This window comes from Leptodactylus fuscus, chromosome 7 (genome assembly GCF_031893055.1).
Source record: "Leptodactylus fuscus isolate aLepFus1 chromosome 7, aLepFus1.hap2, whole genome shotgun sequence".
In the NCBI taxonomy this organism is placed as follows: Eukaryota; Metazoa; Chordata; class Amphibia; order Anura; family Leptodactylidae; genus Leptodactylus; species Leptodactylus fuscus.
In genome coordinates, this window is record NC_134271.1 from 53,518,422 (window position 1) to 53,662,600 (window position 144,179).

The 144,179-nt window shown below is 41.8% G+C and overlaps 3 protein-coding genes across 3 annotated transcripts; all 3 read right to left on the reverse strand.

Moving 5' to 3' along the window:
- Positions 1–4,846: 4,846 nt before the first annotated feature.
- On the reverse strand, positions 4,847–17,466 carry CLEC3A (C-type lectin domain family 3 member A). Its single transcript, XM_075280588.1, has 3 exons — positions 17,276–17,466; positions 12,431–12,514; positions 4,847–5,405 (listed from the first exon to the last, which is right to left on the reverse strand). Exons 1-3 carry the CDS (start codon positions 17,388–17,390, stop codon positions 5,017–5,019), a joined length of 588 nt encoding a protein of 195 aa, XP_075136689.1. The 5' UTR covers positions 17,391–17,466; the 3' UTR covers positions 4,847–5,016.
- Positions 17,467–33,679: 16,213 nt separating this feature from the next.
- On the reverse strand, positions 33,680–81,122 carry VAT1L (vesicle amine transport 1 like). Its single transcript, XM_075281921.1, has 9 exons — positions 80,477–81,122; positions 62,045–62,174; positions 54,068–54,283; positions 49,749–49,891; positions 46,501–46,604; positions 42,200–42,255; positions 41,234–41,428; positions 39,569–39,652; positions 33,680–34,541 (listed from the first exon to the last, which is right to left on the reverse strand). Exons 1-9 carry the CDS (start codon positions 80,692–80,694, stop codon positions 34,443–34,445), a joined length of 1,245 nt encoding a protein of 414 aa, XP_075138022.1. The 5' UTR covers positions 80,695–81,122; the 3' UTR covers positions 33,680–34,442.
- A 16,726-nt stretch (positions 81,123–97,848) lies between these two features.
- Positions 97,849–109,105, reverse strand: NUDT7 (nudix hydrolase 7). Its single transcript, XM_075281923.1, has 4 exons — positions 108,930–109,105; positions 102,771–102,918; positions 100,475–100,633; positions 97,849–98,998 (listed from the first exon to the last, which is right to left on the reverse strand). The coding sequence occupies exons 1-4, from the start codon at positions 109,097–109,099 to the stop codon at positions 98,621–98,623; spliced, it is 855 nt and encodes a 284-aa protein (XP_075138024.1). The 5' UTR covers positions 109,100–109,105; the 3' UTR covers positions 97,849–98,620.
- Between the last annotated feature and the right edge of the window lie 35,074 nt (positions 109,106–144,179).

Consider the following 144,179-nt stretch of genomic DNA (forward strand, 5'->3'; position numbering starts at 1 on the left):
AATTTAAAGATCGATAACCTCTATAACTGGAATCCCTGCAAATTTATTCCACAGCTTCTTTTGTTTTAAACATTTTTACTTTAACATGTAAAGTCTAATAATGACCACTAGGTGGAGGGAGGGAGTCACGTAGGAAATGTTGACAGGAAGTTTGGTTCTTTATGAAAGAGCACATTATAGCAGATATCTGAATGCCCCCAGACCCGAAAGCAAAGTTTAATTCCTATGGCAATGTCATGTTTGTCTTATATAATTTTCTGCAAGGTTACATTATCACCCTGCAGTGTATGTTCACTCTGTGCAGGTCTGTGTTATACAACACCGGCTGTAGGGGTCATGATTGTCTTTTCTTCACTGGAGGAATACTCCAGGTAACTTGCATGGGGTGGTGTCTGAGCAGTGGCCCAGGAAACAACCAATATCATTCATCTTTCTTAGAATTCTAGTTTTGCATTTCAACCCACTTTTGTTACCATGTGGGACGCATGGTACAGACCTCCTGCTTCTGTAAGCCTTCTCTCCATCTTCCCAAGCCTTTCCTCCTCCTCCTCTGGAGAATGGGATTAGATCCTTAAATATAGAGTAATTTTCCACCTTCTGATGTCAGTAGTTCAGACCACAGAAGAGTAACAAACAACTTCTCCCAAACAAGTCAAGGATTCAACTTCATCCTGCCTTTAGTGAGCAGTATTGAGGAGTTTGGAAGGATCAGTGGTCACACATGCACATTGCTGCTCCCTTTGATGTCAATTAGACAGAGGTACACTAGGTTCACACTAGCACTTGAGTCATTACATTCCAGATTATGCTTAAAGGTGCTCTATCACTGGGAAAAGTCATTTTTAACTAATCACATCTTTGCATAGCCTTTAGAAAGGTTATTCCACACCTACCTTTAGTATATAGATTGCCTCAGTGGTTTCTGAATAAGTCCGTTTTTATTCATATGCTAATTAGACTGTTGCATGATACATCGTGCACTCCTCTCCTGTTGTTTCCTATGCACAGGCTGCTGCTGATGACTCAGCTTCCTGTTTGCCTCACACACATAGGAGATAATAGGAGAGAGGAGGCTGCTGGGAACTCCCTGTGCTTGCTGGAAGCTCATTAGCATATTAATAAAAACGGACTTATTCAGAAACCACTGAGGCAATTTACATACTATAGGTAGGTGTGAAGTAGCATTTCTAAAGCCTATGCAAGCATGTGTTTAGATAAAAATGACTTTTTCCAGTGATAGAGCCCCTTTAAAATCGGCAGAGAAAAAATTCTGAAGGAAAATCAATGGACCACATTATAGTTAGAGATGAGCGAACACTGTTCGGATCAGCCGATCCGAACAGCACGCTCCCATAGAAATGAATGGAAGCACCTGTGACGCTGACTTTGCCGGCGGCAGGCCGGCGTCACAGGTGCTTCCATTCATTTCTATGGGAGCGTGCTGTTCGGATCGGCTGATCCGAACAGTGTTCGCTCATCTCTAATTATAGTCAATGGGGTCCACGTGTAACTGCTTTTTAAGCAGAGAGGGTTTCCGTGTTTTGAATCCCCATGCAGACCTGAAGGATAAAAACCTGAACGCTAGTGTGAACCTAGTAATAGGCAATAGGCAAATGCTGCAGCCTGTGGGTAGATAATAGGCTTGTTCCACAAAGGACTTATAAAAAGAACTTGTGAGGTCCATTTCAGATAGACCAATCCAATCCTTATAGACCGGTAGTTTTTTTTTTTTTCAGGTAGCCCTATTGTAGGTTTGTCTGTGTCCACAGTTTTTTTTCTTTTTTTCTTTTTTAAAGAAAAATAAAATAAATCGAAAACAAACAAAAAAATTTACTCCTGTACTCCCAGTGCCAGTGCAGTTCTTTATTGAAGCCAGAACAGTATACATCAGTGGCAGTGTGAATACAGGCATGAAGATGAGGTGTACTTCTGGTGCTACAAGCACTTAAGATTCATTTCACTCTTCTCTAAGTATAAGGCTAAGGCCCCACGTAGCAAATGCAGCAAAAAAAAAAAAAAAAAATGCTGAGGAAAAAACTGCGGTAGACACACATTGTGGTTTTACCTCAACGTTTTTCATTGTGTTTTTGCAGAGTTTTCCTCTACGATTTTCAAAAATGTGGCCTCTCTGGTGCAGATTTTTTTTCTGTAATGTGTGTATGGGATTAGCCAGCAGGTTGGTTTTTATTTTCACTGCGGGCACAGACATGGTTACAATAGAGTTACTTGGACACTAAAACTTCAGTCTATTTGGATCCACGGGTGGGTTAGTTTTCCAAATAGATGTGACAGGTTCCCTTTACAAACATTACATCAAATGCTATGACTTGTATTGCTGTGCAAAACTTGTGGCAATTGTGGCAAAACGGAAATGAACAGAGACTATAAATCACTAGAAGCTGTACAACAGCAGTAGATGAAATAAACAGGAAAGCAAATATTTACAGCATTGCAAAATATATTTTATAAATAAGATCACAACAGTAACACTGTGAGGAGGTTGTAGCTCTCAGAGATGTCTTATACATATACAATACAAGTGACAACACAAAATTAACTGATAAACACAATGTGTGATATAGTAATCCCTACATTTCCATAGAGGACAGTTTGTTCCTGCAATATACATATGGAAATACACCTGCCTTCAGAATCTCTAAGCAAATCCACATTACAACTACAGATATAGAATAAGGATCTTAAAGGGGTTGCACAGAATCAGAAGGACAGGATTGCTTTCTTTTAGAAACTGCATCATGCTTGTGCAGGGTTTGTGTCTGATGTTGCAGCTTGGCTATAATGAAGTAACTGGAGTCAGGCTGCAATACACCACACAGCCTGTGGACAAGTGTGGCACTGTTTTTGTACAGCCATTTTAACCCTTAAGTACTATCATGGTGTCTGTCATATACCACTACCATAGACATATCATTATGATAGAAACCACGATAGTACTTAAGGGTTAAGTAACGCACCATCCCAAGTACATTGTTTTTTGCAAAATAGTCTGAGCAAAACTGATATTGTGTTATGGATATTATAGGGCCGAGGTATAGGGCTGAGCCCCCCCCCCCTCCCCAAAGCCTTGCACTAAAGTATATCCGGTAAATAGCACTGCATTTCATTTTGTTTGACCTCCATTTTGGTTTCCCTGTTGTACCATGTGACTCTGGTTCTCTGTGACACTCTGACTATCCAAACCCTACAGTGTTTGCTGGATGGAATGAAAGTGAGACATCTAGACACAGAACTGTGGTATAAATAGCCATTAAAAATGAAGAAACAGTCTGTTTATGGCTGCATCATATTTATAGGGCACCCATTTTCATGAATCAATGGGGAGGATTTACTAAGACTGGTGCTGCATACGCCAGCCTTAATAAAGGCCCTGAGTTGTACAATGCACAACAGATTAACCAAGCCACAGACTCTTAATAAATCATGTGCATGCCCGTGCGCCAATGTGGATATCTACACCATTCAAGAACTATCTTAGTGTTTCTGTACAACTCATGCCAGAAAACTTGCTTGGGTTATAATAAATATGTCAGGACAACATGTCCTAGTCCTGGCTCTGCTCACATTTGCAGAAAGTGGAAATAGAGGCATGCAATGGATGAATTGGTGCAAAACTGGCATAGATGAGACCATAAAAATATGGACATGGGAGTTGGCCCATAGAGTCGTATTGATATGAAAATGGCTATTTTTCACATTCATGTGAATAAAGTCTTAAAATGGGATTCTCACCTCAAGGAATTGTAGCTGAAGCTAACTGAAGTGTTATACAAAATACATTGCTTTATCTAGCTTGCTCTGTTTGTCAGATACACCTAAATTTCTCTTCCCATTGTTTACAGCTGGTTGCCTAGGTTACAGTCCTGCTCACATGTCCGTATGATGGCTTCTGAGTGTCTATGTTCTCTTCTCTCACTCTCACTGCATATGGCTTTCAATTTTTAATCACTGATAAGGGTTAGATAAGTTGCTTTAGCAGTGTCTCTGTTATCCGTGTATGTAAATCCAGAGATAACTGTGCTGTTTAGAGCAAACAGGAGCTAAAAACCAGAAAGTGGAAGGAGGGGAAGCAGGAGGGCAGATGAGAAAACCTCTTCAGGCTCAGGCCACCGTAGCAGCAACACGTTGCGTTTTTTTTCTGCAGCACATTTCACAGAATGTCCACAGATGTTTTCTCTGCAGACTTCTTTCTTCCATTATACCTATAGGGAAACTTCCAGTGTTTCCATAAATATAATTGATGTGCTTCAATTTTCAAAACCGCAATGGTTTTGGAAATGGCAGCTTGTCCGCTGTGCGTATTTTTCCGCAATGTGTAGATGGGATTCGCCAAACCACGGCATTTACACCATGTGGGGCCCTGGCCTTAGGCTACGGCTAACATTGCGGAGACACAGAGTTTTTTTCTCTGTAGAGTTTACTGTGAGCTTCCGCAACATGGGACCTTAGACTTAATGTAAGGCTTGAATAGCCAGGCTGTAGGAATCAGAGATTTGTTAGAGCTAAAGTTCCAGAACAAGGTTCATAAATCAGCAATAAAACCATTAGTGACAAAATGAACTCCACAGCTATTTACCAGATGTAGTTTACAAACCACACAAATGATATAAAAATTCCCAGGTTGCTTCTTTAAGTGCACAGCCACAAGCATTAACAGATAAATATGGATGTAGCAATGATGAATTTGTCATTGAACTATGTCTAAATGAAGTACAATAGGCCTATCTATAGTCTTGAAAAACAGATCATACCTACGTTGTATGTGATATAGTAAATTGTGCAAAATGACAACATCAGCTCTGCTATATTGAATAAACTGTGTTGTGCTACACCTGTATGTATTTAGTATAACTTCAAAGAGGTCATCACTGGAGGCACCAGACACCTCTTTTCTGATAGGACCTTGTAAATGGCCCTTTTAAGTTTTAAATAGGTTTCTAAGTCATCAATATGGCAAAATCTGTACCACCAATGGGCAACGCTGGTAACAATTGTCCTTTAGGGTATAATGAATTCACAGACATATTTCTTTAAAGTACGACAGACTTCGTCAACCCATTTTCCTTGGGATGCCTGAGTTAGGAGAGCACAGTTTTTGCGCTTGCCTCCATTTGGTGGCCGACTCCAGTTAAAATAATTAATCGCAATTCCATTGACATCCACAAATTTTCCCTCATTCACCATATCATTGATGCCTAACCAAAAGTCCCCAGCCCCCGGTAGACTCTTCTTTCCGTAATCGCGAAGTGCGTTGTTCTCATCTGCGTCTCTTGGAGTGGCTAATGTGCCGCCTTTGGCTATGCAGTCTTCGTTGGCTTCATGAAAATGCTTGGTTTCCTCAAATGCCAGGTAGCATTTTTTATGAATTTTTGTACCCCGCAGGCAGACTGCAAATAAAGGAAGCTTATATAATTTATCATGATACAAATGACGATATTCAGAAAATAAAATTTAATTCCGGTCATAAAACTCGGCGTCGTTTTATGAGCCTTTGAATTGAAGCAGACACAAAAATAATCACAAAACATATTTCAAAGCTGCACAGAAGTCTGCAGAATCTCAAAAGTCTGAAAAGAATATTAGAAATAGCAGATATCTGATTTTAATCAGTGTTTTCCTACACTATATGATCCATTACATGGACATCCATACATATTGTCCCTATGGTAACAAGTTACAATGTTGTACATGCTGTTTTGTTTTCTTTTGGATTATTTTCAGCACAGTATGTTCTTGATGTATAGTTTACTAAGGGGGCGTTCACACTACCGTTAGCAGTGTCTGTTGTTAACATCCGTTACAAAAGGACACAAACAGAACTGTCATAAATCCCTTAAAAATCCCATCAATTTGAATGGGATTTTATATGTTTACACTGAATCGTTTACACCGAATCTGTCACATTTTTTTTCGTGGACATAAAAACTTGGGGTGCAGAACTTTTGTGTCCGCTCAAAATAACGGTCTTATGATGAATGACAAGTGGCCATTATTTTTTAACATTTTGGGAGTCTTCACACGGAGTTTACGCTCCGCTCATTTAGACACGTAAACACGTGTCAAAGTGACCACTGTAAAACACAATCCCATAGACTTCAAGGTGTGCCAGTCTTACGCGCGCTACACATTGAAATCAGTGGGAGGATTTTAAACCCATTGATTTCAATGTGTAGCGCGCATAAGACTGGCACACATTGAAGTCTATGGGATTGTGTTTTACAGCGGACACTTTGACATGTGTTTACGTGTCTGAATGAGAGGAGCGTAAACTCCGTGTGAAGGCTCCCTAATGTATATGACTAACAGACAGTAATGGACAGGCATCTGTTATACTGTTCGTTTTTTCTCTGCGCATGCTCAGAAAGTAAAAAAAAAAAAAAAAAAAAATGAACAGCCTAAAAACAGACAATAACAGAGACTGACAATGTGTTCATTAAATCATTTCAAAACCCCAACACTTTAAGAAGGCGTTCACACTTGCGCTGCTGTCCACCCACCGTGATTACGCGAAATTCCAGGAAAGACAGCTTGGGGACGGCGTGCAGCGGACAGTTTAAAAACCCATTCATTTCAATAGGCTTTTAAAGCAAACTGCTGGTGCCCATATGCAGCCTCTCCGCCGTAAAACCGTTTTTTTTTTTCTTTTTGCACGAACACACATGTATGACTTTGTGTCCGTGCAAAAAAATGGTGGAGCGGCTGCATAGGGACATATTGAAATGAATGGGTTTTTAAACTGGGCAGACAGCGGCGCAAGTGTAAATGCCCCCTAACATCAGTTAGTGTCTGTTAATGTGACTAGAGATGAGCAAGTACTATTTGAAACGGCCGTTTCGAATAGCACGCACCCATAGGAATGAATAGAAGCGGCCGGCACGCCGATTTGGCCGGCTGCTTAACCCCGTGTGCTGGCTGCGTCCATTCATTCCTATGGGTGCGTGCTATTCGAAAAGAGAGTTTTGAATAGTACTCGCTCATCATAATGTCCATTATGATGGGCGTCCTTTTTTTTTTTTTTTTTTTCTTTTTTAGCAGATGCCATCACAACGGATATCCAAAAAGGGAAAAATTAACTGAGGTCCAAAAGTCCGATGTTCAAATTTTTCCTTCAGCCATACTATGCTTTCCTTAACCCCTTCCCACTCATTGCTGTACCGCTATATAATATAGTACATATAGTTAGTTACTACTCAGAGCCACAGAGGCAGTGCCTGTTACATGTGGTTATGTTAGAGTTAAAGGGATTCTACCATTAAACTACCTTTTTTTTCTAATGAATAGCCTTAAGAAAGGCTATTCGTCTCCTACCTTTAGACGTGGTCTCCGCCGCGCCGTTCCATAGAAATACCGGTTTTAACCGGTATGCAAATGAGCTCTCCGCAGCAATGAGGGCGGGCCCCAGCGCTGAAAGGCCGATGAGCGCATCCCCATTGCTGCCCGAGAGCTCTTTCCTGCGCCGCCTCCTTCTTCTGCAGCAACTCCGCCTCTTCTGGCTTCTCTTGCTCTTGTAGTTCTATGGCTGGCGGCCATTTTTGGGTAGCCGCTCTTGCAGTTCAATACAGGAGCCGGTCGGCGACCATATTGGGGTGGCCTCTCTTGCAGTTAAATACAGGAGCCAGCCGGCGGCCATTTTGGGGTGGCCTCTCTATGCTCTTGTATAAAACTACAAGAGCAAGAGAAGCCAGAAGAGGCGGAGTTGCTGCAGAAGAAGGAGGCGGCGCAGGAAAGGGCTCTCAGGCAGCAATGGGGATGCCCTCATTGCTGCGGAGAGCTCATTTGCATACCGATTAAAACCGGTATTTCTACGGAATGGCGCGGCGGAGACCACGTCTAAAGGTAGGAGACGAATAGCCTTTCTTAAGGCTATTCGGACGTGTTCATTAGAAAAAAAGGTAGTTTAATGGTAGAATCCCTTTAAATATCTGACTGCTAAATGCAATATTGGTTAGTGCTGGATACTAGGGTTACATTCCCTCACATTTTTGTGTCAGTAAAGAAGCATAATGTTTTCGTCCCTCTGCATGTAAATGCCGGTCAATGTCTACGAGACCATAACTTGCAGAAAGTCCAGCAACATAATCCCCTCTTTCTTAAAGCAGGTTCTTAAGTGTTATTTTTGGCCTTAATGCTGCATTTCAAAGACTGAATAATTATCGGTTTCATGGAGAGGCTGCACAGAGATTGTATTATTCATGGGAAGGTGATCGCTGACCTATTAAAAGTCATGGTGTTATGCTGACACCAAATGTTGCAGTGGGCATCAATTTTCAGCATAGGCTGCACTCTTGTCAGTGTCTGAGAAAGATTCACTAATGATATAAGGTTGCAATTAAAGTAATTACTATGACATTTAGAAGAGTAGCTAAAAACTGGTACATGATGGGTATTCTATCACTGCCCAGATCCAGACCTTTGGTAAAGCTCCAATATCACAATAACATAGTGTACAGTATCAGGAGATTGCGGCAGATAGCTCATAAATATATAAGATTGAGGTTTGTTACTTTAGATCAGCAAATTGTTATTAACTGTGTGCAGGGCCCTAATACATCATGTGTATCAATACAGTTTGAGGGCAGGTTCACACCTGCGCCCGGTCTCCACTTTGCAGGTTTCCGCCTTCTGCCCAAGAAACTGGACCAGAGACCGAAACCGGCAGTCAGGTTTCAAACCCATTGAATCAGTTTGCAAAGTGACCGCCCGTGAGTGTCTTCTGCCAGCGAAACCGTTTTTTTTAACTGGACCACAAAGCAGGACTTTGTGTCCGGTTAAAAAAAAAAAGTTTTCGCTGCGGAGACCAAAAGACTCTCACTGGCGGACACTAACTGCCGGCTTTCCGTCTCCTGTCCAATTTCTCGGGCAGAAGATGGAAACCCACAAAGCGGAGATTGGACGCAGGTGTGAACCTGCCCTGACCAATATGTGGTGTCAGGGTCTGAGGTTGCCAGGTGGGGTGGCATAGACACAAAAGTCCAGATTTTTAGTCCAAAAAGGGTAGAGTTTTATTTTTACTCCACTAGAAACAGTGCAGCAACCAAAAAGGAAAAAAATCAATACAAAATAAATACCTGCCCGGCTAGACTCTGACTAAACTCATAAATAGGTTACCTCGCCTATGATAGCAGATTCAATAACAAAATTGAATGGTACAAGACACAGCTCCCACAGTGTGACCTTCCAGCTGGCCCTGCAGCCCAGCTCTGTCCAAAGTCTTGCTGCTGGAGCTGACCTTTTAAACCTCACTGATGAGGACAATCCACAGCATCTGACATGCTGCAGAAACATCCACAATGTGTGGACTGGAGGGGGGTGGAATGACAGATCCCACTGCCAATCCTACCTGCCATTCCTAAAAAATCTAGCCCAATACTGAGCATGTAACAAAATGCTCAGCAGACAAAAGCTGTCTGCTGAGAACAAGTCATTCCTGGACTTTCTCTCATCTTGCCCACCTGAGTAGTGTGGGCGAGATGTACACCCCCTCCATTATTTTGCCAGCCATCGGCTTACAGTGGGTACTGTGTGACTTTACGTCAATAACTATATTGAACTATGCAGGCACTATATGGCTCAGGGTGATTCAGATAGGATGGTTAAAGTAACATCAGTGGTAAATGGTCAGTGACTGAATTCGAAGCAATACTGGCTTAGCTGCCCATAACAACACAGCACAGCTTTCATTTTTCAAGAGCCAAATGTGATTTGTGTTTACATAGTGTGACACAAAATGGTGACATTGGAATTAATGAATGGGGTCTGTTATGACTGTACAGAATAAATTAGGTAAAACTACATTTCACACTGAGAGAAGTTTCCATGGGAAAAGCCTGGGCCACCCAAAGACTTTGGAAGAGACAGTGGACAGGTTTCATATCGTGTACAAGTATTGACCTAGAAAGCCGACCAGGCTGACTAATATAGAACTACAGGGCCACAAACCATGATATAGCGTATCATTGTGATACAGATGACAAACTGAAATACTGTGCCTTTTGCATTAACTTGCAGAGCCAACTGATAGAGGATGAATTCACGAGCAGGCTGCAGTTCAGATGAAGCTACTTTCACCTCAATGGAGTGGTCAATTACCACAACACTACAATTTCAGGCTCAGAAAAAACATGTGCCTTTAACATTAGTGTAACTTAAAGGGGCTCTATCACTAGAGGAGGGACTAGAATCGAAAGCAGGAGGAGGGACTTCCATACAAGAACCTAGAGAGGAGGGCGTGAACAGAGTATGACGTGAGGGGTGCACGGAGGGCTCATTTACGTATTCATTTAAAAGGTAATTCATTAAAACGGGGGTATTTTAACAAAGATTAGCAGGACTTGAATAGTCTTTTTAAAGGTTATTCAGGCATATGTTTATCTAAAAGAGCGAAAATCCAGTGATAGAACCCCTTTAAATCTTGTGTGTCTTGCAAACTTTGACCAGAGCCCCCTACTCCCTCCTTACAGTGTATTTTTGATAGCTACAGTTATGGGTAGTGGAGAGGTGTCCCTGACACCTGAAAGGGATACAACTGAAGTACTTATAAGTGTATAAGTTCTGTTATCAAGAATATGATGAGAAGAGTGCAATGCCCTGCATCAAAACAATGCTGGGAGCTGTGTACTTTGGGAAATAATAATAGGATCCCCGCTAATATTGATAGCCTATATTAATGATAGAGCATCAATTTTTAAAAGTGGATAACTCCATTTAAAGTGGAATTCCAGTTCCTTTGTATTGTTGACCTTTTCTTAGGATAGGTCAACAATAATAGAACAGTGGGGGTCCAACACCTGGAACCCTTGATGATCAGCTGTTTGAAGGGACTGTGGTGCATTTGTCGAGTGTCATAACTACTTTATGAAGTTATTATAGCCTTTAACAACATTGCAGGGCTGTTACCCCCCCAGATATGTGATGTAAGTAGTGAAGGGGTCATTGCATGTGCCAGAGTTTCTTGAAACAGTTGATCAGCAGGGGTCTTGGGTGTTGGACCCCTATTGATTTATTATTGAAGACCTATCCTGAAGATAGGTTGTCAATAGCAGATAATAGGGATAGTGGTCTCCACTTCAGTATTTTTACAAAGTTCAGGAAAAGCCTGATTTCTGATCACTGTTTCCTACCACACTTCAGGTAGGCACGTATCTCTGCTGCCTGGAGAGTTCAGTACAGTGACTACCACAGGCAGGAGAGATAGGTGCTGACTTTTGCTGTCGCAGCTGTATAGTGGAGATAGTGGTCAGGGAATCAGGATTTCCCTGAACGCTATCATAGTTTTGTGGGGCTCTAGCCATCTCCAGCTGGCCCAGGCCCCCTATATCTCCAGACCTAGTTGCGTACACACCTACTGTGAGCAATATCATTACACTGCTTGCTTTTATTGCTCACATGAAGAACTCACAGTTCTTCAACTGGGCAGACACAAAGTCTACAGTCCCTTCTTTTTTTTGCCAAGGATACAGTAACTGGACAAACTTGAAGGAATGGGTCATGTCACAGATGGAGGGATATCTGCTAGATCTAGTTTATCGGCATGATGATGCACTTGCACATTTCCATTTAGTCTGCATCTAGACAAACCTGGACTAACACCTAGACATCTGATGTGTCAAGAATGGAAATCACATTGAACATTTGTAGTGTATAGATAAAACTTGGACAGATAGTGTGTCTTTTCATCCTAATAAATTTGTGTTATATGCTCTTGGTTATGAATATTTTGGGTATAATTTTTCACCATTCTTTTTGGATCACCCCATGTGACACTCTCTGCACTTTGGCAATATAGAGACTATATAACAAGATAACAGGAAAGTCACAGGATCTTTGCTGTAAAAAAAAAGTGAGAAGTATGGAATGCAAACCTGTTCATAAATCAACAAAGTTTAGGTAATTTCTATAACTATTCTAAGAAAGGCAAATTAATGGATTATATGGATTTATCCTGTGCACAGAACTAGCTGTGGTCTGTAAGAGTTTAACCTAAACCTGAAAAATATGTCCAATTCATATCCATGCATAACCTGTTTCCAGGGAGCAGACTTGAGTCCAAAGACAAACATTTGTAAAGCGCTTTTCTCACAAAGGGACTGAAAGCACAGGGAACGCTGTGGAGTAGGAAACTTGGCATTTGAGAAGAAACAAAGTACCCTGAGAAAACCCACTGAATCACAGGGTGAACATACAAAATTCATGCAGATGTGACCCCAGTGCTACAAGGTACCAGTGCTAACCCCTAAGCCTCTATGATAATCAGTGATCCATGAAAATTGAGACCTCTCCTATTTTTTGAAAGATTGTTCATATAATTCATCAAAAAACAGACATGTGACTTTGCCTAAAGGACTATACGACAGGAAAGCCAGACATGCAGAGGCTCTCGTAGAAAATTTACATTCCTTGAGAAAATATTTACCTGTTTGTAATGCCTGCATTTCCTTCAAGGAGTTCACCTCACGCCATAATTTGTCAATTTGTGACTTCAGGTCTCCATCTTTTTCTTTAGAGAACAAAATATGAACACTTATAAAAAAAGTAATATTATAAATAAAACATCACCAAAACAGCAAAGAGGCAGACTAATGTATGCCACAGTTCATCATATCCAACTCTATGGAGAAATATTTTATATCAGTTGCTAAGGACAGTTGTTTGACTCCTGTACCAGATTTGGGAAATCTCCTCCATTGTTGTCCAGTCCACCAATATTATACAGCCATCTTATCAGAGACCAGGAATTCTTATTTCACTTTTGTCTGTCCAGACTCATCTGTGGTGTCCATGAGTTGTAATGAGGCCTGTACTTCAGTTCTATTGAGTTCATGGGAGACCTGTAAAGACAACCGATTCTTTCCATGCCAAACCACCTAGACAGTAGATCACTTTCCTCTTACCTGATTACTGATGCCGCTCCCGGGATCTCTTCTGACACATAGGATGTGTGCATCGTCTATTCTAGTCCCAGAACCATCGCTAGGGTGCCGCTGGGACCAGGGAGCAGAATAGAAAATGGAGCCATTCTGTGTGCAAGACTTGGGGGCAGCATTTGTAGCCAGGTAAGTATAATAACAGTATGTGGGGGGAGAGGGGACTATTACCGCTGGGGGGCACTTTCAGGCCATTATTACAGTAATAGTGTCCCAATTAATAACATTATGTGTGTGTGTGAGACTATTAGGATACTATTACAGTTATGGTGAACCCCCTCCCCCCTTCCCCCACAGTTAATAACAGTCTCCCCACAAACAGGTAATATTAACTGTGGGAGGGAGAAAGTAGTTCTCTCCAAATATAATAGTCCCCACCTCCCACAAAGACAAAGGTAATATTACCTGTAGGGCATTATTATTGTAATAGCCCCCCCCAGTTAATAACATTACCTGTCTGTGTGTGGGGAGACTATTACCTGTTGGGGGGGGGGACATTATTTTTGGCACTATTACAGTTATGGTACCCCCACACACAAAATGCTATTAAGTCTGGGAGGAATTGTTACTGTAATAGTCGTCCCACATTCACACACTACTCTGCACTATTACAGTAATCATGCCTGTCAGTGTGAGGTGGAGACTATTACCTGTGGGGGGGGGGGAGCACTATTAGGGTATTATTAGATACACTGTAATATTGTTTGTATTACCGATGCTAAGTCTAATATGCTACTGTAATGCCCAAATGTCGTTTGCTTTTTTGCAGGATGTTGGTGAAACAAGGAGATCTGTATATTTTATGAGAAAGTGCATGTTATTTAAGGTACACTTGAGGCTTTGAGGTGTAGGCCGCAGCTGACTACTTGAAACTGTCTTATCGGTGAGTCATACCCTTCAGTGACCCGTATAGTGAACAACCAGCCTGCCTACTTGAGATACATTAGAAGAGTGAGTGGACATGAGTTTTTACATGAAGACCTTAGACAGCAATCACTTTTATTGAGTAGAACTTTTGTAAACGGTGCATTGATTTGGAAAAGTTAAATATTATCCTTCCTCTTGTTTTCTACAGCAGGTCTGTGTTTTAGTCGCTCAGTAATCATTTTCACATATTTTACTCTAAATATTCTTTTCATGGCTGTTTCCAAAAAGTCCACATCACATTTCCTGTTTGAGCTCGGTAAACACCAAAATGTACTAAATGTACTTGTAGAGACTGTTCATATGAGAATGATAGCTTGTAACTGATGTGTTCAGACAATTTCTGGATACAGACGGCTTTAAAAGCAATGCCAAAAAAATATTCCCATGGTAATTATTCATTAGTCTCTTCTTCAGACTCCCTAGTGAATATTTCTTCTCCACTTTGTGCTATTTAGTGGCCTGAATGTTTGTACTGTTTATTACATTATCAACAGTACAGGAGGCACCAGTATATAGGATCTCCTTAAAGGGGTTGTGCCGGATTAGAAAACATGGTTTATTTCTTCTTCTTAGGAAGTGACATCACACCCGTTGGTCATATGGCCATTCAGCAGTTCAGTCTTATTCATTTTAATTGCAATGAGTGGGGAAAGATTCAGTATAAGATAGTCATTTATTCTCTGAAGACACCGCTCTTTCTATGCTGAGACGTGAAGGAGGATGTCACATCAGTGAATGACAAGTTATCTCTGTACAGTGAGGCTGTCGGGCACCAATAGGGCCACCTCCATCATTTCTCAACATAGAATATGGAAGATAATTTATTTGCTAAGTGACAAGTTATACTGAATCCTTTCACAAAATTGTGTATCAATCCACTCAGTTCCTTCTGCTCTTTGTTATGCTCCCTGCATTTACATGTAACAAGTTCATTTTACAGTGGCGGCAACCTTGGCACACGCTTGAAAATTGTTTTCTTCAGCAGTTTTCTGGGTATGCCAAACATCTTGCCACCTCCAAGTGCATATTAAAAGCCTATAACTCTGTCCTTTACCTCATTCCCCCTTGGTCATAAAATACAGGCAACAATCACATATTTCAGTGTTACAGACCTGGCCATGTACTTCAAAGATAAAACCGACAAATCCAGTAGAAAATAACCTTCTAATCTCCTATCAGCATTGATCCTTTAACGTCTTGCATTTCATCTTTCACCTCTCTCATCCTTTTATTCAGTAACAGAAGTCTCCCAGCCCCTTCCTTCTTGCCCCACTACCTGCATTAACTGCCCTATTAACTGCTAAGGCTAAGTTCACACTACCATTATTACAGAATTGAATGGTAGTAGAGTAACTTACATGGACAGAACCCTCTCTGTTTGTGTCCACTTCCATTGTAAACAATATGCAGGACTTTTTCTTCCATTAGAAAAGTAAAAAAACACGATCATGTTTTTTTTCATTTGGGTAAATGCAGATGGACACCCAATGGAGAGGTATCTGTATGCTGTGATGGATGAGAGCAACGGACATTGAATAACAGTAAGGTGAACTCAACCATGCCAAAATATTTAACCTCTCCTCTTCTGGTATATATCCTCTTTTAAACATGCTGTCATAATCCCACTGCTATAAAAATCCTTTCTTGACCAATCCTGCACTGCCAACTACCGACCTGTCTCTAATCTTTTCATCATCTCAAAATTTCAGGAGCACTTTGTCTACTCTTACCCAATCCTCTATCTATCTACCAGCTTTCTTATTGCTACCTTATCATCTGGTTTTCGCACACTAAACTCTAGAAGAATTGCCCTTAAAAAAATGTTCAAATTTGACAGGCGAATCTAAAGCCAACCATACTCCGCTCATTCTTCTGGATCTCTTTGCATACATCAACTCCTCCTCAATATGCTCCACTGTGTTTATCTCGAGGAGACTTCTCCCTCCTTGTCTTTCTGATCGTTCACTCTGAGTATCATCTGCTGGTTCTACTCTCCCTTATATACCACTTCCTGTGATATCACCCCTGCATTACTACAACACATCTGTGATTGTCTGCCCTAACATCATGTTCTCTCTCTGTCTAAAGGTTAATCTTTTAAAGACGGACCTTCTTTCTATTTCACTGTGTGGTACACTACCATGCCCACTGCCTTGGGATTATGTATGCTCATCCCTTTCCTTAACTTTCTATAATGGTTATTTGAATGCTCATATTGCCTATACCTCAAAAACATCTCCAAAATCCAGACCATGACGATATTTTTATTGCTCCTTCATATTCTCATCTTGATTGCTATAACTTATTACTTATCTGTCGTCCACTTATTAAGCTCTCCCCTCTACAATCCATACTGAATGCAGCCGCCATGGTCATGTTTCTATCTAACCACTCCTAGACTTTTCTCGAGTTGCACTGCTTTGCTGAAATGCATTGCCCTGGAAAGATTAATACTCAACATCCACAGTTTTAAATGTGCCATAAAATATATCTTTTTACGAAGTCCCATCATATCACATGATCAAAGACTTCTGCAATAATCTTCCCCTAGTGTTAACCCCTTCCCTTCTACATTATTCCTCAGAACCTAATTCCTTTATCCAACACTAGCCTCTACACCCCAATGCACTTTATACCTGCACTTTTACAGATACTAGCTAGTGAATGGCAGCTTTATCTGTGCAACCTTACTTTTTAAAGAATGACTGGACCACTGGACCAAGGAAGCACTTTTATGTCTTGTGTCAGTCATATTTCTTATAGCTCCAAAGACTTACTGATAGGGAATCTGGATTGTGATTCCTACTTGGAGAAGTGATTTATGACCATATCTGTAAAGTGCTGGAGATGATATTGCTGCTATACGGGCTGATGACATATTACACCCGGAAGTGAAGAGGTCTGCCTTCTGATGGAGGTGGCAGAACAGGTCTGACCCACTAATGCATTTCAGGCAACATTAGCTCTTCATCATACCGCACAAAGGCTATTGCAGCTAAAGTACCAAAATGTTTCATTCTATTAACAAGCTGACTTTATTTTTGATAGAATGATGTTGTATCAGAATTACAGCCAATTACATGGAAATAGGAGGCATAAAGCATCTGGCCCATTTAACCATATATGAACCAATTTCTGTCTTTCTCTTACTTGTATAGCACAACCATATTCCACAGCTCTTAACAGACATTGGCATTACTCACTGTCCCCGGACAATATACCATGTCTGTCTCTTGAAGTGTGATAGTAACCCCACACAGACTTCCTGCAGGTGTTGTCCTTAGCTGGATCTGATCCCAGGACTCCATCACTGCAAGGCAACAGTGCTGACCACCATTCCCCCATGCTGCCAATGTTCTTAATCAGCTGTTCCATCTAATTTTCCTTTTATTGATATGAAGTCTTACCTTTCTCCTTAGACCTGCGATCCTTTTTGTTCTTTGACCTAGATGACTGTCCGCTGATCTGACCCAACAGTAGTATAGCAACGAAGAGAAAGATAGTGAGACCCAGCCGAGCCATGGCAGTTTCTTAATGTTGTCAATTATTTGTGTTATAAGGTTGTATCATGAGCATAGAGTAAATGTCTATAAAGCCTAACTCCTCCAGAGTGAAGTGAGGCAGCTTTATAAAACGCTTCTCACTAACGGATGTGTTAAATACTTCTCTTGGCCGTGGTATAAGGTACCTCCTTGTTCTTCCTCCTGGGCCCACATTTATTCGTGCTGTCTTCATGTTTTTTTCTTTGCTTTTTCTTGTGTGCTCTACTTTATACTATAAGAGGAATGAATGCACCTTTTCAACCTGTTCCCAAACAGCAAAACACATGAGAGTAGGACACTGTAGCTGTTGAGTAGGGGGATGAGTGGGTGGATATAGCTTGGAAATGTGTAGAATATTTCCACTTTTAGAGTCCTGGGCTTACTGAGAAAGTTATGTGCATTGGGTGCAAGAAGCACTTTAGCATTTTTTACATGTAACGGTAATGTAACATGTAACGGTAATGTTTCAGCATTGTTGTAGTCTAATTCCAGATCATTTGCATTCATTGTGAACCCTGTTATTGTAGGCAGCTGACCCACAGTATATACCTTGCTGTCATGTACAGACAGGAGGTCAGTCTCTTTTGTGCTGTTTGCATCATCATGTATCTAATCAATCCTGGCAAATCTAGAGAACCAGAGGCATAACTTGAAGTTCCTGTGTCACAGTGCAATTGTAAAAGAGCCCTCACTTGTCCTGTGCTATGTATGATATTGGTATCTTAATATACTGTACATAGAACTATGGTTCCCCCCAGCATTCAAGGCTGCATTGCACTCCCTATAGCTATACTTCTGAAGACAACTCAACTCTCTAAAAAGGTCTAACCCCTTTGTTACTCTTGATGTCCCTACAATCCTGCTGAGAATATAAATGTTGCCTTATCTAAGAGTCCAGGAGTGCAGTCATATAGTAAGTATGTTATAACATTCCACTAACTCAACCCGGTCTGTACTTTTGTTATGTGCTGTGTGCAGAATCTTCAGTGTATTCTTCACACTGCATTAGGTGAAAAAGCTAAAATGCCCACTGAACAATGTCAGACCATACTTACCAACTTTTCATTGATAAAAATAATGGGCAGGAATTGCTTAAATAAACTAATTTGCCTGGATCTAGTACTGAAAGTTCAGGACTGTTGGCAACCTTGTCTAATAGAACCAGATGCAGTAGTACAGTATGTTTACACAAAAAAAAAACACAAGATCAAAGTCTATTGTAGTGAAAGTCTAAAACCCTTCTCTGTTATTCACTAGCCATATATGAAAACTAGCCAATCAGAACTAGCCATATATGAGGTAAGGTTGCAAGCATGGCAGAATACTCTTTTTTCTTTTTTTTTCCTTTTGTTGTCAGTCATCCCATTGAAAAACTGTTCAGTCATTTCCCACTGTACCTGGAATGAATTGTAACAGAGAGAAATAGTGAACGATAAACTGCTCAGCAAATGTAGATGAGATGGACTTTAGCTTTTGTGTCTCTTAAAACCATAGAATAATACATAAGACGCCTGCACACATCTACCACTTGACCTCCTGGCCCTATTATCTAGGACGCTGCTGCTTTGCTGAATAACCTTTACAGGCGTCTAGTGTTCCCAGAGCCAAAAAGGACATGGGAGAAGAAGTGTTTGTGCTCGGCAATATACTATAATGACATATATTGCGTATTAAAGTAATCTGTTCTTATTCTTTGGGGTATGAGATAGCTTCTAAGGTTAACTGGAGCCCTAGAGGAGGTTTCATTCATAAAACAGAATACTTATTACAGAAGGCTCGGCACACACAGGATATGAAGGCCAGAGATGGTGTTCATGTGTTGCTTAGTAACTGAAGCATAATTACTTTCTTCCTCATCCGTACGACAATCTAGAGACTAGAAGACACTGGCTGCAGCCTGAAATGTCTTGCAGTGGATAAAATCTTGCTAGCTTGTCTTGTAAAGGGTTAATGCTATGCTATGTTTTATATTGTTTATTCTATATAGTTTAGGAGGGCGATTATCGACTGCAGATCAGGGTTATTTGGGAGCCTTCACACGCGAGTAAACACGCGTGTATTTTTCAAAATACACGTATAAAAATAAGACTCCCATTGACTTCCATGATATTTTTTACACGTGTAAAATGTCATTGAAGTCAATGGGAGTCTTATTTTTACACGTGTTTTTGCAAAAATACATACGCGTTTACTCTGTGTGAAGGCTCCCTAAGAGCGCTAGACACCGAGTCATACATGGGAAGCAGCCCTGCAAGGCAGCAGAGATGTGCTGTGTTACTGCGGAGGTCTGGTATACTGAAGTATAACAAGTTTATAGCCCTCTAAGCATATATGAACCACCGACATTACAGGACAATGTGTTATTGAGATTATTTACTGATTTTTTTTTTACTGCTGGGACATACATTCTTGTGACCTCAAAGGGGTTGGCCACTATAAGAACCAATACTGAGAGACATATATTATTGTTTGTATAATAAAACGTTTTATAATTTTACAGTATACTTTCTGTATCCATTATTCTCAGTTTTCTAGATTTCTTTTTGCATTCATTGACTCTGCTAACTCCCAGTGGATAAAGATCAGTCAATGGTCATGTGATATACAGTCCATGGTCATATGATCATGGGTATACACAATAATCAGACATTTGCCTGATAACCAGCTGTGCACCCATGTTCATGGCATGGTCATGTACAATATCACATGACCATGTACCATATATCACATGAACATGTACCGTATATCACATGACCATAGCCTGATTTTTATCCACTGGGAGAAAGAAAAACATATGACAGCTAGAAGAGAACTAGAAAACTGTAAGGAATTGATACAGAAAATATATTGGAAATCTGTATAACTTTTTATTAAACAATGACATTTGTCTCTTAATATTGACCTAAAAGTGCCCAACCCCTTTATTATATTTGCTGCTTGACACAACTGTTTGCTGTGTTTTTACTGTAAAAGACTTCTGAGTTGGTTCAAACCCTGGGTCATATGATTAGAACCAGCACCTGGTTCACTCCACCTCCTCCCTCCTCTCCTATCTTTTCATAGGTAAGTTACCTGTGCTATGGGGGCTGTTAGACTATAGTAAAGTCAGCCCCAATAGTACAGGTAAGTGGAGATGAAAACGGGAAGAAGAGGGAAGAGGTGGAACTTGTCATGGGCCGCGTGCTGATTCCCCTCACATAACCCAGAGTCAGTACCAACCCGGAACACCTAGTCAAAATAGACTCCCTGGACAGCTCCTTAACTAATTGAATATCAGGGTCTTCCTGTGTTTGTGCAGTTTTTGAACCAAAGCCAGAAATGGATAAGGCAACAAGGAGCATTCCTTTCGATTCCACTTTTGGCTTTGGCTCAGAAAACTGCAGTAGATGTAGAGGCAATAGAGGTTGTTATTATGTTGTATGTTTGGTGCAGAGTTCTTTCTTGAGCTAAAAATGTACAACATTCCTTGCTCTCCACCTTGCTCACTACTGTTTGTGAAAGTGGGCAGATTGTGCCACAGAATGGGTCATGGCAGAAAGTGAGGACAAATTTATGACTCACACCAGGAAACTGACTTGAGTTACATATGACATGTTCGCCAGGTCCTGAATGGTATAAGGTTCAATTCTGCTGCCTCTGAATAATTCAGGTGTGCCTTGTGCCAATCGTGGACTTCATTAAAGGGGTTGGTCACTTTTAGACCAATATTGACAAACAAATGCACAATAAAAAGAAACAATTTTCTCCACTTTCTGTATCAATTCCTCACGGTTTTCTAGATTTCGGCTTGCTGTCATTCATTCTGTTACTTCTAGAGGATAAAACTCTGACCATGGTCATGTGATTTACGGTCCATGGTCATGTAATGAGCACACAGGTGTCGCTCGTTATAGTCACAGCACAATAATCAGACATCTGCCTGGTAATCAGCTGTGCACCTGTGTGCTCATCACATGACCATGGACCGTAAATCACATGACCATGGACCATAAATCACATGACCATGGTCAGACTTTTATCCTCTAGAAGTAACAGAATGAATGATGGCAAGCCGGAATCTAGAAAACTGTGAGGAATTGCTACAGAAAGTATATTGGAAAATTGTGTATCTTTTTATTGTACATTTGCTTGTCAATATTGGTCTGAAAGTGGCCAACCCCTTTAAGAATAGCAAATGTCATTCTTAATAAATTCTCCCCACTGTGTTTGACACTAGCCTTATTGAGGTACTAGAACATGAGCATTTTCTGCTAACTGTTCAGAACATCATGGTCCCTGATTACTAAGTGCTATCCCCATCCATCTGTCTACATCATTTGCAAGTGATATTCCCCCATTCACTATATTACTATATATGTATGTATTTTGTACAGGTAGTCCTCGACTTACGACGTTGATCCAGTCTTACGCGTCGTCGTAAACCGAATTACAACGTAAGTCGGAAACATACTATACGACGCCGCGTAGGAACGGATCAACGTGATTTAGTGTGCAGCAGGGAGAGCTGACAGCTTGCGTTTATGCTGGAGCTTACTTTTTCTCATTGGAATGCATTGGCCAGCATTGATTGGACAGGGTACAGCATTTGGCCAATCATCGCTGGCCAGGAGGTGGAGTCTAATATCGGACCACAATGGAGACTGCTGTGGTCTGATCTTAGACTCCGACGAGCAAGGACGAGCCTGCAGCAGAACCAGCGTTGATTTGCCACAGGCTCGTCCTTGCTAGTCGGGAGTGCTGGCAGCTTTCTGTTTACTTTTTAGCTCATCTCTAGTCGTAACCACGAAACGTCGTAACCCGAGGACTACCTGTCCTGTTACCTGTCTGTAACACTGTTCCTAATGGGAGCATTATGCTGAAATTTGTCCCCTATAAATCTGATGTATTCTGGATAGGTAGTATGCTACTTTTATATACATATGTTTCTCAGAACATGAGCATTAGTGAGATTTAGTTTTTTTGTGCACCTTCATCTGTGTTTGCGCATTGTCTCCTCTTCCATTGAAGGCACAAGTATAGTAGTTGTTACTAGCAGTGGACACCATACCAATATGCTGTGATTGTAGGGACTTTTCATTGGCTTTGGGTCTACCAATTTACTATTGATGGTGGGACTTTTGAAGTTGGCCATACCGACTGCTGTGGACGTCATGTTTATGTTTTGTGCTATACATATGGTAGCATTGTATACATTGCCCTGCTACCCCTGAGGACACCACTTGTTGGTGGACCATATTGTGGGGGGCATGACTCTAGCTTTTAAATTGTACTGTCTTTGTGTTAGTGTAAAATGGATATTAGGTCACTGAAGTTCTGGCTGATGGTTGGACTCCAGACTCTTCAGTACTAATAATGACTTTTAGTGGATATGTCTTATTTGGCTGTGGATATAATCTCCTTTTTTTCATATTGCAAAACTGATTATATTTTATTAATATAGACATATTCATTGTCACATTTGTTTTTAAACTTTTTATTATGGAAAATAAAAGTTAAGACTTATTGTGTCTTTGATGGAAAACTGGAAATTTGTTGTCAATGGGCAAAATGAGGAAAAATGTATTTTATTTTTACCCGCCACCTGAGGGTTGTAGAATATTTTATGTGATTTTATCTACCATCTGTTGCATGATATCTCATACACGTTTATGTGAGTGACACATTTCCATCATCGCTGTTCACTCACTGCCCTCCCTGGATTGATTTTGGCTAGTCAGGCAGGGCACTGTTAGAGTTGTTTACATTACTATCACCATTTGGCTGCAGACTCTTCCTCACAAATTCTCAAGTGTGAAGGGAAATCAGAAAGATGAAAGGAGACAAGGCTGCAGGACCTGATGGGATAAGTGCAAGACTTCTTAAAAATTGTAGAGACCAGCTGTGTGGTGTGATTACAGATATGTTCAGTATAAGCCTGAAGCTGGGAATGGTACCACAACTATGGAAAACATCTTGTGTGGTACCAGTTCCTAAGACACCCCATCCGATGGACCTTAATGGCTACAGACCTGTAGCATTGACATCACACTTGAAGGTCCTAGAGAGATTGGTTTTCACACATCTCCACCCTCTAGTGAACAAAGCTATGGACTCTTTCCAGTTTGCTTATCACCTGGGCATTGGGGTAGATGACGCCATCATCCACCTTCTTGACAGAGCTCTTTCTCACCTGGAGAAACCAGGGAACACTGTGAGAATAATGTTCTTTGATTTCACAAGTGCTTTTAACCCCATACAGCCTGTGCAACTGAGGAACAAACTGGACCTTGTTGGCGTGGACCCTCACCTGTCCAACTGGATCCTAGAGGACCTCACAAGCCGACCTCAGTATATGAGGCTGTGTGTCAGACCTTGTGATCTGTAATACAGGGCCACCACAATGTACAGTTCTTGCCGCTTTCCTCTTTATACTGTTCACTGCTGACTTTAGGTGTTCACTGCTGACTCATCTAGCTGCTACATAGAAAAGTAGTCCGATGACTCTGCAGGCCTCATCACAGTATAAGGAAAATGTTTGTTTTTGTACCGTGTTAGCCAGTGGGTATGAAATATAATAAACAAAAAACTTGCAAGTCTTCAGTAGGTGATACCTTTTTTGATGGCTAACTCATAATGATGACAGAATATGACGTTTCGAAGCTTCTAGGCTTCTTCTTCAGATATATCTAAAAACACTTTCTGAAGGCTGCATATTTATGTACAACTGGACACATAGGGATAGCATTTCAGGAGGGAGGGGGAAGAGGCTTATTACTAATAAGCCTCTTTCCCTCCTTCCTCCTGAAATCCTATCCCTATGTGTTGTGCTTTTTCTGCCTCTCATTAATTTCAATGGATTTTTCAAGGCGGAATCTGCCTGAAGATAGGTCAAGTTGCTTTTTTTCCCCCCTCTAGCTGAACAAAATCAGCTAGAAGAATAAAACTGCTACTGTATCAAAATCAGCCTCCAAAAAAACTCTGTATGAACATACCCCAACTGTGTTTCAATCAAGGGGCACCATCATCTCTGTTACAACATGGAAACAGTGTTATTTTTTCCTCCTCCTTCTTATTCTCATCCCACTTGAGTAGAACTGGAACCTCAGTTATTGCTGCTGTGAGTGTACCAATTTCCTTCTAATGTCTTTTCTACTTGGTGTGTGTTCCCCTTTTAAGTTTCATCACCTGTTTGTTTCCTGGGTCTTTAAAAGGCCATTCCTGTTTGAACCTGGTTGCTGGCTATTCAGTTTTTGTCCTGTTAGGGCTTCAAGGGGAAGCGTGCGTATATTGTGTCTAAATGAGCGACGCGCTTACGCTGTGTAAAGGGGCCCTTAGTTTGTCTTTTGTCTCTGCACCTTGCTCTGTACCTGTTTAGTTTTGACTATTGCTTTTCTCCTGGACCTGCTTCTGCCTTATACTCTATACCTCGCTGCCATCTTGCTGCCGACCGGGTAGATGACTACTCCACTGCCATTCCTGCTTGAATTTCAGTGTCATCTCTGTTGCCGACCGGATAGACAATCATTCTACTTTATTGCTGCTCTGAGCCCTACTGCTGTCACGCTTGCTCTATTGCAATGGAACTCACCTTATCCTCATCATCTACAAAAGCTCTGGACATGTAAATGGACATACCCTCCGATTCTCTGCCTAGTCTTGTGCTCCTACAGTGAGTAGTCTGAGATTCTGGGTCTGCTGATTTTTGTCATGCACCAACTTAAGGTACACTGCTCAGTTGTTGCTAACTCTGGCCGAAGGAAACTGCAAATACCAACTCCTAGGAGCTCTGGTGAAGACGTCTGGACGCTGGTTTTGTATCAACTCAGGTGTGCAGTATCTCTGGTAGCAGCTTTTGCCATAGTAATTGGTAGTCCTGGTTTTGTGACTTCTTCCTGTAAGCTGAGTATAAACTGCATTTGTACATAGCACTGCCCTTGTTTAAATGAAATGTCTTAAGGTCTTAAAGAGTACCTTTCACCACTTGGGGTACATGCAGTTTTATATACTGCTAGAAAGCCGACAGTGCGTTGAATTCAGTGCACTGTCGGCTTTCTAGCGGTATATAAAACCGCATGTACCCCAAGTGGTGAAAGGTACTCTTTAAGTAAGAAGAGAAAAAACACTTATCTTTCTAAATTCTTTGTCTCACTTCGACCTTCAAAACACACATTGTGCATTCTCTCCTAGGCAAAACTATCTACTTGGCTTAGTGGTTAGCATTGTTGTCTATCAGCAATGGAGTCCTGGGTTCAAAACCAGCCAAGCACAACATATGTGTGGCATTTCTATGTTCTCTACATGGATTTCTTTTACGTACTCTGATTTACTACCACATTACAAAGACAAGTTGATAGGGAATTTTAGATTGTGAGCCCTACTTGAGACAATGAGTGATGACATTGTCCATGGAATAAATAAATACTTCTATGGGGGAATCAGTCTGTACTCATACTGCTGCTGCTATCTCCTAAACTCCAGGGGGACTTCCAGATCCTAAAGAGGGTGGTAGTGTCAACAGAGAACTAACCACTGCCATCTGTAACTAGGGTAAAACTTCAGCTGTAGCAAAGCAACCCCTGTCCATCTGTCCTGTAAACATCTGACTGGGTTTCTCAAATTGTCCCTCCCATTCTTGTCTGGAAAACACCGAAATGCTAACATCTTTGACTGATCTCCTAACACTGGAGAGAGTAATACACAGTCCCAATACAGCTTCTACTCATCTGAGAATGTTGTCTACAAGATTTTGTAGTATGTCTTTGGGAATTTTGTCCATTTATCCCAAAGAGTATTTGAGAGGTTGGACACAAGGGCCGGGCTCACTATTTGCATTCTAGTTCATTCTAAAGGTGTTTGAGATCAGAACTCTGAACCTTTCATGTTTCTCCACATCAAACTTACCAAACCATGCCTTTATGGACTGGGGCACAGTCATGTAGGAACAGAAAAGGGTCTTCTGCCAAATGTTTCCACAAAATTGAAAGTATAACATTGACTAACTCATCCAAGCATACTCCGCCACTCTGTTACAACGTACATTGCAGTGATAAATACACCATTTGGTTCATTGAGATATACATTTTTATTAGGATGTTATTTTATGTGTAGTTATGTGCCTTCTATAAGCAAACATTTTATTCAAGTAATGACTGACTGTAAACATTTTGTTTCCTGTAAGCGGACCAAAATACAACCCGGTTTAGGGAAGTACGAGTGTTGGGAGGGTTAAAATGGCATGTGTTATGATGTGCTACCAATCTCTTTAGTGAGAGAACTGCCTAAAGGGACTCTTTAATACACTCATAGAATTATTTAATTATATCAGTCAAAATCATCTGCTTTGCTATGTAAATTATTGTTATCATTACTGTATTACATCCTACAAATCTTGGTTACTTGTGTGTATTTATCCGACCTAACCACAGTGAACATGTCAGCTATGAAGATGTGCAGATACTGTCTAGGCGCCTAACATCTTACATTACAGAGAACATTGGTCCCTAGATTTTGCTGTGGGAAATGTTTAATTCATAATATTTGTTCTCGGAGTGATCAGACTATTACGACAGAGACGGAGCTGAAAATCCTATAAATGTTTTATGTTGTTTAGTTTTCAGAAAATGAACAAAAATTAGCGGAAGTGTTTAGTTACACCTAAGGGGCAGTTAAAGGTAAAGTTAAAGAGGGGGTCAGTCACAGCAGTGCAGGTATGACCTTTGCCTGTTTGTTACTCTCTATGCCCTCCTATAGGTAACTGGTTTCATTCTTTGTCTTGCTAGTGCACCTGCTGTATGAGACTCCTTGGTGACCTGGGTCCCGAGTGGCTAAGTCCGTCCTGACTTGCAGAGAGCTCTGGTGAAAACATTGAGGGTACCTTAGATTCCACACTCCAAAATATTGTTGGACAAGTGTTAGCAGTTTACATAATTCTAATACCTTTTCCTGGGAGTTGTAACCTGCAACTTCTTACCATACATATCTTTGGGTGTGTGGGCACTGCACTGTTACATGTGGAGGCACTTTTCATGTTATTATATGATTGGAGGCACTGGGCTGCCATTATGTTACATGTGGGGGCACTGTGGGTCTCTAAAATCATGACAGCTGTCGGATACCATCTAAACTCTTCAATTTTCATTTTGATATTCTAGGACATCATTGCAACCATTCAGTGGTATAAGTGCATTCCTGAGCATCATAATGATGAATAAGGTAGAAGAGAAATGATGGCTAGACGCTATGGTGAATTGGGCCAGCTGCACTGTACATCTGCTCCTCTAGTGCCATCAATGGTATTCTAAAACTATAAACAGTATTTTAAAGCATGATGTGAAATACTAAAAGCATATTGCTGCTTCCAACTAGAGGCATAACAAGACTACAGTTTGCTGTCCTAGACTTGTACCTATATACCTGGCCTTTCTGGAACTACCCATGATGTATATCCAGCCGGCACCATGCTTCTAACAGCAATCAATCTGAACATGCTCTTTAAGCTCTTTTGAATGTCCGTTAAAGGCTCTTTTCTCAGAACTTGACGTGGTACGATTCCTCTGTTATTCCACCTGGAAATGTATTGACAGCCTTTCGCTTATCAATGACGCATGTTCCTACACTTTCTTTTATAGTCTAATCAGTGCTGTAAGCCTTAGACAATGCAAGGACACTTTCTATGGACCATATACGCCTTTTGACATGCATATCAAGTTTTTTCTTCATATGTAGTCCCTGGAAAGTTAAGTGACAAGCAATATGCTATTACGACTATCACAAGGGCCGTTAACCACCTTTGCAAGAACTCTGAATTATTTGCACTTAGCATGTATTGCTGTGTAAGTAAGCAAACTTGCCATTCAGGATCTTTGGAAACTTAATAAACATAATAATTCTGGTGTCTTGAAGGGTCCCGTGCTCCAGATTGAAATCCGCATCAGCCAGAACCAGGTTATATTAGAATCTGTTGGACTGAAGCATCTCCGCCTTGGATTGAGCATGATTTTTACACCCACTTTTAAGTGGCAAAAGGCAATAAATTGCAATTTTTGTGGAAAAACATGACATGTGAAAAAAGGATTCTTTCTTCTTGCATTGTTCGCTAGAAAACTGATCTAGAAGGCATGATAATTCAACCTCAATGTGCTCAAATAAAATCCACACATACTAAAGACACGAAGCCCATGCATTGCTATGCTGATCTTTTTTTTATTCATATATGTTACTTTTTCATGTAAACAGGTTTGTAGGCACACGGTAACAAAAGCTCTATAGCAACAAACACAATCAAACAAAGTTTCACTCCATTTCACATTGGCTTCGGTTGCAGACTGTGTAATTTTAAGGCAAACTGAGAAATAACAGGTGGCAAGAGGGTAACATTTTGGAAGTTGGTGACTGATAGCTTAAAAAGGACCAATGAGTAATACAGTTTGCCCCAGTGATGTCTGTTAATGCCCTACTATGCATCGTGCAGGGGTAGTTATTGATGTATAAGATAATGCTACAGGGCATGATGGGTTTAATAATTATGTAATAATCACTTAGCTTTATTGGTGTTCTCAAGTCATACAATTATAAAAGTCCTGATGGTATCAGTAGATAAATGGCTGGACACTAGATATCAAACGTTTTATATATAGTATATATGACAAAGGAATACAATACACAATCCTGTGCAATCTATTTACAATTCACAGATCCTCATACACTGTAATACAGAATAATGATGTATGAGTTATTAGTCCAATGAAGATGGTAATGCAAGGAGAGAGCACAGCTTGTAACACGTCAGGGAACTTCTCAATCTCCAGCATGCCATGTAGCAAGTGTGACTTCAAGTACTGTCCCTTCAACTTCGGAATCGGGATTTATAAGTACATTATTCTTCTGAATTGAGGTGAATGAATATCTGTAAACTGTAAATCAAAGGAATGTGTATTACACTCCTACGTGATAGATATGATGTATGATCAACTATGAGCAATCAATCACTTGTATCCTGCCATTTATCTACTGATAATTCTGCATCAAAGCGGAGTGATAGATCCCCTGGCTGGATGGATCCTCAAGGTGGCTGGAATTAGTTGGTTCACTGTTTTTGTTTATTGTGACAAGTACTCTTCCACAGTCTTTCTAAAGTATTTGCCCCCTGCTGGATAAAACTGGAGCGTTCATGCCAATTCATCACCAGGAACTTTAACAATCTGAAAATATTCAATTCTAATAGTGACTGAGTTGATGTGACTTGTATGCTAAAGGTGTATAGATGGGACCTCTGGGTAATTCTGTTGTGTATACACCCAGTAGTCTACAGTATCTAATAGTTTCAAGAAAAATTTTAACTAGAGGATAAAGGCACTACAGACTTCACATATGCACTCCCAAGATAAGGAGGTTATGCTGGTATAAAGGAGGTAAAAAATACACTGAGGTCACATGTTCCCGAAACGGAGTGCTTTGGGCTGTTGCGGAAATACAGCAGATGTTTTAAAACTTGCTGTGTTTTACGGCAAAGTGAATGAGATTTTGTGTAATCTCATCCACACACTGTGGGGAAAAAAAACGCAGACATGTTGCGTTTTCGTTAGTATAAACGATACTTTTTTTTTTTTAGTGGGCTGCAGCAAAAAAGTGCTGCTGTAAAAAGCGCGGTGGCATTACAGTGACTGTAAAACTCTGTGGGCAAACCATGGTATTTACACCACGTGAAGCTTCGGCCTTATACGGGGTGGGGAAGTTAAAAATGGAGCAGAAAAGCATGCATTTTATGTTTTCCCTGCTATGTTTCTGCAACGTATTGCCTTAGACATAATCTTTAGTTTGCAAATAAAGATCAACTAGAGATATAGCAGGGCTAGATACGCATCAGGCTTACCTACTGAGATCGTTTCTAAGTCATAGATAATCTTGCAGGATGCAGGAAACTGTTCATAACACATCATATAATAAAGGAGCTCAGCTGTATACTGCACACTCAGCTCAACGATATGTGCATGTGTTGATATACAACCAAGGTTGCTCTTTTTTTGGTATTTTTTGGTATTTTTATTTTTTTTTTGTCTGCTACTGCTCTTGGAAAACCGTAATAAGTAATGACTCTTCTAATGTTGGATCTAACATCTGTGACCTCCATAACTACTACATACACTGCACTGGTGGTTCCAATGAACATATAATATACCGTCTTTAGGTCTGATAAGATAGAAAGACAACAGAGGAGGTCAAAATGTGCAAATTCCCAGCACTGGCATCTTCCATAAATGATTTTAAGTGTAATTCTCTCTGAAAGTGTTGAATGTGGATAGGTAGAAGTTACCAGGTGATAAATGGCTTGAGAGCTAAAAACTAAAATCCAGGTATACAAGCAGTATGTAACTATAGAAAGCGCTATGGGAGCACTTGTACTCAGGCCCCAATGTCTGAGAGGGCCCAAAGTCCCCCTGCCACATAAGTAGACACTAGTATTTTGAATGCCACGTGGTAGGTAGAAGGCGCTGCTACACATTAGGCTTTGGGAACCAGGAACTTCAAGTTAAGCTTCTGGTTCCAAGGTTTTACCAAGGTAATGGAATATACTGCTTATATATAATATATAAGGTTATCAGTAATGAAACCTTTATAATAAACAAGGTTATTTACGTAAAAGGACCTTCTGGAAAAATTCTGACCAACAATGCACGTTGAGACGAGGAATGAGAGCGTTTTATTCCTTTCATACTTCTTATCAGCACACAGCCAATTCAGAGACAATACTGGTTTCTAGGGGTATGCTACCTAACTACAGACAGATATGCTGTGGCCTGGAGGAACAATCCTAGCAACCAGTTCTTCTAAAATCATTCAGACGTTCAGCTTAATACAGAATGGAGACTGAGCTTCTTGTCAAGGGTTCTTGACAGAATTGCACGATTTTTGTAAAATACATGTACAGTAGGTGCACAACCTCCCGCAGATATATAATACAGGAAAACAAACAAAGGATGCAATGTGGAAGAAATTAAAGGGTTTTTCCAGGCTAAAAATATTGACAAACTATCCTAAGTATAGATCATCAATATCAGATAGGTGGAGGTACAACACCTACTGGTCCTACTCAACACCCCATCTATCATCTGTTCTTAACAGCTAATACACAGAGAATGGAGCAGGAAACGGACAGCTCTGTACACTGTGCAGAGGCTAGACCAGAATATTGCAGATCAGCTCCCATTCACGTTAATGGGAGCTGAAATGCTGTGAATGAGTTAAGCCACTACAAAGACAACAGAGCTGTCTGCTTCCTCCTTTGTTCTCTTTAGATCAGCTGCTGAGAACAGCTGATGGATGGAGGTGCTGGGTATCGTCCCACTGCCGATCTGATATTGATGATTCTTTGGATATCTCGCCAATATTAAAGCCTGGAAAATCCTTTAAAGAATAACACAATTCAGACCCCTATCTTGTTTATGGCAGCCACTTATGCAAAGAAAGTGCATTCATCATCATTTTTGGCATCATGTCAACTATATTCCAGTGCTGCTATACAGCAATTTGGGTAAAATCCACTATTAATAGATGTCTATAAACTTTATACACTAGATGCAGCCATCATGCTGGCTTAAAAAAATGGGAGTATGAACTATGGCCAAGAAAAACAGTCACTTACTATTCAGAATTCACATTTTACCTTTCAAATAGAATATAGAAACTTAGGGAGGCTTGAAGATATTCAAATTAGTAGTGGTCTGACACATGGGACCTTCGCCGATCAGATGTTCTCATACATAGAGAACAGAGACGAGAGCAGATAGCAGATAGTGACGGGAACGGTGACTGAAAAACTCACAACAGTCACTACATGGACAACAGAGCTATCTGCTTCTAGCTCTGTTCTCTGTATAGTAGCTCTGCTGAGAACAGCTGATCAGCGGGGGTCCTCAGTGTCTGACCTCCCCCCCCTGATCTAATACTGACAATTTATGATAAGGGCACATCAACATCATTTGAATGGAAAACCCCTTTGAAGACTGAAAATTCAAGTTTAAATACAATCACCCCAATATCCTACTTTAAGGTTATTATTTTCACAGGAGAAAAGGAAACTTCAATAAGGGGTTGTTCATGGGAGCATTAGCTGTTTTTGTGCCTGCCTGTGACATGGAGGGAACACCATTTATTTTCGTTCTGGAGTTAATAATTATTTTAGATTACGTGAATCCATTGTATTTAGTTAGGTGACCACAATATCATGTGACAGTCAAACCCAGGAACAGCTAAATTTGCAGGATGCCTACCACATCTCATATCTCAGCTTCTTCAATAGTAGGTATTCAGGATTACTGTACTCTCCTATGGATTCTCTGGTTTTACTTGAATAGTCCTTTAAATATGTGTTGCCAACAACTGAGAATTTCTGACAGTTTTCACATTAGCTTTCTTCAATTACCCAACAAAACAACTATTGGAAATACTGACACTTAGTAACAGATAAAGTTACCGCAAAAGGAATGTCTGTGATTTCAATTAGGTTGATATATCTCAGATGTGAATATTCATCAGCCTTCTCTTATAGTTACACATAACACATTAAAATAATACAGAATTTACATCAAATAAGGGAACATTCCAAGAAAAAACATATAGAATGAAGTATGGCCATAGCAGGGACTGAAGGACAATACAAGACTCAGGGTTTAAAACCATACCAAAGACTGAGGTTATGCTCCACTCCCTGAGACCTGCACTAAGCATAACACTGTATCACACATATTATAACACCTTTAAAAACGCAAGAGAATCAACCTTTCAGAAATCCAAATTATCCAATAAATCCAGGGTCACAGAATTTTTTTAATGTTTTACACCACAAGATGACCGAAGACAAGTGTGACTATGCAATGAAACCTAAACCAAAGGTTGTAAAATCATCAGTAAATACTGTATTTATGTCCACGAGTCATCGTCTTGTGTAAAATTGTTAAATATTAGCTTTTTTTCAAAAATGGCTGTCACTCCAAAGTGTTTGTCACTCTACTGGTTGCCATACAAGTGGACACATTTGTGTTCAGGAGTAAGGACCCAGTGGGAACCATGTACAGAAGAAAGAAGACCATAGCAAACTGAGTCCCCTAGTATGGTTCAGGATTTTGCCATGTAGCGTACAAGGAAACAAGAGTCCTGCATTGGTTCTTGCAAAAAAGTTGGACCAACCAGTATTGGTTCCTTCTCCAGTCACGTCCTGCCTGTATGTTACTCATACCCTTATAATGGGAGCTAAAATGGCAACTATATACTGCACAAATACAGTATATAAAGCTGTAGATTGCTAGTGGCAAATATTGTTGAGGTATTTTTGCTCAGGAAAGAATATAAACTACTATAAAAGTGGCTTGAAGTGTCTTAGACATCATATCTAGACATCAACAGTTAAGAATGCCTTGTACTTTAGGCCTTGTCTTTCTGAAAGGAGTGTGATGAAGGTTTGACTACTTACTTGTCTATGTTAAGAAATGACATAAGGCTCTTTTTACGGGAATACCCCACATGGCACTTTCTTGACTCCTGGGCCTTTCCAGGGTTAACCCGCTGTGGTATAAAGATGGTGTGGATGACTGTATGGCACAACACTGAAACATAATAATACTGAAAAAGGGTTGGCACTTAAGTTGAGGTGGCAGTCTGGCCCACTGGCAGCATTTAGTCATTGGACCTGGCATGGGAATCTGAGGCAACCTTTAATTCAACAAGAACTGGATAAACCAGCACTGTATCGCCTGGGTGGTCCTCATTTAATAACTAAGGTCTTAAATCTAGTAGCAAAGAGATGGAGGGTCCATATATAAATTTATCACATTTTTCCTGCATCTTAAAACTGTATCACAGGCCTAGTACACACACTGCTACATTTACTAAAGGCTGCCAAGTAGGCACTTACTGCCACAATATACACAACGGTTTATACAGTAGCTCAGCTCACTGCAGACAAATACAACACACAGTGTACTACAGCAAGTTTGTTCACTGATGCACAGAAGAGAGTGCTTTCTGTCTTCGAGTCTTTCCTCAGTCACAAGCTCTATCACTGGATGAAGGGCATCCTTTCCTTATTTTCAGTGTCTCCCTCGTGGTCCTCCTCTTCCTCTCCAGCCTCACTGGTTTCTGTACTGTCGTTGGCCATCTACAAACACAATCAGAGGTTTGGTGAGCGGAAGCGGTAGAAACCATCGGTAATCACTGTCCATACATGTGTGTGTGTATATAAATTTTAGAGATTTTTTTTATGCCTCTTGAACTATAAGGGCCCCTTCACACGGAGTTTATGCTCCGCTCATTCAAACGCGTATACACGAGCGCTTCAAAACACATCCCATTCACTTCAATGGGAGCGCGCATAAAGCCAGCTTTACACGCGCTCCCATTGAAGTGAATGGGATGTGTTTTGAAGTGCTTGTGTATACGTGTCTGAATGAGCAGAGTGTAAACTCCGTGTGAAGGGGCCCTAAGACAGAGATGCAAACCTGGGAAAGTCCTTTAGGGGGCATTCACACAGAGTAACGCCGGGCATGTATCACAGCTGTACACACCGGTGTTACGGCAGACTGCCGAACACTTCCCATTCACTTCAATGGGAGCGCTCGTAACAGCGGCGTTTACGAGAGCTCCCATTGAAGTGAATGGGAAGTGTTCGGCAGTCTGCTGTAATGTCGGCGTGTACGGCTATGATACACACCCGGCGTTACTCTGTGTGAATGCCCCCTTATAGTGTGATTTTCGAATGGCAGATCATAGAAAAAGAGAGAGTGGTCTTTAGAATGCATATGGCTTTTATAAAAGGGCACCATTAAGTATATTCAGACGCCATGTAATAATATCAGACCACAGAGTCCAACTGCACAATTTTTATGTATGCTATTTAGCAATCACAATAAACATTGTGTTGATTTTATCATACCAAATATATTTGTTACTTAAGGGGCGTTCACACTTGCGCTCCGTGTCATTCCGTCCTAAACCCCGGAATTACACAGAGAATGCTGCCTTACAATGTTTTACAACGGTCATTTAATGAACAATATTACTAAAATATTTTATTGTAATTGACCTTCCTATATTAAAATTGTATTAATTTTCAAAAGATACATTTCATATTTAAATGGTGCCTAAGTTTTCATGGAAAGTTGAAATATTTGTAGGGTGTTGCTGGGTGGCCTGTTCTATGGCTATATAAGCCTTCATACATTGTGTACTATCAGTTTTTCTATCTCCATTATAACTGTAGCACATTTTACATTTCTCAGTGAGAAAGGGGGTGTGTACAATAAGGAGCAGTCTGACCCCTCCTCTAACCATTACTAATACTACTGGTTTCTTTATATGCCATTTTAACAGAAACAGAACAATAGTAAACAAATAGCTGAGAAAACCCAAGTGGCCATGACATAGGAGATCCTGGAATACTGGACTGCAAATACAGGACAATTGCATGCAGGCAAACAGCTAAAACACAGGAAAAAAAAACAGTCAGGAAAGCTGTTTGCTGTCTGTTAATGATATTCCATCTCTAATCACCCAAACAGCCGTAAGTAGATACAAATACATAAAAGACTTTTCTTACATTGTAAGATATGAGATTTGCAGAACGTTCAGTCCTTTCACAGAGCAAGCAGTTTAAAGATGTGCTGTAGGGAGAATAAACCCCTCCCTTCTCCATTAATTGTGCGAAGACAGAACAGATCTCCCCCTTATCTACTGTATCTATGGATAGACCTTGGCTAGCAACAGGGAGTGAACTGCAAATTAGCTAGAAAGAAGACACCTAGTGGCAGGAACATTAGAGAGTTTTTCAAGGCGAAAGCGACCAAATTATTAAAGTGCATTACATTTTTGTCCATAATCACATGCTCTATGAAATGAGACTTGTGTGAAAATTTATCTTCCATCATTTTTGTTTACTTATGTAATGAAAAATAAAGTCCTGAATGTGAAATTTGCGCCTGGTATCGTCCTCTTGCAAACAGTTTAGAAATAAAAACAAAAATGGTTTGGTACAAAAAGGATTCCAAATAGTTACATAGCAGATACCCAAATCTGTCTCTTTAGACAGATAGTCAGTGGGAGTCTGTCAAGAAAACAGACCGTTTATGTCAGTTTGCGGTCAGTTTTTTCAGTTTGTGTCTGTTTTTGTCCAATCAGTTTATTTTCCTTCTTCATTCTGATCATGTGCAGCGGGAAAATGGATTGTAAAATGGACACAAACAGCTGACTATCCATTGTAATCCACCTTCTATAGACCTCAGTTGTGTATCCTTATTTCTTTGTACGGACACAAAGTCCTGCAAATCTGACTTTGGTCTCCATTCAAAAGAACAGATAAACTGCGCAAAGGCTTAAAACGTACACCTGCGGATTGTTTTAAAACCCCATCGAAGTGAATGGGTTTTTAAACAAACCGTTTCCAAACACCTTCTGTATATCAGAACATCAGACTATAACTCTGCTCAAATGTTGTATAAATAAAGCTTTACAGGTTGGTTTTGGACAAGGAAGTTATTCAACTTCTTTTAGGGAACAGGAGAGACTATATCATGTCTGGTGTGACCATTTCAGAGAATGATTGGAGTGTGTGAGAGCCAGAAAGCTGAGTTGCTGGAAGATGGGAAACGTATTTGCCCCACCAGTGGACGCGTGTAATAAGAACTGGTTCCCTGATGGTTTGGTCAAAGGCCAAAGAAATGCACAACAGCCAAGTGGGCTAAAGCTGAAGGATCAAGGGAGAAATGTCTACAGCTGACCAAACCAGTGAAGATTGAATCATAATGAGAATCTGTAGTGAACCCTCCCACTGCAAGGTGTAAGAGGTAGATGTGTTACCAAGTGTTTCAAAGTGACTGGATGGTAAAAAGAACTATAATAATTGGGATAGCTTTATAATGTTGCTGCTGTTCTAGGTTAAGCTAGCGGTTAGGAGCCTTGGAGAAAGACTGCATTGATAACACTGTAGTGCGGGACTGCTTTCCAGCTTAGAAATGCAAGGCTTAGCCACGTGCACATCTGTTTGCCAGCTGTGGTGGATTATAAGGAGGAATTCCTTGAGAAAGGGTGTACTAGCATTACAACAACCCTTAGAGGCACCAAGACAATTGAAAATAAGAGTCTGGTGTAACTCTATGAAATATACCTAGACGTGTTGGGCTGTGGTGGAATGTAGCCTCCTTTATACTCACCACAGCATAGTTGGGGAAGGTAAGAGCCATCAGTGTTTTTGGACACAACCTGACTTTCTGGATAATAAGCAGTGTGATAAAGTATCCTCTAGACTCCAGCCAAGAAACTGTTTACTTGTTTCAAGAGCAAATTTTCCAACAATTGTGAGTGCAACCACTAAGCATCATGGACCGCTTAAAGGAACAGTAACTGCTAAGTATGTTGTGCCTCAGTAAGAAAAATTAATCTGTTCTACACAAGAGTCTGCTACATTCGAGCCCATTACACAGTCAATATCAGTCCCTTATGTTTCTATGGCTTCCTTTTGGTACATTTACTTTCTGATGATTGGCTTCCTTTGAAATTGTCTTGACTATGAACCAGGGTGTCAAGATTGAGACGCATAGCATACATGAGGGAGATCTTTTAAGGTTCTCCTACTCTTTCTAAACTAAAAGGTCCACATGCTGTCTTTATCTGTCCCATTTTCAGATAATTACTCCCTTTGCTGGATCATATAATATCATATATTTGTAGTGTTTAAAGAGCATTGATGTTAAAGAGGATGAAGCAGACCATATGCGGTGTATGAACCACGCCAAGAGAGCCTTCAAGGTCTTGACACTAAATGGACCCCTGGTAATAAGGCTGGTAGCATACTGAATAATAGTACAGTGTCTACGGTTCCAGATGGTGGGCACAGCACAGTGACAGTACATCAACCACGCGCACACATGTCCTGGAATATTTTTAGGAACAGACACCCGGAGGATAATTGGTAAAATCTTGCTTTGTTTGCATACTGTAACAGCATGTGGTAATATCACACTCCACATCAACAGTGTCAGCCTGTATTAACTCAAGGGCTCCAAAAAGAGATTTATTCTGTTAACAGTGCGCAGACAAAAGATGTTTGTGGTCTGTAATATTTGGCTCTTGGCGCACTGGAGGAGGCAGGAGCAAGTATTTAATTCACATCAGATGCTTTACCAGCCACAGGCTAATAGCGCTCAGGAGGTTTTTCATATAGACTAATCCACATTGGAGCAAAGAAGAGAAAGTAATGAAATACTGACTAGTGGTTATGTAGCACATCTTCATAAAAACTGAGAAAAAGACATGCAAATATAAATTATATATTTCTCATCACTTTGGAATAAAGATAATGAGTGAGAAAAACTAACCAAAGTCTGCCCACAGAGATTGAAACACCGAGTTCTATAGACCATGAATGGCAAATACATCTAAAGTTAAAATCCCAAATAAAACTGGGTAACAAAATCTATTGCTCAATGGCTGTTTTCAGTTTTTGCTATAGGCAGCTAGGACAGTTTATTCGGTTAGACAGTTGTGATCAATCTGGCGTATGTGATATACCTAATGGCAATGCATGGGCACAAAGATTCTCTTTGTTGTTCATTGAATCCCTATGTATTGCACCACCTGGACCTTTTCTACTATGACTCAATGTGCAATGTTTGACTGGATAGATTATTTAACATTATATACATTCATAAAGTCAGTACCAACACCAACAGGGCCTACCTTGCCCCAGTATCACATACAGTGTGATTCTAGTGAATCCCATCCACACATTACAGAAAAATATGAGTTGCAGAAATGCTGCTATCTCCAAAATCATTGCCTTTTTGGAAATCGCACCATGTCAATTATACCTACGAAAACGTTGGTGGTTTCCCTATCGGTAAAACTGAATCAAATAGTCCGCACAGGAAAACTTTCTGTAAAAAACATTGCGGGATAAACCACAATGCATTTCTGCCATGTTTTTCCTGCAGTGCTTTTTCGCTGCAGCCCAATACGTGGGACGTTAGCTTTAAGGTCAAAGGCTCAGACAGCTGATGTATGTCCCACCAATGACCTGATTGTTCAGATTCACTGTTAATATCCACAAGTCCTCCAGGAAACCAGTGCATGTTTCATACATATTGAAGCAAGTAACCTGCAAAATGAGGTAAATAAAGATATTGTAATATTTACCAGAGGGGTTGGAGCCTTTTCCACGTCTAAAATCAGCTTTCCAATGTTACCTCTGTCGTGGATTCTCTGCATTGCTTCTTTCACCTGGAATCCCGAAAGAAGAAATGTTTATCCAAAGAACACATTCATGTACCATTGACCTTCTGACATGTGCAAATGGCACTAAGCCTAGATGGTGAAAGGCTAATGTCTATTGGTAATAATGCTATTATGAGAATAACTAGCTGGTACCCGCGACTTCGTCTGCGGTGATTGTAGAAGTGGGTATATACAGGCGTGGTAAGGTTTTTGTACTGTGTATAAGGTATGGGATATGAAATGTAAGTTTGTATCTTGTTTTTGCTGTAATTCAGAGAATACGTGAGACTTTTGTGTTGAAGTTAATTTGTATTTGAGCTGCTATACGGTGTTGTGAGAAACTTTACATAGTGACTTTGGGACAGAAGTATTTGAAGTTAACCCTTTCCCGCCGATGGCATTTTTTGATTTTCATTTTTCGTTTTTGACTCCCCTCCTTCTAAACCCCATAACTTTTTTATTTCTCCGCTCCCAGAGCCATATGAGGTCTTAATTTTTTCCTGGGACAAATTTTTCTTCATGAAACCGCCATTAATTATTCCATATAATGTACTGGGAAGCAGGGAAAAAATTCAGAATGGGGTGGATTTCAAGAAAAAATGCATTTCTGCGACTTTCTTACGGGCTTTGGTTTTACGGCGTTCACTGTGCAACCAAAATGACATGTCCCCTGTATTCTGTGTTTAGTTACGATTCCGGGGATACCAAATTTATATGGTTTTATTTACATTTTGACCCCTTAAAAACAAATCCAAAACTGTGTTAAAATTTTTTTTTTTTTTAAAAAAAGTCGCCATATTCCAACAGCCGTAACTTTTTTATACGTGCGTGTACGGGGATGTATAGGGTGTCTTTTTTTGCGGGACTGGGTGTACTTTGTAGTTCTACCATTTTCGGGAAATGTTATTGCTTTGATCACTTTTTATTCAAATTTTTATCAGAATCAAAGATCATAACTTTGTAATAGTCTCAGTGAGATCTTCAGTGAGCCTGCCATGAGATACATAGGGATTAAGACCCCGGTCAAGTTCTCATCCCTTAATAGGTTTATCACTATGAACAGATATAAATCCCACTATGGGGGTTTCCACCAATTATTCTTCTTAAAAAAATAAGGGATGTTAGGCAGATATCTAAGCATTATGCCCTCCTTGCCACAAATTGAGTATATGTAGTACTATAAGCCAGTAGTAATAGGGTCCCCTCTGTATACAGCACCTCTCCCTTAAGGATTGATGCCTGGTGCTGGCTTAGATGGCGAACAATGACTCACAATGGGTAAAAAAAAATGTTTTTGTGAAACTTTAGTGAGCTCAGCTTCAGCAAAAAGTTGAAGTTTATAGTTGTGGAGGTCTGAACACCTTGTAGTCTGGAATATATTGTATCATGATGGTTTTTTAATTATAACCGAAACTCCATCCAGATGTCAAGTATTCTAGATAAATGTCAGAAAGCAAATGGGTTGAAGCATCCTCATAAATACTCACTATACGGAGCACGGTTCTACTAAGAAACAACAATCTCTTTGATATAGTCATCATAAGCACTCCAACACATTGCAGACACTTGACAATAACATAAGGATACCTCTTCCAACGCCCACAACGAATCCACCAATGGTTTGATCTTCTTCTGAGTATACAAGGCAAGAAGCTTATCTACAACCCCTCTTATGATACTAGCGCGGCCTTGCTTGAACAATAGGTTTAGAAGTGAGAATCCAGACATAACTTTGTTCTCTTCGTATAATTTGATGGGATTGACTTTTTCTACTTGCCACCACTGAAAGAATAAACATATAATGTAATAGATTTGGAGCTGGTATGCATTTGCTCGACACAAAATATATATTCTACATTCTGTAGTTTGTACAGAATGTACAAAATGTACAAAATGTCTCAAAAGAAAAAAATGGCACCATAAAAATGTATGAAATACATGTATGAAATACTTTTATTGCAAGGCTTTTACATTTCAGAAGTAGTATAAAGGAGTCCTAATGCGTGGCTCAGCTACCTATAGTATACAATGTTTCCCCCAATTCCCAATATAAGTATTATCATATAACATGCATTCATTTTACACCTTTAGTATACAACTTTAGTATGTAGTAGGCATTTATGGTAAAGTGCAATGCTTTTTGGGTTTTTGTGTAATCTTCTCATTCTACGTGCTGACTTTGTGTTAGGGGTCTAAAGAAAGGGTGCAAAGTTACAAGATGTAGTCATAGGCAACAGACCCAGAGACCCCGAGCAACCTAAAGTGCCATTGTCTTCAAGGACAGAAATAGGCATAGACCTTGTAAGGTAATGGCACTGTGTTGACCTTGATACATTCTCTCCCTTTAGGCTCAATATTCATTCAAAAGCAGATACATTTAAAGGGGTTGTCCTCTTTCTAATATTGATAGGCCATCAATATTAGATATGTAAGAGTCTAAGCAGTTCCGTCCCTGGCATGTGAACATTACCAGGAACCACGCTGTTCTGTAGCTGCTGATCTACGGGGATAGGCCAACAATATTACAAATGTCGCTTAGATGTTGATACTCACTGATTTGGCAAAACTGAAGAAGCTTTTTGTTTCACCAGTAACCATATTGGATGATCCTACAAAAAATAATTAAAAAGTGATTAAGAAAGATCTGAGAGCAAATGTACATATGAAATAGACATAAGGAACTACTGTATAACAAACACAGTCTAGTGCAGAAGAAATAACATATAAGGTTTCTTTCATACGGCCGTGTTTGTTCCAGGAAACCCTGTCTGTGTACCTACCGCACTTACCACCCTGATAGCTACTCTGGCTGGTAAATGCCACAATGATTGTTCTATCAAATAAATTAGCTGCAAGCTCCTGAAATGGTTAAAAGAAACATGAGGTATGTGGCAAATATACAGCGCTAACTTGGGATGGGAATTAATACACTGTTAATTACCCAGAAACTCCCTGATAATTATATAATATCACTAAGTGGGTGGTGTTTGTAATTGCGTATGTGACTAATAGCAAGGCATTTGAACATTTAACAGGATAAAATGCTGTAAAGGGATAAGAGACTGAAAAGACCCTGCATTAGGGTATTTTGCAGATACCAAATTTAGGCTAAAGCACCACGTAGTGTCCGTCAGCAAAAAAAATCACTGCATGAAAAACCGTGGCCGCAATGCATCACCGTTCTTCCGGCAGCACTTTTCACAGAAAGTCCACTGCAGACTTTCTGCTCCAATTATACCTATAGGGAAACCGCTGGTGTTTCCGTAGGTGTAAGTGACATGCTGTGATTTCCAAAATCGCAACAGTTTTGGAAATTGCAGTGTGTCCGCAGTGCGAATTTACCCACTGTGGCAATAGGATTTACTAGAATCTCATCCACTACACAGTGACCAAAAACGCAGTGGTTTCTTCTGTAGCGTTTATGCCATGTGGGGCCTTGACCTAAAGCAGAAGTACTGGGTAAATTGTGTCTTCAAATGCCCAACCAAAATGCGATGACAATTGCATACCCCCTCTGCGCACACTCTCAGCCAAAGAATGATCCTCACAGCACTGATGCCTTTGAAGAAGGAAAGCACTCTCTGCAGAAGATAACATCCCGAGAGCTTAACGTCTTAAAGGTATGGTCAATAGCACTGCTGCATCTAAGAGGTATGACAGAATGTGATTGCAGGGTGTTGATGGGTTTTCATTGCAACAAGTCCCCCTCATCCCCATCCTTTTACACTAGAGATGAGCGAACAGTGTTCTATCGAACACATGTTCGATCGGATATCAGGGTGTTCGCCATGTTCGAATCGAATCGAACACCACGTGGTAAAGTGCGCCAAAATTCGATTCCCCTCCCACCTTCCCTGGCGCCTTTTTTGCACCAATAACAGCGCAGGGGAGGTGGGACAGGAACTACGACACTGGGGGCATTGAAAAAAATTGGAAAAAGTCATTGGCTGCCGAAATCAGGTGACCTCCATTTTAGACGAATAGTGGATTTCAAATCCGGGTCATATGAGAATGTGAACTTTGTGACTATGAGACAGGGATAGCTGTACAGGCAGGGATAGCTAGGGATAACCTTTATTTAGGGGGGAATGTTATTAAAAATAACTTTTTGGGGCTCTATCGGGTGTGTAATTGTGATTTTTGTGAGATAAACTTTTTCCCATAGGGATGCATTGGCCAGCGCTGATTGGCCGAATTCCGTACTCTGGCCAATCAGTGCTGGCCAATGCATTCTATTAGCTTGATGAAGCAGAGTGTGCACAAGGGTTCAAGCGCACCCTCGGCTCTGATGTAGCAGAGCCGAGGCTGCACAAGGGTTCAAGCGCACCCTCGGCTCTGATGTAGGAGAGCCGAGGGTGCACTTGAACCCTTGTGCACCCTCAGCTCTGCTACATCAGAGCCGAGGGTGCGCTTGAACCCTTGTGCACACTCTGCTTCATCAAGCTAATAGAATGCATTGGCCAGCGCTGATTGGCCAATGTATTCTATTAGCCTGATGAAGTAGAGCTGAATGTGTGTGCTAAGCACACACATTCAGCTCTACTTCATCGGGCTAATAGAATGCATTGGCCAGCGCTGATTGGCCAGAGTACGGAACTCGACCAATCAGCGCTGGCTCTGCTGGAGGAGGCGGAGTCTAAGATCGCTCCACACCAGTCTCCATTCAGGTCCGACCTTAGACTCCGCCTCCTCCGGCAGAGCCAGCGCTGATTGGCCGAATTCCGTACTCTGGCCAATCAGCACTGGCTAATGCATTGTATTGGCTTGATGAAGCAGTGCTGAATATGTGTGCTTAGCACACACATTCAGCTCTACTTCATCGGGCTAATAGAATGCATTGGCCAGCGCTGATTGGCCGAATTCCGTACTCTGGCCAATCAGCACTGGCTAATGCATTGTATTGGCTTGATGAAGCAGTGCTGAATGTGTGTGCTTAGCACACACATTCAGCTCTACTTCATCGGGCTAATAGAATGCATTGGCCAATCAGCGCTGGCCAATGCATTCTATTAGCGTGAACTGAGTTTGCACAGGGGTTCTAGTGCACCCTCGGCTCTGCTACATCAGATTGCTACATCTGATGTAGCAGTGCCGAGTGTGCATCAGATGTGTAGTTGAGCAAAACTGACTCAGCACTGCTAAGTCTGCATTCGCATAGGAATGCATTGGCCAGCCTTCGGCCAATCAGCGCTGGCTCTGCCGGAGGAGGCGGAGTCTAAGGTCGGACCTGAATGGAGACTGGTGTGGAGCGATCTTAGACTCCGCCTCCTCCAGCAGAGCCAGCGCTGATTGGCCGAATTCCGTACTCTGGCCAATCAGCACTGGCTAATGCATTGTATTGGCTTGATGAAGCAGTGCTGAATGTGTGTGCTTAGCACACACATTCAGCTCTACTTCATCGGGCTAATAGAATGCATTGGCCAATCAGCGCTGGCCAATGCATTCTATTAGCGTGAACTGAGTTTGCACAGGGGTTCTAGTGCACCCTCGGCTCTGCTACATCAGATTGCTACATCTGATGTAGCAGTGCCGAGTGTGCATCAGATGTGTAGTTGAGCAAAACTGACTCAGCACTGCTAAGTCTGCATTCGCATAGGAATGCATTGGCCAGCCTTCGGCCAATCAGCGCTGGCTCTGCCGGAGGAGGCGGAGTCTAAGGTCGGACCTGAATGGAGACTGGTGTGGAGCTATCTTAGACTCCGCCTCCTCCAGCAGAGCCAGCGCTGATTGGTCGAGTTCCGTACTCTGGCCAATCAGCACTGGCCAATGCATTTCTATGGGGAAAAGTTAGCTTGCGAAAATCGCAAACTGACAGGGATTTCCATGAAATAAAGTGACTTTTATGCCCCCAGACATGCTTCCGCTGCTGTCCCAGTGTCATTCCAGGGTGTTGGTATCATTTCCTGGGGTGTCATAGTGGACTTGGTGACCCTCCAGACACGAATTTGGGTTTCCCCCTTAACGAGTTTATGTTCCCCATAGACTATAATGGGGTTCGAAACCCATTCGAACACTCGAACAGTGAGCGGCTGTTCGAATCGAATTTCGAACCTCGAACATTTTAGTGTTCGCTCATCTCTATTTTACACCCATTAGATTCTGCCAGAGGCAGCGTTTAATAAGATGATGATCAGTAAGTGTCTCTAGAGATTTGGATAACTTTTCAGGGTGAGCTGCCATATGTGTGTACATGGGAATACTATTTCTGGCCTTTATATGGCGTGTTTTCTATACTTTACATTACTAATCTTCAGTTGTCCCTTGGCTAATGGGTGGAAACTACCTGTTGTGATGTCTCCAATACACTGTACCTGAAGAATACAGGAGATCCTGCTATTTAACACTCAAAAAGCACCATATAGGACATTATTAAGAGATCATCCCAAGTACTGAGATCACTGAAGCAAGTGGCATGAGATAGGAAACTTACTATTATCAGCAGCAGCCCCTGTCTGCTTGTGTCTCTGCTTTTCTCTCACTCAGTTATTCCTCTCTACCCTCTCTATAGATGTTTGTGGACACATGTAATTTGATGTTTCCGTGAACTCCAGTCCATCTTTAAGAAAAGTTGGATTCAGAAGAGACAAATTCAGTATGAATGTCAGATTAAAAAGGAGTGAACAGGTAAGTGGAGAAAGATGTATTTTCCTTTGTTACAGTTTCCTATATTTACTTGTATATTTGTTTTGATTTGTACAAAGCTTGTTGGAAAGTTAGTGAACATTTAATATGGAAGACACTCACGGTGGGAAATACCTAATTGTTCACATACCTAACATCAATCTGTTGTCATAATATTCTGTGGAGCTCTGGGACACTTGTATCATTTATTGTAGCAGAAACATCCAACCTACCATATAAAATATACGTTCCTAGTGGTTTCAGGAGACCAATTCCTTTTCCAGTGTTTTCTCCACATAAGCAATCCAGGACAATGTCTACTCCTTCTGGTGAGATTCTGGAGAGCAAAAATCAGAATCTTACATTCCCACTTAGTTCCCCAAATTCGTAGGTGAAGTCATCACAAATAGATTTAGTGACTGCCAGTTTGGTTGCGTTGGGCTGCACAGAAAGTATCAAGGGTCACAGGAGACCCCTTACAAGCTGTAAGTTATGCGAAGATACCTGGGCAACAGGAGCTAGTTGAGATCATGTGACCCAGGGCAAGTATCAGCTCAGAACCCTCGGGTTGGGCATCAAGAATAGCCAGGCAGATGCAAGTACAATCATATTCCTCAATCACTTTAAGTATTGCATATGTATTAGTGTTGTATTGATAATAGTTGCAGTAAATCACACTATAGATCACTTTGCACAGGCATAACCTAAAGCTTGAGGGGGATCTCATGTGACCTTTGATGTGAAACAAAAATTATTTGATATTTAGTGTGCCTCTTGGACACCATTTGCTAGACTAGGTACATTAACTAGACCCTCGGCACCCTCATTAGGATCAATGGCTACATATGACACACCAAGTACATATCTTTAATTTCTATAGTGCGCAAAATAGTCATATAATGTTCATACCAATCTTTGACTGAGACTTTTGTCATGCCTGTGGGTCAATGGAGAAACTTTGGATGAGAATTTTGGAAAAGCTAAGGACCCTTGGGGAAATGGATAAGAAGTTAGAAGTTTACTTGAATCCTTCAGTGGTCAACAGGACCAGGACTCTCAACTGACCCCTCAGTCACTAGTTAAGTAAGTACCTGCATCCACAAGGAGAAATATTGTTATATATGAATAGTGCAGGTGAATATAAGAAACTTTGCAATAAATCTTACTAAATAAATATGATTCCTTCTCCAGTTATAAAACGCCACAGCCCACTGTATTGGATCAATATGCCATCCCATACAGTACAAGACTCGGAGGAGGACGCTGTTAGCCTGTTTTGGTACCTTTACTTGAGTAAGACTCAGTGGGAGAAAGTGGGAGGAGACAAAGGGCTAGTTCACACGGGGCAAGTTCACAGCGGATTTTGACGCGGAGTCCGCCTCAAAATCCGCTGCCCTCATTGACTTCAATGGGAGCCGCTTGCTTCTTTTTTCCGCTAGCAAGTAGCGGAAAAAAGAAGCGAGCTGCCCTATCTTGCCATGGATTCTGTGGATGAATCAGCCGCAGGGTTCGCGGCATGAGGCTCCGGCCCATTCATTTGGGCCTAATCCATAGCAGAATTCCACGACAGGATGCCAGTGCACTGCACCAGCATCCCGTCGTGGCTGCCGCAACGAAATGTGTACACGTGGAGCCCCGTGTGAACAAGCCCAAAGTGAGGCACCCAGAAGCCAAGTGGGTTCCTCCAAGAGCTTGGGGTCTCAGCACTTGCCCGGGTTTGCTGGGTGTCGAGGCCAGCCCTCGACACCGGAGTGAATATGGAGATAGACTGTATATAAATAAACAGTCTGAGTGAAGATAAGGAGTAGGACAGCAGCCTAATAATTGGAAGCAGGTGTCTTTAATAAGATATATTACAATATTTCTTACATTTATCTGTACTATTCCTTTCTGAAAAGTTTTTATAATTGGATTTACGTTTTAAAACACGTGAATTTTTTTCCCGTCCAGACCCCAAGAAGGCAGCAGAATACAGATGCTGTATGGAAATAGGCTATTTTGTTCTGAAATATAGTGAAGCAGATTTGTGCATACCCTCAGTAAAAGAAATTCTCTAGCATTCAAATATGGCGTTGTGAGGCCAATACCCCATCTCCCCCGCCTGAGTGATTGACAGCCTCTTCTGCACATGGGAGTTTGTTCATGCAATCTAACGCTAGATAAAATCTTTCATTATCTAAGGGCAAACTCCCACATGAGACGCATATATTATTTATAACCTGCTGCTTATACAGGCGCTAATAATGTATCACACACATCAAAACTCATCCTCTATAGGGCTCGCAGTCTAATTTCCCTGTTGCTCACACATAAACATTATGACGAGGAAAACTCAATGCTTTCTGGTCCGATGGCTGCATTATCAGATTAAATCCAGTCAAAGGGCCACAATAAAACTTAAGGGGTTATTAAAATCCAAGGGTTACAATAACAGTTAGAGTCATCTGGGCCACCATTTATTGCATATTGAGAGCATATGCCTTAATTATTTTATTCATATGCCTTAATTATTTCATAAATAGCGCCAACATGTTCCATGGCACTAGGGAGTGTGGGAGAAAACCGGAGTAGCACAAACACGAAGAGAACATACAAACTCTTTCTGGTCCTAAGCTCACTGCAAGGCAACAGTGCTAACCACTGAGCCACCATGATGCCTTTAATAACTTAACCCTTATTAAAACTCCACAATTAAAAAGCCCATTTTCTGCTCCATCTAGTGTAGTTTAAGTGTACAGTATGCGAGTTGCCGAAACAGTTGAGTATCTCACTACTCCCTTAGGCTAGAATGAGATGCAGGCCACCTCGACTTCTACCTGAAGGGCACCATGGGTATCATATAACGCCTTAACCTATCTTTTGCTGCGCATTGCGCCACTTCTCTTCTACTGCTCTCTGGTGTAAAAAATACACTTACACAAATAAGCATGTCTGCGACCAGATGGTTTTGGGTTCCATAGACTGGCATCGCAGGATAAAAGTGGACCCTGGGTTGCAGGTTGTGCATCCCTGCTCTAGAATCTATTTTATATGCATCTATCAGTATGTTCTGAGGAAACCACAGCACATAAAACCCATACAGTGTTGTCACTGATCAAATTATAATTAAGGAGGATTCCAGTACTAACTACTGAACCATCTCCAGATGCCTATGCTTGGAGAATTGTCAATCGCACTGGAAGGAGGCAATCCATAGGATTATGTGCCACCATGGATACACCATGTCTAACTTGTATACAAAGAAGGATTAATATATACACACACACACACACACACACACTGGTATTTTGCCATTTCACCCCATTTAGCATATACTTGAAAGGTCAAAGAAGGACTTGCTTATTAAGACAACCACCATTTATGGTTTAGGAGTGACTTGCTTTATACTTCAAAATGTGGTGGTGGCTTTTGTAGCTACAGTACATCACAACTGAATGATACATTCTGTGACCTGCTTAGGATTCACATGGAAACAACTTACTTTTTGACTTCTTGTACATAATCTGAATTCCTGTCGAAGAGGTGATTAAGAGAATTTTTAATAGCCTCGTGTTTGAAGGCAGAAGCAGTCCCGAATACTGTGACATTGGGAACAGTTGAGCAGAGTTGGGCTACTGCTTGTCCCTGGAAATATCACATAATATAGTGCATTAAAAGACTGTCTAATGAACACACGAAACTAATAGTGCTGACCAAATGCATAGATGTCCCGGATAAGATGACCACACAGATTCCCATGTTCTTGTAGTGACCATTGCTTACATATCACCAGCTCTTGGCCTTTGCTAATGAAGATAGACACCAGTCTCTAGAAATGGAGTGTTGAGAAGAAGTTATAATGTGTTTGCACAAGCCTTATTTTGTACCTTTTCGAGGCGATTTAGTGTTTATGCCTTATCTATGTAGTGTCTAACCTAGACTTCCTGGTTATGTGGCTTGGCTTGTGCCCTTGCAAATATATGTTCAGTGGGTTATCAAAAAGCAGCGGACAGATGGAAGGCAGTATTATTGCAGGATCAGACTAAAATGTTAGAATATTTTTAAATTTAGAAAGATTTCAATTCAGATGCAATGGAGCAATACAGAAAAAGGTTAAATGTTAAAAAGTGGACATTGTGTAGCTTTTAAATACAGCAGCGGATAAGAACAAGCAGAGCTGCACTGTAAAGCAGGGGAGTACATGTGGTGGATTTCAGATAACCTCACTGTCCCTTCAGACAGTGCAGCTTTTTTTATCATAGGCATTGAACAGCACATGTTGTCTTTGGTGTTTCTAAGCCAATCGCAGGATTGGATAATACAAAAGATCTTTCATCCTTGAAGTCCTCTGATCCAATCCCATCTGTGGCTCAAAAACCTGCAACAGACATGGTCAGAAAAACTATACGTATGATTCCAGCCTTAAAGGGGTATTCCCATCTACATCATAATTATTTTTAAATATGTAGATAATTAAAAGTTAAACATTTTTGCAAATATAAGTAATTAAAAATTCTGCAAAGTTTTAAAGATTTTCTCTAACTTTCTTAGTGGTGACAGTCTGTTATCTTGATCGGTTGCCATGGATACGACCACTAATGCAGAAACTTTCTAAGGTCAAATAAGCCATGATGTCCTTATTGTGGCCGGGATATCTCCTGATACATGTAGTGTCCCTGCCTGATAACCCGGCTACAATAAGAAAATCATAGCTGGTTCCTGACAAGACCCAGACCATAGAAAGTTTCTGCATTAGTGGTCGTAACCATGGCAACCGATCAAGACAACAGACTGTCACCACTAAGAAAGTTCGAGAAAATCTTTAAAACTTTGCAGAATTTTTAATTACTTATATTTGCAAAAATGTTTAAATTTTAATTATCTACAAATATAAATAGGATTATGCACATGGGAATACCCCTTTAAGGATTGTCAGCTATACTGTATATGGGATATACTAGCATGTGAATGAAGGCTATATGGTGGCACAAAGAACCACTTCAAGTCTTTTCATATAGCTGTACGCACTGAATATGCCACCACGTTGTGCACTGTAGGGAACACTATTCAAAGTACAATGGAGGGAATTTATCATTCCCAGTTAGCCAGTTTTCTGGCATATAGGGATGACACTATGGCAAGGCCCTTCCTTGCTCCAAATGTGCGCCACAACCCTGATCCTCTCCTCACCCACCACATTGTGTTTGTGGCGTGAGTGGTGGTCGGGGCAGGCCTAACCAACTGATTTATTATAACTCATGCCAATGTTCTGGCGTGTGTTAGAATGGAAATCTATTCTGCCTGGTGTAGATTTCCATTCTGGCGCCAGGATGTCTGACAGATTTCTGAAGAGGCCTTAGCCTCTTAGTTGAGCCATTTATAATACACCAGTATTAATAAACTTGCCCCGTTGAACAATGCTTCTAGGGTAAAGAATATCTGTAGATCTGTAGTAAGTAATTCCATTTGTGAGAAAATCCTCTATGTGCCTCTGTATGACGCTGGAGGTACAGTATGGGCTCGCAGAGTTCTGTACCGATCTATACAACATGTATCAGTAATATGGATGTGGACACTGGGTTCTATTACGGCCAATATATTGTTTTATACTTTTTCCTCCGTTAAACAATCAATCTACAAGGATATCTGTAGGATCAGTAAATGTAAATGAATGCGTAAAAGTACATTTTATCAAATGAGCCCTGTATCAAATGAGAAACGATTTCCACTTCCGCTTGTTTAGACATCATCTAGAGCCTAATAGCCCCGGCATGCTGAATCATTGTGCTCCACATTATTACCCATAAGAAATAACCCCCGTAAATTGCATTATATGTTCCATGGAATGGGAAGAATGAGAATATGTTCTGCAGAATTAAGATCAGACATTTCTCTCAGACTCGCTTCATGGTAATTGCTTTGTACCGCGGATGTATTTTTACACTGCTACTTAATAGTTCTTATTCCTTGTGAATGAAGAACAAGGCGTGAGCTGTAGTCACAGAAGTCATTTCTGATGATTGCTTTGTTAATGTACATTTTATACTAGCGCGGAAATGAAGATTACAGCCGTATTGGTTTTCAATATGAAAGAGAAGCTGTCACCGCTCCTGACATGTCTGGTTAAATAAATCCATGCACTTTTCATATAATAGCCACTCCAGAGAATCTTTTCTCTTAGCTCTTTTTGCTGTCATTCCTCCTGAAATGACAACTGGGTGCTACCATTCCATTGTCAAGGGGGTGTGTTCTTAAACAGTCTGACGCTGGCAGCACTAATGGGACAATGATAGAATATGGAGGGAAACACCCACAACTACAGTTGCCAATTTAGACTGAGGCCCCACGTTGCAGAAACGCAGCTTTTTCTTTGTTACAGATTTTATTGCAGTGTATTGAGCCAAAGCCACCAATGGCTACAAAAGGAAGGGGAAATATATAGGAAGTTCTTATACTTCTACCTTCTACTCAATCCACTCCTGGCTTTGGTACAAAAAATGCAACAAAATCTGGAATAAAAAAAAGCTGCTTTTCCACAATAACAGAAGGAGGAATAACAGAAGAACGGCATAGCCGAGATTTCTAAATAATATACAACTATTTTATGAGATTTTTTAAAACAGATATGTCTGGAAAACTAACAAAGACGTTCCCATCTTAAGCATTTAGGGAAAATTTGACATGCCATAAATATCTAATAGGTGTAGACATTATCTTTGGGACCCTTACCTATCAGGAGGCCATGTGTAATAGCAGCCACCCCTTAACTGAATGAAGACTATAGTACAAGGTCTCCAAACACACCAACAATGTTCGCTTTAAGATGTCCACAATATACTAATACAGTTCACAACCGCAAGTATAGTGGTTTGATGCATTTTTGGTTTTAGGCCCAACCTCACGAAGCGGACCACAGTGAAAAAACACTATGGGAAAAACCACGGCGGAAACTCATTGTGGTTTTTCCCACAGCACTTTTTACACAGAGGTTTAAGCATTTCCACTGTGCATATTTTGCTGCAATGTGTGGATGGGATTCACTAGAGCCAAACTGAAATGATTACGCCACACGGTTCCTCGGTCTTCAGTTTTTTGAGCGCAAACCAGGAGTGTATTGAGCAGAAGGTAGAAGTATAAGCACTTCCTATATTTTTGCCATTAATTTTATAGCCATTCTTGGCTCTGCCTCAAAAAATGCAGAAAAATCTTTGACAAAATAAGCTGCGTTTCAGCTACATGTGGTCTCAGCCTAAAACCTGAATGTGTGAAATCCTGCCAAACATGTGAACATACCCTGCTATACATCCATTTTTCACAGTCATCTTGCACCTAAGGAGCAGCTGTTTTCATGGATCCCCCGTAGATTACAGTGTATAGAGGGGTAAAATAGGACATGACCTATATTTTAACAGTTTGTAACAACAGACCATCAATATAATGGTCGTGTGAATAGCCCCAATTCACTTGAACTGAATCTAATGCTGCCGTGCAACATCGATCATTATTCATGCAGTAATGTGAGTGCAGCTTTAGATCTTTCCTGTCAAGTTTCCTTGGATTTTTGATTGCCGGGGTAGAGTATTATGTTAAGTTATCAAGTAAAAACAATCTATAAAATAATGATCATAATGGATCTATTATCTAGTGTCCATCCTGTCAAAACTGCAACCTTGACACCTATGGAAATTTAGCCTAAAATAAATTTGTCTCCATCTCTTCCAGTTCATAGCTGAGAATTTTTTACAATGAATCAGTTTTGCAGTGATCTTTTGCCTCTATGGGATGCCAGCTTGAAAGTCATTAAAAGTCATTGTCACTTACCACTCCTCCACCTGCTGAGTGAACCAACACGGACATCCCTTCTCTGAGATTAGCCACCTCAAACAGCATCATGTAGGCTGTGACAAAGTTCATTGGAAAAGCTGCTGCTTCTGAGAAACTCATATCATCTGGGATCTTGTAGACAAATTCTGAAGGAGTGCAGGCCACCTCTGCCCAAGCATTGTAATTGACAAAGGCCATCACTCTGTCACCTATCTGCAATGCAAACATAATAACAAAAGTCAAACTGAATAAAGATAGTCTAGGTTTCTACTATAACTCCCAGTCTGCTTGAGCATGCTAGGAGTTGGAGTCTCAGAGCAATGGAAGAGCTACAGATGGAAACAACAGGAAAAGGAATGACAACTCTGATCCATGACCAAATCATATCCATCAGGCCAAATAAAGTGCAAATGTCCCATCTGAAGGTTACTTTACTTGAATCAAAGCATAAGAATACCCAATATGCTAAATACACATACATAGCAGGGCTGTGTTTGTTAGTTGCAATGATTTACGGCATCTTGATGATGCTTTTAGTAATTTAACCAAAAGCTGTCTGAAAACTACTAAGTTATTACATTGCACAAATACTGACAAATTCAGCTCTATACATTGGTCCATTCATGTTTGTTAGATCTATGCGGAAAAGGGGAAGAACAAAGATAACTGGCAGTAAGACGGATGGTTACAATTACAGAAACCATGAACCTGTGCCATCTGTGTTCATGAATCCTTAGGAAGGTACCCGCAGAAAAGTAGCAGGCAATTTATTTTCCTCTGGGCTTATTATTCCTTGTGAAGGGAAAGAACATGTAATAAGATTCTTTTGGGGAGTTCCTCACAATGCAGTATCTAATACAAAGCTAAGGTAAGTATAACTTCACCACAATGTAATGAAAGGCTTCCCAACTTTCTGATATTATTTGCTTTTCATGTTTGCTGTTAGTTAACCCTTAAGGTGGAGCTATTTTGTATCTGATATACTGAGACATACTGATAGGAAAAAAAAAAAAGTACATTGAGATCCCTATATGGGGCTCATAATCTACATAACAAAAGAAGTAATACACTAAGTTTAATGCAGCCATGTGACATCCATTAAAAAAATGGTCATCACATGGCCAAATGTCAATGTTGTGTGAATGTAGCTTAAGCCAATAAAGGTGGTATAACGTTAGACAAGACAGTGTAAAGATACGCCAGATTTATCACTCCGCATCAGTCACTGTGATACATCCGGTGAATTTTCAGACTGCCAGTTTACACCATCAATTGGGCAGAAAGGTTCTGTTTTGGAATAAAGCAGACAATTCTTCAATGCCTTCAACACTCCCCATAATTTAGGTTTTGCTACAATTTTATCTAGTCTAGGCAATGCTTTGTAATCTAAAACAGTAGCATTAAAGTGGTTGGCTACTTTTTGGTCAATTATATAATATACCATAAATGGTTATCATGCCAGGGACCTCTTTATTGCTTACCCCACCTTTTTATTTCCAGGCCCCATGCTGCCCACAAATCGGTCATGTAAACATTGGACGTTACTGTCTCCATGTTCATAGTAATAAAGATGGCAAGTGCTTTACCCATGTTACCACTTGCCTGCCACTTCTTCTACACAGGTGCTGAATACGTTCAGTGTATATACAGATACAGGCAGCATAATCTTCTGTATCTGCGTCTGTGCAGAAGTGGACCAAGCTGGACACAGCCAGTGAAGAGGTTAGTTGGGTAAATCGCGTGACTGATCATCTTCATTCCTATGAAGGCAGAGAGCACTGAATCCAATGTTTACATGTCCTATCTACTTACAGCAGGGGCCTGGATATGAGAAGCTGGGATAAGCAGTGGAGAGGTTTAGATCTCCGTCACACAAAACACAACCAATTTTGGAACATTAACAATTTACCCAGAGAGTTGGCAATCCTTGTAAAGCTAAGCTCCCTCGTTGTAAATCTCTGCAGACTTTCTGTGAAAAACACTGTGAAAAAAATGTGATGTATTTTCACTAAAGTCTTTTCCCACAGCGTTTTTTGGCTGTGTCTCGCTACGTGGGGTCCTAGCTTTAATCATTCTTTTGTCTGGTGAAATTTATAGGTAAAATGTAGGGAAAATGTATTGATCTGCATTCCAGATAGCTATGAAGGATGCAACAAATCCTTAAATGTAATAAGTATTAGGTTGGTATCTTAAAAAGAGTGATAAATTGAAATAAAAGGTATATAATAAAGCTGTAGAAGGTTTCACTATACAATTATTAGAAGGTTTTTCACAAAAATATGATTTTTTTTGGCCCATGGGCGGCAACTGGTATTACAACATAGCTCTTTCATGTGAATGGGATAAGATGCCCTAAAAGAGACAGTCCAGGTACACAGTGGCACTGTTTTGGGAAAAAACACCTCTGTAGGCTGAGGGCCCATGTTGCGGAAGAGCAGCTATTTTGTTGCAGACTTTGCTGCAGTTTTTTGAACTAAGGCCAAGTGGTGCTACAATACGTCTCTCTCCTCAATGCACTCCTGTTTTTGGCTCAATAAAACACTGCTAAATCTGAAAACAGAAAAAAAATAAATCAGCTTTTCCGCAACATTGGGTGTAAATTAGACTCAGACCATTTAATCTTTATTTACATAAAAATGGTAGAACCGCTTCATATTCCAGTCCCATTGATTTCAATAGGACCAGTGTCAGCATAATAGATTGCAACTTCTAACATTTTAGCCTATTTGGGTAAAACATAGGCAAAATACAAACAAGTGTAGCAAACATTAGCATGGGCTTAGTGTTTACAGATGTAATGCATTTTTCTACTTGAATGGTAGAATTATGCCATTTCACAGAGCTTTGCGGATTCAGCACTCATGAGCTCCCAAGTGGTGCAGGAGAATGGATTGGAGAAGGGAACTGTATTCATTCTGCCTCTCCTGAGATGTCGTAAATACATTTTGCAGTCACTAAGCCATTACTAGATCCTTACAGTTTTCCTGCAGGGATGGATATAAATACACAGAGGACTTTGTTTCTGCAGTGCTTTTATGTAACACTGCACAGTTATTTTAGTTAAGCTACCCTGTGGCAAAACCGTTCTACAGTAAAATGCCTTAAAGTGAAGTATCGTAGTCTTTCTAGAGATGTAGTAGAGTTGGGTTTGTTATTCAGCATGTCATTTCATAATGTGTGGTTTACACAGGACTTCAGCCTAAGCTCTTCACATTGTAGGATCTTGAGGCCGAGGGCTCCACATGGCATAAACGTAGCGTTTTAAAGACCCTGCAAAGTGGATGGGATTTGCTAGAATCCCAACCACACATTGCAGAGAAATACGGGCAGTGAAAATGCTGCAAGTAGTATCATGTCAATTATACTTATGGAAACACTGACTGTTTCCCTATAGGTATAATTGGAGCAGAAAGTCCATAGAAGAAATCTCTGTGGACTTTCTGTAAAAAGAGCATGCTTTTTTGCTGTGACCCGCTACTTAGGGGCCTTAGCTTAAAGCTAAAACTCTACAATGCGGAAACGCAGGTTTTTTGAGCCAAAGCCAATAATGGCTACACCTGACTTGTGCTCAACCCACTCCTGGCTTTGGGTCAAAAAAACACAACAAAATCTGCAACAAAAAAGCTGATTTTCCACAATGTGGGGCCTTAGCCTAAAGGAGTATTTCCATTTGGGACATGTGAGGCAATCCCATAACAGTTACTGGGGACCTGCACTGCCTTCCTGCAGTAAAGTCCTTTTCATTTACACAGGACAACCTTACAACACAGTTCTGAGATCTGAAGGTGTCTGCGATAGAAGATGAATGGCCACTGGGCTTTAAGACTGATAACATCTGGATAAGACTAGCCACATACGGACAAACCTCTACCTGCATTTTAAGGACAATGATCATGTGATTAAGCAGGTTAATACTTGTGTTCACGTGCATCATGTGATTATTGGCCATCATGGATGGGTTTTCCCTCACATGTGGCTGCTGCAATGTTAGACTGCACCCATAGGCTAAGGCCCCACATTGCAGAAACAAAGCTTTTTTGTTGCAGATTTTGCTGCCTTTTATTGAGCCAAGAATGGCTACAATGGGAATGAGAAATATATAGGAAGTTCTTATACTTCTATCTTATGCTTAATCAATTACCGACTTTGGCTCTCAAACCCAAAATCTGCAACAAAAAAGCTGCATTTCTGCAATGTGGGGCCTCAGCCATAAAGTGCTCTTTACATAATACATTCCCCATGATTTCAGTGCATGGATTACTTTTCCTTGCAAACATTTGATATAAGGAAGATTACTATTAGACTATGGTGTATGTGTCTGTTTCTGAGTGCCCAGCCTGTGAGTGCAGCCCTGCTAGGACACGGGTGGGCCTACGAGCGGCTCATTTGTTTTGATTGATGCCCCTTTCCATAAGCAGAGGAGGCTTTATTGTACAATGGATTATGGCATTGTGTTAAGCGCTGTTGAAATGATCATTAAGCTCCTTCCTCTTGTTTCCCCTGTAGTGAAAAGGTCAAATATGGCTCTCGGTCACGTTTTTAATTACCGTCCCACAGTGAGGGCCAGCTATTCATTTTACCAAGCACAGTTGCCATGGAGAGGGCAGACCTGTCATATCACAGTAATAAGTAAACTCGGACAACGTGACTTCAATTATAACTGAAAAGACAGGCTTTTTTTCTCTTATCTATGGGTGAGGTTGATAAGCCTCCAACCTCATATACACTATATCAAACTGTGCGGAGCGCCTTGCAAATGAGCTATGCCCTAGAGAAGCGCACTCTGTCCAGGCAAGCTTGCAATGGAGGGCAAGTGCACTGTTTCATCTAAATTTGCTAATCTATTCTCATGTACTGTCTGATTATGGTAGTGATGTCATCAGGGTTGCCCTAATAGTCTGTAGCAAAGGCCCTAGCAGACACAGTGTGAGAGCTGCTCTAAAAGATTGCAGAAATGGTTCTCAATGTTGTATTAATATGAAGCCCATAAAATAGAGGGATGGAAAAGTTATAGAACCCCACAGGAAAACTAAAATGGTTTCTCTCTTCCTATTAGGCCGGGGCCCCACATGGTATAAATGTTGCGGTTTGGCTTCAAAGAAGAAAAAAATGTTGCATTTTACAATCACTGCAGTGTGGATGGGATTTTAGGTGAATCCTATCCACACATTGCAGAAAAATACAGGCAGTGGATATGCTGCCATTTCCAAAAATGTTGAGGTTTTGGAAATCACAGCATGTCAATTACACACTGGTAGAGATGAGCGAACACTATTCGAAACAGCCGTTTCGAATAGCACGCTCCCATAGAAATGAATGGACGTACCCGACACGCGGGGGGTTAAGCGGCCGGCTGCCGACAAAGTCGGCGTGCCGGCTACGTGCATTCATTTCTATGGGAGCGTCCTATTCAAAATGGCTGTTTCCAATAGTGTTCGCTCATCTCTACACACTGGCAGTTTCCCTCTAGGTATAATGGAAGCAGAAAGTCCACAGAGAAAAAAACGCGATGCATTGCCCCCGAATGAATAGGTTCAGATATGACATCAAACTAGTTGGATCCATGCTTTCTGTCAGACAGAGGTCCCATAGTCCTTAAATTGCCAACTGATCTCACGAGAAATCCAGAAAATTCTAATATGTGTGGCCAACTCAGTAAGCTTGTTGCCTAACCTAACATTGTATGCAATGTATGAGGCTTCTAATATAGGGCCTTCAAACTCATTGTACAATAGAAACCAATAGAGTTGACCACAAAGGGGAGGGGGGTGGGGGTGGGAAAGGGACTCAGGTGAGAGCCAGTCACTCATTTGTATGGTGCTCTCCATTATAGTCTTCGAGACTTGCAGAAACATGCCACCAATATCTAATTTTGTAATATCCCTTTAAGAGATAAAGTCAGTGTTGCAATAGCTTCATCTGTTTTTTGTAATCTCCAAGCACTGCAGTGACAGTATGATCCAAGTACAAGGAGTCCTGTGAATTTTATATCACATTTGGGGTTTTGTTCATATTGCAATTCTGAAACTTAATGCATAAAAATGCTAAATGAACCAGCAAAAAAAAAATTAAAAATAAAATTAATCATACACACCCACATATTCTTATCTGTTCTACTATAACTATCCCCTGTGACACAGGCAATTCTTTAATAATAATAATTAATATAAAAACAATGATGTGACACAGAAATTATAATTTACAGATGAGTTTATTAAATTGTTCATTCTAACTGTAATTTGTGCCCTATTCAGAATGATAACATTGTAAAATTACACCATGCATAATTTATGGGAATATTAACAGAGGAAATTAAAATACCATAATTAAACCAGAATAATTAAATAAAAGTTTGACAAAAATTAACTGATAAATCAATTTTTAATATTTTTCCTGTCTTTGGGGAACTCAGAAGTTTACCATTTCTATTTTCCTAATATTTAATATTAATTAAGTTAGTAGTTTCATATATGTGCACACATGGTCTATCCCCACAGGAAGGGCAGAGCTTGTGCTGGCACAATGCAGCCAATCTGACCAAGCGGAGGGTGGAAACAATGGAGGAACGACAAATCTGCAGTAATAACTGAAACTACCTAAGGGTCCATTCACACAGAGGAAAATGGTGCGGAATTTGGTGTGGAATTTTCCATGCTGAAAAAAAAGCCTCCCATTGATTTCAATGGGGAGTGTGCGTATGCCAGCACCCATTGAAGTCAGTGGGATCTGTTTTTTACGCTGCTCACTCTGAACGAGTTTACGTTCAGAATGAGTGAACGTAAACTCCGTGTGACGGCTCCTTACATCTAAACTTTAGGATCACAAATGAATGTCTATTATACTGAAGTATCTGTGCATAGGGGAACATAACATACTGTTGTATTATCTACTTTATATCCAGTAAAGCAGATGATAATCAAATTCACCATTAGTTAAAGGGATTCTACCATTAAAACTTTTTTTTTGTGGATAAGAGGTCGGAATAGCCTTTAGAAAGGCTATTCGTCTCTTACCTTTAGACGTAGTCTCCGCTGCACCGTTCCTGAGAAATACCGGTTTTTACCGGTATGCAAATGAGTTCTCTCGCAGCGATGGGGCCGTCCCCACCGCTGTTAGAGAAATGTCTCCAGCACCACCTCCTTCTTCGTCCGCAGCGTCATCTTCAATGTATTCTTCCGGCGCAGGCTCGTAACTTCTAGCAGAGTTAAACTCTGCAACAGTTGCTTATAGTCTGAATACTCCTTTAACTGAAAAGACTGCCTAACTGAACGCTTACAAACGTTTTTATTGATAATTTCCTCAGGCTGTATTTGCCACAGTATTTTTGCTAATAAGACACAGGCTTGTACAATAGAATAGAGAGGAAGGGTACTGGGGTCATACAAAAAATCTATTACAAAAAAGTTCACCAAACACCCCCCCCCCCAACACAATAACAATGGGAGCTACACCTTAAGGGTTAATGAAACAACAGTTCCCACACCTTAGGAACACACCTTTGCAATGAAGACTCAGTCTGAAGTACTCAAAGGGAACCTGTCACTCACTAAGAGCAGCATACAGTAGAGATAGCCATACCGATTTCGACAGTGTGTCTGGTATATGTGAATGTGCAGTAGTCTGGGTAAACGTGCAAGTTACTTGTTGCAACATGCTGCATACGTATGAGCCAGGAGCCCAGCATATTTATGAGCTATGGGCTCCCCCTGCTGCTGATTGACAGGTTTCTTCTTATGCACAGGTAATGGGAGAAAGCTGTCAATCAGCAGCAATTGGGTGCTGTATGCGCACTGTGACAAAGTACCACTATATCCTGTGAATACTGCTGCTGGCACTTTGAGATCAGTTTGCTAACTCATAGGTTTATGATTTATGTAATACTCAACATGACTTTTCTAAAATACATTTACGGTAGTTCTAGAGCCAGTTCCACAAGCGATTATATGCCTATTTATGAAAAATATCAAGATTTACCTCAAAACCAGTAACATTTCCTCCGAGTGCCTCCACGATACCAGACAGTTCAAACCCAGGAACCAGCGGTGTTTTGGGAGGATTATCTATGTTTCCTTGTCGAACCATCAAATCAATGAAGTTCAGCCCACTGTAAATACAAGAGTAAAAAGAAAATGTAAAAGTAATTAAATTTACATCTAAATGCTATTATACAAAATACTTCATATAACATAGGGCACATGTTCTCAAAGAGCTATCCAAATAAAGTATATGGATGTTATAGAGGGGAGTCAAAATTCATTTTTAGCAAAACATATGCCTGAATAGCCTTTAAAAAGCTTCCCCTGTTCCGCTTAAAATATGTGGAGAGAAACGTCCTGCTTGCGGAAACCCTGCAGACCCCATTATAGTCCATGGGATCCATGAGTTTCCTTAGGTAACTGTTTTAAAGCTGTTAGGGTTTCTGTTTTTCGGGTCCCCAAGTGGACCCAAAGAAAGGAAGCCCGAATGTGAAATTAGTGTGAACTTAGCGCAACCTGGAAAACCCCTTTAAAGAGGACCATTCATACCCTCATGCATGTGCGGTTCTATACTACTAGAAAGCCGAATTCAGCGCACTGTCAGCTTTCCTAGTATGCGCCCCAGTGGTGGAGATATCGGTGCACTTAATTTTGGCACCGATATCTCCACCACCGAGGTACATAACAGGAAAGTCAACAGTATTCAGGGCACTGCCAGCTTTTCCAGAATATGCCCCGGTGGTAGAGATATATGTCCTGATAATTTAGAGATTTATGTGCTGATCTCATTGCTGTGCTGTGAGGAATGTCCCCCCTTCCCCTGACAGTACTCTAACATAGCATTGTACTGTCATAGGTGGCGTTCCTTACCTCCTAGCAATGACGCTGAGCTCTGAGAAATGACCCCACAGTATATATATATGATGAGTACTGTCGGGGGGAGGGGATGTTCCTCACAGCTCAGAGATGATGCTAGACTGTCAGAACAAACTTCTGACAGTGGGGAGAGATCAGTGACACAACACTCTGCACTAATATCTCCATCAATGGTGCACATACCGTGAAAGCCAACAGTGCGCTGAATTCAGCACACTGTCGGCTTTCTAGCAGTATATAAAACGGCATGAAAGGTCCTCATTAAATCTTCACAGAGTAGCTTACATAGTCTTAAAAATATTTATTCAGTTCAGGATCCATATAGAATTGTTCCTGCCTATTAAATAGAGGCTGTGGAACAAGGCTACACACTGAATACCTGAGCTTAAAGGGATTCTATCATTAAAATTGTATTTTTTTCTGCCTACCGTGTTTTTAAAGCCTTATTAAAGGCTGTTCTGCTCCTACCTTTAGATGTCTTCTCTGGGCCGGGTTTACGGCCGATTTCGTCTCTAGCGCTCAAACAGCACTGAGGGCGTCCCCAATGCTGCGAGAGAACTCTCCAGTACTGCCTCTATCTTCGTCTGGAACGGCCTGTCTTCATGTCTTCTTCTGGCGCTGGGTTCAAACTGCGCATGCCCACTGGACACAAGAAAATGGCCACTGTGTAAGCGGCAATTTTCTTGTGGCCGACGGGCATGTGCAGTTGGTTTTGCCCGAGACCTAGAATTTGAACCCAGCTCCAGAAAAAGACGCGAAGAGAGGCTGTTCCAGATGAAGATGAAGGCAGCGCTAGAGATTTCTCTCACAACATTGCAAAGAGAACTCATTTACATACTGACAAAAACCGGGATTTCTACCGAACGGCGGCGCGGAGAAGACATCTAAAGGTATGAGAAGAATAGCCTTTCTTAAGGCTATTCCAACGTCGTAGGCAGAAAAAATACAATTTTAATGATAGAATCCATTTAAGAAAGAGCTTCTCTTAGTTTTTAGCACAAGCAGGTTTTAAAAGACTGGATATAGATGACCAATACAATATCAGAATGGTGGAGGTCTGACATCTGGCACCCCCTACTGATCAGCTCTTTGCAGCACAGTGTACACAGAAAGAAGTAGGCAGCTTCATACACTGTGTAGCAACAGTGCACAGTTTCCAGTGAATGGCACTACACAGTGCTGTCTGCTTCCAGCTCTGTACACCGTACTGTGCTGAGAATAGATATTCACTGGGAGTGTTAGGTGTTGGACTCTCAATGATTTAATATTGATTTCCTGTCCTAAGGAGAGGCCAGCAATATCCAGCCTTGGAGAACCTCTTTAAGAAGTTCAGCAGTAGTATCTTAGTTTAATACAGATTATGAAGTATAATGAAGGAGTGTATGACAGCTCACTATAATAAGAGGGACAACTACAAGTATGTGCTAAAACAAATATTGGCCACTTATGTGGCATGTTACAGTGCAGACCAAGATGCTGTGTGAGTTAGTTTTTTTCATGCCATGGTCCTGTGTTCAGAGATCACTGTACACTTGTTTGTAACATGACATCCCACGCGGTCACAGTATAAAACATCATTAGACATCACAAGTAAGATTCGCCATGGCCAGAGATTCCCTGTGGCTCCTACAACATACCAGTCCATCAGTGGAAAACACTTTTATTTTTTGCAGCAATGGGAAATTGTATGAACCATGGCATTAGGTAGTTCTGCTTTAATGGGAAACCTGGATAAGGCATATGTGCATGCTGAGAGTTAAACTGCTTTATTTAAGTCGCTCGCACCATGGCAACACGACTGTGTACTATTGTCTGTCTTTCCTAATCTTTTTGGAGTTCCATATATTAAAGTCTACGTTACCAGACTCAGAGACTCGTACATAAAATCTAATCTGCCATTTCCAAATGTCAGCAGTCTTTTCCACAGCCGATATGATCTATACAAATAGCTCTTAGGGTATGTTCAGATTATGTTCTGGCCATCCGTTCAGCAGGTCTGTTTAATGGATCTGAAAAAAATGGATAAAATGGATGCCAAACCAAAGGGCATTCGTATATCTGTTGCGGTTCAGCGTCTACCCCACTTTTAGGTTTGATAAACAAAATGGAGAGCAACAGATTTCTATTCTAATCAGAAAACCTTATGTAAACAGAGGCCGTTCCTTTTTGCATCCATTTAGAGGATCTATTACGTCCATCCACTAAGTGAATGGCAAAAACATTATCTGAACCAAAGACTGCACTACATTTTTTTCTGGAAGAGTAAAAATACTTCTCTACACATTTTTTCGAGGAGATTTTTTTTTTTTAACATGGCAGTGTATGAAAATGGACTATAATGGGTTCGCCGCATGTCCGAAGATTCAAAACTGAAAGTGGCGGAGAATAAAGTCCTCCGTGCAGGAGACTCTGACTTAGTCCCCTTGCACACGTCAAGGTAGATTCACATTAGTGTTATAATTTCTGGTGTTCTGGTCCATTGGAGAACCAACAGATTAACGGACTGCTAAAACATCAACCACATATGGAGCCTGATGGACCCCATTGACTGTAAAGTTTTAAACTGAAACTGCCGGATGAAATAAGTTGTGTGTGCAGGACGTTTTGTCTCCCAATTTTGGCTGACTCTGAGATATAGTCTACGAATAGAGATGCCAATGCAAATGTGAATGTAGCCTTCCCTATACTGGTTGGCAGCTACTGTAAACATGTACCCTAAGAGAAAAACTATAGAGTCCAATGGTAGGACAACCGCCAATAAGAAAGTTACCTCCCTATCCTTTGGATATGGATAACTTGTTGTATCTGAAATAATTTAAGAAGATTATTTATTCTAAAAATCCTCAGACTAAAGGACTTTTAAGGTGACCAACTTAGTTATGCTGCCACAGACGCTATTCACGGTGACTGTTAACTTGCAGCATGTAGCAGCTCTGTCCTGGATCACACGTTTCTGAGAATGGGAAAGAGCTGTTATATGCCGGTGTTAAATGATCAGTTATGTCCTCTGTTAACCTGTTCTCTGCCGTTGTGGAAGAATATGTTAAAAGATGTTATCATTAAAGAGAGTAGGAGCGTGAGGTTGCATTGAGAAGCCAAGCACTGCACTTTGACAATCTCCGTTACTCATTGAGCTGAATGTGGTGATGTTTTTGGTCGCCTGACCATAGCTCCATTCAGAACGGTGTACAAAAGTCCTCTGTTCTCCTGATGAGTGAAGGTCTGAATGTTTGGACCCCCACTGATCTGAAGTTGTTTCGTGGGAAAACCCAGAAAACTAAAAGTGCTTCAAATGGCGGGTAAAGTCAAATGGCTTTTTTCAAAAAGTGAAACTGTATTTACATGTATCTATGATGCCTGTACAGGCCTTATTGTGACATCTGATGTGGAAGATCTACTAAAGAAAAAAACACTACCATTGAAATGAATGGAGGCTGTTTTCAGGTGGCATTTGGAGCTGACTTTGAGGCAGAATCTGGCTTAAATTCAGCACCAAATTCCTCCATGTGAACATACCATAAAGAAACACTGGCACTTATAATAATAATAATAATAATAATAATTAATAATTATACATCTTTCTCAAATATATAACTTTTGCCCTTTTTTGCATTTTATACAGTATAAAGCAAGTACCGTATTTTTCAGACTATAAGACGCACTTTTTTTCCCCAAAATTTTTGGGGAAAAGAAGGGTGCGTCTTATAGTCTGAAGGTGGCGCCTGGCATCCGCTGTAATAGAGAGGCGGAAGCCGGCAAGTGATAGACGCCATTACAGGTGCCGGGGCCTGAGACATCGCTGCGCTCCTCTGACCTTCATGAAGCCAGCAGCGGCAGGGGCTCCTCCGTCCCCCCGCTGCTGGCTTCATGAAGGGCAGAGGATCGTAGCGATGTCTCAGGCCCCGGCGTCTATCCCTCCCCGGCATCCGCCTCTCTAGTACAGCGGATGCCGGGTCAGTATCGGTGGCCCCTTCTCCCCCGGGGCCGGTCCCCACCGGCCCCGTACCTGTAAAGTTGCAGGCCGGCTCCTGCGCGGCGATATCGCAGGAGCCGACCTGTTTGGGTGACAGCCGGGAGCCTAATGAGGCTCCCCGGCCTGTCACGGCTATATTAGTATTGCGGCTGGGTCTATGACCAGCCGTAATACTAATAGACAGAATGTCCCATAGACGGCAATACAGTTGTATTGCCGTCTATGGGACTTGCGATCAAGTGACCGCAGGTTCAAGCCCCCGGGGGGGAATAAAATAGTAAAAAAAAAAAAAACGCTTTAAACATATGAAATAAATAAAAGTTCTAAATCACCTCCTGTTTTTTTTCAATACAAGGTGATCTAAGCAATAGATATCCCCCAAAATGGTATAACTAAAAAGTACAGCTGGCCCCGCAAAAAAAAATGCTCTATGCATCCCCGTACAGCTGCAGGGTCACCTGTCAATGTGGCCTTGCAGCTGTTGCAAAACTACAACTCCCATATATTAAATATTTTACCAGTTTTTGCTTCAAAATTTTTTTTCCCTATTTTCCTCCTCTAAAACCTAGGTGCGTCTTATAGTCCGAAAAATACGGTAAATACCAACTGTATTTGCTTTTGCCTACAAATTTATATAGGCACAGACAGTACTGCATCCTAGTCAATGATGTAATGCTACAGGTTCCTTCCTGTCTCCTTATAAGGCTGGCTACGTGAACTCTTATTATATACCTATGAATGATCAGCTTGGGAGAAAGTTGCTGCCAGATATCTATGTGAAGTACTATAGAGTATATAGAGTACTGTAGTGTAATATCTATTATAGTAGACAACACAGCACACTTCCTTCATCCACGGACTACAGTAGATGACTACAACATACTTGCCGAGCCTTCCAGAACATTCTGGAGGCTCTTAGAAAAGCAGGAGACCTTCAGGACTACCGAAAAAGCTATTGAATCTCTCAGCTTAAGAACAAACCAAAGTGGTCCTAACTGTATGTGGAGTGGGGATGCTGCTTCCTGACTTGCAGCCCCAGTATCTAAATCTACATTTGAAAAATGCCAGCATGTGCATGCCCAAAAAAATTTGATGCCAAGTCTACTGTCAAATATGAACTATGAGATACAGCCATTTCACCATTGTGCATAAAAAAATTATCACTCTTACAGTCAGTAGTACAAGTCTTAATTAAGGACACCCACAGAATGCTGCATTTGCCGCTCTGAATGGAGGAGTTCCACATTCTCTTAAAATGTGTTGGTTGGCGGCTTCCAAAAAGGAAGGAACTACAAGATCCAGTTCTGCTTGGAGTGACACATGCAGTATTCTATCTCTGTAATGCTAGGTTCACCCTAGCATTCGGATTTACGTTCTTCGGGTCTGCTTGGGGACCCCAAAAATGGAGACCCAGTCCGCTTAAATACATAGAGAAAAGTACGTAGAGTGAGCACTAGTACTACCTCTCTGCCTCTACCAGTAAGAGATGTTACAGTTACAACTGCGCTGTTTTCTTCTCTCTCTTTGTAGTGAATCACTATTGCAATGAGATGAAAACCAGTCCGCATGATGTTAGATCACACAACAATTCAGTGGTGGAGTTTTTTTTTTTTTTTTTTTCATTTTTCTTTTTCTCTTCCCTTTCAGATAAAATATTTAGTACTCTAATAATGCTGACTCATACTATGTCATTTCCATGCAGACCTCTTTGCAGTCGACTGGTATCCTTAGGGTATGTTCAGATGGCAGAATTTGTTATTGTTATTTGCTACTAGCCTCTGCCCACGACTTCGTCTGCATGTTGTTGGCGTCGATGATCCGCCTATATTCAATAAATTGCTGCAGTTGATGGTTTGCCTGCTCCGGCTTTTTGGCAGCTCTGAAGCTGTCCTGCTGCTGAACTTGCTCCTCACGCCATGCCTGTGATTGTTCCCGCATCTCAGCAGCTTGCTGGGATGCCATATAATGAGTGTGTTGTTGGCGCTGATGATCTGCCTGCACCGGCATTTCTGCAGCTGTTAAGCTGGCCTGCCGCTGAACTTGATCCTCGCACCATGCCTGTGATTGTTCCAACACCTCAGCAGCTCGCTGGGCCGCCATATAATGAGCGTGTTGTTGGCGCCGATGATCCCCGTCAGCTCCGCTTGAGAAGAACTCTGTGACTTCTGGCTACCTTCATAGCTCTAGTTGTTTTAGAATTTTGTGACAAATTAGATTTTCTTTTTCCCGCCATGTTTAAAAGTAGCAATTTGGATTAAAGGTGTTTTCCCATCCATTGTGTCAGCATCTTGCCTGGAGCTGATCAGATAATATGCAAGTGCATGTACAGAATGGACTGAGGGTTAGCTGTGTGTTTACACAGAGAGATAACAGCTGTTTTTGCGTGATTGAGGAACAAACATCCAAACACTCAAACTTACACATTTATAATATTAGTAGGATAGGATTGTTTTCAGTGGGTCGATCAGTGACTCAAAGTCACAGTGAATCTCTGCTTCAGCTTTCAGACACAAATATTCTCTGTGTAGTGGTGGAAATGAGTCGAGTAAATGGGAGCTGATCTGCAGTAGCCTGCTCTGGCCACTACACAGGGAACAGAGCTGTCTGCTTCCTGTTCTCTGTGTATCAGCAGCGGAGAACAGATGATTGACGGGTGTGAAGCTTCAGGAGCTATTTAGCACCACAAGGCAATGTGGATCCTATATCTTCACGGAGTAAGAAGTAGTATGACAGTACATTCATACATACTGTATAAATATGGGTTTTACTATGGTAAACTAACCCATGTACAACAACATCAAAAATGTTTAAGCCTGGGTTTACACTGCACTTCTTTAATTAATAACTGCTTACTTCTTCAATTGCAGTAATGAGTATTTTTACTATGCCTCAAGGGATAATGTCTCTCATTAGGGAGAGATTGGTACAGGGACTTATTAGACCATGAATGTTTACCCGTGGTATTTTGGTCAGGATTTTGAGGCGGAATCTGCCTCGAAATCCTGGCCAAAAAAACGTCTCCCATTGAAATCGATGGGAGCCGGTCAGTTCTTTTTTCCAGTAGCGGTTTGTTCCAGTTCCTGGAAAAAAGAAGCGACATGCTTATTCTTTCAGGCAGATTTGCCTCACGAAATCCACCTGAAGACACCTCCCTCCTGACTAGGCCCATTCATTTGGGCCTAATCCGGAGCGGAGTGTCGCGACTGGATGCCAGTGCACTGCATCGGCATCAGTCGCAGGTACCCGTATTTTGGACCGGAATCTGAGGCGGCCTCTGCGTCAAATTCCGGGCCAAAATACCCCATGTGAACCTGCCCTAAGAATTCTGGGTAAGAAATACAAATAAGATCTCTTTGGTGAAAAAGAAGAATTTGCTCCTAGAGCCACTTGTTGGAAGGTACTTCCCTATAGTTTGATACCTGGTTTTCACAGAAATCTAATAGCATAATGTGGGAATAATAGCCACGCCAGTATAAACCCTCCATACGGAAGAGGTTCGCATATGCAGGCACCTGCATCAAGGTTTTTGCCTCTCATCAGTGCAGAGTAGGGTACTAGTTTGCTGTCGGAGAGGTCTAGATGTAGGTCAAAAAGGATACTATTTCTAATTTCCTATGACATTAAACCAAAGGTTTTCAATTTGATGACCATTGACTTACATCTTAAATGATTAGTGAAATGTGATACTCCTTACCAGAAATAACAAGACATGGAGATTTAATTTAAAAAAGGACCATGTGAACCCAACCTAAAGGAAGACCCAAGCGTGAATGAATCTTCACACCAATTTGTAGCGACTGCCTGAAAGTACAAAGCTCCTGATATTACTAATGACCTGATTCTGCATCAGTGCTTCAACTCAAGCATGTTCCCAGCAAGTAATAGAGGCAGCAATGAATCAGCTGGGATCCAGCAATGCCTGTCCAGACTATTTAGAGTAGTTGAACATGACTCATCCCAGAACATCATTTACCCTATGTATAATCGGTGGCATTTCACTTCCATCATGGATCATGAGTCACACAAATTTTAACAGCCTGGTGAAGTCAGAATCTGCAGCATCAAAGTAAAAATACAGCATAAAACCTACAAAGTAGACCTGAATGTACGTCATAAAATGTACTAAGATATGCACTTTTGTGTTGAAGCTAGACTCCGCACTAGTCCTCAGTTACTTACTACAGGTCATGTCTAAAGGATTTCCCATGTGTAGAAATAACTGTTACTTTAACAGCAAGGAAATCACCTTGTTATCTAAGGTGATTTCTTGTCTGTTATATGTCCGCTGGCCATAGGCTTCAATGTTAAAAAAAACCCGGACACTTACTGTCCGTTTTTTCAAACGGACAGAAAAGTCCTGCATGTAGGATTTTTTTTGTATCCGCTTGAAAAAACGTACACGGTTGTAAACGGACACTAAAGGACACAAACTAACACTAAAAGACACAAGATAAAATCCCGTTGAAATGAATGGAAATTGCAAACAGACCAGCTAGTGTCTGTTGCTAAGATGTTGTATGGACAATAGCCACAGACACTGCTGAGTGGACACCAATGGTAGTGTGAACGGCCCCTTACTACAACCACCCAGGGACATGCTTTCCAGTTTGTTTGCTTTCAAAGTTGTAACTGCAGCAAAAATTATGCTTTTTTTTATTAATAAAAACACCTTAAGTTTTATAGTAATTATTAAAAACTGTGTTAAAGCTGCAGTGAAAAAGATTGCATACACTGTAAGGGCCCGTGCACATGGCGTTATCACGAGCGCATTTTAGCATAATACACGTGTATAGAATACACATGTAAAAAGAACACTCCCATTGACGTCAATGAATGTCAAAATACGCGCCCAAAAAAGTGACGCGTATTTTGACGCATTTTTTACACGAGTAAAAAATTTCATTGAAGTCAATGGGAGTGTTAGTTTCACACGTGTATTCTATACACGTGTATTATGCTAAAATGCGCTTGCATTAACTCCGTGTGCACGGGCCCTAACAAAGATGTAATTTCAATAGGCATATTAGCTGGTATATTTGGTAAGTATGAGTGATCACACATTCAGCTCCAAATTCCTCCATGTGAACATACCCTGTTTCCCCGAAAATAAGTCATCCCCCGAAAGTAAGACATAGCAGAGGTTTTGTTGAAGTGCCTAATATAAGGCACCCGCCAACAGTAAGACATCCCCCAATGATAATCTTTCTGTGTAAAGATTATATGAAGAAAAATATTGCAGCCAGTTGAACACTGTGCACAATGTTCCATGTGCACAGATATGCCGGCTGCTGACGCCACTGCAATACGTAGATAAGCTGGGAAATGCCTGCTGTGAATACACTAAGCATCGTATGCTGCGGGGAGTCCACTCTGCCAGCTCATCCCACAGCAGCCGGAACAATGGATACAACATACGGTATCGCAGCAGCTGGCTTTCCTGTACACACGTAGCACCGCACACAGCATTCAGCCGGCTGCAATGTTTTTCTTCATACAGTCTTTGGCAGCAAGCGCAGTGATGGCAGCAGTACACAAAAATAAAATAAGACATCCCCTGAAAATAAGAAATCTACTGCAATGGATTATGGGAGAATTTCAGCTGTGTTTCTATTTCAAACAGTACCCTGTATAAACATTACTCTACCTAGGATGCAAATACGTAGAAAATATCTTCTATAGACACTGAACAAGCAGGTGATGCTAAGAATTGTGAGCTCAGAAGCCTTAGGGAGCCTTCACACGGAGTAAACACTCCGCTCATTCTGAACGTAAACTCGTTCAGAGTGAGCGGCGTTAAAACAGATCCCATTGATTTCTATGGGTGCCGACATACACACGTTCCCCATTGAAATCAATGGGAGGCTTTTTTACCTATTTGAAAGCAATAGGTAAAAAAAGCCTCCCATTAATTTCAATGGGTAGCGCGCGTATGCCGGCACCCATTCAAGTCAATGGGATCTGTTTTTTACGCCGCTCACTCTGAACGAGTTTACGTTCAGAATGAGCGGAGCGTTTACTCCGTGTGAAGGTTCCCTTAGGCTGGGTTCACAAAGGGTTTCTTGGGCTGGATTTTGATTTGGAATCCGAGTCAGAATCCAGCTCAGAAATCCGCCTCCCATTGACTTCAATGGTACCCGTTCACTTCTTTTTTCCACTTGTGGTTTTGTGAGCTCGCAGAAAAAAAAAGACGCAACCTGCCCTTTCCTGCCACAGAGTCCGCGGCGCGAACACTCCCTCCTGACTAGGCCCATTCATTTGGGTCGCGGCTAGCCCATTTTTGGCCTGAATTCTGAGGCAGCCTCCACAATCCTCAATCCGGTCCAAAAAACCCAGTGTGAACTCAGCCTTAAAGGTTCAATACAGAGTTCTTGAGGTGACTTGAGATCAATGAAAGCCTTTCCAGTTATTTAACATTTTTTATAGACTAACTTTTACTGTAAATAATGTTCATAGGTAACCCAATGCCAATTTTCTATATTGTAGAGGAAAAAAATCTTTAAAATATTTTGAGTTTTCATCATTGGAAATGTTGCTAAACAGATTTACGACAATTATGTTTATCTAAAAACATGTCACAAAAAATGCAAGTGAACCAGTGATATCCACATTCCTGGCATCCGGCCCAGAATAATACAACAAAGGGGTAACAAGACGTTTACCAACATTAAACTTGACAGAATTTCCAGCATCACCATAGCAACAGTAGCCCGGATTAAAATGACTAAGCAGAAAGTGAATGGCCACACAAACCTCAATAAATAAGTAGCATTACACTTGTGTCACCTGCCCTGTCACACTATTTTATTTATTAATCTGATGATGAAGAATTTCATCATTTTTCATTGAGTTTTTGAGAATATGTGGTACACCTCAATCTGATAGCCATTTACATTTCAGGTACATAAGTATAAACTATTTAACCCCTTCTACCAATTTCCCTGGCTTTAGCGGTGACCTCTTCACAAATGGTATCTGACTGCTGCGGCGTGGCCTTTGTAAATAGGTGAACACCCAAGACCTGTATACAAGAAAACAGAGCTGCTGATGCTGGAAACGAAGGCCTGCAGAGAGGCGAGTACTGAATTTCTATGTTTATGGGCCCCTTAGCAGCAGTATTAAAGAGGGCCTTTCATGTCTTCTTGTGTCTGCGGTTTTATATACTGCTAGAAAGCCGCCAGTGCGCTGAATTCAGTGTATTGTCAGCTTTCCCAGAATGTGCCCCAATGGAGATATCGGTGTCGTTAATTTCAGCACCGATCTTTCCCCACTGTCAGAAGCGCATTCTTGACAGTCTAGCATCATCGCAGGGCTGTGATTAATGCAATGATGCTGAGCCCTGAGAAACGACCACCCCAGTATAAGTCTATGGATGAGTACTGTCGTAGGAGGGGACGTTCCTCCCTGCCCAGTGATGACACAAGACTGTCAGGAACAGTGGGGAGAGATCAGTACCGAAACTAATGCCACCAATATCTTCATAATCAGGACACATACCGGGAAAGCCGACAGTCCAGCTTTCTAGCAGTATATAAAACCGCATATACAAGAGGACATGAAAGGTCCTATTTAAATAAAAAAAATTATGACTCAGAAAACCCCTTTAATTTACTCTTTTCTTAAAAAAAAAATAAAATAATAATAATTAAATAAAAATGCTGAAAGAGGACCTTTCACATCCTTATAGATATACCTCTAGAAAGCCATTGAAATCTATGCGTCAGCACTGCAGTACCTATACTCGCTGCTACAGTTTGTACGACAAGTGAGCAGATCGGTAAACAAAAAAAACCACACAATCTTTGTAACAGTGAATGGCAGAGTCCCGGGTACCAGACCTCCACAGATCTAATATTGATGGCCCATCCTAAAAACAGGCTATCAATGTTAGAGACTAGAGATGAGCGAACGGCGTTCGATTGAATTGATATTCGATCGAACATCAGGCCGTTCGAGGTATTCGATTACAATCGAATACCACGAGGCAAACACACTAAAAATTCGTATCCCATCCCACCTTCCCTGGCGCTTTTTTTGCACCAATAACTGTGCAGGGGAGGTGGGACAGGAACAACGACAACGGAGGCATCGAAAAAAAATCGGAAAAAGTAATTGTCTGGCTAAATCAGGTGACCTCCAATTTATACGAATAGTGGATTTAATATCCGGTTCATATGAGACTGTGAACTATGTGACTGTGAGACAGGGACAGATGTACAGGCAGGGTTAGCTAGGGATTAACTTTATTTAGGTGAGAATGTCACTCACACAGCTCTTTGGGGCTCTATCTTGTTGGGATCCCTGTCAGCTTGTGCTATGCGGGAGCTGACTTTTTCTCATAGGAATGCATTGACCAGCGTCAATTGGCCGAATGCCATACAATGTACAGAATTCGGCCAATCAACGCTGGTTCTGCCGGAGGAGGCGGAATCTTAGATCGGTCCACAGCAGTCTCCATTGTGGTCCGATCTCAGATGTAGCAGAGCTACATTTGAGATGCAGCAGGGTTCATCACAAAGTCAGCTCTGCTGCATCTCAGATGGAGCAGGGTTCAGCGCACAGTCAGCTCTGCTGCATCTCAGATGGAGCAGGGTTCAGCGCACAGTCAGCACTGCTACATCTGAGATGCAACAGGGTTCAGCACACAGTCAGCTCTGCTGCATCTCAGGTGTAGCAAAGCTCAGCGCTGGCCAGCTCTGCTACATCTGAAATCGGACCACAATGGAGACTGCTGTGGACCGATCTTATACTCCGCCTCCTCACAGACGAGTCTCCGGCAGAACCAGCGTTGACTGGCTGAATGCTGTACTCAACGCTGGTCAATGCATTCCTATGGGAAAAAGTCAGCTCCCACTCAATTCTTATTATTGCATTATTAGTGGCATAATACAGGGACTTGGGCTTGTTAGATGCCTCCAGGCATGCTTCCCCTGCTGTCTCAGTTGTATTCCAGAGGTGTTGTCCTCATTTGCTGAGGTGTCATAGTGGACTTGGTGACTCTCCTGAGTCGAAAAGTGGCTTCCCCTGAAACAAAGCATTTTTCCCCATAGACTATAATGGGGTTCGATATTCGTTCGAATAGTCGAATATTGAGGGGCTATTCGAAACGAATATTGAATATGTCACAGGTTCGCTCATCTTTATTAGAGACCAGATAACCCCTTTAACTAGTTTTGCACAGTTTGCAAAATGTTATTAGTGAATTTACAATGGATCTGCTTTCTATATGTTCTAGGAAGGCTACCAATGTGCATCCTTACACTAGACATCTCCATTAGACTGATATGTCAGTTCACCTTTTTTCATCAATTTCTATTGAATTATATACTTCACATAGAAAGGTATATATAAACAGTGTCAGCAAAATACATAAAAGAGATTACTGTCAGTACAAAACATTGCTGGGAAAAAATAATTCCTAAGGGCTGGCAGAATCCACAATATATAGAAATTTCCACCATAGTGACGATTACAGATGGGACAAGACAAAGAGGGACATGAGGTGTAGGAGGAAGTGGAGGGAGGTGTAACAATAAAGGAAAAGAAGAAAAAGAAAATTAAGAGAAAATCGTGGCCCTTGTTGCTCCAAAAAATGCATAAGAAGACCTTTTTTTTTTTTTTTACGCTAGAAAGGGAGCCCCAGAAAAAGGAGAGTAAGGTAATATCTGGAGACACCAGAATGCCAGCAGAACGAACCATGTCATTTCCTAGCTAAAAAAGTCAGTTTCACAAATTGTTCAGCTTGATCAAATTCTGCACCTGTAAGGCCGGGTTCAGAGGGTTGTTTTTGGGGGGCTGGATTTAGACGCGAAATCCGCGTCAGAATCCAGCTCAAAAAACTGCCTCCTATTGAAATCAATGGGAGTTGGTCATTTCCTCAATGCCCTTTCTTCAGGCGGATTCCACGGCTGATTCATTCATTTGGGCCTAATCCAGAGCGGAATACCTAATCCAGCACTGTATGCACTGCACCGGCATCCAGTCACGGCTAGCTGTTTTTTGGAACGCATTATGAGGCGGCCACCGCTATCAGCATAAAAAGGTGTCAGTATACAATCAGTATGTGCATCAGGGCTCGTTCACATCTGCGTTCTCCTCTCCGTACTGCAGGTTTCCGTTTCCTGCATAAAACAAAGCAGGAGACGGAAACCTGCAGGAGTCTTTCTCACCCATTCATTTGAGTGGGTGAGAAAGCTGTCCGGCCGTGAGCGGCGGTGAGTGTTTTATGCTCTCCGCCGCGAAATCGGGTTTTATAATCCGGACACAGAGTCGGACATGCAGTACTCTGTGTCCGGATTAAAAAATCTGGTTTCGCGGCGGAGAGCATAAAACGCTCACCGCCGCTCACGGCCGGACCCGGTCTGTGCTTTCCATCTTCTGGCATGCAGAAGACGGAAACCACAGAACAGAGACCCTGAATGCAGGTGTGAACCTAGCGTCAGTCTGTTTTGAAGTGTCAAACTGAATTCAAACGGACGAATGGCATACTGATGTGTGAACACAGCATTAGGTGGTATTTTCCTGCCTTCCATTCACTACAATAGGAGTTATCAGGAAGAATCCACCTGGGGATTGCGCATAGTGCTTATTTTTTCAATGAGCTGAAATCAATGGAGTCTGGTTTCAGGTGGAATTTAGAGCTGATTTTCAGGCGCAATCCGCTTCATATTCTGCACCAAATTTTGCCTTGTGAGCATACCCTTAATTTACAGCCCACTAGGTGCCTACCTTCTAACTAATTTGCTGCTCACTCCCTGTTTCTAAGGAATTCCCATTCTTAGTTACTGCAGACTAATACGCAATGAGTAAAGGAAGAGGGACTGGTTTCTTTATACAGTATATGTAGAGGGGAGGGGCTTTTTTCCTCACAGCCTCCACACTTCTGCAAAACTCCTTTCTCTGCACAGTGGACTGAGAGCATTATGAAATATCTCACAGTATACAATGTAAGATGTCTACTGTGTACTTGTAACTACAACATACTTCTGATGGTTTGTTTAATTGCTGATATATTGATATTAGTCACAGACACCAAGCAGCTTTCCTTAACATTCTCATATATTTCTTTGTGTCAGTGATCTGTTTAGCTGCATCATGTACTAGATTTGGACATTACTGGCAGAATTATATATAAATAAACCAGTATTAGTAGTAATGGATAGGCGAGGGGGACAGACTGCTCCTTTTTGCACACCCTCTCTGTCTCAGGATTAAATGCAAAATGTGCTGCAGCCATAATAGAGCTCTTAGCAGCAGAAAAACTTAGAGAAAACCATGCATGAATTCTTATACGGCCAGAGAAGAAATTGCCTGGCAAGACCCTGTACAAATTTCAACTTTTCATGAAAATTCAGGAACATTTTAAAGGGTTTGTCCAAAAAAATGGATCTTTTAGCTTAGGATAGGCCATAAGAACCTGATCGGTCGAGGGGAACCCAGCCAGGTACTTGTACTGCAGTTCAGCTCCCATTTGAGCTGAAGTGACAGCACCTGGCTACTACACCGGGCATGGACTCAACTGCTTCCAGCCCTGTGTTGTGTTTGGTCTGGTCTTCAGAAGTGACTCTGAGCAGCTGATCGGTGCTAACTGAAGTGTTCATCCCAATACACTGCTTTATCTATCTTGCTACATTTGCTAGATGCTACTGTTAGGTCTCCTCAGTGTCAGTAAGTGGCAGGTTTCGTGAACCTGAGCACCATTGACATATGGATTTGGCTGTCAGTGGGACTGGGGTAAACCTGGATGGGGTTTGCACATTGATCAAACATTTATGGGATATTCTGTGGATATGCCATGTCTATCACGGCACAGTCCCTTTAATTCTTGGGGTCTTTAATCTTATGTATCTCAGCACATTATCTAAGACTTTATCACGTAGTGACATTATAGTCAGTTTTGCCTGAGGACTCACGTTTGCTACATGTGTATACAGATGACTTGACAGACTATATAGGTGGGGCTTATTACCAGGAGACAGAACATCTTTTGCATCTTTCTGGATTCTGTCTCCATAGTAACATAACTTCATGAAAATTAAAATATCAAAGTATCAGTTAGGCTCATGCAGTCAGCGCCATCTCATCACTTTGTAAATGTCTTTTCGATTAAAGTTGCAAGGCGTATCAATATTCAGCAGAGTATGAAGGCCTCACAATGGTGGAAAACGTTTACTCGCTCAACGGATTCCAGCAATAGAATGAGATGTAAGATAAGTGAAATCAATAGATGATTAAAAAGGGTTAAAATATGTTGAAGGATGTAAGAAAATGCCTAAAATTATAATGTCAATAATCAAAATAATATTTATTAATAATAATAATTTTACTTTTTGTTCTCTCACAATAACATGATCAAATTAATTTAACTAATTATTAATGGGACAAAGTAGATGCTGGATTATCAAATATTCTGGATTATATGGACGGAATGGAATTATACATAAATCTTGGTCAATGCACAATGAATAGTGTACAACAAAGCGCTGATGTAATAGCAACAGGTTATGTCCGGCGTGGTAATCCCAGCGCCTGCCACCACCCAGCCCCTCACCCGGTACATTGGTAGTGAGTACAGGCAAAACCCTCGAGCAGGGGCTACAGACGATGTGCAACACCTTATACCGTAACCCCTCATCTGTTACCCCATCCACAGCTGTGGTTAACCCTTAGATGGTTGAATGCTATACCCGTCCCTATTCAATCAATTCTACTATATACAGATCCGAGTAACCCCTCCATGTCACTGACCAGATGACCCCAGCAGATTTACTAATATTGGTGCCATTGCCACACTGTCATGTTATCACTGCAGTTACCTGGTTGTCAAGTTAACCCTTCCCTTTCTGAAATAATGAATACATTAAACCTTGTACTATCATTGTGCCTCCAACTTCACTTGTCCATTCGTAAGAGTTAACCCATCTACAGTAAATTGTCTTCTAGTATAATCCAATTTCTGACAGATTTGCTTCTTATTTGGCGGTTCTACCAGCAGGTTAATCATTCGGTTACCAGGCTGGCTGTCCAGTTAACCCTTCCATTGTCTCGCCTTTTATGGGTCAACTCTTCCATTGTCGGATTTTTTAATTAGATTCTTGGTTGCTAAGCTGCCTTTATGCTTAACCCTTCCATTACAAGCTATCCAAGCACCTATTCCATTATCGAGGTGCCCATTAACTTTTCTACTTCTAATTAATCTTTAACATGTTTACATAACATAATTAACTCTTCCCATACCATCCCATGCCATTTAGTTAACACATCCATCAATTGGCTGCTACCACTTGTATCTCGGTTAACCCTTCCACCTACAACTTACTTCCCAGTTAACACCCCCGTCACCGGTCTGCCTACCAGTCAACAGGTTGCATCTCAGTTAACCCTTCCATCATGCACTGCTTTGGAGTCTCCCATCACTCGGTGGCCTTTGCTTTAACCCTTTTATCACAATATTGTTGTCCACTTAACGGGTTGATTTCCAGTTAACCCTTAAACACATGCTTTGCAGAAGGGACAGCTAAATGTGTTAACCCTTCCCTCCCCAGAATGCATGGTGAATGGCTGTGTATATAAAGGGTACCGGACCAGGCTTTCACCCGGATCTTCACTTCTCCATCTTGGGGCTCAGGCATTACTTTCCGGGCCACCCGCAGCTTGTTGAGCCCTCCGAAGCCAGAGAGGAGCACGGCTCTCATGTCTCTGCCATCCGCGGCCCCTCCTGGAGTCTCAGCCGCGTCTTTCCCTCCTTCCTTTTCTATCATCTGTTCGGTCTCCTCGGCTTTCTCCGGCCGCTCCTTGGCCATGGCTCCTAGCGTTGCTGAATGGGATGCTCAGGCTGTGCTGCTGATGCGGCTCCAGGCGCTGGTCCTTCTCTTTACCGTAATGCGCGCTCTAGCAGCGCGATGCTCCTCTCCGCCTCAGTGCTTCCCGGGCACTGCTGCGCGCACACTCTAGACACAGCACCAGAGCCTAGATGTGTTTATGTACGTGTGTACTGGAGGAGACGTGTGTCCGTCTGTCCTGTGCTGCCGCCTATCAGGAAATATAGCTGTATACTGAGAATCCTGAATACTGAGCGAAAATCTTGACATTACAGGGTCTATAGAAGTGAATACTTGCAAAAAATCATGTCACATTCATTCATGCAAGTCCTCCTTAAAATGAATGAAATGCAAGCCGGCTGGCTGCATAAGCTAGCTGGATATTGAGCGGCTGTGTGTGCTGGGAGTGCTTTCCCCCTTCCCCTCTACTGGCTTACCATTCATTGGTTGGCTCGGGGAGGGGGCAGGGCCTCCCCAGGCATATTCAGTGCAGCTGGGCGGGGAATTCCTCTTGGATCCCTGAAGTAACAACTTTCTCTCTCCCTGCTTAACCCTCGCTCTGCCGCTTCCAACACCAATCTATGGAGCATTCACAGAAGCAGCACCACCAGTGGCTCTTATAGCAGCTGCTACATAACGTAAGGCAGAAAGGGATAGCATGGCTGGAGTCCACGGCCAGACCACCAGCCCGGCTCTCCCCAAACCCCCTCCTACTTGCAGCAGGGTTAAAGCCTCTGCACGTGGAGCAACCTGCACCTGTAAAGGGAAGGTGGTTAGGCGGAAAAAGCGCCGGTAATCCGACACTGCAGCCAAACGGGTACAGGCCCAAAAGGCCAAGTGGACCAAGGATCTGGTAGACCCGGGGGTCAGCACATGGCTGCCAACAGATAGTAAGACGCAAATAGCTTCACCTTCCTCTAACCAGCTCCCAAGTAGCCCACCCGCCATGCAGTTATATTTATCCCCACACTCCCCTGCCCAGTATGCTAGGAACGCAAGTGAGGCGTTAGCTTGGGCCCAATAGCTGCTGCCCTCCATGCGAACCCAGTGCCGCTTTGTACAGGCCATGGCGGTGGGGAGTTATTGGTGGGCGAAAATGCTCCTATAATTCCCCATGTGCCTAGACTCTCCAGAAAGTTCCCTAGGTCCCGGGACTCCCAGCACTTGGATGACCGCCCTTACAGGGTTTCTGAGGAACACGGGTTTCTTAGGTCCAGCACCTCCCCGTATAACAGTAGGAGCCCCCGACGTAGCCGGCTTAGATCCCTCAGTGGATCATCTGCTGGGAGTCCCCCAAGCCAGCATAGTGCTAGGTCCCAGAGGCAAAGCAGAAGGCGTCATCGCGTCTATAGCAGGGAGAGGTCAGCATTACACTCCTCTGGATCATCCTTGAGGGAGTCACACAGATCTAGAAGGTCACATGGCCATGTGGGTTCAAAGAGTCGGAGAAGAGAGCCCAGGGCCACACGGGATTCGTCGAGAGTCCCAAAGACTACGGTAACAGGACCAGCCCTGCTGCAGCCACCCTCGGGCAGTGCACAGCCAACCGTCATACTGACCGGTGAGTTGACTTGTTCACAAGCATGGTCTACTCAGGCTGGCTGTAATGTTTTGGATATGTTTAAGGCAATGTTGTCAAAACTGCAGGGGAGGGCACCGTTTACAGCAAGTGAGGCTATGCCACAGCAGGATAAGGACATGGTGATAGAGATGATGAGGGTAATGCTAGGGAAACTGGAGACAGCCTCCCCTCCTAAGTCCGCAATGGGTGTGGCTGCGTAGCTACCAGAAAGTTGGTTATGGAGTGATACATTTTTCTGTGGAGTGGCACCGCTGGGCGCACACGTGCCAGCAGAGGTGAAGGAAAAGATTATCAGAGGGGAATTCATGGACATGGTCGCTGATATCTAAGGAAAAACCTACAGTGGACAAAGAGCGGGTATATAGGAGAGCCAAGGATAAAAAGCCCAAGGTGGCTAGAACTTTTAACAATTGGATGTAGGCCTTTGCAACGTTATGGTCGCTGATATCTCAGGACCAACTTACAGTGGACAAAGAGCAGGTATATGGGAAAGCTGAGGATAAAAAGCCCAAGGTGGCTAGAACTCTTAACAATTGGCCTTTGCCACATTGTCATGTATACTTTGCCAGGCAAAGCTGGAGAAGGCACCTGAGCTGTTTGTGTATTTGAATACCATTCTCTCAGCATATGATGGGTACGGTGGTTCAGCATGGTGCAGGTATGATGAGGAATTTTGGTGGCACTTGGCGCTGCGCCCAGAAGTGGGATGGGCCTCAAAAGCTACTGATATATAGATTCAGATAATGATGAACCCAAAGCTGGCAAGGACTCCCTTTCAGCCGGCAGCCGCTGCAGGAGCATGGTCACCCGCAGTGGCGACTCACATGACAGGTGCATGTTGGATGTAGAATGAAGGTTACATGAATGCACCATCTGTGTGTGTGTGGGGGGGGCAATGCAGCCTTGCAATGTGCAAGAAGGTTTACATCCCCAAAGCGAGTACATTGTAAGCCAGAGGGCACTGGTGACCGTAGAAAGGATGCGCCCCTTTCTTGACAGGTACCCCAGGAGACAAGAGAAAGACATGCTTATTAGTGGTTTTACTTTGATATTTTGCAGTTTTCAGTACCTTCCTAGAGTGGATACTGCGGCAGGAGTCGGGTCCCTCTTCCGTAATACATTACCTGGATGATTTTCTATTTGTTGGTCCTAAGAACTCTCCACAATGTCTGTATTTACTCAACATGTTCCGCTTCCTTGCAGATAAGTTTGGAGTCCCCTTGGCCAGTAAGAAAACTGAGGGCCCGGTATCGTGCTTCTCTTTCCTGGGAATCCTTATTGACACTGACGGAATGGTACTCAAGCTCCCGCAGGACAAGCTCCACAGGTTGAAACAGAAAATATTCCATCCCATACTCCAAAGACATACTGATAGGGAAAAATGTGCATTGTGAGCCCCATGTAGTGTTCACAATCTACATAAATTAAAAAAAAAAAACGGGACCTAGAAGTGTGTCTCATATCAGAGAAACTTCCATTGGTCTGATTGCAGTCGCTACTGGGGCAACTGACCTTTGCATGCAGGATATTTCCTATGGGCAGGGTTTTTTCCACGCATTTGGTCATGGCCACCACTAGAAAGAGAATGCCTCACCATTAGGTCCGAATAACCAAGGTCCTGCAGGATGATTTTAAAGTCTGGAAATCCTTTCTAACTGACTGTGCAGGAATATGCTTCTCATAGAAGGAGTTGTCCAACTCTGACCTCCATCTTTTCACTGATGCGGCCAGCTCAACAGGATATGGTGCAGTGTACGGTGAGTGTTGGTCAGCGGCCCCATAGCCACATGGTTGGCTAACAGCTGGTGCAACAAAGAACATGACGCTGCTGCAGCTGTTTCCCATAGTGGTATTGCTGGAGCTATGGGCGCCAGCCATGACTAACAAGCGGATTTTGTTTTGTTGTGACAATGAAAGTGTTGTCCTGGCTATTAACCATTTGTCTTCCAGCTCCTTACCTGTCCTAGCTCTGTTGAGGCACCTGGTATTACGCTGCCTGTGTTTAAAACAAGACATGTTCCTGACATTGACAATGCTAACTCTCTTTCTCGTTTCCATTGAGAACGCTTCAGGGAATACCATCCGAAGGCAGAGTTGGTGGGCTCCCAGTGCCAGCCCTTCCTATGGAACATGGTGCCTCAGAACTAACATGACTGCTGAAGGAGTCACTAGCAGCTTCTACGTGGGCAGGCCACGAGAAATCGTGAAAAGAGTGGTTATCCTTTGACTCCCCAGACAGAGCAATGAATACAGAAGGTTGCGGGCTTTTAACTTATGAGTATGTAGCTAGGTTAACAGCAGCAGGTGTGTCCGCCACAACCGCAGTAAGGTGCGTATCTGGAGTGGCATTTGGGTTAAAATTGTTAGGCTTCCCAGATGTGACTAACGAGTTCCCACTTCAGCTGATACTAAAAGAGCTAAAAAAGGCATGGAGAAAGAAGGGTCACGGCACTCAGTATTGTTCCTCCTATTGCGGCGCCTTGTAGGTGCCAACGTGACAATCTGCACAACACCATACGAAGCAGTCCTTATGTCCTGAGCCTTTGTTTTTAGCCTTTTTTTTTTGAGCACTGAGGATCGGGGAGCTGGTAGTGAGATCACAGTGTGTAGCAACAGGTTTAGCAGCAGAGGACATAGTAATCCTACATGAATCGCTTAGGCTTAGGGTCCACTGATCCAAGACAGACATTTAAGAACAAGGGCCTGTGGTGTGTTGGCGCTCTGGTCCTTCCATTTTGCAACCATGACTACAGGTATATTACCACTCTTATAGCTATTTACACTCTGGGTCTCTACCCTTTGTCTCATTAACATCCCAGTGCTGTGGTTAGTAGCATTTGTTGTAACTTTTATATCAACTTTGATGCACTTGTGGTGCACTATTGATAATTAACCCAGCCACTTTAGGGAAGTGTATTCTATATGCTATTATATTATGATTGCTTGTAGTGTGGCGTGTATGGTGCCAATTTTGATTATATATCAACTCCAGTGATCTTTGCAGCAATGTATTTACTATTGTCTCTATATTTATTCTGCATTATTGTTGCTTTTTCACTGATGTATGGATTAAGATAATTGGCTATTTATGGGCCCGAGTAGCTTTTGTTTTGTGTCCTTTGGCATTTTTCATCTGCCCAATACCCTGTACCCTGTACAATAAAAGATTGATGTATTTTTACCATACTATTGTGATTGATATTCCTTGGGGTGTTTCTATGTTAACTGTTTAATGGTACCTTTGTGGTGAATTCCCTGGTTTGTTGCAATTTTCCATGTATGACCTAGTTATGACTAACTATGTTCCATTAGGATCCTCCATCACAGAGTCATCAAAATCACAGAATATTTTGGTTTGGTAAAATGATGGATGGATCTGTTTGTGTCCATCATATGACCAATCTGTTTCCGTCAGGATTTCCAGGTTTCTGTTCCTATAGTAACACAGAGGTCTGAAAATAGACTACGAGTAAGGGTAGGTTCACACTACTGGTTTTAAGTGGCTCTCATCTGTCTTAGGGTGAGAGCAGCGGACATTAAGTGACTGATGCAGATGGAGCCCCCTCTTGCAGGTCTATTTTCTTGGTCTCTCAGGTCTATTTTCACAGTTTCAATTTGCTGTCAATGTGAACGGGCCCATGAAAAAACTGACTGCACACAGATCTGTGAGAATTGCCTCCATCATGTATATATAATAGTCTCAGCATCACCATATTTATTTCATTTATCAGGTATTATAACAGAAAGATTATTTTGTTTCACATATTGAGTACAATATGATATTTTTTAACTTTCTAACATGTCTCTAAACTTTTTTCTTTTGTCCTACAACAGATGGACAGTCTGGATAAGGAAGAGCCCTGCCTGTTCTGCAATGGACCTTTGCTATGGTTGAATAACCAGCACCATGGAGAGAGCCCCCTCTCCTCTTTGTGTACCCCTGCTCTATGTTACATGCTTTTGCTTGAACTCCTTTTGTTCATTTGTTATCCTTCTCCTTGAAGAAAGTCTGTGGCTGCTTCTCACTACAAAGAAGCAATTAGATGCAGAAAGCCTAACATTATTCTTGTGCTTCTGATGCTGTGCACACACACAGCATGTAACAAGTTGCTAATGGCAAATTGTTACTGCCTATTATAGAATAAACACTGGGCTCTGTAAGTAACCTCTGCTAAAGAGAGATGGCTCAGATACCTCTCGGATACAGGAGGTGGGAGGAGGTGTAGCCGACATCTATCTTTAATTAAAGTCCACAAGGACCGGAGGGAAGACATTGTAAGCAGAATTATTGTTGTTCATAGAGACGGATAGGCTGCCTATATATATTAAGGATTTTAGCCAGAACATCTGCTTCTATCTTATGCTCTTGCACATATATTGCATTGATTGATGTTGAAAGATTAGATCTCAATAACTGTTTATTTCATTTAATTCTGCAGTGCTGGCCAGTGACATACCTAATACTCATAAGCCCTACAGCTAAACATGGAACAGGGCCCCAATCTGCCCTCATCACCAGCAAATGAGTTTAGAGATCTCTAATTGTCCTCATCTCTGAGGTCCCTTTAGCGGTGTAGCAGTTTCACAATATTGATGGCGTAAACTTAGGATAGGGCATCAATAGTAGATTGGTGGGGTCTGATTTTTGGCAGCCCCTGTGGATTAGTGGAGCCCACAGTGCATTCTCTTCATAGTTACATAGGTCCTGCACATTATCTACTCAGAAGTAGCTATGCAGACTTTTACAACTTTGTCACATCCTAGGAATAGAACATCTAGACCGTGAAGCTGGAAAACCTCTTTAAAGAGGACCTTTCATGGTCTGGGGCACAGGCAGTTCTATATACTGCTGGAAAGCCGACAGTGCGCTGAATTCAGTGCCCCGGGTAAAGAGCTATCGGTCCCTCTACTGTAGCGCTTTACAGTCAGAAGGGCGTTCCTGACAGTCAGTCAGGTACGTCCTTCTCCACAGCAGCGCCTATCGCGCTGTACAGTGTGAGCGGGGAGGAACAACCTCTCCCTCTACTCACAGTGCTCTTCCATAGACGAGTATTATCAGGAGGGGAGGGGGCGTTCCTCCCCACTCACACTGTACAGTGCAATAGGCGCTGCTGTGGAGAAGGACGTACCTGATTGACTGTCAGGAACGCCCTTCTGACTGTAAAGCACTACGGTACCGGGACTGATAGCTCTTTACCCAGGGCACTGATCGGGAAAGCCGTCGGCTTTCCACCAGTATATAGAACTGCCTGTGCCCCAAACCATGAAAAGTCCTCTTTAACTTCAAAATATAATAACATTTAGTCAAGTATTTGCGTCACCATGATTTCTCTGGTAAAGCAGCATTTCAAGACGGCCTTCTGATAGCAGGGATCATGGTTGTAAGGATGAATGAAAATGAAGTTTCCCATAGGAATGAATAGTATTCCAGGCACTTCATGGTACAGCAGCTTTTCTTGAATAACTCGTGTAAATGGAGTAATGCTGACGTTCTGTGAGAACAGTATGAACTAATCCAGTTAAAGTATTTCTAAGCCGTCTGAAAAATTTTACAAATAGAACAAAGTCAAAATAAATCTTTTAAGAAGCCCTTTAAGTGTATCAGGTTTGCCTGATGGGATTCTTATGCAGAACTGTAAACATCTTATTATCGGCCCGGCTGTTGTCACCACTAGGGGGTGCAATCTCTATGCAGCAGATCCATCTTCTAGCATTAACAATGGACGACTAAGGGAGCGTTCACACTACCGTCGGTGTCCGACATGTAGTGTCCGCTCCTAGTGTCCGCTCAAAATCTGTCACGGACACTAGGAGCGGACACTAGATGTGTCCGTGACACCTGTCATTCAAATGAATGGGCATCGGGTGCGTTCTTTTGCACTCCGTGCCCGTCCTTCCCTGTCCGCAAGAGAAGATGTCCGACTTCTCAAGCGGACAGAAAAGCCCTGCATGCAGGGTTCCTCTGTCCGCTTGAGAAGTCGGACATCTTCTCTTGCGGACAGGGAAGGACGGGCACGGAGTGCAAAAGAACGCACCCGATGCCCATTCATTTGAATGACAGGTGTCACGGACACATCTAGTGTCCGCTCCTAGTGTCCGTGACAGATTTTGAGCGGACACTAGGAGCGGACACTACATGTCGGACACCGACGGTAGTGTGAACGCCCCCTAAGATTTTACTATCTTGTGACAGTAGATGTAGTAGCATAGAGCTTTCCTAGTCTTAATGCAAATTCATTCAGTTGGTGTGAACCACAGTGATCAAATTCCCACCTAATGGACATTGATAGTATACTCTATTAATATGCCACCATTGTGTGTACTTAACCAACCTTTGTAAACTTTGTGACTTAGCACATTTCATATATTCTTTATAGAAATGGAGCTCAAGTGCCTTATGCCTGGAAAGATGCATGTTCACTATATGCAAGTATTGGAAACAATATAACACACACATACACACACAAATATATGCACTCACTGCCAAAAATCTAAACATGCCAAGAAGAAGTTGTTGGAATCCAATGAAACTTTATATGTATGAATGTAAAGATGATGTATTATGTAAGTTATTGCAATATTAGAGCAGTTTATTGAGAAAAATGATAGAAGTGGTAGGAAGCTCTATTACCCTGTCGGGCCACTGCTAGCCAGGACACAAGATAAGGTACATTTAGGCATGGAGGGATACAGGATCCTTGTGGTATCCTGTGGCACATTTGTCTACAGATGTTGCAGCTGGGCCTGTAGCTACTTCACACTCATATCTTGACAAAACTGACATCCTAACTGGTACCATAAACACGTGATTGGTAGTAAATCTGGTGACTGAAGAGATCAAGAAAGTGTTTCAATCTGGTGGAGACATTCTTAGGAAACACTTTCTGTGTGTGGGTGAAGATTATACTGCTAATAAAAAGGCCAGTTGGAAGCCCATTGGATATCCTGCACATATCACTGAGTTGTTATTGTCCCTTGTATCACTATTAAGGGACACTGACTATTGTATGTGATGGCTCACAATATCATCTCTCCAGAGGTTTTGGTTGTGTCACTCCACAGCAAAGTCAGGATTGAAAATTCACCCTGAGGCCTCAATACTCGAACCCAACCAGTGTCAGATCACTAAAGATTATATGGTTTTAGTCTGCAGCAATCCAGTTTTCTCATTCATTACAACACTGCCAACAAAGGCTACAGTGTCTGTCTGTCAATGACAAGTCATGTAATGGGTACTGTGACAATAAATTTTCTTTTAAGTGCCTGGAAATAGTACGGGCAGTGATAGGAGTGTGTCATGAAATTGCCACCTGTGTATGGGTGGTGAACAAGTAAACTGTGGGAACTGCTCACCTTTGTCAGCACATCAAACAATCCCCTCTACTGGTGGTCTAACTGGGCTCTCCTCTTCGGCATTTGGTGTGCCCTCACGTAACCAATGCTCCCAACACCTAAAAGCTAGATCAGAATAGCCTAGGTGGCGAAAACTTCGTCAGAGCTACCATCCTACTTCTTTCTGTCCACTCATGCGCCCCCTATAAAAGTCTGCCAACTGCAATGTCATAGAGGCTTGTCAAGCAGTCAATGATCTCCCAACAAGAGGTTCAGTAAAGAACAGTAATATCTAAGCCTTTTTTTTAGTATTATGCCATGTCTGATCAGACCCAGTGTCCAGACAGCACATGTACTCCTATACATATCTACCTGAGTTTAGCAGCAATCTGACATTTCCATCAGGGTGCATTTGTTTTTTCAATGAGTGTATTTTTCTCATTAAGAGGTACAAAAAGCTTTTGCCACAGAAATTCTGAGTGCACATGCTTGGATGGGCACCTGCTGTAAAGAACTGGAATCCATAAATCCTTGGTTAAAATTCCATTTTGCAGGGGATTATGATAAGGGTTGCAATACCTCTACTTTGTAGTTTAATAACAGATTTTTTTTTGACAGTGACATGCATGGTGAGAGCAGGTTTCTATACAGTTTATAGTCATCTACTATTATTGTAATTTGTAGTTATAGTTTTATGTTTTTCTTCTCCATTCAACCCCCTTGAATGTAAGCAGTCCTAAACCACTGATAGCAGAGGAGACCTACTCCAGGAGAACACAGCAAGGTAAGTAGTAGGCAAGGTAAGTAGGAGTTTTTTTTTTTGTTTTCTCTTTGTAGTCCTTTTTCCACCCACATATACTGATAGGTTAATTTGCTTCCTACAGTACATAATCGGCCCATGAGCCAGAGATAGGGAAATTAGAATGCGATAGACTGATGTAAATGGTAAAAATCTCTGTGTCGCACTGAGGAATACATTATTGCTAAAAAAGAAACAAGAAATACATAAAATAATAGGTCACTTTAGAGAGTGAAGCAAAGAATGTAAATATCAAACCTCAGCCCCACTGCTAGCAAATATGGAAGTCATGTAGTCCTGTAGACATTCCTGTTCCCAGCTGCACACAGTACAGTATGTTATTATCAGAAGGGCAAAAAGGAGTAGTACACTTTAATACAGAATATAAAGAAAACAATGAAAAACATTAAATGCAGTTTCCCACCATCAAAAGTAACTTAATGGGAGTCTATCAGGCCCAAATGCCCCTCAATGTCATGCAGAGGCCTTTCATAGAAACAGAGTTACAGTATACGTTAACCAATTGTAATATGAAATCCCACCTGCTAATGTACCGGAGGCAGGGCTGATTTCTCAGACTTATAGACAGCTGGAAAATGTTATGCACACTGAAAGGGCAATACTAAGCAGCAATTAGGCATGAAAAGCCACTCAGCTTTCCCAGGAGTCTCCCACATTTCTTGCCCCCTCATCCAGTCACTTTCACCTGTTGGTATTCACTGCATTGAGGGCCCCCCCCCCCCACATCTGTGGTAAGTTTTATTCAATTTACTTTTTTCATCCGGTGTGATCAACCAACCTGGGATCACTCCTAATAATGCTTCTTTATTCACAAAAAGAGGTTTCTCTTACTGGATTTTAATACCAAGCATATAATCTTGAGATTTTGTAAGAGAAAAATCTGCTATTAAGCATAATGGAATCAGTGGCTCAGTGGAATAGCTCTTATCTACAACCAAGCAGGGTTAAAAAACTAAGGAATAGCAGAGTATAACTTCAGCAGTTATTTGAGTGTCTTGTCTTATCCCTCTCCTATTTATTTATGAAATGTCTATAACTGGATATTGCTTTAGCAATACGGCTTTACCTGCTATGTGAAATTATTAAACCACGTATTTTATCTGATCTTGGGATGGATGACTGACTCACTGCTATCTGGAGGTGAGGGGAGTTGCGATCTCGGGGTTTGGTCTTGTTCTTACAGCTGTTATCTCCTGCTCTTAGGTCCTGGGCAATCAGACCAGCTAATTGCATTTTGCTGATTAGGGCTCCTGAGATTTATGCAAGCCCATTGTCCTTCACGACAACATGTAAGTTTTTTTCTCTCTAACCCTGATGGAATATACATTTACTGTGCATATAATTTGATCAGCATTATCATGTATCTCCAGTAATCATAATAGATAATCTTTCATGGTAAAGAAATTGTCTATATCTACCGAGTATTTTATAGTGTCCTGTCCATCAAACAATCAAAGCCCTCCCACCAGATTGTTGAAGAATATAGGAATTGAGAAAGAGAGAGAGCATGCAAACTAGTGAGAGAGGGAGATGGCAAAAGCCCTTTAAGCTTTAGTAATTTTCTTAAATTAGATTATATAGTTACATAGATTAGAAATTATTAAAACTTTATAGTAGGAAAGTAAATTACAATAAACCCATTTTGATATTACACTTTATTAAATGACTGTCACAAAACATAGTAAGTAACAGACATGTTTGGTATTGCCACGACCATTACGAGCCACATAGCAAAATTAACACAATATTTAAGTAACCAATGAATGATATAAATAAAAATGACACAATTGTTAATTTTATCTAACCAGTAACAATCTGGCGTCCGGTTGTTACATATGTGGGTCTGTTTATATTTAGCTTTGCCCTTTTATAAAGGCCACACCCAATGAAAAAAACAAAACACTTTTTTTTGCTGCAAAATGCTCATCCATGTTGACATTTCTGAATTTTAGATCCAGATAGCAAATCAGAACTGTCCCTTGTAAACCTGCAGACTGATTTACATATCTATTAAGAGATTTTCTCTGCATTGTTTCATTGGTTTGTGGCCACAAAGGTATATTTCTGCTCCTATTAAAGGCACTGTTATTGGTCTGGGGTAGGGGCACTCTATACCTTTAAATATCACTGGCTCCATATAAAGGATTGAAAAATGGTTATATTGATTTGTGAAAATTCTTACTTTTTTATGATTACTGTTTCCATGTCATCAATGTCCTTTCACGCTCTGTGGGTGGGCTGTGCATTGTGCCACTCACCACTCTGATTGATGACCTGAAAGCTGACACCAGAGTGTCGCCCTGCGCCCCTATACAGTACATGTGTAGCAGAAGTGAAACCAGGAATTATCTGTCCCTCACATATACTAGGCACCAAACATTGCAGCGACACGAACTGTACATGCGTGACATCTCATTCAAGTACTGCCAATAGACACGGCAGGTGATTTTATCAACACAATAACCAAGACATTGCACTGATAAGTGTATACTGTTTCAAAGAGACATATTCACAAAATGCATTAAATGACTAAGAGTATTTCCGAGGTATGGGTTTGCTTTTGTGTTATTGAGAAAGCCTCTTCAATAAATTGTGTTAATAAAATATAGAAAAGGCCTATACCTAGGTCTATGATAATGGCAAGAGGACATTCTTTATAGATGGGGATTCTTTACTGTAAGAGCAATGAGACTATGGAACTTACTGCCATAGGATGTCATGATGATATATTCATTGTACATATTCAATATATATATATATATATATATATATATATATATATATATATATATATATATCAGTACATAAATAAAATATACGGTCCTTATAAAGTCTTAAGTTACTTAAAAACAGCCTCAGATGAACATCACAAGACACATTACACTATTTCATTATTTATTTGACCTCTTCCTACCATCCACCGTAATAGTACAGCAAGTATTTAAATATAGCCAAATCACGGCCGCAAAATAGCGCTGGGTATACGATCCACGCTCCCATTGAAATCAATGGGAGCGTATACGGCACGCAAAAGCTCCCGCGGTGTAGACGTGCCTGATTACGAGCCAAAATACATCGTGTGAACCCTCCCTTACAGAACACATTACAGTGATCTTCTCACTGCTATCACATCACCAATCATACTTGAGCAGCGCTCCCAGGGCTGAACACCCACCAACAGTGCACCAACTACTTCATTTGCATAAAACGTCAAAGTTGTTTTGCTCGTAATCTACAAAAGTGACATACATAACAAAAGTATGTTGTTTATCACTGCAATGTGCTCTGTAATGCAGTGGTTGCAGCTGAATATATTGGGGGAATTTGGGAAAATTGGGGAAAAGAGGTAGATTCCATTTTTTAAAAAAAATTATGAAATAGTGTAATTTGTCTTATAAACAAAACTAGGCCAAAATACAGTGTATTTCAGTAGAGTACAGTAAAGTGAGACAGTGTGGGAAACATTAAAGGGATTCTACCATTAAACTACCTTTTTTTCTAATGAACACGTCGGAATAGCCTTAAGAAAGGCTATTTGTCTCCTACCTTTAGACGTGATCTCCGCCGCGCCGTTCCGTAGAAATACCGGTTTTAACCGGTATGCAAATTAGCTCTCCGCAGCAATGAGGGCGGGCCCCAGTGCTGGAACAACGATGAGCTGCGTCTTCTGCAGCAACTCCGCCTCTTCTGGCTTCTCTTGCTCTTGTAGTTCTATACAGGAGCATAGAGAGGCCACTCCAAAATGGGCGCCGGCTGGCTCCTGTATTGAACTGCAAGAGCGGCTACCCCAAAATGGCCGCCGACCAGCTCCTGTATTGAACTGCAAGAGCGACTACCCCAAAATGGCCGCCGGCCACCTCCTGTATTGAACTGCAAGAGCGGCTACCCAAAAATGGCTGCCGGCCGGTGGCCATCTTTGGGTAGCCGCTCTTGCAGTTCAATACAGGAGCCGGCCGGTGGCCATTTTGGGGTGGCCTCTCTATGCTCCTGTATAGAACTACAAGAGCAAGAGAAGCCAGAAGAGGTGGAGTTGCTGCAGAAGAAGGAGGCGGTGCAGGAAAGAGCTCTCGGGCAGCAATGGGGATGCGCTCATCGGCCTTTCAGCGCTGGGGCCCGCCCTCATTGCTGCGGAGAGCTCATTTGCATACCGGTTAAAACCGGTATTTCTACGGAACGGCGCGGCGGAGACCACGTCTAAAGGTAGGAGACGAATAGCCTTTCTTAAGGCTATTCCGACGTGGTAATTAGAAAAAAAAGTAGTTTAATGGTAGAATCCCTTTAAGTACACCATTACTAGTTCCATAGGAATTATGAGCATGTTAGGTGCTGGTAAATGCTAAGTGTGACCATCTCTATAAAAGCAGATTTGGCAGTTTGCTGGTTTGGAGAGTTCACACTTTTGTTAACACACTGCCAAGGAAGAAAGATATCAGCAATGATCTTAGGTAAGGATCAATCTAGGAAGTGCTATAAGAAGCCATTTCCAAACAATCTGAAGTCATTCTACAATGAGATTGAACCAGGATAAAGCCTCTGTTTAAAAAAACCATGACAGTAGTCCTTAAGTTTTGAAAGTTTGAACAAATCCCAAGACATCAGTAACAATGTCTTCTAATGTCACCCAACACTCTGTGCGATGACATGAGAGTTGACTCTAGAGTGTCACTGTACTCTACTACACAATACACGTGCAGACAAGAGTGAAATGGAAATGTTTGGTCATAATATACAGCACCTGATTTGGTGAAAACATAACACTATGAGAACTAGTGCCTTGATCCAGCTCCTAAGCATGGTGGACGAGGGATGGTCATTTGGCCTCGTTTTGCAGCCACAGGACCTAGGCACCCTGCAGTCATTGAGTTGACTACGTAGTGAGTTGACTTTCACACATGGCTTATATAAAGGGAATTTATTGAGATCGCCATTCGTTATGCTGGGCTTAATCTATACCCTGTTGGTGTTAGATGTTCTAAATTGAAATTAAAGGTGCATGATTCTTAATATTTTTACCACATCTTGGTTGGTCTGTGCATCATAAGCCGATATGTATGCTAGCTTCTATTGCATATAGTGTAAAATCTGTGGGACAGAGAACTATTGAAGCGCTAAGGATGATGTCACAATAGTCCAGTCTCGTCTCCATGGTTTGTAGGGATTAGGAAATAAGGCCCATTTACACAATAATATAATCGATAAGAGTGTTAACCAGCAAGTCAATGCAATAGTTGCTTAATGTAAATGGAGAAGCCACGTAATAAAACACTGGATGATCCTGCAAATATTAGTATATGAGAAACTATTCATTGAATTGTTTATTCAATAACCAACATGTGACTTTATTATATTGCAACTCAGTGATGAATTCTAATGATTTAGACCACAGCCTTTTGCGCAGATATTCTGGAATCTCTATTCTATCATTGCACTATAGTTGCTTTGAGGTTTTTCATAGGGTTGTTGGGGTTATTGAGATCAAGTCTGAAAATAAGTCATTATAAAGTATCTATAAAATAGCTGCTCTTTCTTTAGACATGTATTGTATGTCAGTGCGGAGTATTGATGTACAAATGTCATCAGATTTGTTTCCTAAGTTTGATACACGGCAAACCTTTTTAAGCTTTACCAATGCTGAATTGCTGGTAAATATTAGTAATGTTAGGTTATTTTTAAAAGGTTCAATTTTGAGTATGAGTGAGCAATTCCATTTGGTATACTGCCACCTAGTTGCATACTCATATAATTGCATATCAAAGTACGTGTTTATATTAAATGTGCATGTAAATTGTAGTGAGGGTAATCTTATTATTTTTGCCTGTATATGTAAGTTATCTACTCCTTTCTAGTGTTCAGCTGTGTCATATGATCAGACTCTCCAGATGACACAGCATTTTAGGCATACCTCCCAACTTTTGAAGAACCGAAAGAGGGACAAAATGTGCGGCGCGCGTAGTGCGCCGCGGCAAATTTAGCCCCGCCCACTTTTGTGTTGACCCCACCCACTCGTTAATTTTTCATGTGCCCGCACACAGTATAATCCTCCTACAGTCACCCGTAAATTATATGTCCCCCCTCTATCTCTCCCCCAGTTTCATATACACCCTTCATCTGCCCCCAGTTTCATTTCCCTCTTCCATCTCTGCCCCCAGATTCATGTCCCACATCTCTGCCCCCAGATTCATGTCCCTCCATCTCTGCCCCCAGATTCATGTCCCTCCATCTCTTCCCCCAGATTCATGTCCTCTCCATCTCTGCCCCCAGATTCATGTCTCCCATCTCTTTCCCCCCAGATTCATGTCCCCCATCTCTGCCCTCAGATTCATGTCCTCTCCATCTCTGCCCCCAGATTCATGTCCACTCCATCTCTGCCCCCAGATTCATGTCCCCACATCTCTGCCCCCAGATTCATGTCCCCCCATCTCTGCCCCCAGTTTCATGTCCACTCCATCTCTGCCCCCAGATTCATGTCCCCACATCTCTGCCCCCAGATTCATGTCCCCACATCTCTGCCCCCAGTTTCATGTCCACTCCATCTCTGCCCCCAGATTCATGTCCCCCATCTCTGCCCCCAGATTCATGTCCTCTCCATCTCTGCCCCCAGTGTCATGCCGTCCTCTCCTTCATCTGCCCCCAGATTCACGTTCCACCTCCACATTAAACTTACCTTCTCCTCCGCTCCCTCGCCGCTCTCTGCCCGCCTCTCTCCCTGACACATGCGGCTGAAGCTGCTTGCGTGCTCGCTTCGCCGCTGAGTCTCTCTCTCGCTGACACATGCGGCTGAAGCGAGGAGCTGACCTGTGTCAGCTCCTCGCTTCACTGCTGCCGCCGGCTCCTGGCTTGTACATCGCGTCTACAAGCCAGGAGCCGGCGGCAGCGGCGAAGCGAGGAGCTGACACAGGTCAGCTCCTCGCTTCAGCCGCATGTGTCAGCGAGAGAGAGAGACGCAGCGGCGAAGCGAGCACGCGAGCAGTTTCAGCCGCGTGTGTCAGGGAGAGAGGGGGCGAAGCGAGGAGCTGACCTCTGGACGCAGATCTGAGTTGAAATCGGGACATACCTCCCTCCAACCGGGACCGCGGGACATGTCACCCAAATCGTGACTGTCCCGCGGAAATCGGGACGGTTGGGAGGTATGTTTTAGGTGAGGACAGGAACTCAGATTTTCTATTCTTTCTTATAGGACTCACATCATAGGAAAGAACAGATAAACTGACTTCCTGTCCATACATAAGATACTGAATCATTTGAACAGTCCTATTGCCGATCATGTGACATAGATGAGGATCAGAGCAAAGTGGATAACTCAGAAATAACACCACTACAATTTACATTACATACATTTATAAAAGGCCAGAAAATAGAAACAAAGTGACCAAAATATGTTAATTTGCACATTGCGGTTATTTTTTTACATGATTTTTTTAGGAGTAAATATCAATATTTTTGGATAGTGGGGACTTATACATATATGGGGATACCTAACATGTTTGTTTATTTGTTGTTTACATTATATATTTTTAAATATAAAGATTTATTTTAAATTTGTATTATTTGTTTATTTTTGTGTGTTTTTGAGTTTTGTCACTTTTTACCTAACCCACAAGGGGACTTGAAGCTGGGATCTCAGATCCCCTGTGCAGTGTCCTCTAATCCATAATATTGTAGAACATCGCACAGTAGTTCCTATGGGAACTGTGCATAGGAAGTCAGGAGGCCGTGGGCCGGCCTCCTGGCTGCCATGACAACCCCTCGGAACCCACAATCTTATCGCAGGGGTCCGAGAGACAACGGGAGGGAAGGGGGAATCTTTCTCCTGGACCCCCTGGATGCCGTGATTGCTATCGATTACAACATTGAGGGGGTTAATCCACCAGAGTTCAGACTGTGTAATAGAGCCGAGAGCAGGATGTAATGCCGTAGGTGCAGATTCTGTGCCCGCGGCATTACAGTGCCATAGTAGTACTGAGCTGAACGTGAACTATATACACGCCGCGACGTACTATTACGGCGTGGCCCATGAAGGGGTTAATGGGGTCTGACATTCCATTATAACTGGTAGAATTTGAAAGAAACCTTTAGTTTGTGGAACCCTACGATACCTAGTGTCACTCCAAATTATCTGCCTCGTGATATCTACTGTACTTTGATACTTCAGAAGATCAGAAATGGTCTCACATCTACAGTTTACTTTTATTGTAAAATCTTTGCAGCAAACTTTCATACCCTCTTATGTAGCTTTCCAGATCAAACCCTGGATCGAAGGATGGCCCCTTCCCTAAAAGGATGACTGAGAGCATTAAGGCAAAGTGAGCAGTTAGTCCCCATATATTAAAACTTTTCTTGGTGTCTGCATCCGTGTAGAAGTATTTGTGGATAAGGTGTAAACCAAAGTTTGGGAAATTTATTTCTTGAGCTGTATGGTGTTCTGATCTGATGAAAAACTCCAAGGGAACAAGAAATATGTCCGCCACTTCACTAGAGTTCAGCGTTGGCTGAAATGTGTCTTCAACAATGCCTACGACTGGGGTGACCATGTAGACTGGATGGACAAAAATCTGAAAGACAACGAAACAATACAAAGTGTTGTGAAACACAAAGAACAAAACAATGTACATCACTTTAAACATACTTGGACCATTACACAGCACTGGTTTCTTAAAGGGACTCACTCTGTCACCGGAACAGTCACTATCGAACAATTGCACAGTCAGATAGCCAGGGTTTACTTTAATGAATTTATTTATTTATTTATTTTTATTGCTTCCCGATAACGGCCTCCGTTGCCAAGATATTAACTTTTTTTCCCAGTTTTTTAATGAGCTGTTTGGTGCACCAAGAGCATCACAGTTGCTCTCACCACACCAAAGAGCTACACTTTCTAGCAGGGTGCAGCTTAACATTCCTGGGCCCCAATGCAGAATCTGTAATGGGGCGCCCATTTGCCATCTGCTATCTATAGCGTCTTTTTATACTGTAGAGAGGCTTTTGGGCTCCTTAGGGCTAGTTCACACGTGGGCAAAGGGGCGGATTTTGACAGCGGATTTCGCTTCAAAATCTGCCCCTTTACAATGGTGGTCTATGTAGACCGCCGGGCTTTTTTTTTTCCGCTAGCGGCGGGCTGCCGCTAATGGAGAAAAGAAGCGACCTGCCCTATCTTCAGGCGGAAGCCGCGCGGGCTCAGCCGCGCGGCTTCCGCCCCCGGCAGCTCCCTCCTATGTCGGCTCATTCATTTGAGCCGACAGCAGAGGGGAAAGCCGCGACTGCGATGGTCGCGGCAGGCGGGTTTTGACAAGAAGTCTCTCTCGGTGTCAAAACCTGCGCGGGCAGTTCACGTGTGAACTGACCCTTAGGCTCCAGGACCCAGTAGTGATTGCTGCTTCTGCATCCCCTATAGCTACGCCCCTGCCTTCCAAAGCCCACTCCCTCTCCCTACATTAGGAGTTTTATTGTGCCTTTCAGGAGGTGACTTGGGTCTATGATTTCAGAGCAATAAGCTTGTCTGTGCAGACTAAGTCCAGAGAGAAATTTGGACTTGTTTCTGAAAACAGAACAAATGACCGTGATAGTCTTGAGTAGACGGTCCATGTGAGATTTGGGCATTCCCTTTGACAACAAGCACGCAGCTGCATTTTTGCATGTCTAGAAACTATAAGGCCCTGTTCACATGTCAGAATGAAACTCTGTGATCTGTGAGTGTTGATGTGCTTTTTGGGCTGTAACTTCTACTGGTGTGAATTGTTACAACTGATAAGGCTATGGATTATAATGATTCCCGTGCTTTCTTTCCCAAACCCCTCCACTTGTATAGGCTGCAGATTTCCAATCATATTTCAGCTTTCATTGCCTTCTTATCTGTAAGAAGTGGTTATTGTTGTCCTTACAGAAGCGCACTGGTGTTTTTCTCATTGGCATGGGATTCAGAGATAGGACACCCAGCGATTAAACAGTGATGGCTTAGGGGAATTATTATACCATCATGTCACAATTATCAGATATGAAGCCTTTTAATAAAGCCTCTGATTTCTACTTACCTGGGCAATAGAAGGCATTAGTCTGCCAATAATTTGCACTTGCTCAGGGCATAAACCAATCTCTTCTTTGGTCTCTCTGAGAGCCGTCTGTATATCATCTTCATCTGAAGGATCCTGTCTTCCACCAGGAAAGCACACATCTCCTGGCATTGTTTTCAGCTATAGATAAATGACACACAGTAAATGTCTCAGCAGGTATGTACAGTATGTGAGTAACAGTTTATTATAAAGCCCCACATATCCTGGAGCGCTGTACACTGAATAGCCACGTCCGCCCTTGTCTTCAATGGAACTCACAATTTCCCCATTATGGGAATATTAAAGGATTATTTTATCTTAATCCCAATCCCATTCTCCACGTCCCATATGTTATAGCCATTTTGATAGAATTCCAATAAGTTTGTTGAGGAAGTTGAACTAGAATAAGATCTCTTGACATAGCATACAGTGTTATAGAACGTCTTCAACACATGGATCCCAGCAATGTCTGCAGGACTACATATTACTAGACTGAGTCATTTTTTTTAAAAGTTGGGGCATTGGGGATAAACAATGAATGTCACTGTCTCCTTTAAGTATCCACATACATAAATGTTATGAAACGGTAGGACCACATCTATGTTACTTCAGATCATTCAGAGCGTGATATTGTGGCACTGGAGTCATCATGAAGATTGTTGTGGAGTATCATGAAAGCGTATATGGTGGGATGAAAGGTAATATAATGCTACCTGCTGGTACTAAATGGTATGATGAGATATTATCAATAAGAGGCAGAGAGGGGCAGCATCTCTGGGTCACAACAGTCTTGGGACCTCTACTACCTATTCGAGGCGAGTGACAAGGCTATCTAAATGCTCTTCCTTTTAAGCATATAAGCAGAGTATGGCACTATTTGACAATTTTATGATACTGGTTTTATAAGGGCAGTGGATGTTTGCATTATTTCAGTGCCCTATGGTGGTATTATTTGTACACTCGCCTGGTACTGTTATTTGTACACTGTACAGTAGCAGTTGAAGGTCTGTCACTGTGACTGGGCCACCATTTTAGTCTCTCATTATATTATAGCTGTTCAATGATAACCTTACTTGTACCCATGGTTTTGTGATATTCCCATTTAATTTCTTAATGGGAAGGAACTTCAAAAAAGTATTGCTTAAAGACTTTAGGCCCCATGTGCAAATGTTGTGAAATGAAAAGGGCCATGGCTATTGTGCGGCTAAACAGACCCCTTTATTTCTGGCAGATGAACAAAAAGACAATAGGACTCCAATTTAAAGGGGTCGTACAACAAACAAGATGTATACCCTCTCCACAGCAAAGTGGAGGAGTGTGATCGATGGGAGTCCCACTGATTATAAGTATGGGAGTTCCTCATCTAATTGGAGCACTGTTTGTGAATGCCCACTGCCGCTCCATTCAACTCTGTGGGATTTCTGTGCTTGACTATCTTCAGCAGTCCCATGAAGTTGAATGAGGCAGCAATGTGTGACCACTGTCATTTAAATGATGTTACTTGGGAACCCATTTTTGAAATCAAAGGGGGTTCCAGCATTCAGACACTTTATCCCCTTTGATGTGCATACAGGTATGTTTTATGTGTAGTACAAACCCATTTAAGGCTAATGCCCCACAGGACTTCCTATACCAATAAAGTGCTGTGGAAAAAAACGCGGGGGCAACGCATCATTCTTCCCGCAGTGCTTTAAACAGAAAGTTTGCAGAGTTTTCCTCCACGGAGTTTCTGTTACAATTATACCTATGGGGAAACCACCGCCGTTTCCATAGGTATAATTGACATGCTGTGATTTCCAAAACCGCGGTGCTTCCATCCCGTGGAGTCCCGGCCTAAAGGTGTTATCCAGGATTAAAAACATGTTTGCATTTTTCTGATAAGAAATGGATATCACATCCATTGGTCTCCAGCTGTGTCTAATTATGGACAACCCCCTTCAATCATTGGAATTAGATTAATCATTATCTGATTTATATTTTTTCTTATGCTGTTTATGAAGACTGTTTGAATTAGTAGATGCTAGATTAAAGGGTTTTCACTTGTATTGATGCAGGTTCACTTGTACTCAGCTATATTACATTTAAGGCTGCAGATACAGAACGCAGAGGAAGCCATGTTGACTTTTTTCCCTCTATAGTAACATCTCCAAGCCGTGATGTCTAAATGATACATAACAGCCGATAATTGCTCTATTTTAGCACGGAGCATGTTATAACTGTGCATATAATGAAATACAAAGTCTGTGAAATGCACAGCATAGATCCACTGTTGACTTACTTGCATTGATCTGACAGTCAGAAGGAGATGCGGCTTGCCTTGTCTAATTAACAATGGGAGCAGGATCGAAGCTTTCGGAAGAGGAATGTGGGTGTAGCGGCTGCCAACATCATATTTCCCAAGGAGGCTCTTGATCTTCTCCCTAATACTTGTCATAAAACAGATAAAAATCAACTTGGAAATTTACTGTGCAGACAAGGCAATTATAAACTGGGACTATACAGGGATTATTGGTCATGTCATTCTTTCCTTCTCATTTTAATGAAATATTGTAGAGGGAATACGGATCAGAACACTGGTATGATATGACATCATAGGCCTGCAATAGATTTATTTGTTATTATTTACTGGTATATATACTGCCCTAATTATGTAGCCATATAAGGGTGTTGTAAGAGATCAGCACCACCTTTATTCACTGGCTGTGTCTAGTATTGCAGCTCAGGCCTATTCAAGCGAATAAGGCTGGTTGCAGACAACTGTGGCTGAACAGCCGGCTGTGAATTAAAGGCATGGGGGGCGCACTGAGGACACACAGATGTCACTCGTGTGCTCCCTATGCACCCCGTCATCAAATGAATAGGGGCTACTGAAGCAGGGCTGCAATATAGAACAGGAATAGGACCTGTTCTATATTTCGTGGCCTGGACTGTCAGCCTGCACATGTGACCAAGTGCAGCACCCCGGAGTGAGTTGCTAAACGTTTTGTGTTTGTCGTTGGTACCTGCAGGTTGCCCTGTTTGTCTTGTCTTTTATATGTCTATGGTAAATTTAATATGTGTGCCATTTCTCTGTATAAATGCACTTTTCTACAACTTGATAAATGCTGTACTGCCTCATGAGCAATCACAGGCCACTGGGTGGGGTTGAAGAAAGGGTTTATATTCTCTTGTAGCTGTTGCAAAGTTAGTACAGGTCCAGGTCTAGTATCCAGTTGCAGAGTTCAGTGTTCAGAGTCCAGTATAGCATCTGGTATACACCCTGCTCTTTGGAACAGTAGGAGAACTCAGTCAAGTTCCTTCAAGCATCGTCCTAGTAACTGAGAGTGAAGCCATCTTATAACAGGTACATCCGGAGACAGACCCAGAGTTAGTAAAATAACTTGGGGTGTCCGTGCCATTAGGAGCTACAGAGGTAGCTGGCAGGAGTATTGAATACGGGCCTACCTTCTAGGTACCCGGGTTTCCCTATCAGGACTCTTTGGCTCGCTACAGCCCCTATCTCCTGATTTAGGGAGCGGAGGAGGAGAGGAGAAAAGTATGTCTAGTTCTGAGTCTAAATTACCCTTGACGAGTCTTTTAATTCTAAGACACTGTATATTGAACTGTATGCTGTAACCCATTTTGCAATGCTGCTGGTGAATCTGTTGAGTTTTTTGGTTTACCCTGCAACCCTGGACTCCTGAGTCGTTGCCTGCATCACCATCAGGGCAGCTCCTGTACAACACCACACCGGCTCAGTACTGAGAGGTCCCCTCTCCAATAAGGAGCGCCCCAGGGGAAAACAAGGACCCTACCGCATCCAACAGGTAGAACTGCAGGACCCCCTTGTCTGTGCACAGCCCTGGGGAGGGATCGGAGTGTGTGAGCAGCGTCCCAGGCCTAGCAGGTGGCACAGCTCATGTCGTCTTTACACACACTCTCTGATCTCCTCCACTGGGTTGCTGCACAAGTAAATCACAGTCAGTTGTATGGGCCCTTAGAAATGAAAGGGTCAGTGTGCTATCTGTGAAATACAAGAGGCCTAAAGATGTGCTTCAATACCATTCAATTACATTAGTTTCATGCACACCACGTCTTTAAATTTCTTCTGATGTGACCCTATAAGGAATATGAACACTTACTGCCAAACTGCAATGTTTAGGATTAGTGATTTTAATAGTAGAACTCTGAGGACTGGTTTTTCCAGCAGGACAATGCACCATGCCACACAGCTAGGTCAATCAATGTGTGGATGAAGGAGCACCACATAAAGACCGTCATGGCCACCCCAATCACCAGACCTGAACCCCATTGAAAACCTCCACAATGTAATCAAGAGGAAGATGGATAGTCACAAGCCATCAAACAAAGAACTACCGTATATACTCGAGTATAAACCGACCTGAATATAAGCCGACCCCCCTAATTTTACCACAAAAAACTGGGAAAACTTATTGACTCGAGTATAAGCCTAGGGGGGAAATGCAGCAGCTACTGGAAAATTTCAAAAATTAAAATGGCCGAGTTCTTGGGTGCAGTAGATGCTGGGGAAGGGGAGGGGGTGTTTTGGTTGTCTATCTGCCCCTTCCCTGAGCTTGAGGACTGGGATTTCCCCCCCCCCCCTTGGAATTCAGTCTGGCTGAATATAGGGTATCTGCAGTGCTCCTATTAACCCCTTTCCGAGGGAAGAGGAGCACTGCAGATACCCTATATTCAGTAGACCGGGCACTTTCAGACACAGGGATACCTAATGTGTATGTGCTTCACAGTCATTTTCTACTTTGAGGGCAGGTTCACACCAGCGCCCAATCTCCGTTATGCAGGTTTCCATTTCCTGCCCGAGAAACATTCATGGGTTTGAAAAGTGTCCGCCGGTGAGCGTCTTCTGTTCTCCGCAGTGAAACCATTTTTTTTTTTGTCGGACATGCAGGACTTTGTGTCCGGTAAAAAAAAACAAAAAAAAAAAAGTTTCGCCATGGGCAGCAGAAGATGCTCACCGACAGACACTGAATGTCGGTTTCTGTCTTCTGCCAACAGAAAATGGAAATCTGCATAACTGAGATCAGGTGCTGCGAACCTGCCTTTATAAGTATTCTAGGGAAAGAAGTGATTTAGAACTTTTATTTATTTAATTTTTTATTATATTTTTTTAAACTTTTTTTTTTTTTACTATTTTTTTAGCCCCCCCCTGGGTGACTTGAACCTGCAGTCATTTGATTGCAAGTCCCATAGACAGCAATACAAGTGTATTGCCGTATATGGGAGATTCTCTACATTACTATTACGGCTGGTCATAGACCAGCCGTAATAGTAATATAGCGATGACAGGCCTGGGAGCCTTCATTAGGCTCCCGGCTGTCCTCGGAACAGGTCGGCTCCTGCGAGCTCGCTGCGCAGGAGCCGGCCTGCAACTTTAAAGGTATGGGGCAGGCCGAAGGGGGGGAAGGCCATCTCCGGAGGGGGAGGACATCTCTGGACGGCACCTCCGCTGTAACGCTTACAGCGGAGATGCCGAAGCTTATTCCACCAAATATTGATTTCTGAACTCAGGAAGAGATAAATCATTAGTATTGTTGTTCCTAAATGAATATGAACTTATTTTCTTTGCATTATTTAAGGTCTAACAGCGCTGCTTTTTTTTTTTTTATTATTATTATTTTGACGATTTCTCATTTGCTGCAAATAAATACATTTTTTGCTTTGAATTTCGGAGACATGTTGTCAGTAGTTTATATAATAAAAGAACAATGCACATTTTACTCAAAAATATACCAATGAAGAGAAAGATCAGCGAAACTGAAAATTTTGCAGTGGTCTCTTAATTTTTTCCAGAGCTGTATTATATTGAGTGATTACAAACAGTGTGAACTTTTGCAAGTGTTTCTTTCTGTTAATGTTGATGATAATAGCTTACAGCCAAGGAAAACCCAAAAGTTCCATCCACTTTGCACTGACTGTAAAACACCGTGATTCTTTCCACGGCGTTTCCGCTGAGGGTAAATCACAGCCCTTACACCATGCGAGGCCTCGGCCAAAAAGTCAAATTCTTTTATACTTTGAGTTGGATATATTCAATGGGAACATTACGTTCAAATGGACTCAATAAATATTGCAGTTTTTCTGTGTAATAGCTTTCCCATTGCCAATATATATTAGTGTATGAATATTTTTGATACATGTACATGTGCCCTATTGCTCATATCCAGCGTCGCTGCCCTCGCACAATTATGGACTGTATAGGTTTATTCAGATGATTCCCTGTCAGGCTATGTTCACACCTGCTTTGGAGTCTGCATTTGGAGACTTTATCGCAGTGTGTGTCCAAACTCATCGAATGAAAAAGTCTTGCAAGTCCAACTTTTTCATTTGGTGGACACCTGATGGATCCCGTTACATGAGGTTAATGGAGTCTGTCAGGCTTTGTATATGACGCAAAAAAAGGTACAAAAAGGTTCAGCTCACCCACAGGTTGATTTCAGACATCAGCTTTTCAATGGTTAAATTCTTCGGGGTGCACGGCAACACACTCTATTCCTTGAGTGTAATATCTCCACGGCATCACTGCACTGAGGAAGGAACGATGGTTCCGCAACGCGTCTGCGTTTTTTAGGGGGTTTACATTTCTTTTCTTTATTTTGCGATCGACATCAAATTTTTTGTCATTTTATGATGTTTTCTGATTAAAAGTTATATTTTATCATCGGAGAGTTGCCGGAGAAATTTGTTTTTGCTTTGTATATGACGGCTGTTGTAGTGGTCCTCCTTTCTGTTGTTCTGGTCCTTTGACAGACCAGAGCAATGGAGAGGCCGAAGCTGGTGTGAACCTAGTGTAAAGAGGATTTGCAACAATGTGGTGAATATAATCCATGATAGTGTATATTGTGATATATTTACTATGTAGATTTTATAAAGCAAGTTTTGCATTTATCTACTATGCCATGGAAGTTTGGATGCTTTACACACATGAGGAGTGAGACCTCACACACGGACTATAGACCAGGGGCCTAACTACCAGGGTAGCAGGGGTAGCAGCTGCCACAGGGCCCGGGACATTAGGAGGCCGGCGACAGCCGCTACCACTGCGTTTTTTTTTTTCTTAATAGGAGTTACTCCAGCCGGTAACGGGCCCTATTTACTTACCAATCTTGGCAGGTGCCAGGATGGGTAAGTGACGCCACGGGCTCCACAAACACTATTATTATACTTGGAGGTCTTTTCAGACCCCCGAGTATAATGATCGGAGGTCCGGGAGAGGTAAGAGAAAATAAAAACAGTGTTACTTACCTCTCTGCGCTCCATGCAGGCATCGAGACCACCGAGGACTGCAGCGGAGCTGGGCATACGTAAGTGACAGTGTTTTTTATGTTTGTATCCCCCCTTGGTCTCTGATTATTATACTCTGGGGTCTGAAAAGACCCCAGAGTATGATAATTGTTCATGGATGTTCATTATGGGGCATAATACTGTGTGCAGGGGTCACAATGGGGCATACTAGTATGTGCAGGGGCCACTATGGGGCATAATACTGTATGCAGGGGCCACTAAGGGACATAATACTGTGTGCAGGGGCCACTATGGGGCATAATACTGTGTGCAGGGGCCCCGCCATTCCTAGTTACGCCACTGCTATAGACATACACTTGTCAGATACACTTGAGCACTTTATGTTGCCAGTACGCATGTACATGGTGCAGGTCTGGAAGTAAGTAATGTTCTGGCAAGTTTGTAATACAGCTGTACATTATACCTATGCAGAATAATACCCTGTAAGCAGCTGTTCCCTCTCACCCCGGTATGTTAATACCTGTAGATATTATCATGTGTAGCTATTTCAGCAGCAGCATTTACATAACACTTGATCAGAGGTCACACACAGAGCACAGCCACAGGGAACCTTCTGTTTTTGTTACATGGCTATCACTTTTACTGTAAGGGATAAACAAACAAATTCTAAAGTTTTACGACTACAAGAGCTGTCATTCACAGGGTGGCGTACTTTACTGATCTAGCTGCCACAAAGGGGTTAAAAGGCACTATTGTAAGCTCTTGCGAGCAGGACTCTCACTCCTATTGTTCTTTGTCACAGTGTAATGTCTCATATTGTCTGTTCATGTGTCCTCTGATTTGTAAAGTGCTATGGAATATGTTGCCGCTATATAAAGTTTATTGATTTTTTATTATTATTGATTTGCTTAGGAGCCCTTGACACACTCCCGTATCCCAGCAAGCCTTTCTTCTGCACAGAGTCCAGTATTACAGATGAGCAGTATTGAGCTTGTTATTGACCACAACTTACCAGGGTATATTTACAAAATGTGCAAGAATAATGGTGCAATATACAGCCGGCAACCCCTGTGAATGAAAAGCTCTGCTCCATTACTGCAGATCTACTTCCTGTGTGCAGGAGCTCCAGTGTCACAATGTCCCTCTTCCCTGCAGTTATAAGACCAGTCCTTACCTGCTGTCATCCGCACTTCGCTCCCCGTCATTGTCACAGCTGCTGCTGGCACACATGTCTGATGGCTCTACCATCTTCCCATAGCTACCTATGTCACTCACACTTCCGTGACATGTCTCCGAGACACTGAGGATCTCATTGAGCTGGGGGCAGGAGGGGGAGGAGACCATAGCTCAGGCTATAGCTGCTGCAAGTTACTTTACATGTGCACAAGCTGGTCAGCTGACTGTTTGCCATGTCTATGTAATCTGGGTTATTATCACGTGACTCTTGAAGGGGTTGCCGGGCACTGATAATGATCCATGCTTTGTAAGCTTCAACAGGAAACTTGGCATATGGACAGTGCTTGTTGTCATGGGACAGCCTCTTTACACTCACTATTTTTGGACCATCATTAAATGTCTGCAGAAACTTCATGTGTTTTTAAGCATTTTTCAAACAGCAGCATTGTACAGTACCTGCAAAATGAATGGGATGCTTTTTTTTTTTTTTTTTCTTTCCTGCATTTCACTATGTGGGGCCTTAGTCTAACAAAAATTTTGTTGGTGTTTTGGTGTTTTTCCCTTCTGTTTTTAAAGTCCTTTAGAGATACCTATAATCAAAATGACGCAAAAAACAAAAATGCTGTGCATGTCTGCTATAGACCTAACGCTAGGTTCACACTTGTGTTCAGGGACTTCATCCCAGATTCCACTTAAAATTGGTGGAGACAAAGATCCTTCAGGCTAAAGCCCCACAGGACGTCCTGCAGAAAAAAAGCATTGAGGGAAAAACCGCAGCGGCAATGCATCATAGTTCTTCCCGCTGCACTTTAGACTGAAAGTTCACTGAGTTTTGCCGGTGTTTCCGTAGGTATAATTGACATGCTGTGATTTTTAAAACCGCAGCGTATCCGCTTGGCAGTTTTCACCGCTCAGAGGCCATGGGATTCGCTGCAGCATTTTACAATACTTTTTGTGTTGTTTTGACAGCTTTTAGATTAACAACACTGTACTAAGGCCTGATTCACATCTGCATTCGGTATTCCGTTCGGGGAGTCGGCATAGGGACCCCCCCCAAACAGAATATCGAACGCATTGACAAGAGGTGAGCAATGAAAGCACACGGACCCCATAGACTATAATGGGGTCCGTGTGTTTTCCACGCAGGATGGGGGGGGGGTGCAAGGGGGGGAGACGTGGGGGGGGGGCGAGGCTGCACCGTAGGTGGATCGCGCATGAGGATGCTGCAGGACGAAGTCGTGGGAAATGCTGGTAACTTAAAAGAAATGAAAATAATTAAAAATTTCAATCCTTTTCCATCACTTACAGTGCCTTGCGAAAAAATTCGGCCCCCTTGAACTTTTCAACCTTTTGCCACATTTCAGGCTTCAAACATAAAGATATAATATTAAAAATTTTTCAGGGAGAATCAACAACAAGTGGGACACAATTGTAAAGTGGAACAAAATTTTTGTGATATTTTAAACTGTTTTTAACAAATAAAAAACTGAAAAGTGGGACGTGCAATATTATTCGGCCCCTTTACTTTCAGTGCAGCAAACTCACTCCAGAAGTTCAGTGAGGATCTCTGAATGATCCAATGTTGTCCTAAATGACTGATAATGATAAATAGAATCCACCTGTGTGTAACCAAGTCTCCGTATAAATGCACCTGCTCTGTGATCATCTCAGGGTTCTTTTTAAAGCGCAGAGAGCATCATGAAGACCAAGGAACACACCAGGCAGGTCCGAGATACTGTTATGGAGAAGTTTAAAGCCAGATTTGGATACAAAAAGATTTCTCAAGCTTTAAACATCCCAAGGAGCACTGTACAAGCAATCATATTGAAATGGAAGGAGTATCAGACCACTGCAAATCTACCAAGACCCGGCCGTCCCTCTAAACTTTCATCTCAAACAAGGAGAAGATTGATCAGAGATGCAGCCAAGAGGCTCATGATCACTCTGGATGAACTACAGAGATCTACAGCTGAGGTGGGACATAGGACAACAATCAGTCGTACATTGCAGAAATCTGGCCTTTATGGAAGAGTGTCAAGAAGAAAGCCATTTCTCAAAGATATCCATAAAAAATCTTGTTTAAAGTTTGCCACAAGCCACCTGGGAGACACCAAACATGTGGAAGAAGGTGCGCTGGTCAGATGAAACCAAAATCCAACTTTTTGGCCACAATGCAAAACGATATGTTTGGCGTAAAAGCAACACAGCTCATCACCATGAAAACACCATCCCCACTGTCAAACATGGTGGTGGCAGCATCATGGTTTGGGCCTGCTTTTCTTCAGCAGGGACAGGGAAGATGGTTAAATTTGATGGGAAGATGGATGGAGCCAAATACAGAACCATTCTGGAAGAAAACCTGTTGGAGTCTGCAAAAGACCTGAGACTGGGATGGAGATTTATCTTCCAACAAGACAATGATCCAAAACATAAAGCAAAATCTACAATGGAATGGTTCACAAATAAACGTATCCAGGTGTTAGAATGGCCAAGTCACAGTCCAGACCTGAATCCAATCGAGAATCTGTGGAAAGAGCTGAAAACTGCTGTTAAAAAACGCTCTCCATCCAACCTCACTGAGCTCCAGCTGTTTTGCAAGGAAGAATGGGCAAGAATTTCAGTCTCTCGATGTGCAAAACTGAGACATATCCCAAGCGACTTGCAGCTGTAATCGCAGCAAAAGGTGGCGCTACAAAGTATTAATGCAAGGGGGCCGAATAATTTTGGATGCTCAATTTTTCAGTTTTTTCCTTTGTTAAAAAAGTTTAAAATATCCAATAAATTTTGTTCCACTTCACAGTTGTGTCCCACTTGTTGCTGATTCTTTCCCCCCAAAATTAAAATTTTATACCTTTATGTTTGAAGCCTGAAATGTGACAAAAGGTTGAAAAGTTCAAGGGAGCCGAATACTTTTGCAAGGCACTGTACCTGCCGGCCATTCACATAGCACAATTGTCCAGGTCTGTAAAAGAAGTGACCTGGGGCTAGATATTAGTGATATCTGGCAACAACAGTTTTGACCAAATACAATGGTTTACTCTGGATTAGGACTCTAGAAAATATGCCATGATAAGTTTTGAAACACATCTTAAATGCCAATAACTAAATTTTTTTGTATGTAGTGAGAGACCTGGGCACAGACAGAGGCTTCTGGAATTGAATAGGAAACTTTTCAGTACTTTCCTATAATGTTGTCCATGATGCCTGTGAATGAGAGAGTAGAGGAGCAGATTCTCCTTTACTCTCTGTGCGCAGGGTATGACATGGTGTCTTTCCCCAGAATAGTGGAAGCCAGCTCCCATCTGAGAGTTGAGGGATGTTTATAGAGTCAGAATTTCTTGCTCCTCAGACCATTAATTGCACAACCAAATGATCCAGCCCACTAAAAACAGCCGGATTTACCATCACTAGACATCACAGCAGTTTGTCTCTACCCATCAGTTCTATGAGGGTATTAGAGATAGACCGTAGAGAGAAAAACTGCTAAAAGTGCAGAATATGTCATATAATGGCCAGGATGGAGTTACTTCTCATGTAAATATTCATTGATGGAAAATTTGTTGAAAGTTTAGGTGCTAAGTATCTACAATTTGACCACTATGGTCAAGTCATGTGACATCACTAAAGATGACAAAAAGGGCACACACATTTAGGAATGCACTAACTTGTAAAGACAGATGTCTATGCTTAAAGAAGCACTCCAGTAAGATGTTTTGTTTCCCTCCCATTTGAAAACGAGCCTTTTCATAGTATAATTTTTTTTGAGTAACATCATTGTGAAGTTATATGCTCCATGCTGGGGCACTGACCTCCTCTTTGTTTTTCTGATGCAAACAGGGGCAAATTTATCATGGAAAAATGGCATACAAGCAATAGTAAAAGTCCCAATTTTTATGCAAGTCAATATTTTTGTGCAAGTTGCTAGTTTTTAATTTTTGCACCTTACATGCTATGTTCCAGAAAGTGGAGCAAGGTGGTGATAGGGCCATAGGGCCCATCAGATTTATTAGCAGTTACGTTAGGTGCTGGCATAGGTTTCTGTTTAGACACGTGGACCTCAGAAGATGAGCCTAATTTATGATGAGGCGTGAGAGTGATTATTAAGACCAGCATGAAAAACGCCAGTCATGATAAATCAACCCCAGTGTTTCCTGTATGAACAGAAACTCACACTCACAATACAAGTGTATTAGAGCCTTGATCTCCATAGAGGGAGATTATGAGTTAAATTAATGTCCTCAATGCAAAATAAGTAATGGGGCGGCCTTCATTTAACTATGTGCTATATATAACACTGGTGTTTTGTAGAGAGGTATTTGGGCTCCTTAAGGATTCAGGGCCCGGGTTAACTATTGCCACTCCTGCACCACCTATAGCTATGCCCTGAGCTGAGGGTAGTTTGATGCTTCGGATAAGAGCACATAACCAGGACTGTGAAGTTGGAGTCAGAGTTGTGGAGTTGGAGACAGGGCCAGTTTTGGGTGTAGTTGGATAAAACTTTGAAAAAACTCCACTTTCAAAATAAAATTATTAATTATTTTTCTTTTTATGACACAGTTATTGATGTTGTATAATTCATTAGATACAGATCTTGTGCATATTCACTTTCATCGATTTTTTTTGGAACTTTGCAGGTTTTGTTTCATCATGACTGTCAGCAATTTATGAAAGAGTCAGTCAGAACTGAGCTGTGTTACAATAAGGATAAGTTCACATGGAGTATACGGCCTCAAAATCCTGACCAAAAAGATGGCTCCCATTGAAATGAATGGGAACCGCTCAGGTCTTTTTTCTGGGAGCTGGTCTGTTCTGGCTCCCAGAAAAAGAAGCGAGATGCTCATTCTTCAGGCCGTTTCGTCTCGCGATTCCGCCTGAAGACACTCCCTCCTCCAGACTAGGCCCATTCATTGGGCCTAATCCGGAGCGGAGTGCGTGGCTGGATGCTGGTGCAGTGCACCGGCTTTCAGTCGCGGCTACCCGGTTTTTAGTCCGGAACCTGAGGCGGCTTTACCCTTAAGGAGTCCTTGCTTTGGCCTACCAACTCCACATCTCTGCACTGCTATACATAACTTCACTATAAAGTTGCCAATAAATTAATCAAAAACATTACAATATATGCAGCAAGGCCCAATTTTTGCTTTTACCAGAGCACCTCTAAAAATAAGGTATTCTGCGTTATGTACTCTTTAAAATTATTTATCTGTATATAGGAGAGTGCAAGAGGCTGTGTTTACCTATACAAAAAGTACATTCTTTTGGCAGGCACATCGGGCCCTATAGATAATTTTGGCATACACATCAAGGACATTTCTAATTCATATAGCAAATGTAGTGACAAAATAAGAAGTATGACTTTAAAATAGTTAAATTGTTAATAAAAATTAAAATCTATAAATGTTTTCTTGGTTTGTGTTACTAAATTGTATCAATATTAAGGCAATGCTTCCATCTGCTGGTAGAAATAGTGAGGTGCAGTATATTTTATTCTGAGAAATATAATATTATATAATGGAAAATAATATAGAAAGAACGATACCACAGTAAAAAAAAAAGATGAATGAACTACAAGTACAATGACATATTTTCCGAATACCTTCCTTTCAAGATTTGGACTTGTTAGAGTTCAGACCGGAGCGTCCGCTGCGATGCTGCTGGCCCGTTCTGCTTCACGTGTCGTGTCTGATGCTTCCGGTCCCTGGAGGGTGAGGACCAGAACCTCCGCAATAGTCTGCGGGGGTTTCCAGTCTCCTCCTTGGACAGGAACCGGTGCTTCCAGGGTCAGGGGGTCAGCGGTGGGCTGGAGGCTATTTAGGCCTCATTCTGGCTCCAGCCCGCCACTGGTTCTTCAGTTCTCCTGATATCGGCTCCCCTGCGCTTCTACTCCTGACTGTCTCTGCCTTTCCCCTGCCTTCCAGTTGTGTTCAAGTTTTTGGCCTCCATGTATGACCCTGCTTGCCTCCTAGACCACCTCTTCTTGACCTGTGATTCTTCTACCTCGTGACCTCCAGTGAATGACCCTGGCTTGCCTGAAGACTACCTCTCTTTGACCTGTGACTTGGATAGCTCATAACCTCTTGTGTACTGACCTGGCTTGTTTGACTACGTCCTAATTATCCCTGAATACTGCATGACCTCCTGTGTACCGACCAAGCCCGTACAACTGTCCTGAGGTGCTTCCGCCATCTCCTGGTGACCATCCGTCACTGCACTCAACTCTACTGACCAGCTTCACCTGTTTCTTCACCCACCTAGGTGTTTAGTTTTCGTTTTTTCTGGTTCTACTGCAACTTGTGGTGTGCTGTGTGTGTGATGCTCTCTAGGCAGCTGCGGTTCTGGGTTTCAGAATTTACCAGTCCAACTCCACCATCAGGAGCTCTGGCGAAGACCTCTGGGGCCTGATTCCGCTCTGGTTTGTAGGGCGTTGGACGCTCAGTTCTGTTTTGCATTGGTGTGCATTGGACTCTGGTTGCCCAGGACTAACTGTCCATTGTATATTGCCCTAGGTTCCTAACAGTACTCTGGTGGAAACAGCTATAAAGTACAAAATGAGAAGCCTTTACATTGACATTGTCATAATATATGGCCCATGGTAATTTTCGGTTGGGTTATTATAAATCTATGTACCATTATCCACAGTTGTTTTGTGAATTTAGAGCCCTCTTGAACAAGTGGCAGCCTTTGCCTATCTCTCTTTTGGGGAGACTTGCTGTGGTCAAGATGACGCTCTTTCCAAAGCTTTTATATTATTTTGAGACGCTCCCAGTTATGGTCCCTCGGGCCGACCTACATAACTTACAGAAGGCTATTTTTCGGTTTATATGGCAGGCCAAACGGTATTGTATTCCTTACTCTGTTATACCGGCGGGGAGGGGTGCGGGGACTTTGGTGTCCCGCATCTTTTGCATTATTACTATGCAACACATTTGCGCTGCATCCCTTTTTGGGCTGCTATGCTGGCGTACACTAAGTGGGTTGAGATCGAGAAACTTTGGCTGGCGCCCATGCATCCCAAAGTATTTCTGTGGGTTGGCTCACCCCCTGCACCCCCTTCACCCTACTTGCTTGGCCCTATCCACTTCACTAGGTCAATTTGGTCCACCTGCGGCGCTCAGTTTTCCCTGATGTCCCCACGATCCTCGATGACATCAATACTGTACAACCCTCTCCTTCCAAATAGTCTGACTTTGCCATGGTCAAGGTATGGTCTGCGGCGGGCCTTTATCGGATTGCTGATATTGTTGATTCTGTGTTGTTGGAGCTCAGTCTCTTTTCTTTCCTTATGGCCAACTTGATCCTTCCGACTACTGAGTGGCTTGATTACTCTCAGGTGGTTCATTTTTTCCGCTCCTTCCACGGGTCCTCTAAGGTGTCCCTCCCTAGGGCATTCGAGAAGATCTGCTGCGCGGGCACATCCATCAGAGGTCTTATCCTTAATCTACCAGCTCCTCTCAGGCGACCGGTTTCCCTGCCGGTCATCGTTATATGTCTAGATGGGAGGAGGCGATGAGTAAATCCATATTTTGTGTGGTCTAGGGCACAAAAGTCTTCTCAGTGTATCACCTTCAGGGAGTCCCAGTATAAGACACAGTCCCCCTAGACACATAAATGACAGGGCATCCAGGCTCTTTTTGTACCTTTGTACTGCGGCAAAGACCCTCATTGCTAAACACTGGAAGAGTGTCAATCCTCCTTCTGGTCTTGAGCTTTTGGCTCGAATGAAGGACTTGCGAAGCCACAAATTTCTGACTGCTAGTCTCAATTACACCTTGGATGCTTTCCATTTTTGTCTTTGGGACTTGTATAGTATCTTACGGGGTCTCTGAACCTTGGTTTCCCTCCCCCTCCCCCCCCTCCCCTTCACTGTTTGTTCTTCTCCTATTGTCTCTCCCTTGTTTCTTGTTGTTGTCTTTTCCCCCTGTCCTACTCTGTCTTGTTGTCTGGCTTATGCTGGTTTAATTGAGTTTGGCAACCTGCTATCTCACATTTATTATTGCTTATTGCTTTGCCCTATGTAAGAATCTTTTGTTCTTTCTCTACTTGTAAAAAATTGTTCAATAAAAATTACAGTTATAAACCTATGTACCATTTCTCACATATCTGAATTTCTTTATGTCCATCACATGATCAGGGAAGATTGATATCCTCTGGAAGTAAACAATGTACAGTGGGGCAAAAAAGTATTTAGTCAGTCACCAATAGTGCAAGTTCCACCACTTAAAAAGATGAGAGGCGTCTGTAATTTACATCATAGGTAGACCTCAACTATGAGAGACAAAATGAGAAAACAAATCCAGAAAATCACATTGTCTGATTTTGTAAGAATTTTTTTGCAAATTATGGTGGAAAATAAGTATTTGGTCAGTAACAAAATTTCATCTAAATACTTTGTTATATATCCTTTGTTGGCAATGAAAGAGGTCAAACGTTTTCTGTAAGTCTTCACAAGGTTGGCACACACTGTTGTTGGTATGTTGGCCCATTCCTCCATGCAGATCTCCTCTAGAGCAGTGATGTTTTGGGGCTGTCGCTTGGCAACACGGACTTTCAACTCCCTCCAAAGGTTTTCTATAGGGTTGAGATCTGGAGACTGGCTAGGCCACTCCAGGACCTTGAAATGCTTCTTACAAAGTCGCTCCTTCATTGCCCTGGCGGTGTGCTTTGGATCATTGTCATGTTGAAAGACCCAGCCATGTTTCATCTTCAATGCCCTTGCTGATGGAAGGAGGTTTGCACTCAAAATCTCACGATACATGGCCCCATTCATTCTTTCATGTACCCGGATCAGTCGTCCTGGCCCCTTTGCAGAGAAACAGCCCCAAAGCATGATGTTTCCACCCCCATGCTTTACAGTAGGTATGGTGTTTGATGGATGCAACTCAGTATTCTTTTTCCTCCAAACACGAAAAGTTGTGTTTCTACCAAACAGTTCCAGTTTGGTTTCATCAGACCATAGGACATTCTCCCAATACTCTTCTGGATCATCCAAATGCTCTCTAGCAAACTTCAGACGGGCACAGACATGTACTGGCTTAAATAGTGGGACACGTCTGGCACTGCAGGATCTGAGTCCCTGGCGGCGTAGTGTGTTACTGATGGTAGGCTTTGTTACATTGGTCCCAGCTCTCTGCAGTTCATTCACTAGGTCCTCCCGCGTTGTTCTGGGATTTTTGCTCACCATTCTTGTGATCATTTTGACCCCACGGGGTGAGATTTTGCGTGGAGCCCCAGATCGAGGGAGATTATCAGTGGTCTTGTGTGTCTTCCATTTTCTAATTATTGCTCCCACAGTTGATTTCTTCAATGCAAGCTGGTTGCCTATTGCAGATTCAGTCTTCCCAGCCTGGTGCAGGGCTACAATTTTGTTTCTGGTGTCCTTTGACAGCAATTTGGTCTTCACCATAGTGGAGTTTGGAGTCTGACTGTTTGAGGGTGTGCACAGGTGTCTTTTTATACTGATAACAAGTTTAAACAGGTGCCATTACTACAGGTAATGAGTGGAGGAAAGAGGAGACTCTTAAAGAAGAAGTTACAGGTCTGTGAGAGCCAGAAATCTTGATTGCTTGTAGGTGACCAAATACTTAGTTTCCACCATAATTTGCAAAAAAATTCTTACAAAATCAGACAATGTGATTTTCTGGATTTGTTTTCTCATTTTGTCTCTCATAGTTGAGGTCTACCTATGATGTAAATTACAGACGCCTCTTATCTTTTTAAGTGGTGGAACTTGCACTATTGGTGACTGACTAAATACTTTTTTGCCCCACTGTAGCTGTTGATACAGAAATATCTTAGATATTATATGATATAATATTATTAAATGGATCCTGCGTGGCAGGCACTTAATCCAGCAGAACCACCTATTGACATTTCTTGAGCTTAATGGAAATGCAGCCCAGCATATCACTATAATTATAGATTAGCTTTCATGTAGGCCGAAGTCCACAAGTTATATGCAGGTAATGACCTTGTATAATCGACACTGAAGCGACAGCATGGAGAAAGGTGCGGGTTACACAATCATTTCTGCACCTTTTAATGCCACAGTCCACTTGAATTGCTTGTCCTGTACTTTGCTCTCACAGTCTGGCTCCTTGTGCATACTACTGTGATATGGCTCCTGGTCCATTCTATACCTGCTTTGTCTTGTCTGGGTTATTAGGAAGCTCAAACAATACATGGATTGTTCCACCAGAGGGCAGCATTGTTTGTTACATTTAGATTAGTCATAAATGCCACGCTTTACACATTACAGATTTCATTCTGAAATCTCCTAGGAATTAAAGAGATTCTCCACCAAAATATAGATACTTGCTCTAGAGTTTGTGGAGATACTCAGATTCAATAGTTTCTATCTAAAGGGTATGCATCCTTTAAATCTTCATTACTGATCTTCATAAGCCAGCTATGTTACTCACTTGCATTTTACTGACTTGTATATTAGTACCTGTAGAGTTCTATGGTTGTATATTGCACCCATGACAGAAAAGAGTGTTGACATATTTCATTGCATGCCATTTTTTAGAAGTAATATTTCCTAGCTTTCTGAATATGAGTGAATATGGGCTAGAAAAGCGAGGGTGTACATTGGCCTGGATTTGCCACTCCAAACCCAGTCAGGAGACTAGGAATTCTTGTATCATATTGATCTGTGACGCTAGGAGTCCGTATCTCCCTGTGGCCTTACTGTGCCATACTGTACTGTATATACAGTGTAGCTGCGAGGAGGCAGGACCATCATATATTAGATTACCATGATGCAAAGAGTCCTGGGCTTAGACCATATATATTGTAGTTTCAGTTGTTTCAATGTATGGTCAATATATGAGACTTTTTAAACATTTTATTCACTACCATAACGTCCCAGCATACATTGCTGGTAATGAATTTCCTATTTTTGTATGGATCATATTGTTTGATATGTTAATTTCTTTGTAACATTGTAATGTCTCTTATTGACTGTTCATGTGTTCTCTGATTTGTAAAGTGCTGAGTAGAGATGAGCGAACAGTAAAATATTTGATATTCGTTTCGAATAGCCGCTCAATATTCGACTATTCGGACGAATATCGAACCCCATTATAGTCTATGGGGAAAAATGCTTCGTTTCAGGGGATCCCACCATTCGACTCAGGAGAGTCACCAAGTCCACTATGACACCCCAGGAAATGATGCCAACACCCTGGAATACAACTGGGACAGCAGGGGAAGCATGCCTGGGGGCATCTAACATGCCCAAGTCACTGTATTACGTCGGGATCCCTGTCAGCTTGTGATATGCGCAAGCTGACTTATTCCCATAGGAATGCATTGACCAGCATTGGCCGAATGCCATACAGAGAACAGCATTCGGCCAATCAACGCTGGTTCTGCCGGAGGAGGTGGAGTCTTATATCTAATATCTAGAATGGAGACTGCTGTGGACCAATTTTAGACTCCGCCTCCACTGGCAGAACCAGCTTTGATTGGCCAAATGCTGTATGGCATTCGGCCAATCAACGCTGTTCAATGCATTCCAATGTCGAGATGTAGCAGTGCTGGCCGTGTGCTCAGCTCGACTACTCCGAAGATGCTACATTGGAGATGAAGCAGTGCTGGCCGCGCACTCAGCTTGGATACTTCGAAGATGCCACATCGGAGATGAAGCAGTGCTGACCATGTGCTCAGCTCGGCTACTCCGAAGATGCTACATCGGAGATGAAGCACTGCTGGCCGTGCGCTTAGCTCGCTACTCCGAAGATGCCACATTGGAGATGAAGCAGTGCTGGCTGCGCGCTGAGCTCGACTACTCCAAATATACAGCCGAGCTGAGCGCACGGCCAGCACTGCTACATCGGAGATGAAGCAGTGCTGGCCGAGCGCTCAGCTTTCCTTCTCCGAAGATGCAGACGAGCTGAGCGCATGGCCAGCACTGCTACATCTCCGATGCTGCATCTTCGGAGTAGCCGAGCTGAGCGCGCGGCCAGCACTGCTGCATCTGATGTAGCAGTGCTGAGTGTACATTGAACCCTGCTGCACACTCAGCTTTGCTGCATCTGATGTAGCAGTGCTGAGAGTGCGTTGAACCCTGCTGCACACTCAGCTCTGCTGCATCTGAAGTAGCAGTGCTGAATGTGCGTTGAACCTTGCTGCACACTCAGCTCTGAGGCATCTGAAGAAGCAGTGCTGAGTGTGCGTTGAACCCTGCTATGCACTCAGCTCTGCTGCATCTCTGTGTGAGCTGAGCTCGGCTGCTTCTCCGTGTAGCAGAGCTGTGTCAGCACTGCTATATCTGAGATCGGACCACAATGGAAACTGCTGTGGATGGATCTTAGACTCCGCCTCCTCTGGGAGAACCAGCGTTGATTGGCCGAATGCTGTATTCTGTATGGCATTCGGCCAATCAACGCTGGTCAATGCTCATCAGGAGAATGCCCAGGTACAGTCCTATGAAAAAGTTTGGGCACCCCTATTAATCTTAATCATTTTTAGTTCTAAATATTTTGGTGTTTGCAACAGCCATTTCAGTTTGATATATCTAATAACTGATGGACACAGTAATATTTCAGGATTGAAATGAGGTTTATTGTACTAACAGAAAATGTGCACTATGCAATAAACCAAAATTTGACCAGTGCAAAAGTATGGGCACCTCAACAGAAAAGTGACATTAATATTTAGTAGATCTTCCTTTTGCAAAGATAACAGCCTCTAGTCGCTTCCTGTAGCTTTAATCAGTTCCTGGATCCTGGATGAAGGTATTTTGGACCATTCCTCTTTACAAAACAGTTCAAGTTCAGTTAAGTTTGATGGTGGCCGAGCATGGACAGCCCGCTTCAAATCATCCCACAGATGTTGAATGATAATCAGGTCTGGGGACTGGGATGGCCATTCCAGAACATTGCAATTGTTCCTCTGCATGAATGCCTGAGTCGATTTGGAGCGTTGTTTTGGATTATTGTCTTGCTAACATATCCATCTCCGGCGTAACTTCAACTTCGTCACTGATTCTTGAACATTATTCTCAAGAATCTGCTGATACTGAGTGGAATCCATGTGACCCTCAACTTTAACAAGATTCCCGGTGCCGGCATTGGCCACACAGCCCCAAAGCATGATGGAACCTCCACCAAATATTACAGTGGGTAGCAAGTGTTTTTCGTGTAATGCTGTTTTTTTTGGACGCCATGCATAATGCCTTTTTGTATGACCAAACAACTCAATCTTTGTTTCATCAGTCCACAGGACCTTCTTCCAAAATGAAGCTGACTTGTCCAAATGTGCATTTGCATACCTCAGGTGACTCTGTTTGTGGCGTGCTTGCAGAAACAGCTTCTTTCTCATCACTCTCTAATACAGCTTCTGATTGTGCAAAGTGCGCTCTATTGTTGACCGATGCACAGTGACACCATCTGCAGCAAGATGATGCTGCAGCTCTTTGGAGGTGGTCTGTGGATTGTCCTTGACTGTTCTCACCATTCTTCTTCTCTGCCTTTCTGATATTTTTCTTGGTCTGCCACTTCTGGGCTTAAGAAGAACTGTCCCTGTGGTCTTCCATTTCCTTACTATGTTCCTCACAGTGGAAACTGACAGGTTAAATCTCTGAGACAACTTTTTGTATCCTTCCCCTGAACAACTATGTTGAACAATCTTTGTTTTCAGATCATTTGAGAGTTGTTTTGAGTAGCCCATGATGCCACTCTTCAGAGGAGATTCAAATAGGAGAACAACTTGCAATTGGCCACCTTAAATACCTTTTCTCATGATTGGATAGATCTGGCTATGAAGTTCAAAGCTCACTGAGGTTACAAAACCAATTTTGTGCTTCAGTAAGTCAGTAAAAAGTAGTTAGGAGTATTCAAATCAATAAAATGATAAGGGTGCCCATACTTTTGCACCGGTCAAATTTTGGTTTAATGCATGTTGCACATTTTCTGTTAGTACAATAAACCTCATTTCACTCCTGAAATATTACTGTGTCCATCAGTTATTAGATATATCAAATTGAAATGGCTGCTGCAAACACCAAAATATTTAGAACTAAAAATGATTAAGATTAATAGGGGTGCCCAAACTTTTTCATAGGACTGTATATGCTTCGTAAAATCATGAAATTGCGTTGAAAATTGCCATTCCCGCGATTTTGGTAGTAGGTCTCGGTACTTTTCTAAGTTAACAAAAACTCAACATGTGGGTATGAATATCATCATATCATTTTGTCATAATAGTTCAGGCTGTTACTATTGCGGTCATGCCATACATGGGTATTTTTATTATTTTTAACACTTTTACTACATTAAATTATTTTATTGTCATTACATTGTTGTCTTTCTTGAACTTTGTTTTAGTGTATGCAGTTTATTTTGTAGGGCCCACTAGGTGGCATCACAGTGTGATTTTATAATCTTATATACTCATACCATACTATATACTATATCAAACCATTATTATCTATAAGCATAAACTGACAGGCATTCTATTGTGACGAGCCTCTGGTCTGGAAGACATTGTGAGGCCCCTGCTGCCATGACAACCATTAGAACCTATGACCTCACAAAGCACATGACATCATCAGTTCTATGTCACCACCTACATGTCCTGGGTCTGACAGACTGTAGAGGTCCAGTCCAGGTAAGTAGCACAGATATTCTCTCATATAACAAATGCTCGGCCGCTGCTCCATTCATACCGGAGACATTGGCGTTCTTACTCTGCTTGCTTTTACGGATAATGGCGAGGAATTGCTGTGGGCGGGGCCAGTGGATCACCAGGTTTTTTGACATAAATGATGACTGAAATCTAAGAGCAGGCCTAGAGATCACTGAGTATTTCCTGTGACAGACTCTAGAGATAAGATAGAGAGAGATATTTTATATATTTTATAAATTTTAATTTGAGAATATTCTAATGAAAAAGATGATAAATGTTCCTGAGATGTCTCAGTGTTTGGGTTCCCTGAGCTTCAGATGTTCCTTTCTAATATATAATCCCTGTTGTCGGCTTTCGGAACTCATAATCCTTTTAGTTCCATATAACATCCATTGTTTCTATTCCCTATCATGTAAATGCTGAGCAATTCTTCATTCTTTACTGTCATGTAATTCATCCGAGCCCTTGTGTATTCTCCTATAGGTGCATTCCATACTGTATGCAGAGGGGGACAACTGGACATATACAGTATATATAGACATATATGTGTATTTAAAGGTTGTAAGTATGTATGCAATATGTGTATAAGGTGTAACAATATATATACAGTATGCAGAGGAGGACAACTAGACGTATATATAAAGGTGTAGTTAAATGTTTAAGTATGTATACAATATGTGTATAGGGTGTAAATATATATATACAGTATGCAGAGGAAGACAACTGGACATATATATAGACATCTGTATATTTATAGGTTGTAAGTACCTCAATATACAATATGTGTATAGGGTGTAAGTAAGTCTCTATATAGAGTATAGATATAGTATATATAGTATAGTATATAGTTTTAGAGACTTTTAAGTATCTTTCTACAATAAGTCCCTTTGTATACAGTGGGTAAAGTGTCAGTATATATATGAAAATATGCATAGTTGGAGATTGTAAGTAATGTTAGTAATACATATTTCCATATACAGTATATGTAAGGTTTAGATATGTATGTATGTTAATAGATGTAGGTCAGGTAATTAATAATGTATATAGCGGTACTTATGTTTATATTTGTGTATATGTATTTTTATATGTATATTTAAAAACTGTAAATAATGTCAGTAATAATTTTATCTATACTGTATGTATAAGGTTTGTGTATATATAGCTAGATATGCAGATTTAAAATTATAAAGTGTTAATAAATATTTCTATATTCAGTACTTTTAAAGTATCAGTATATTTATCTATATATGTATAGTTAGAGATGGTAAATAATGTGCTTAACAAGAACTTCTATATACAATATGTGTACGGTGTGTGTATAGAAAGTTATATGTATACTTAGAGACTTTAAGTAGCTTCAGTAACAAGTCACTTTGTGTAGAGTGAATAAAGTGAGTAGACTTACATAGACAGAGATTGTAAGTGGAGAAAAAGTTTCTGTGTTATCATTCGTATTCTCTGAAAAAAAGGCCATGAAACCAAAAAATCTGCCAGGGTATGTAAACTTTTGAGCACAACTGTGTGTGTATTAATAATTATATTTATATATATAATATACTACAAATAAATGTTATACTATAGCGTCATACAGCCAAGGCCATTGCAGTAATAGTGATGTCTTATCTATAGTAATGATATACACACACTGTACATCCCATCGAACACTTAGTGTTTCGATGGGTCCCTATACTAACACTTTATATAGGACAGGAGATAATCTTCTTATATAATCACTGTTACAGTGCAGTCTATGAGTACTTTCTCTCTGGGGTCTTCCCTATAGGGGGAGTGCAGCATTTATTATAGAGGTATATTAGTCTTAGTGTAGGGACCCATCTGAATGAGGTCGCCGTGACGGGGCAGATGGGCTCACACAATTCATCAATCTGTGTGCTAAGAACCTCACATTTATAACTCTAGTTAGCGACAGATGAAAGTGAAGATGAAGAATTTTATCATTTGGATGGAAAAACAATGTACTAACAAAATAGTTTTTTTTTTTTTTTTAATTCTTTCAGTCTTAAAGGGGCCCTATCACTCATAAAAAGGATTTTGAACTAAGCATATGCCTGAATAGCCTTTAAAAAGGTTCTGCTTCAGGTTCTGCTTCCTGCTCTTCCAAACACCCCCTGTTTTTATTAAAAATCGGTAAAAATGATATGCTAAGGAGGCTCACCGAGCACCCTGGGCGTTCCCCAGGGTCAGCGAGCACCCCCACGTCATACCTCAGTAATGCCCCTCCGTGGCTTATGCTCTGTTATGCCCTTCTACTCCACACTTGCTGTTCCACCTACATCCGCTTCAAATCCTGTGCATGCGCAGTAACGCTCCGTTCTGAGCACTACTGCACATGGCCGATTGCCATTTCCTTGTAGCTACCTATAGAACTCAGCATACTGATCAGTATGCTGTTCTATAACCACACCAAAATGGCATTCTGGCATGCCCAGTACTGCGTGTCTGAGTGCTATTTTGATATAGCTCGCTATAGTACAGCATACTGGGCAGTACGCTGAGTTCTATAGGTAGCTACAAGAAAATGGCGCCAACAAAATCCAGTTACAAACATGTTTACCATCAATGTAATGTAAAGAAATAAATCTAATTACATGTTTAATATTCCCGCATTCACCTGTACTATGATTATTTATTTCTCCTACTCATATAGCACCATCATATTCCATGGCGCTTTTCAGACATTGTCAGTCACTGTCCCATAAAGAGTTCACAATGTAAGTTCCCTGTCAGTGGAGGAGGACCTGGAGTACTCAGATGAAACCATGGCGTACATTGGCAGAATATACAACCTCCTAGCAGATGTTGTCCTTGGTCAGATTCAAACCCAGGACTCCACTGATAAATGTAACACATTTTGTATCCAACATGGTGAACACCATAAGTGATCAAAAAGTCATATGTAGCCTTCAACCAGCTTCAGCTGCCTGTTTTGGGGACAGAAAGGAGGCAGTATTATTGGGGTTTCTACTGGAAGATGATGGTGTTGTTTGTAGTGGTCTGCTAGAGAGACTGCTGACAGGGTGCAAGGAGTAATCTAGGTTTACAGCCTACTAGTCTAACACAGCTTCAGGGTGACAACAAACAGAAGGCAAAATTTGGTTGATCCCAAAAGATAAAAAATGTCTACATCCACCAGAAGGTTTAGTAGTCTTCACAGTGGAGGTGAACCCCCTCCCACAACATGAGTGGGGATTACAGTGGTCAGACCACCACTAATAAGCAGTGTATCCTCTATGCATGAAACCCCCTAGCATAAATGGATATGCCACAGTATCATTTGCACAATGGACAGATGAGATCTGCCTTCTACATTGCAGCTGCTTAATCGCTGGCAGGTCCAGGGGAGATAATTCACTGTAAGTATGTTCCGTGTTGACCCAGCCTGTCTTTTTGTGTTACCTCCAGGTTGTGTGCATCTGGCTTGTTTTGTTTTTTATTTTGGTCTGGACTCTGGGGTACACCACTTATAACAGAGGACAAAGCGTTAAGCCTTGGGGTATACCACTTATAACAGAGATTACAGCACTGGGCCCTGGGGTACATCCCTTAAAACAGCAGGCCCAGTATTGAGCCCTGGGTTACACCACTTTTAACAGATTACATAGCACTGAGCTCTGGAGTACACACCTTATAACAGAGTACCCCGCACTAAACTTTGGGATACACCACTTATAACAGAGGTCCAGTCTGAGGAGTAGTCATTGACCAGTTTTCAATCCAATTACAAACTATATTTTCCAAACCAATGGACCTGATTTTGCCCATTAAAAAGCCAGATCGCTAAAACAGCAGTTATGCATTGACCGTAATGGGGTGCCCTAGGTGTCCACTGCTTTTGGAGGAGAGAAAAGTCCTCCAAGCAGGATTGGCTTTCTGATGGCAGAGGATTCTTTATTTGGTAAGAGAGTGCTCCAGTTGGAGACTGCAGTCTCATCCATGTGAACTGCTTTGAAGTCCATTTGTTCTGAACTGCCAAGGACAACCAGGAAAATTAAAATTTACCTTACTGAAATGTTTCTTTCCTGGAGTCCGAACATCTAGCCATGCGCTCAGCTTGACTACTACGAAGATGCAGACGAGCTGAGCACGTGGCCAGCACTGCTGCATCTGATGTAGCAGTGCTGAGAGTGCGTTGAACCCTGCTGCACACTCAGCTCTGCTGCATCTGATGTAGCAGTGCTGAGAGTGCGTTGAACTCTGCTACACACTCAGCTCTGCTGCATCTCTGTGTGAGCTGAGCTCGGCTGCTGCTCCGTGTAGCAGAGCTGTGTCAGCACTGCTACATCTGAGATCGGACCACAATGGAAACTGCTGTGGATGGATCTTAGACTCCGCCTCCTCTGGGAGAACCAGCGTTGATTGGCCGAATGCTGTATTCTGTATGGCATTGGGCCAATCAACGCTGGTCAATGCTCATCAGGAGAATGCCCAGGTATATGCTCTGGAAAATCATGAAATTGCGTTGAAAATTGCCATTCCCGCGACTTTGGTAGTAGGTCTCGTTACTTTTCTAAGTTAACAAAAACTCAACATGTGGGTATGAATATCATCATATCATTTTGTCATAATAGTTCAGGCTGTTACAATTGCGGTCATACCATACATGGGTATTATTATTATTTTTAACACTTTTACTACATTAAATTATTTTATTGTCATTACATGGTTGTCTTTCTTTAACTTTGTTTTAGTGTATGCAGTTTATTTTGTAGGGCCCACTAGGTGGCATCACAGTGTGGTTTTATAATCTTATATACTCATACCATACTATATACTATATCAAACCATTATTATCTATAAGCATAAACTGACAGGCATTCTATTGTGACGAGCCTCTGGTCTGGAAGACATTGTGAGGCCCCTGCTGCCACGACAACCATTAGAACCTATGACCTCACAAAGCACATGACATCATCAGTTCTATGTCACCACCTACATGTCCTGGGTCTGACAGACTGTAGAGGTCCAGTCCAGGTAAGTAGCACAGATATTCTCTCATATAACAAATGCTCGGCCGCTGCTCCATTCATACCGGAGACATTGGCGTTCTTACTCTGCTTGCTTTTACGGATAATGGCGAGGAATTGCTGTGGGCGGGGCCAGTGGATCACCAGGTTTTTTGACATAAATGATGACTGAAATCTAAGAGCAGGCCTAGAGATCACTGAGTATTTCCTGTGACAGACTCTAGAGATAAGATAGAGAGAGATATTTTATATATTTTATAAATTTTAATTTGAGAATATTCTAATGAAAAAGATGATAAATGTTCCTGAGATGTCTCAGTGTTTGGGTTCCCTGAGCTTCAGATGTTCCTTTCTAATATATAATCCCTGTTGTCGGCTTTCGGAACTCATAATCCTTTTAGTTCCATATAACATCCATTGTTTCTATTCCCTATCATGTAAATGCTGAGCAATTCTTCATTCTTTATTGTCATGTAATTCATCCGAGCCCTTGTGTATTCTCCTATAGGTGCACTCCATACTGTATGCAGAGGGGGACAACTGGACATATACAGTATATATAGACATATATGTGTATTTAAAGGTTGTAAGTATATATGCAATATGTGTATAAGGTGTAACAATATATATACAGTATGCAGAGGAGGACAACTAGACGTATATATAAAGGTGTAGTTAAAGGTTTAAGTATGTATACAATATGTGTATAGGGTGTAAATATATATATATAGTATGCAGAGGAAGACAACTGGACATATATATATAGACATCTGTATATTTCTAGGTTGTAAGTACCTCAATATACAATATGTGTATAGGGTGTAAGTAAGTCTCTATATAGAGTATAGATATAGTATAAATAGTATAGTATATAGTTTTAGAGACTTTTAAGTATCTTTCTACAATAAGTCCCTTTGTATACAGTGGGTAAAGTGTCAGTATATATACAGTCCTATGAAAAAGTTTGGGCACCCCTATTAATCTTAATCATTTTTAGTTCTAAATATTTTGGTGTTTGCAGCAGCCATGTCAGTTTGATATATCTAATAACTGATGGACACAGTAATATTTCAGGATTGAAATGAGGTTTATTGTACTAACAGAAAATGTGCAATATGCACTAAACCAAAATTTGACTGGTGCAAAAGTATGGGCACCTCAACAGAAAAGTGACATTAATATTTAGTAGATCCTCCTTTTGCAAAGATAACAGCCTCTAGTCGCTTCCTGTAGCTTTTAATCAGTTCCTGGATCCTGGATAAAGGTATTTTGGACAAACAATTCAAGTTCAGTTAAGTTAGATGGTCGCCGAGCATGGACAGCCCGCTTCAAATCATCCCACAGATGTTCAATGATATTCAGGTCTGGGGACTGGGATGGCCATTCCAGAACATTGTAATTGTTCCTCTGCATGAATGCCTGAGGATTTGGAGCGGTGTTTTGGATCATTGTCTTGCTGAAATATCCATCCCCGGCGTAACTTCAACTTCGTCACTGATTCTTGAACATTATTCTCAAGAATCTGCTGATACTGAGTGGAATCCATGCGACTCTCAACTTTAACAAGATTCCCGATGCCGGCATTGGCCACACAGCCCCAAAGCATGATGGAACCTCCACCAAATTTTACAGTGGGTAGCATGTGTTTTTCTTGGAATGCTGTTTCTTTTTGGACGCCATGCATAACGCCTTTTTTTATAACCAAACAACTCAATTTTTGTTTCCAAAATGAAGCTGCCTTGTCCAAATGTGCTTTTTCATACCTCAGGCAACTCTATTTGTGGCGTACGTGCAGAAACGGCTTCTTTCTCATCACTCTCCCATACAGCTTCTATTTGTGCAAAGTGCGCTGTATAGTTGACCAATGCACAGTGACACCATCTGCAGCAAGATGATGCTGCAGCTCTTTGGAGGTGGTCTGTGTATTGTCCTTGACTGTTCTCACCATTCTTCTTCTCTGTCTTTCTGATATTTTTCTTGGCCTGCCACTTCTGGGCTTAACAAGAACTGTCCCTGTGGTCTTCCATTTCCTTACTATGTTCCTCACAGTGGAAACTGACAGGTTAAATCTCTGAGACAACTTTTTGTATCCTTCCCCTGAACAACTATGTTGAACAATCTTTGTTTTCAGATTATTTGAGAGTTGTTTTGAGTAGCCCATGATGCCACTCTTCAGAGGAGATTCAAATAGGAGATCAACTTGCAATTGGCCACCTTAAATACCTTTTCTTATGATTGGATACATCTGGCTATGAAGTTCAAAGCTCACTGAGGTTACAAAACCAATTTTGTGCTTCAGTAAGTCAGTAAAAAGTAGTTAGGGGAATTCAAATCAATAAAATGATAAGGGTGCCCATACTTTTGCACCGGTCAAATTTTGGTTTAATGCATATTGCACATTTTCTGTTAGTACAATAAACCTCATTTCAATCCTGAAATATTATTGTGTCCATCAGTTATTAGATATATCAAACTGAAATGGCTGTTGCAAACACCAAAATATTTAGAACAAAAAATGATTAAGATTAATAGGGGTGCCCAAACTTTTTCATAGGACTGTATGAAAATATGCATAGTTGGAGATTGTAAGTAATGTTAGTAATACATATTTCCATATACAGTATATGTAAGGTTTAGATATGTATGTATGTTAATAGATGTAGGTCAGGTCATTAATAATGCATATAGCGGTACTTACGTTTATATTTGTGTATATGTATTTTTATATGTATATTTAAAAACTGTTTATAATGTCAGTAATAATTTTATCTATACTGTATGTATAAGGTTTGTGTATATATAGATAGATATGCATATTTAAAATTGTAAAGTGTTAATAAATATTTCTATATTCAGTATTTTTAAAGTATCAGTATATTTATCTATATATGTACAGTTAGAGATTGTAGATAATGTGCTTAACAAGAACTTCTATATACAATATGTGTACGGTGTGTGAGTATAGAAAGTTATATTTATACTTAGAGACTTTAAGTAGCTTCAGTAACAAGTAACTTTGTGTAGAGTGAATAAAGTGAGTAGACTTACATAGACAGAGATTGTAAGTGGAGAAAAAGTTTCTTTGTTATCATTCGTATTCTCTGAAAAAAAGGCCAAGAAACCAAAAAATCTGCCAGGGTATGTAAACTTTTGAGCACAACTGTGTGTGTATATATATATATATATATATATATATATATATATATATATATATATATTTATATATAATATACTGTAAATAAATGTTATACTATAGCATGATACAGCCAAGGCCATTGCAGTAATAGTGATGTCTTATCTATAGTAATGATATACACACACTGTACATCCCATCGACCACTTAGGGCTAGTTCACACGTGAACTGCCCGCGCGGGTTTTGACACAGAGAGAGACGCGGCGAGCCGCGTCTCTCTCTTGTCAAAACCCGCCCGCCGCGACCATCGCTGTCGCGGCTTAACCCTCTGCTGTCGGCTCAAATGAATGAGCCGACATAGGAGGGAGCTGCGGGGGGCGGAAGCCGCGCGACTGAGACAGCGCGGCTTCCGCCTGAAGAAAGGACATGTCCTTTCTTTTCTCCGCTAGCAGCAGCTCGCCGCTAGCGGAGAACAGAAGCCCGGCGGTCTCCATAGACCACCATTATAAGGGGAGGTGTTGGACGCGAAATCCGCTGTCAAAAACCTCCCCTTATACTAACGTGTGAACTAGCCCTTAGTGTTTCGATGGGTCCCTATACTAACACTTTATACAGGACAGGAGATAATCTTCTTATATAGTTACTGTTACAGTGCAGTCTATGAGTACTTTCTCTCTGGGGTCTTCCCTATAGGGGGAGTGCAGCATTTAATATAGAGGTATATTAGTCTTAGTGTAGGGACCCATCTGAATGAGGTCGCTGTGACGGGGCAGATGGGCTCACACAATTCATCAAACTGTGTGCTAAGAACCTCACATTTATAACTCTAGTTAGTGACAGATGAAAGTGAAGATGAAGAATTTTATCATTTGGATGGAAAAACAATGTACTAACAAAATAGTTGTTTGTTTTTTTTTGTTTTTTTTTAATTCTTTCAGTCTTAAAGGGGCCCTATCACTCATAAAAATGATTTTGAACTAAGCATATGCCTGAATAGCCTTTAAAAAGGTTCTGCTTCAGGTTCTGCTTCCTGCTCTTCCAAACACCCCCTGTTTTTATTAAAAATCGGTAAAAACGATATGCTAAGGAGGCTCACCGAGCACCCTGGGCGTTCCCCACGGTCAGCGAGCACCCTCACGTCATACCTCAGTAATGCCCCTCCGTGGCTTATGCTCTGTTTTGCCCTTCTACTCCACACTTGCTGTTCCACCTACATCCGCTTCAAATCCTGTGCATGCGCAGTAACGCTCCGTTCTGAGCACTACTGCACATGGCCGATTGCCATTTCCTTGTAGCTACCTATAGAACTCAGCATACTGATCAGTATGCTGTTCTTTAACCACACCAAAATGGCACTCAGGCATGCCCAGTACTGCGTGTCTGAGTGCCATTTTGATATAGCTCGCTATAGTACAGCATACTGAGCAGTACGCTGAGTTCTATAGGTAGCTACAAGAAAATGGCGCCAACAAAATCCAGTTACAAACATGTTTACCATCAATGTAATGTAAAGAAATAAATCTAATTACATGTTTAATATTCCCGCATTCACCTGTACTATGATTATTTATTTCTCCTACTCATATAGCACCATCATATTCCATGGCGCTTTTCAGACATTGTCAGTCACTGTCCCATAAAGAGTTCACAATGTAAGTTCCCTGTCAGTGGAGGAGGACCTGGAGTACTCAGATAAAACCATGACGTACATTGGCAGAACATACAACCTCCTAGCAGATGTTGTCCTTGGTCAGATTCAAACCCAGGATTCCACTGATAAATGTAACACATTTTGTATCCAACATGGTGAACACCATAAGTGATGAAAAAGTCATATGTAGCCTTCAACCAGCTTCAGCTGCCTGTTTTGGGGACAGAAAGGAGGCATTATTATTGGGGTTTCCACTGGAAGATGATGGTGTTGTTTGTAGTGGTCTGCTAGAGAGACTGCTGACAGGGTGCAAGGAGTAATCTAGGTTTACAGCCTACTAGTCTAACACAGCTTCAGGGTGACAACAAACAGAAGGCAAAATTTGGTTGATCCCAAAAGATAAAAAATGTCTACATCCACCAGAAGGTTTAGTAGTCTTCACAGTGGAGGTGAACCCCCTCCCACAACATGAGTGGGGATTACAGTGGTCAGACCACCACTAATAAGCAGTGTATCCTCTATGCATGAAACCCCCTAGCATAAATGGATATGCCACAGTATCATTTGCACAATGGACAGATGAGATCTGCCTTCTACATTGCAGCTGCTTAATTGCTGGCAGGTCCAGGGGAGATAATTCACTGTAAGTATGTTCCGTGTTGACCCAGCCTGTCTTTTTGTGTTACCTCCAGGTTGTGTGCATCTGGCTTGTTTTGTTTTTTATTTTGGTCTGGACTCTGGGGTACACCACTTATAACAGAGGACAAAGCGTTAAGCCTTGGGGTACACCACTTATAACAGAGATTACAGCACTGGGCCCTGGGGTACATCCCTTAAAACAGCAGGCCCAGTATTGAGCCCTGGGTTACACCACTTTTAACAGATTACATAGCACTGAGCTCTGGAGTACACACCTTATAACAGAGTACCCCGCACTAAACTTTGGGATACACCACTTATAACAGAGGCCCAGTCTGAGGAGTAGTCATTGACCAGTTTTCAATCCAATTACAAACTATATTTTCCAAACCAATGGACCTGATTTTGCCCATTAAAAAGCCAGATCGCTAAAACAGCAGTTATGCATTGACCGTAATGGGGTGCCCTAGGAGTCCAATGCTTTTGGAGGAGAGAAAAGTCCTCCAAGCAGGATTGGCTTTCTGATGGCAGAGGATTCTTTATTTGGTAAGAGAGTGCTCCAGTTGGAGACTGCAGTCTCATCCATGTGAACTGCTTTGAAGTCCATTTGTTCTGAGCTGCCAAGGACAACCAGGAAAATTAAAATTTACCTTACTGAAATGTTTCTTTCCTGGAGTCCGAACACCTGGCCACGCGCTCAGCTCAACTACTACGAAGATGCAGACGAGCTGAGCGCGCGGCCAGCACTGCTGCATCTGATGTAGCAGTGCTGAGTGTGCGTTGAACCCTGCTGCACACTCAGTTCTGCTGCATCTGATGTAGCAGTGCTGAGAGTGCGTTGAACTCTGCTACACACTCAGCTCTGCTGCATCTCTGTGTGAGCTGAGCTCGGCTGCTGCTCCGTGTAGCAGAGCTGTGTCAGCACTGCTACATCTGAGATTGGACCACAATGGAAACTGCTGTGGATAGATCTTAGACTCCGCCTCCTCTGGGAGAACCAACGTTGATTGGCCGAATGCTGTATTCTGTATGGCATTCGGCCAATCAATGCTGGTCAATGCTCATCAGGAGAATGCCCAGGTATATGCTCTGGAGAATCATGAAATTGCGTTGAAAATTGCCATTCCCGCGATTTTGGTAGTAGGTCTCGGTACTTTTCTAAGTTAACAAAAACTCAACATGTGGGTATGAATATCATCATATCATTTTGTCATAATAGTTCAGGCTGTTACTATTGCGGTCATGCCATACATGGGTATTTTTATTATTTTTAACACTTTTACTACATTAAATTATTTTATTGTCATTACATTGTTGTCTTTCTTGAACTTTGTTTTAGTGTATGCAGTTTATTTTGTAGGGCCCACTAGGTGGCATCACAGTGTGATTTTATAATCTTATATACTCATACCATACTATATACTATATCAAACCATTATTATCTATAAGCATAAACTGACAGGCATTCTATTGTGACGAGCCTCTGGTCTGGAAGACATTGTGAGGCCCCTGCTGCCATGACAACCATTAGAACCTATGACCTCACAAAGCACATGACATCATCAGTTCTATGTCACCACCTACATGTCCTGGGTCTGACAGACTGTAGAGGTCCAGTCCAGGTAAGTAGCACAGATATTCTCTCATATAACAAATGCTCGGCCGCTGCTCCATTCATACCGGAGACATTGGCGTTCTTACTCTGCTTGCTTTTACGGATAATGGCGAGGAATTGCTGTGGGCGGGGCCAGTGGATCACCAGGTTTTTTGACATAAATGATGACTGAAATCTAAGAGCAGGCCTAGAGATCACTGAGTATTTCCCTAGTGACAGACTCTAGAGATAAGATAGAGAGAGATATTTTATATATTTTAATTTGAGAATATTCTAATGAAAAAGATGATAAATGTTCCTGAGATGTCTCAGTGTTTGGGTTCCCTGAGCTTCAGATGTTCCTTTCTAATATATAATCCCTGTTGTCGGCTTTCGGAACTCATAATCCTTTTAGTTCCATATAACATCCATTGTTTCTATTCCCTATCATGTAAATGCTGAGCAATTCTTCATTCTTTACTGTCATGTAATTCATCCGAGCCCTTGTGTATTCTCCTATAGGTGCACTCCATACTGTATGCAGAGGGGGACAACTGGACATATACAGTATATATAGACATATATGTGTATTTAAAGGTTGTAAGTATGTATGCAATATGTGTATAAGGTGTAACAATATATATACAGTATGCAGAGGAGGACAACTAGACGTATATATAAAGGTGTAGATAAAGGTTTAAGTATGTATACAATATGTATAGGGTGTAAATATATAAAAGGTTTAAGTATGTATACAATATGGATAGGGTGTAAATATATATATATATAGTATGCAGCGGAAGACAACTGGACATATATATATATAGACATCTGTATATTTATAGTTTGTAAGTACCTCAATATACAATATGTGTATAGGGTGTAAGTAAGTCTCTATATAGAGTATAGATATAGTATATATAGTATAGTATATAGTTTTAGAGACTTTTAAGTATATTTCTACAATAAGTCCCTTTGTATACAGTGGGTAAAGTGTCAGTATATATATATATATATATATATATATATATATATATATATATGAAAATATGCATAGTTGGAGATTGTAAGTAATGTTAGTAATACATATTTCCATATTCAGTATATGTAAGGTTTAGATATGTATGTATGTTAGTAGATGTAGGTCAGGTCATTAATAATGTATATAGCAGTACTTATGTTTATATTTGTGTATATGTATTTTCATATGTATATTTAAAAACTGTAAATAATGTCAGTAATAATTTTATCTATACTGTATGTATAAGCTTTGTGTATATATAGATAGATATGCATATTGAAAATTGTAAAGTGTTAATAAATATTTCTATATTCAGTATTTTTAAAGTATCAGTATATTTATCTATATATGTATAGTTAGAGATTGTAAATAATGTGCTTAACAAGAACTTCTATATACAATATGTGTACGGTGTGTGTATAGAAAGTTATATGTATACTTAGAGACTTTAAGTAGCTTCAGTAACAAGTCACTTTGTGTAGAGTGAATAAAGTGAGTAGACTTACATAGACAGAGATTGTAAGTGGAGAAAAAGTTTCTGTGTTATCATTCGTATTCTCTGAAAAAAAGGCCAAAAAACCAAAAAAATCTGCCAGGGTATGTAAACTTTTGAGCACAACTGTGTGTATATTTATATTTATATATATAATATACTACAAATAAATGTTATACTATAGCATCATACAGCCAAGGCCATTGCAGTAATAGTGATTAGAGATGAGCGAACAGTGTTCTATCGAACTCATGTTCGATCGGATATTAGGCTGTTCGGCATGTTCGAATCGAATCGAACACCGCGTGGTAAAGTGCGCCATTACTCGATTCCCCTCCCACCTTCCCTGGCGCCTTTTTTGCTCCAATAACAGCGCAGGGTAGGTGGGACAGGAACTACGACACCGGTGACGTTGAGAAAAGTAGGCAAAACCCATTGGCTGCCGAATACATGTGACCTCTAATTTAAAAGAACAGCGCCGCCCAGGTTCGCGTCATTCTGAGCTTGCAATTCACCGAGGACGGAGGTTTCCGTCCAGCTAGCTAGGGCTTAGATTCTGGGTAGGCAGGGACAGGCTAGGATAGGAAGGAGAAGACAACCAACAGCTCTTGTAAGAGCTAAATTCCAGGGAGAAGCTTGTCAGTGTAACGTGGCACTGACGGGCTCAATCGCCGCAACCCAGCTTTCCCAGGATCCTGAATGGAATACACTGTCAGTGTATTCCCGTATACCCGATATATACCCCGATACCCGTTCCAACGGTGTGCCCCCCCACCTTCACCCCAGAAATACCCTGCAAGTCCCCTAGCAATAGAATTGGGGCTATATACACCCACAATTTTTACTACTGGTATACAGTGCCATTGTCTGACTGGGAATTCAAAGAATATATTGGGAATACAAATACCCTCATTTCTTGCTACTGCCATATAGTGCCAGTGTCTGACTGGGAATTCAAAGAATATATTGGGGTTACGTGCACCCACAATTTTTACTACTGGTATACAGTGCCATTGTCTGACTGGGAATTCAAAGAATATATTGGGAATACAAATACCCTCATTTCTTGCTACTGCCATATAGTGCCAGTGTCTGACTGGTAATTCAAAGAATATATTGGGGTTACGTGCACCCACAATTTTTACTACTGGTATACAGTGCCATTGTCTGACTGGGAATTCAAAGAATATATTGGGAATACAAATACCCTCATTTCTTGCTACTGCCATATAGTGCCAGTGTCTGACTGGGAATTCAAAGAATATATTGGGGTTACGTGCACCCACAATTTTTACTACTGGTATACAGTGCCATTGTCTGACTGGGAATTCAAAGAATATATTGGGAATACAAATACCCTCATTTCTTGCTACTGCCATATAGTGCCAGTGTCTGACTGGGAATTCAAAGAATATATTGGGGTTACGTGCACCCACAATTTTTACTACTGGTATACAGTGCCATTGTCTGACTGGGAATTCAAAGAATATATTGGGAATACAAATACCCTCATTTCTTGCTACTGCCATATAGTGCCAGTGTCTGACTGGTAATTCAAAGAATATATTGGGGTTACGTGCACCCACAATTTTTACTACTGGTATACAGTGCCATTGTCTGACTGGGAATTCAAAGAATATATTGGGAATACAAATACCCTCATTTCTTGCTACTGCCATATAGTGCCAGTGTCTGACTGGGAATTCAAAGAATATATTGGGGTTACGTGCACCCACAATTTTTACTACTGGTATACAGTGCCATTGTCTGACTGGGAATTCAAAGAATATATTGGGGTTATAAATACCCTCATTTCTTGCTACTGCCATATAGTGCCAGTTTCTGACTGGTAATTCAAAGAATATATTGGGGTTACGTGCACCCACAATTTTTACTACTGGTATACAGTGCCATTGTCTGACTGGGAATTCAAAGAGTATATTGGGAATACAAATACCCTCATTTCTTGCTACTGCCATATAGTGCCAGTTTCTGACTGGTAATTCAAAGAATATATTGGGGTTACGTGCACCCACAATTTTTACTACTGGTATACAGTGCCATTGTCTGACTGGGAATTCAAAGAATATATTGGGGTTATAAATACCCTCATTTCTTGCTACTGCCATATAGTGCCAGTTTCTGACTGGTAATTCAAAGAATATATTGGGGTTACGTGCACCCACAATTTTTACTACTGGTATACAGTGCCATTGTTTGACTGGGAATTCAAAGAGTATATTGGGAATACAAATACCCTCATTTCTTGCTACTGCCATATAGTGCAAGTTTCTGACTGGTAATTCAAAGAATATATTGGGGTTACGTGCACCCACAATTTTTACTACTGGTATACAGTGCCATTGTCTGACTGGGAATTCAAAGAGTATATTGGGAATACAAATACCCTCATTTCTTGCTACTGCCATATAGTGCCAGTTTCTGACTGGTAATTCAAAGAATATATTGGGGTTACGTGCACCCACAATTTTTACTACTGGTATACAGTGCCATTGTCTGACTGGGAATTCAAAGAATATATTGGGGTTATAAATACCCTCATTTCTTGCTACTGCCATATAGTGCCAGTTTCTGACTGGTAATTCAAAGAATATATTGGGGTTACGTGCACCCACAATTTTTACTACTGGTATACAGTGCCATTGTCTGACTGGGAATTCAAAGAGTATATTGGGAATACAAATACCCTCATTTCTTGCTACTGCCATATAGTGCCAGTTTCTGACTGGGAATTCAAAGAATATATTGGGGTTACGTGCACCCACAATTTTTACTACTGGTATACAGTGCCATTGTCTGACTGGGAATTCAAAGAATATATTGGGGTTATAAATACCCTCATTTCTTGCTACTGCCATATAGTGCCAGTTTCTGACTGGTAATTCAAAGAATATATTGGGGTTACGTGCACCCACAATTTTTACTACTGGTATACAGTGCCATTGTCTGACTGGGAATTCAAAGAGTATATTGGGAATACAAATACCCTCATTTCTTGCTACTGCCATATAGTGCCAGTTTCTGACTGGGAATTCAAAGAATATATTGGGGTTACGTGCACCCACAATTTTTACTACTGGTATACAGTGCCATTGTCTGACTGGGAATTCAAAGAATATATTGGGGTTATAAATACCCTCATTTCTTGCTACTGCCATATAGTGCCAGTTTCTGACTGGTAATTCAAAGAATATATTGGGGTTACGTGCACCCACAATTTTTACTACTGGTATACAGTGCCATTGTCTGACTGGGAATTCAAAGAGTATATTGGGAATACAAATACCCTCATTTCTTGCTACTGCCATATAGTGCCAGTTTCTGACTGGGAATTCAAAGAATATATTGGGGTTACGTGCACCCACAATTTTTACTACTGGTATACAGTGCCATTGTCTGACTGGGAATTCAAAGAATATATTGGGGTTATAAATACCCTCATTTCTTGCTACTGCCATATAGTGCCAGTTTCTGACTGGTAATTCAAAGAATATATTGGGGTTACGTGCACCCACAATTTTTACTACTGGTATACAGTGCCATTGTCTGACTGGGAATTCAAAGAGTATATTGGGAATACAAATACCCTCATTTCTTGCTACTGCCATATAGTGCCAGTTTCTGACTGGGAATTCAAAGAATATATTGGGGTTACGTGCACCCACAATTTTTACTACTGGTATACAGTGCCATTGTCTGACTGGGAATTCAAAGAATATATTGGGGTTATAAATACCCTCATTTCTTGCTACTGCCATATAGTGCCAGTTTCTGACTGGTAATTCAAAGAATATATTGGGGTTACGTGCACCCACAATTTTTACTACTGGTATACAGTGCCATTGTCTGACTGGGAATTCAAAGAGTATATTGGGAATACAAATACCCTCATTTCTTGCTACTGCCATATAGTGCCAGTTTCTGACTGGTAATTCAAAGAATATATTGGGGTTACGTGCACCCACAATTTTTACTACTGGTATACAGTGCCATTGTCTGACTGGGAATTCAAAGAATATATTGGGGTTATAAATACCCTCATTTCTTGCTACTGCCATATAGTGCCAGTTTCTGACTGGTAATTCAAAGAATATATTGGGGTTACGTGCACCCACAATTTTTACTACTGGTATACAGTGCCATTGTCTGACTGGGAATTCAAAGAGTATATTGGGAATACAAATACCCTAATTTCTTGCTACTGCCATATAGTGCCAGTTTCTGACTGGGAATTCAAAGAATATATTGGGGTTACGTGCACCCACAATTTTTACTACTGGTATACAGTGCCATTGTCTGACTGGGAATTCAAAGAATATATTGGGGTTATAAATACCCTCATTTCTTGCTACTGCCATATAGTGCCAGTTTCTGACTGGTAATTCAAAGAATATATTGGGGTTACGTGCACCCACAATTTTTACTACTGGTATACAGTGCCATTGTCTGACTGGGAATTCAAAGAGTATATTGGGAATACAAATACCCTCATTTCTTGCTACTGCCATATAGTGCCAGTTTCTGACTGGGAATTCAAAGAATATATTGGGGTTACGTGCACCCACAATTTTTACTACTGGTATACAGTGCCATTGTCTGACTGGGAATTCAAAGAATATATTGGGGTTATAAATACCCTCATTTCTTGCTACTGCCATATAGTGCCAGTTTCTGACTGGTAATTCAAAGAATATATTGGGGTTACGTGCACCCACAATTTTTACTACTGGTATACAGTGCCATTGTCTGACTGGGAATTCAAAGATTATATTGGGAATACAAATACCCTCATTTCTTGCTACTGCCATATAGTGCCAGTTTCTGACTGGGAATTCAAAGAATATATTGGGGTTACGTGCACCCACAATTTTTACTACTGGTATACAGTGCCATTGTCTGACTGGGAATTCAAAGAATATATTGGGGTTATAAATACCCTCATTTCTTGCTACTGCCATATAGTGCCAGTTTCTGACTGGTAATTCAAAGAATATATTGGGGTTACGTGCACCCACAATTTTTACTACTGGTATACAGTGCCATTGTCTGACTGGGAATTCAAAGAGTATATTGGGAATACAAATACCCTCATTTCTTGCTACTGCCATATAGTGCCAGTTTCTGACTGGGAATTCAAAGAATATATTGGGGTTACGTGCACCCACAATTTTTACTACTGGTATACAGTGCCATTGTCTGACTGGGAATTTAAAGAGTATATTGGGAATACAAATACCCTCATTTCTTGCTACTGCCATATAGTGCCAGTGTCTGACTGGGAATTCAAAGAATATATTGGGGTTACGTGCACCCACAATTTTTACTACTGGTATACAGTGCCAATTTCTAACTAGGAATTCAAAATGCGCAAGGCTCCCGGAAAGGGACGTGGACGAGGCCGTGGGCGAGGTCGGGGGAATGGTTCTGGGGAGCAAGGTAGCAGTGAAGCCACAGGGCGTCCCGTGCCTACTCCTGTGGGGCAGCAAGCATTGCGCCACTCCACAGTGCCAGGGTTGCTTGCCACATTAACTAAACTGCAGGGTACAAACCTTAGTAGGCCCGAGAACCAGGAACAGGTCTTGCAATGGCTGTCAGAGAACGCTTACAGCACATTGTCCAGCAGCCAGTCAGACTCTGCCTCCTCTCCTCCTATTACCCAACAGTCTTGTCTTCCTTCCTCCCAAAATTCCGAAGCTTTACAGAACAATAACCCAAACTGTCCCTGCTCCCCAGAGCTGTTCTCCGCTCCTTTCATTGTCCCTCAACCTGCCTCTCCACGTCACGATTCCACGAACCTAACAGAGGAGCATCTGTGTCCAGATGCTCAAACACTAGAGTCTCCTCCATCTCCGTTCGATTTGGTGGTGGATGACCAGCAACCCACCCTCATCGACGATGATGTGACGCAGTTGCCGTCAGGGCATCCAGTTGACCGGCGCATTGTGCGGGAGGAGGAGATGAGACAGGAGTTGGAAGAGGAAGTGGTGGATGATGAGGACACTGACCCGACCTGGACAGGGGGGATGTCAAGCGGGGAAAGTAGTGTGGATGTTGAGGCAGGTGCAGCACCAAAAAGGGTAGCTAGAGGCAGAGGCAGAGGTCAGCAGCTTAGGCGAAGCCAGGCCACACCCGGAATCTCCCAAGATGTTCCAGTTCGTACCCAGCCCCGAAAAACTCCCACCTCGAGGGCACGTTTCTCGAAGGTGTGGAGTTTTTTCAAGGAATGCGCCGAGGACAGATATAGTGTTGTCTGCACAATTTGCCTCTCGAAATTGATTAGGGGCTCTGAGAAGAGCAACCTGTCCACCACTTCAATGCGCCGTCATTTGGAATCCAAGCACTGGAATCAGTGGCAGGCAGCAACGGCAGGACAAAGGCCGCCTGCCGTTCACGCCACTGCCACTGCCTCTGCCACTGCCTCTGCCTCTGCCACTGCCACTGCTGACTGTGCTGGCGATGCACTCCAGAGGACGAGCCAGGACACCACTTCATCTGCCTCCGCCACTTTGTTGACTTCTACCTCATCCTCCCCTGGTCCTGTCTTATCTCCTTCTCCTGCACCATCAAAGGCACCATCAGGCGTTTCTTTACAACAACCCACCATCTCTCAGACATTGGAGCGGCGGCAGAAATACACTGCTAACCACCCACACGCGCAAGCCTTGAACGCCAACATCGCTAAACTGCTGGCCCAGGAGATGTTGGCGTTCCGGCTTGTTGAAACTCCCGCCTTCCTGGACCTGATGGCAACTGCGGCACCTCGCTATGCCGTCCCTAGCCGTCACTACTTCTCCCGGTGTGCCGTCCCCGCCTTGCACCAGCACGTGTCACTCAACATCAGGCGGGCCCTTAGTTCCGCGCTTTGCACAAAGGTCCACTTGACCACCGACGCGTGGACAAGTGCATGCGGACAGGGACGCTACATTTCACTGACGGCACACTGGGTGAATGTAGTTGAGGCTGGGACTGCTTCCCAAACTGGCCCGGTGTACCTCGTCTCCCCGCCTAACATTCCTGGCAGGGACACGAGAAGAACACCCCCCTCCTCCTCCTCCTCTACCGCCTCCTCCTCCGCCACCGCCTCC

Coding starts and splice junctions, on each gene's coding strand:
- CLEC3A (XM_075280588.1), bottom strand. CDS start 17,390: ATGGCTCGGCTGGGTCTCACTATCTTTCTCTTCGTTGCTATACTACTG. Junction 12,515..17,275: donor TCGCAGGTCTAAGGAGAAAG/GTAAGACTTCAT, acceptor TGTTCTCTAAAG/AAAAAGATGGAGACCTGAAG. Junction 5,406..12,430: donor AATGCAGGCATTACAAACAG/GTAAATATTTTC, acceptor CTTTATTTGCAG/TCTGCCTGCGGGGTACAAAA.
- VAT1L (XM_075281921.1), bottom strand. CDS start 80,694: ATGGCCAAGGAGCGGCCGGAGAAAGCCGAGGAGACCGAACAGATGATA. Junction 62,175..80,476: donor AAGATCCGGGTGAAAGCCTG/GTCCGGTACCCT, acceptor TTGTATTTACAG/TGGGCTGAACTTCATTGATT. Junction 42,256..46,500: donor AGGAACGTATATTTTATATG/GTAGGTTGGATG, acceptor TATTTTTTGTAG/GATCATCCAATATGGTTACT.
- NUDT7 (XM_075281923.1), bottom strand. CDS start 109,099: ATGGTCTCCTCCCCCTCCTGCCCCCAGCTCAATGAGATCCTCAGTGTC. Junction 102,919..108,929: donor CGAAGTGCGGATGACAGCAG/GTAAGGACTGGT, acceptor TTTTATGACAAG/TATTAGGGAGAAGATCAAGA. Junction 100,634..102,770: donor TGACTGTCAGATCAATGCAA/GTAAGTCAACAG, acceptor ATTTATCTATAG/CTGAAAACAATGCCAGGAGA.